Raw genomic sequence first — 144179 nt, 5'->3', positions numbered from 1 at the left:
AGAGCCATTTTTTTGTCCACGTATAAGATGTCTAAATAATGCAGAGGAGCCTGTAAGAGTACTGTCACCGAAGTTAAGTTGTTATGGTGTTGGACTTCCAAGCGGGCGAGCTGCGTTCAAACGTTTCTCGAGATTTTTCTTCCTTTTTTTTTTTTCTTTGTTCGCTGTATTCAAATTTGTGTCTGTGTCGTGGTGAAACATCCGTCTGCAACAGCGAGGTGTGAGATAGGACAGTTGATTCTGCAGCCGGCCGGAGTGGCCGAACGGTCGTAGGTGCTTCTGCCTAGAACCGCGATTCTGCTACGGTCGCAGGTTCGAATCCTGCCTCGGGCATGGATGTGTGTAATGTCCTTAGGTTACTTAGGTTTACGTAGTTCTAATTCGAGGGGACTGGTGATTTCATATGTTAAGTCCCATAGTGCTCAGAGCCATTCCAACCATTTGATTCTGCACAACTACTCTAGTAGCAGCCGAAAGAAACTGGCTTTCGAATGGGAACCGCAACCGTTTGATGACAAGGCGACAAGTCAATCGAGTCCTCCACCGGAAAACACGTCTGGTGTGTCATACACAGCATTAGTTCAAATGGTTCAAATGGCTCTGAGCACTCTGGGACTTAAAATCTGAGGTCATCAGTCCCCTAGACGTATAACTACTTAAACCTAACAAACCTAAGGACATCACATACATCCATGCCCGAGGCAGGATTCGAACCTGCGACCGTAGCGGTCACGCGGTTCCACACGGAAGCGCCTAGAACCGCTCGGTCACACCGGCCGTCTCGCCATTAGTGACAGTAAGTGTGTCGTATGATAGGAATCTCTTACCGAGGCATCTAATTTGTAGGCCTGGTAAGTGAGAGAGATATGCCTCCTTGCCCGATTTAGGTTTTCCATGTATGTGAATGTGATCACTCCCATGGAAATGATGAAAACATTATAGTTGGTCCCATAACCTGCAACAAATGACCGCAACAGTTTCACAATCACACAGTTACTCTGTGTTCTGTCAAAACATTCCTCTTTTAACGTTCGTGAAGTTGCATTCCGTTTTGGAAGTCTTCCCTCTTGAATTCCTTTGTTGTAACATAGTTCACACGCTTCTATATGTTGATTTCATTTCTGTGAGATGTCTATGAGCTATTGCGCCTACACTCACTATTCATCACATTTACTTGCTACGGTAACGTATTCTTATCATGTGCCTCGTATTCTATAACCAATGCATACAGGGTGGTCCACTGATAGTGACTGGGCCAAATATCTCACGAAATAAGCATCAAACGAAAATACTACAAAGAACGAAACTCGTCTAGCTTGTAGGGGAAAACCAGATGGCGTTATGGTTGGCCCGCTAGACGGCGCTGCCATAGGTCAAACGGATATCAACTGCGTTTTTTTAAAATAGGAACCCCTATTTTTTATTACATATTCATGTAGTACGTAAAGAAATATGAATGTTTTAGTTGCACCACTTTTCTCGGTTTGTGATAGATAGCGCTGTAACAGTCACAAACGTGTAAGTACGTGGTATCACGTAACATTCCGCAGTGCGGACGGTATTTGCTTCGTGATACATTAACCGTGTTAAAATGGACCGTTTACCAATTGCGGAGAAGGTCGATATCGTGTTGATCTGTGGCTACTGTGATCAAAATGCCCAACGGGCGTGTGCTATGTATGCTGCTCGGTATACTGCATGACATCATCCAAGTGTCCGGACCGTTCGCCGAATAGTTACGTTATTTAAGGAAACAGGAAGTGTTCAGCCACATGTGAAACGTCAACCACGACCTGCAAGAAATGATGACGCCCAAGTAGGTGTTTTAGCTGCTGTCGCGGCTAATCCTCACATCAAAAGCAGATAAATTGCGCGAGAATCGGGAATCTCAAAGACGTTGGTGTTGAGAATGATACATCAACATCGATTGCATTCGTATCATATTTCAATGCACCAGGAATTGCATGGCGGTGACTTTGAACGTCGTGTACAGTTCTGCCACTGGGCACAAGAAAAATTACGGGACGATGACAGAGTTTTTTGCACGTGATCTATTTAGCGACGAAGCGTCATTCACCAACAGCGGTAACGTAAACCGGCGTAATATGCACTATTGGGCAACAGAAAATCCGCGATGGCTGCGACAAGTAGAACATCAGCGACCTTGGCATGATAACGTATGGTGCGGCATTATGGGCGGAAGTATAATTGGCCCCCATTTTAACGATGGCAATCTAAATGCTGCAATGTGTGCTGAATTCTTACGTAATGTTCCACTGATGTTACTACAAGACGTTCCACTGCATAACAGAATGTCGATGTACTTCCAACATGATGGATGTCCAGCACATAGCTCGCGTGTGGTTGAAGCTGTATTGAATAGCATATGTCATGACAGGTGGATTGGTCGTTGAAGCACCATACCATGCATGACCCGAACGTCCACGAGAGTTGACGTCCCCGGAATTCTTCCTGTGGGGAAAGTTGAAGGATATTGGCTATCGTGATCCACCGACAACGCCTGACAGCATGGGTCAGCGAATTGTCAATGCATGTGCGGACATTACGGAAGGCGAACTACTCGCTGTTGAGAGAAATGTCGTTACACGTATTGCCAAATGCATTGAGGTTGACGGACATCATTTTGAGCATTTATTGCAATAATGTGGTATTTACAGGTAAACACGCTGTAACAGCATATGTTCTCAGAAATGATAAGTTCACAAATGTACATGTATCACATTGGAACACCGAAATATAATGTTCAAGGGTACCTACGTTCTGTATTTTAATTTAAAAAACCTACCTGTTACCAAATGATCGTCTAAAATTGTGAGCCATATATTTGTGACTACTATAGCGTCATATATCACAAAGTTAAAAAAGTGGTCCAACTAAAACCTTCATATTTCTTTACGTACTACATGAACATGTATTAAAAATGTGGGTTCCTTTTTTAAAAAGCGCAGTTGATATCCGTTTGACCTATGACAGCGCCATCTAGCGGGCCAACCATAGCGCCATCTGGTTTCTCCCTTCAAGGTAGACAAGTTTCGTTCTTTGTAGTTTTTCCGTTTGACGCTTATTTCGTGAGATATTTGGCCCGGTCACGATGAATGGACCACCCTGTAGTAAGACAACTGCCAAGATTACAGAAAGAGAACAAACCATTCAATGAATTGACGGACAGCTCATAAATTTGTGGAGAAACGAGAAATAGGGAGATTTCAGTACGGCTCTCCAACTTGACAGTCCAGCACCATGACCACTTGTCTACGACGCCGTTGCTGTTTCACCCTGCTGTATATTGCTCTTATTATGTTTGGATCAATTACTGTTTCTATTTTGATTTTTTTTCACGCTTCAGTACACCTTCCTGTTTTCATGCTTGATCGGTGATCTGTCTACCGGGTCATCTTACCACTAAATCGGAGGGGAGATTGATCTGGAGAGTTTCCCTTGTCAGCAACTAGCACGAGGTCATGAATAACACCGTGAGGTCCATGAGAAAGATAGGCTTGGCACTACAAGTCTTACTTAGTGCCAGCAGCCGCCTCCAGCGTGGAGCGAGTAACTATTTCAGACCTCCTGGGCCCCAAACACCCAGTTATATCAATAGTTGCACCGTTCCTTCGTACGCTGTCGAAAGATTTCATCCTGAGGTGGCAGGGCAGACCTCTCCGAGTCTGCAGAGACGAGTGGGTGGCTGCGAAACCGCGCCCTACACCCACCTACCTCAGATTACGTTCCACTATGGCGCGACGCGCGGAAACCGCGCTAATTACCCGCGCGCAGGGCGCTGGAGCTGGAAGCCGCCGCTGGAGCCGCGACGGCGCCCACCGCTAAATCCCCGAAGCCCTCCGGTGCACTGCAATTCTCCCCACGCACACACACACACACACACACACACACGCACAATGCTGACACGCTATGCCGCGGAACCCGCCGCTGAATTGCGTAATTAGCCACTTCACAGGAGAAAGGGCAAATAGTTGGTGCTTCAGTACTAAGCCGAACGGAAAACGAGCATTCGGTGTGTGTGCTCACAAAACAGCCGCCGACACCAAAGCTTCGCCTTTGAGACGACTTATTATTGTCCAGCGCAACTCGCTTTATTTGTTCATGAGACCCAGAAAATATTAGATACAGGCTGCCAGGTAGATGCCATTTTCCTTGACTTCCGGAAGGCGTTCGATACAGTTCCGCACTGTCGTCTGATAAACAAAGTAAGAGCCTACAGAATATCAGACCAGCTATGTGGCTGAACTGAAGAGTTTTTAGCGAACAGACATAGCATGTTGTTCTCAATGGAGAGACGTCTACAGACGTTAAAGTAACCTCTGGCGTGCCACAGGACCATTGCTTTCCACAATACATATAAATGACCCAGTAGATAGTGTCGGACGTTCCATGCGGCTTTTCGCGGATGATACTGTAGTATACAGAGAAGTTGCAGAATTAGAAAATTGCAGCGAAATGCAGGAAGATCTGAAGAGGATAGGCACTTGGTGCAGGGAGTGGCAACTGACCCGTAACATAGACAAATGTAATGTATTGTGAATACATAGAAAGAAGGATCCTTTATTGTATGATTATATGATAGCGGAACAAACACTGGTAGCAGTTACTTCTGTAAAACATCTGGGAGTATGCCTGCGGAACGATTTGATGTGGAATGATCATATAAAATTAATTGTTGGTAAGGCAGGTGCCAGGTTGAGATTCACTGGGAGAGTCCTTAGAAAATGTAGTCCATCAACAAAGGAGATGGCTTACAAAACACTCGTTCGACCTATACTTGAGTATTGCTCATCAGTGTGGGATACGTACCAGGTCGGGTTGACAGAGGAGATAGAAAAGATCCAAAGATGAGCGTCGCGTTTCGTCATAGGGTTATTTGGTAAGCGTGGTGGCGATAAGGAGATGTTTAGCGGGCTCAAGTGACAGACTCTGCAAGAGAGGCGCTTTGCATCGCGGTGTAGCTTGCTGTGCAGGTTTCGAGAGGGTGCGTTTCTGGATGAGGAATCGAATATATTGCTTCCCCCTACTTATACCTCCCAAGGAGATCACGAATGTAAAATTGCAGAGATTCGAGCGCGCGCGGATGCTTTCCGGCAGTCGATCTTCCCGCGAACCATACGCGACTGGAACAGGAAAGGGAGGTAATGACAGTGACACGTAAAGTGCCCCCCGCCACACACCGTTGGGTGGCTTGCGGAGTATAAATGTAGATGTAGATGTAGATGCTGAAGCCTCAAGGTCTGGAGAAGGTAGTAATATTTCCAGAAAGTATGGTATATTGGACCGTAGGTTCCTTAAGTGTTCGTGGATGACTATCACTATTCGGAGATGTTGCAAACGTGGTTAAAGCCTTAAAACCAAGAGAATCATGACAAAGTATCGTTATAGCAGTACGGAAGGTGGCAAATTTTCAGTTATATCAGTTACATGAACACCACTTTCGTGGCAGCTGGATTAGGCGTGACGGAGCAATATCTCCAACCCCAGTGAAATATGAGTCACGAAACCTCGATCGTACCATGCCAGACAAGTAATTATGGGAATAATCGAGACCCTTATCGCTCAACGTCAGTACAAGAGTAACGAAGGATTGTGCAAAGGCGTTGAACAAGCCATTCGAAGCATAACTCCAGAGATGCTGTGCAAGATGTCAAGCAAGTTCTACATTGATGTAGACCCAAGATAAATAGACTTTGTCCCAATGCTCCCGGATAGTTCACAAGTATGACTGTATTTACAGAAGTGAGAGCTTGTTGTTCAGCAGCAGAGTCGCCATTTGCACAGTTGTAATTACTTGACGTTGTCAGAAGGACATCAGTCTCTATGTCAGTTTAAAAAAGCTTCCAAAATATAAGGTATTTTGCCCAGATCGCAGTTGAGACATACCATGACTTTAGTTACAGCAAAGTTATATTGGCATCTTCAGGTCATCGAATACGTGATTTATAAATCGCCTACGTCTGGCGCATTGATATCCGCCCACTGAAAACATGGAGGTAAAGAAACTACCATGCAAGGCTAAGTACACTAAAATAAAAGCCATAACTTTCCGGTGCACTTATTACTTTTATTTCATTGTACTTACTGTAGCATGGGAATGTGTTTTCTGCACGTTTATCTCCATCTTCATAATCCACGTATCGGACGATCCAAGATGGAAATATAGCTTTCCTACAACTAGGAATCAAGGTACGCAACAACTGAGATCTGGACAACAAAACTTCTATTTTGGAAGCTTTTCATACGTTTACATAACTGATGAGCCTAAGGTGCTATCAGCAAACTAGACGTTACGCAGTATTGGAATGTGATTAGAATGGAACTTTTTTTTAAGTGTGCGTAGTTATTAATGCGGGTGTGGCAGGCGTTAGCAAAAGCAGCACAAAATTTTTTAAAAAATGGAAGAGAATTGGACTCTTGAAAGAAAGACCTGATCCAGTCGGATGTTTCTGGTCATGCTCATGTCTAGTCACCAGGGTAGAGAACGGATGAAGTGACCCTGCTGCACTCGCATTCGGGAGGACGACGGTTCGATTCCGCGTCCGGCCATCCTGATTTAGGTTTTCCGTGATTTCCCTAAATCGCTCCAGGCAAATGCCGGGATGGTTCCTTTCAAAGGGCACGGCCGACTTCCTTCCCCACCCTCCCCTAATCCGATGAGACAGATGACCTCGCTGTCTGGTTTCCTGCCCCAAAAAACAACAACAACAACAACAACTGACCCTGCTGCGGAGAACAACTTGGCTTCTGGGGTAGTTATCGTCTGCTGCTGGAAGGTTGGTTAAATTGATCAATACAAAACATAAGCGGAAGTCTGTACCTCAGTATGTCTCTTGTGGCAAAGTAAAAACTACCTCTCAGGAAAGAGACACCTATTGCTGGAGGTGACTGATCACTTTGATCACAGTATAAACCAAGACACTGCGCGTGCATCTCGTGGTCGTGCGGTAGCGTTCTCACTTCCCACGCCCGGGTTCCCGGGTTCGATTCCCGGCGGGTCAGGGATTTTCACTGCCTCGTGATGGCTGGGTGTTGTGTGCTGTCCTTAGGTTAGTTAGGTTTAAGTAGTTCTAAGTTCTAGGGGACTGATGACCATCGATATTAAGTCCCATAGTGCTCAGAGACATTTTTTGAACCAAGACACTGCGGGCAGAAGTAGAGCACAGTATTGTTACTGTTCGTTAGGCCAACCTGCTCTTGTACGGAAACCAATACTTTGATAACAACGTACTGGCGACGCACCGACTGCTAATTAAATTCACTGATACAAACAAGTACAAGTCGGCATATCCTTGAGTGCAAATAAACATTGACGCCCAACAAAGTACTCCTGAAATTGTAACTAACACGGTATGCACATCATTGGCTTCATTGTAGAAAACAAGGGTACGTTACGAACTAACACCCAGTTGGGTGCGTGGTGTCAATTTATTTGGGAATTACATTTTTGTAGCTTTATCACTGAAATGTTTAGATTTCAGTTCATGCATGTCGAAGCTGAGCTGGGAAGGTAAGGGAATTAGAATTAATGGAAGAAGGCTTACCAACTTGAGATTTGCTGATGATATTGCCTTACTGGCCAAAGACTTCGCAGAGCTCCAAAACTTAGTTACAGATCTTGCATCGGAATGTCAGCTGGTTGGCTTGAACATGAACCTTTCCAAAACAAGAGTAATATCCAACAAATGAGTCCCAGCTGGAGATGTGAAAGTCAAGGACAGTCTACTAGAAGAGGTCAGTGAATATGTCTACCTTGGCCAGATTATAAATATGAAGGGAGACATAAGACCAGAAATCTATCGACGCATTAAGCTTGGCTGGCAAGCATTTGGGAAGAATTCAAAAGTATTCAGATCAAAAATGCCAGTAAATCTGAAGAAAGCAGTATTTGATCAATGCATTCTTCCTGTGATGATGTACGGATGCGAGACATGGACACTGAACTCATTCACAAAAGGGAAACTTAGGACAGCACAGAGAACCATGGAGAGATCAATGCTGGGCTATACAAGAAAGGACAGGAAAAGGGCAGATGACATCCGGTCTGTGACGAAGGTTAATGACATCTTAGAGAGAGTAGGTTCCTTGAAATGGCAGTGGGCTGGCCACGTCGCAAGAAGAAAAGACAACAGATGGACGAAGCTAGTACTGGAGTGGAGTCCGAGAGAGCACCGGAGGCCTGGAGGAAGACCACCAGACAGATGGGACAAAGACATCAAGAAGATCGCTGGTAACACCTGGCAGAGAACTAACTGCCCAAGACCGTCTCACTTGGAGAAGACTTCTGAAAGCCTACCTGAATCCACGACGAAGAGGCCACATCATCTAATGATTGAATTTGCTGCTGCTGCTGATGATGATGTTTAACTTATGGTAAAATGGAGGTTAATTTCTGACTTGTGAACAGTTATTTGGTAGTCAGCAAAGAGTAGAATACATGGGTTTGGATAAAATGTCGTGGCAACACGGTTATAATCCGAAACATGCGAGGGAAAACGGGCTAAGCCTCAAATGTAGATACTTACAGGTAAGTGTTGCCCCCTGTTGCTGGGTACAGGAACTATCAAAACAGACATTGGTCTCACCCATAAATATCACATTAGGATATTTGGGGTTGAGACCAATGTGAATTTTGATAGTTCCCGAGCCCGGCACTTATCTCTAAGTTTTTTCATTTGAGTGTTAGCCCGTATATCGTCGCATGTCTCCAGTTCAAACCAGACCTTACTGACAGTCGTTCACAGTATTACATGCCATCAGTATAATCGTCACCCGTCTCGATCACCATCCCACAGACAGATGGAAGGCGTCGTACACCATCAGTGCATCCATCACTGTCGGAATCTTTTAACGACTGCTATGTGAGACAGATGATGCCTTCTCTTGTGTTGTATTGCGTGACACGAAGGGGTTCCATCATTTTGGTGATGAGATCGTAATCGCACGGGCTCGTATTGGGCGAACACGATGGGTGTTCTAGTGTTTCCCAACCCTCGCGTACGCAGGAGCTCCAGCGGGGGATTCCCCGTGTGACATCGCTCACTGTCATGAAGGGTGATGGGACGCAGAGCCAGAAGGAAACACTGCTGTGCGATCTGGCCACTTGTTACTTCAGTCATGATCCACGCACGTTGTTCGTGTTTCCTAAACATACTGTTAAGGTACTCGAACTGGCCCCCCGCACCTTCAGACACTACACTTTGCAACCGACTCAAACACAGCCGTCGCCGCTCACTGCTTTACTTCACCTGATCTTCTGCTACCAGCGGAAACGCCATGTGACGTACACCCTTTTCCTTACATCACTGTTGCCAATACTTTTTATCCAACCCGCGTGTTTATGAGGGATGCTGATAAATCCTTAGCTTTTCCTACTTACAAGGGAACCTCCCCATCGCACCCCCCTCAGATTTAGTTATAAGTTGGCACAGTGGATAGGCCTTGAAAAACTGAACACAGATCAATCGAGAAAACAGGAAGAAGTTGTGTGGAACTATGAAAAAAATAAGCAAAATATACAAACCGAGTAGTCCATGTGCAAGATAGGCAACATCAGGGATAGTGTGAGTTCTGGAGCGCCGTGGTCCCGTGGTTAGCGTGAGCAGCTGCGTAACGAGAGGTCCTTGGTTCAAGTCTTCCCTCGAGTGAAATCTTTACTTTCTTTATTTTCACAAAGTTATGATCTGTCCGTTCGTTCATTAACGTCTCTGTTCACTGTAATAAGTTTAAGGTCTGTGTTTTGCGACTGCACCGCAAAACCATGCGATTAGTAGACGAAAGGATGTGCCTCTCCAACGGGAACCGAAAAAAATTTGATCGCAAGGTCATAGGTCAACCGATTTCTTCACAGGAAAACATGTCTGATATATTCTATACGACACTGGTGACGGCATGTGCGTCACGTGACAGGAATATGTTGGCGACCCACCTAACTTGTACACTTGGCGAATGGGTAAAAAGAATCTTCTGCCTTGCCCGATTTAGGTTTTCTTGTGGAAGTGACAATCACTCCCAAAAAAGTGATGAAAACATAAGACTTTGTCACATAAACTGGAACAAACCAATGCAACAGTTTCACAGTCGCACAGTTTTCCCTGTGCTCTGTCAAAACGTATGTTTTGTTTCGATGTTTGTTTAGGTGTAGCGTACCCACACTACGGCGCAGTTACCTCGCATCGTACGGACGGACGGACAGATAATAATTGTCTTAAAATAAAAAATTAAACTTTTCACTCGAGGGAAGACTTTTTTTTTCGTTGTTGGTCGTTGTGTTTCGTCGTTGCGGACGTCACATGACATCCGTTAGAGTTCGTTTGTTGATCCTTCCACTCAGTTTTTTATTACAGAGGGCAACCGGCTCTCTGACCGAACACGCTGAGGTACCGTGCCGGCTGACTTGAACCAAGGACCTCTCGTTCCGCAGCTGCTCACGCTAACCACGGGACCACGGCGTTCCTGAGCTCACACTATCCTTGATGTTGCCTATCTTGCGCATGGACTACTCAGTTTGTATATTTTGCTTTTTTTTTCATAGTTCCACACAACTTCTTCCTGTTTTCTCGATTGATCTGTGTTCAGTTTTTCAAGGCCTATCCACTGTGCCAACTTATAACTAAATCTGAGGGGGGTGCGATGGGGAGGTTCCCTTGTTAGAACTGATATATGAAATTAATTCTGATGTTTTGACTTTAAACACTGTTCTTTACATTGTATGTGACGGTAACTGGATAGTAGTAACATTTTTCTCTGCAAGTCCGATGTGACCATAGCGCAAGAAAATAGAGAATTCACAGTTACTGAATCGTTCTGTAATTAAGAAACTTCTTATCAAAGGGAACGCAGTTAAACAAATTTATGATTATATGTCTGGTACACTGGGTGGCAACTGCCCTTATTCCTCCACTATTGAGACTTGGGTGGTTGCATTTACAACAGGGTATTTCAGCACTGAATATGGAGAGATCGTGAAAGCCCAACTTAAGTCATGCTTCCGGAAACCGTGGATGCTGTTCATTCCATGGCCCTGGATAATCGGAGGCTAGCTGCTACGTCCGCAGCTCGTGGTCGTGCGGTAGCGTTCTCGCTTCCCACGCCCGGGTTCCCGGGTTCGATTCCCGGCGGGGTCAGGGATTTTCTCTGCCTCGTGATGACTGGGTGTTGTGTGATGTCCTTAGGTTAGTTAGGTTTAAGTAGTTCTAAGTTCTAGGGGACTTCTGACCATAGATGTTGAGTCCCATAGTGCTCAGAGCCATTTGAACCATTTTTGATAGCTGCTAAAACAATAGCATGGACACAGGGTATATACAGAGAACGTGAGGGTCGTATTATTCATGATATTTAGGACATGAGAAAGTCCGTAAACAAGTGGGTTCTCAAATGTATCAATGCAGACCGAAAGCGTCAGTGAGTAGTTGCTTCAAAGACCTTTCTGATCGATCTTCGCTGGGATCATGTGTGAGTTTTGGATCGTCTCGTCACCATGGATAAAACATGGATATACCTATGTGAAGCAGAGACCAAAGAACAGTCTCAAGAGAAAAGACACTGTGGTTCTCCAAGTCTAAAGACGTTCAGGACACAAAGATCAGCAGAAAAGTTGCTCGCATCCGCCTTTTGGGATAAAGATGAGTTCCTATTTATTGACCATTTACAACACGGCACACCATCACAGCAAAGTGCGATGTTAAGCTTCTCGACAAACTGAAGCAACAGCTTGTCTTCAGAAATCGTGCAAAGATGAGAAAACTAATCTCGTTTCGCACAAACTATTGTATATTCCGGACAACCGCAGTTGTTGAAAGGCATAACGTTAGAAAGAACTCCGCTCTCAGCTGGTAAAATTGTTGGTTATTAAAAGACGACAGGTTTCGTGGCTTTAAGCTACATCATCAGGTGAACCTACGTGGTAATATGCAAAGTACGGTGTCGTCATATTTTGCGAATATTGAAATTAATAAAGGAATGTCTAAAATATACTCACAATGTTAAAAGATCATAGGCAAACCCATCGCTCTAGTAAGAAGTTAATGTTTAGAGAATATCGTCAATGTTATGGCGAGCGAAAGGCATAGAAGAAGTACCCCATTCTTTAAAATCTGCCTGCGTCTAAAAAGAACAGCCGGCCGGAATGGCCGACCGGTCCTAGGCGCTACAGTCTGGAACCGCGCTGCTGCTACGGTCGCAGGTTCGAATCCTGCCTCGGGCATGGATGTGTGTGATGTCCTTAGGTTAGTTAGGTTTAAGTAGTTCTAGCGGACTGATGACCTCAGATGTTAAATCCCATAGTGCCTAGAGCCATTTGAACCAGACTATTATGTGTTCCCAAATCTCAAGAAAGGTTTCAAGCGAAGTAGATTTCTGAATACTGAGAAAGGTAGAAAAGATGGGGATGACTGTTTTGCAGCACAATCGAAATCGTCATTCTTTTAGGTGGTTTAAAGAAGCTGCAACAAACATGCCATTAATGTGTTGAGTTCAAGAGGCAATTTCTTGAGTAAACCAAGTTTTCCTAACCCGTAACAACGTTTTTAGGGATCCGTATCTTAAACGGTAAAATCTTAAGCCTCATAGGAAAACTTCGTTGTCCGTATGTATGCCGATCCGACTACTCAGGACCATTTTTCTCAGGAAGTGGTAGGTGGACGTATCAATTTCAAATTTATATCTAATACTAATTTCCATGATGTTTTGGCGGCGAATAGAACTGAAGCTTCTAAGTCTATACAGTCGAAAGATACGGCCAATTACGTAACATATTTTGAGACTCGTAAACTCACTCATTACGTACCCTTTAAATGGTACTTCCGGTTGACCTACAATGACGAAATTTGGGAAGAAATAAGATTTGATTATCTGAGTAAATAAAAAATCCTAATATTGGTAATTTGAAATTATTTCATACGAAGAAAACATATTTGACATTTGTTGTCCGACTTTCTATCTGATCCTGCGTCTCTTAAGAGCCTTTTTTTCCTCAGGAAAAGGTAGACGTATCGAGTTGAAATTTGGGACACCTACTGAGGTCTGTAGTCCTTTGGTCGTCTGAGGGCGTTAGGGTTCTAAGTCAATGCAAACAAAAGATACCGCCATTTATGTAACATGTTTTGATACTAGCAAACTCACTCATTAATACCCACAGCCTATTTCCCCTTCACGAAATTTGGCAAGAACAACGTTTTCACAGTACAAGCAAAAGAAAAATATCAGAAAATTGGTTAAGACGAAGAAAGTATTTCTGTTGTGATTTGTTATCCGACTTGAAATTCAAACATTCTCGGAAATCTTGGATCCCCTGGGACCGAAATCGTGCCAGTATTATTGTCGGTAACAGGCAGAAATCATCGAGATCCTCGATTGATGGAAAGGAAAAACTGTCTTCACACATTATTATGTTCGGACGGAACTCTTAGTGTGCGAGTGCTAATTGCACGTGGCCCATTTTATTTATTTAGAAAGTCAAGTACCTATCTGCACTTTTTCATATATCTGACTGTATCCGTGTGTCCCCTTGTACTTTGTTATCTTCCCATTTCCACAGTCTAACAATGTCTAAGTGTATATCGAGTATTGTAGGTGAAAGGCTCTACCCTCTTTACTCTCCTGTGTTGACACAAACTATTACTTATCCTGCATCTACATCTACATGATTACTCTGCTATTCACAATAAGGTGCCTCCAGAGGGCTCAATGAACCACCTTCAAGCTGTCTCTCTACCGTTCCACTCTCGAAAAACGAGAACGTAAATTTTCTGGGCGAGCCCTGATTTGTCTTATTTTATCGTGATGATCATTTCTCCCTATTTAAGCGGGTGCCAACAGAATGTTTTCGCAGTCGGAGGAAAAATTTCATGGGAAGGTCCTGTCGCGATGAAAAACACCTTTGTTTTAATGATTGCCATTCGAATTCACGAATCACGCCTGTGGCACTATCTCCCCTATTTCCCGATAGTATAAAACGAGCCGCCCTTCTTTCAACCTTTTCGAGCCCATGCGTGAGTCCCTCCTGATGCAGATCTCACACCGCACAGCAATACTGCAGAATAGGGCGGACTTGCGGGGTGTAAGCAGTCTCATTAGTAGACCTGTTGCACGTTCTAAGTGTTCCGCCAATGAATCGTGGTCTTTGGTTTGCTCTACCCACAACATTATCTATGTGATCGTTCCAGTTTAGGTTATTTGTAATTGCAATCCCTAAGTATTCAGTTGAATTTACAGCCTTCAGATTTGTGTGACTTATCGCGTAATCTAAATGTAGCGGATTTCTTATAGTACTCATTTGGAAAACTTGACACTTTTCTTTATTCAGGGTGAATTCCCACTTTTCGCTCCACAATCATTTTACAATTCGTTTTGGTCATCTGATGACTTTACAAGACGGTAAATGACAGCATAATCTGCAAACAATCTAAGAGGGTTACTCAGATTGTCTCTTATGTTGTTAATATATATCAGGAACAATAGAGGTCCTATAACACTTCCTTAGAAAACGCCGGATATTACTTCTGTTTTACTCGATGACTTTCCGTCTATTACTATAAACTGTGATCATTCTAACATGAAATCACGAATCCAGTCCCAGAACTGAGGTGATATTTCATGGACACGCAGTTGGGTTAGAAGACGCTTGTGAGGAACGGTGTCGAAAGCCTTCTGGAAATCTAAAAATATGGAATCATTCTGACATCTCCTGTCGACAGCACTCATCAGTTCATGAGCGTCCGCTCCCCGGTAGCTGAGTGGTCAGCGCGACAGAATGTCAATCCTAAGGGCTCGGGTTCGATTCCCGGCTGTGTCAGGAACTTTCTCCGCTCAGGGACTGTTGTGTTGTCCTAGTCATCATCACTTCATCCCCATCGACGTGCAAGTCGCGAAGTGGCGTCAAATCGGAAAGACTTGCAGCCGGCGAAAAGTCCCCTAGCCAGGGCACGCCGCATCCCGGGAGCGCTGGCATCACTAGATTTTAGCCAAGCTTTTGATCGAGTGGACACGCGCACCTAACGTCCGTTCTCCAGCTCATGGAGTACCCACAGACGTCGTGATGCGCCTCCTCCGAGGGGCGACTTCCAAAGTGCTCGTTAACGGGCGTCTCTTGCAGTCCCTCCAGATTTCCCGCTCCGTGCGTCAAGGCTGCTCCTTGTCGACGTTACTATATGCTCTGGCACTGGAACCGCTCCTCTGTGGTCTCCGTCAACGCCTCACCGGTCTCACCCTACGTGACGTCACATTTCGCTGTACAGCATATGCAGACGACCTGGTTCCCGTGTTCCGCAATCGCGACGATGTCATCAGAGCACTATAATGGATTACCACGTACGGTGTTGCTTCCGGCAGATGTCTCAACGTCGCCAAATCGGTCGCCATGGCCATAGGAGACGGGAGGACCCCAGCGTGTGTCGAACCCCTACAGCTTCGTGGCACTATCAAATGTCTCGGAATAGAGTTTCACGGCGACATACGGTGCACTGCGGCTCTTAACTAGCGCCGCTTATTACACCAAATTCGGGTCCAGATCTTCAACCTTCGTCTGCGGACCCTCGACATTCTCCAAAGGACACAGTTTGTCAATGTTTACCTCGCATCGCGCCTTCCACACATAGCACGTGTTCTCCCAATACCGTTACTGATAGCTGGACGACTATTAGCGGCATTCGGAGCCTACGTCAGTACAGGAATGCTCTTCAAAGTCAGTTATGAGTCGCTGACCCTTCCCCCAGGAAGGGGAGGTCTTGGTCTAGTCCATGTCCACGACAGAGCTGTGGCCCTGTATATCAGCTCACACATCAAGCTGTGGCGCCACCACCCGGAAAGTTTGACAGGTTTGCTGTTGGAGTCCTTAGCTCCGACCTCCCTTATGCCCCCAATGTCGACGCAAGACACACCCCCACCCTTCTACTACTTCGGGAACTTTTACATTGAACACAGCTATTTCCGTATCGCAGTACCACCGACGAAACAGGCGTCGGCGCGGGATATATATCATGTCCTACAGCAGAGGCGCCCACCCAACATCGTGGAGACGAAAAGCCCTCAGGTTAATTGGAAGGTGGTGTGGAAGACGATTCACACGGTTACACTGGCCACAGACGTCCGATCCACATGGTACATCACAGTCAATGGTAAACAGATCACCCGATCACGCCTCCACAAGATAAACATGGCTGAATCGCCTCTATGTGCAGACACAGACGAACACCGTCTCACACGTGGCGCGGCGGAAGACGTATGGCGATTGGTGCGGAAAATTTTGTCGTATTTTCTACGAGTGACTCCGGAACACATTACACCTCGGTTTCTACTATTTCCGGATCACCAGTATTTCCCACGCGACAAGACCAACGCTGTCACGTGGATCTGTGCGCATGCGGTACACTACTTTTTTCATGATGGACCTAAAGATGTATTCGACTTTTGGAACTACCCACAAGAACGTCTGTGCAAGATCATACGGAACCCAAAATACAGACTGTATTTTTCTAATTACTTAGGGAGTGCCCTACGCAACCCTCCACGTAGTTGGATCATCAACAGGTAGGAGAAGACACCCATTGAGTGAGCTGACAAGACTAAGTTCGATTCACGGTGGAAAACATACGACACACGTGAAGACGTACCTGGATGATGAAGCGTAAGGAGAGTAGCGACACACCATTGGTTGGTTGGTTTGGGGAAGGAGACCAGACAGCGTGGTCATCGGTCTCATCGGATTAGGGAAGGATGGGGAAGGAAGTCGGCCGTGCCCTTTCAGAGGAACCATCCCGGAATTTGCCTGGAGTGATTTAGGGAAATCACGGAAAACCTAAATCAGGATGGCCGGACGCGGGATTGAACCGTCGTCCTTCCGAATGCGAGTCCAGTGTGTAACCACTGCGCCACCTCGCTCGGTGACACACCATTCTGCCGCATGTACGCAGCACTTTCTTTTTCGTTTTCCCCATATACCTTACCTCGGTGTAGGAACGTGCCGAGATATTGTTTTCTTTACTCACTGCACGATGCGGTGCTAGATACATTTGTTTTTGTTGTGGTATAAAGTAAAACAAAATTAAGAATATATTAAAAACAGTAAATAAAAATAAATAAATAAATAAAAATTCCCACAAAATATTTCCCCTTACCATCCCTGATTCCTTGACGGGCGAGGGGGTCACTGTGACAAAAAAAAAGTCTACCCGACAGGTGGCCCTAGTCACACCACATCAGATTTTTTTTTCACTTCATGAGTACAAAGAGCTGGTTGTGTTCAACAAGAACGATGTTTTCTGAATCGGTGCGGACTGTGTGTCAATAAATAGTTTTCTTGTACACAATTCATAATGTTCAAACGCCGTGTTTGTTCCAAAACGCTGCTACAAATCGACGTTAGTGATATGGGCCTCTAATTCAGTGGATTACCCCTATTTCCCTTTTTGCATTAAATGTCTCGGATATCTTTTTCCGTGCTGTCCCTAGGCTTGCTTCTGTTTACGAAAGCGTTTTCATAATTTGCTAATGTGGTAAGAGTATCCAGTATGTATTCTCGAGACAGGACCATCACTTGCAGCATAGCGACGAGGTTGTAGCATGTATGGACGAAACCGATCCGTTAGGACGCTGTTACACTGTTTAGAAATTTGGCGTACGTAGCTGAGTACAGCACGTGGTGAGCGTCCGCCGGCGGCGGTACAGAAGGGAGCTGGGACGCCGGCGGCCTGTGTAGGCAGCTAAGTGGATTCTGGCCAGGGCGCAGCCGCGGCTAACTCAATTAGGAGCGGCGCGTGGAGGGAGCAGGGGGACAGGGGGGCAGGATGGGGGGAAGAGTGAGAGGGTGCGCGTGGAGAGGAGAGGCACCCCGCTGTTTATTGGGCAGATGCCTGTTTACCTTTATGAGATTCCGTACTGCCAGCCCGCCATGCAACACGAACACACAAACACAAGGTACATTCCTGGGTCCGCTTTGGTTGCCACGTGTTGGCTGTGGAATGCAATTTTGTGATTCCCTCCTGTCGCTGCCGGTCGCAACGCTAGTGGAGAAGCAAATGAACTGGATACCCCTGCTTAACACTGGGGCCTCCAGCGCTGCATCGTGCGGATCACACCTCGCCTTGTCCGTCCACGAGACCCAAAAGCTGCAGGTACTAGGGCACGGGTTGCTGCTGTATTCCTTGACTTCCTGAATTTGTTTGACACGCTTCTGCATTCTTGATTAATGAGAATTAATGTAAATAAAAATAATATCCAGTGAAGTTATTAGCGAATGCGAATGTGAAATAATCTGGGTTAAGTTAAGTATCAAAAGTGGGTCAGATATGATAGTCGGATGCTTCTATAGACCACCTGCATCAGCAACCGTAGTAGTTGAGCGCCTCAGAGAGAACCTGCAGAACGTCGTGAAGAAGTTTCGTGATCATACTATTGTAATAGGGGGAGACTTCAATCTACCAGGTATAGAATGGGATAGTCACAAAATCAGAACTGGAGCCAGGGACAGAGACTCTTGTGACATTATCCTGACTGCCTTGTCCGAGAATTACTTCGAGCAGATAGTTAGAGAACCAACTAGTGAAGCTAACGTTTTAGACCTCATAGCAACAAATAGACCGGAACTTTTCGACTCCGTGAATGTAGAAGAGGGTATCAGTGATCATAAGTCAGTGGTTGCATCAATGACTACAAGTGTAATAAGAAATGCCAAGAAAGGAAGGAAAATATATTTGCTTAACAAGAGTGATAGGGCACAAATCGCAGAATATCTGAGTGACCACCATCAAACGTTCATTTCTGAGGAAGAGGATGTGGAACAAAAATGGAAAAAATTCAGAAACATCGTCCAGTACGCCTTAGATAAGTTCGTACCGACTAAGGTCCAAAGCGAGGGGAAAGATCCACCGTGGTATAACAATCATGTACGAAAGGTACTACGGAAACAAAGAAAGCTTCACCATAGGTTTAAGAGTAGTCGAATCATAGCTGATAAGGAAAAGCTGAACGAAGCGAAAAAGAGCGTAAAGAGAGCAATGAGAGAAGCATTCAACGAATTCGAACATAAAACATTGGCAAACAATCTAAACAAGAACCCTAAAAAGTTTTGGTCATATGTAAAATCGGTAAGCGGATCTAAATCCCCTATTCAGTCACTCGTTGACCACGATGGCACCGAAACAGAGGACGACCGAAGAAAGGCAGAAATACTGAATTCAGTGTTCCGAAACTGTTTCACTGCGGAAAATCGTAACACGGTCCCTGACTTCAGCCGTCGCACGGACGCCAAAATGGAAAATATTGAAATAAACGATATCGGAATTGAAAAACAACTGCTATCACTTAGTAGCGGAAAAGCATCCGGACCAGACGAGATACCCTTAAGATTCTACAGTGATTATGCTAAAGAACTTGCCCCCTTTCTATCAGCAATTTATCGTAGATCGCTGGAAGAACGTAAAGTACCTAGCGACTGGAAGAAAGCGCAGGTCGTTCCCATTTTCAAGAAGGGTCATAAATCAGATGCGAATAATTATAGGCCTATTTCGCTTACGTCAATCTGTTGTAGAATAATGGAACATGTTTTGTGTTCTCGTATTATGACGTTCTTAGATAATACAAATCTCCTTCATCATAACCAACATGGATTCCGCAAACAGAGATCATGTGAAACTCAGCTCGCCCTATTTGCCCAAGAAATTCACAGTGCCGTAGACACTGGCGAGCAGATTGATGCCGTATTCCTGGACTTCAGGAAGGCATTTGATACGGTTCCGCACTTACGTTTAGTGAAAAAAATACGAGCTTACGGAATATCGGACCAGGTTTGTGATTGGATTCAGGATTTCCTAGAAGAAAGAACACAACATGTCATTCTTAACGGTTCAAAATCTGCAGATGTAGAGGTAATTTCGGGAGTACCGCAGGGAAGCGTGATAGGACCTTTATTGTTTACAATATACATAAATGACTTAGTTGACAACATCGGTAGCTCCGTGAGGCTATTTGCAGATGACACGGTTGTCTACAAGAAAGTAGCAACATCAGAAGACTCGTACGTACTCCAGGAGGACCTGCAGAGGATTAATGCATGGTGCGACAGCTGGCAGCTTTCCCTAAACGTAGATAAATGTAATATAATGCGCATACATAGGGGCAGAAATCCATTCCAGTACGATTATGCCATAGGTGGTAAATCATTGGAAGCGGTAACGACCGTAAAATACTTAGGAGTTACTATCCGGAGCGATCTGAAGTGGAATGATCACATAAAACAAATAGTGGGAAAAGCAGGCGCCAGGTTGAGATTCATAGGAAGAATTCTAAGAAAATGTGACTCATCGACGAAAGAAGTAGCTTACAAAACGCTTGTTCGTCCGATTCTTGAGTATTGCTCATCAGTATGGGACCCTTACCAGGTTGGATTAATAGAAGAGATAGACATGATCCAGCGAAAAGCAGCGCGATTCGTCATGGGGACATTTAGTCAGCGCGAGAGCGTTACGGAGATGCTGAACAAGCTCCAGTGGCGGACACTTCTAGAAAGGCGTTACGCAATACGGAGAGGTTTATTATCGAAATTACGAGAGAGCACATTCCGGGAAGAGATGGGCAACATATTACTACCGCCCACATATATCTCGCGTAATGATCACAACGAAAAGATCCGAGAAATTAGAGCAAATACGGAGACTTACAAGCAGTCGTTCTTCCCACGCACAATTCGTGAATGGAACAGGGAAGGGGGGATCAGATAGTGGTACAATAAGTACCCTCCGCCACACACCGTAAGGTGGCTCGCGGAGTATAGATGTAGATGTAGATGTAGAAATTAATAATTACGAGCGAACTCAGTAACAGACCAGCTCTACTATTGAATTAAGAGCTCTTAGATACATATTACACTTTTTTTTAAATGATGCTGCCGCCATCAGAGTTCGGCGTCCACCCATTTTCAAGTACAAGAACTGGAATAAAGAATAGAAGCATGAACCACAAAAGCAGGCATGGCAACCACGAAAATTAGTGTATGAATACCAAGATTATTTACCTTATTTGTATGTCAAAATACATCAGACTGTTATGAAATGCAGATCCTAGTCAGATTTTTTTTTTATTGTTAATTTCACACCTGATAGAGGTAGGCCAGCAGCGGCATATTACGCCACTCTTCGGCCACAGATAATACTAGTGAGACAAAAGAAGACAATCACAGAACAGACAGGGTGGACATACAAACGTAGACATACAAAATTAAAACACACGGAGCCGTTCACAGGCGCAGAATCCGAAACAAAATCGTTCAGACACGTGGACATGCACAGAGATGACAGATGGCACACGCGAACGTTGAAGCACAAACGAATAAACACTGGAACACTTAAGCATGAACACGATGGCGCACACTTTGGTGATGATCTCCGGCGTGCGAAAGTTCACTACAGGCAAAAGTTCACTATACGTGTGCGAGTCTGGGGACCTGCCAAAAGGGAAAAAAAGGGGGGAGGAGGGAGAGGGGAGTGTGCAGATGCCAGTGGCAAAGGAGGTGGGAGGGGGAGGAAAGATGGTAGGGGGGTAGCGGAAGCCCGGGGAAAGAGGGAAGGAGGGAGGGAGGGAGGGAGGGAGGGAAGGAAGAAGGAAGGAGGAAGGGAGGAGGGAGAGAAGGGAGAGAGGTTGCCCTCGGGAAAAAACCCTGGGTGTGGTAGAGGAGGATAAAAGTTGGTAGGAGGGGTAGATGGAGGGGATGAGGCCATCATCAGGGAGGGGGAGTAGGTGGAAGCCACCTTCGGCGGAGAGTGGAGAAATGGAGAGCAGGTTGGATGTTGGAATGCAGGCGTGGCAGTGGATGGGGTTGGGAGAGGATGGGAGAGACTAGCAGGTGAGGGGGATCAAGTTTGCGAGAGGTGCAGAGGATCCGTATCCGTTCGAGGAAGAGAAGGAGGTGCGGGAATGGAATAAGGTCATAGAGGACCCATGTGGGGGAGGGGTGACGGATGTGAAAGGCGAGGCGGAGCGCATGGGGTCTAGGATTTAAACGGATTTGTAAAAGGTAGGGGGGACAGAGATCCAGGTGGGATGAGCGTAGCAGAGGATAGGGCGGATGATAGATTTATAGGTGAGGAGGATGGTGGAGGGGTCCAGGCCACATGTGCGGCCAGAAAGGAGCTTGAGGAGACGGAGTCGGGAGTGTACCCTGGCTTGGATCGTCCGGAGGTGGGGGTTCCAGGAGAGGTGACGGTCAAGGTTGAGGGCGATTGGACGGCCATAAATGGTGAAATAGAAGTCGAGGAGGCGGAAGGAAGGGGTGATTTTGCCTAAAATGATCGCCTGGGTCTTGGAAGGATTGACCTTGAGCAACCACTGGTTACACCAAGCGGTGAACTGGTCCTTGTCAGAAAAGTATATCTGGTCATATATTTGGTCAAATAGTCTGTCATTACTAAAACCGAGGACATCTCCAAAACCCCAAAATAAGTTTCAGACTTTCATTTATGGACTCTACAGCACAGCTGTTATACAAACCTGCTAACCAATAAAAAGTTACACCCCACACTAGTGTGTATGAGCAACAACTGTAATGGACATAAGACGAAAAGATCTGACACAGATCACCTGAGAGACGTCGCAATGTGTATAACGTCATCAGTAGTGTGTTAGGGAAAAATGAAGCTGAAGTGTTTACTTTGCGTAATAAATACAATATCTTTGCATACGCTGGCACATAAAACTGTTCACAATATATGATATGGAGGCCCACAATTAAAGTTCGTTTATAAACATTGTGAAGTGTGTTATAGTGAATTATTGTAACGAACATGGAGTTTTTGCCTTTTAATAAATAGGCGAGTAGTAATAACGCTCATAGAAGTCCCTCACACTATCGCAATGAACAAAGAAAGCCACAGTGCAGCGGTGACGAATGATGGGGAGTGGGAAGGAATATGGGTACAGTTGCGGAGCCTGCAGAACGTGAAACAATATTCACACTGCATTGGTGGTGCAAGGAAGGGGGAAAATGAAGAGGAGGGGGTAGTTTGAAGGAATGGATGCCCAAGGGGGGAATGGGAAGGGGGCAAACTTCATAAGGTTATTGGACTCAGATCCATACTATCTGACAAATATAAATAAAACTTCTGTACAGTACACATTATAACACCTATTAAAGTACTGTCAAAGTATGTGTACCCCTGTACATAACATGCGCCGTAAAACAGCTTGCCAAAGTGCTTCGTTCACATCGACACCAAAATTTACATGTGAGGTAACAAATATACAAGTATTTTGTCAAGTGTGAAAGAATAGTTATTAGCAATATCTAAAAGTTGACTAGTTAAATCAGTAAGTTATTCCGTGAACTAGAAACGTACGTGACAAACTCTTTGATGGAGTAATACTAAATACTTTCTATGGATTGTATAACAATAAAATAAAAATTATCATTGTCAGCTGGCGGCAGCATAATTCCAAAAATGTACCATGACGGCGATTCTATCCAAAATAAAATATCACAGCATGTCATTCTTAAGAGAAAAAATTGTTCAGACGTTAAAACTAATTTCAGGTGTGCCACAACGTAGTGTTGTAGGATTATAAATTTTCACAATATAGGGAGTGTTCCTTTCAAACCTCCTACATTTCATGGACCCAGGAAAAAACTACAATAGCTACGATAAGGAAGTTGCAGCAAATGCTAAGGCGCCTCAAGGAATTTATATTCCCGCATCAGAAGTACGAACTACTGTCGCCAGAGTGCACCATGATCGCACGAAGTCAAAATGACGACTCCAGACAGCGCACGCAATAAGTAGTGTGGCTTTCAGAAAGAAAATCGCAGATTGCCATGCGTTATTCACCCGATGAGAAAACAGTTAAGTAATAGCATCTTAAGTTTCTGACCACTGGAAGCGCCCTGAAACATCCAGGCGGAGAACGTCGTTGTGTTTCAGATGAGACAGTGGACTACACCAGACCACGTGGCATTTCGGCATGTAACTTAATGTACTCGTACCCCGAGCGACATTGCATCGTGTAGTATACTAGCATCTTGGTTTCTATGTTAACAAAGTGCAAATTCTGCAACATCTGATCCGAACGAGAAAGTACGTCAACAAAAATTTTCTACGAATAGGCTGCAGCGTATTAACATGAATGCCAGCTTCCTGGAAAGATGTTTATGATCAGATAAGGCAAGTGATGTGTCCGGAACGGTTAATCAGCATAATGTTATAATGCTCGGATTTGGTTCTCGCAACATCCGCGTCTTATCATTGAACATGTTGAGATAACCCTAAACCAAACGTTTTGTTTTGGTGAATACCCGACACAACTGTTGGACCGTTCTTCTTTGCAGAAAACATAGCGAGTGGACCAGTATATATGGACACGTTGGCGCAGTTTCTTTCCCCCCCTGCATAAGATATTCTACCCAACATTATCTTTCAACAAGATAGAGCAGCGCCACATTAGTCGACGGCCGTCCGCAAGATGCTAGATACCTGCCACGTCTCCATAGACACACAGAAATAACCTAAGAATATCTGCGATGCTGTGGTTTTCCACCAAAAGGAACTCAATGTTAGCTCGCTGCTTGGAACGCCCGTTACAGACACAAATTTTGAAGGCAACGTCTAGCGCCGGCACGTATCGGAACTTCATGAAACTACAGAGACTGAGGTGGGAATATTTCACGATATCCCACAACAAATTCCGCACTTTTCTTCCAACAGGAACTGTCCGAGAAAAATACGTGTTATTTAACCCCATCGGATATGGACATGCTGTCCTGAGCAATCGAATGTTCATTCTAATGTTCAGCCTTAATTAGTAAAATGTTTATTTCTTCCACCTGTGCAGCGCGGAGAGTCTTTCGTGACCCTTTATTTTATGTTTTTTACCAATTTGCGATTGCAGACAGTAAGTTAGCGCAGCGCGCATTATTCCTTCAGAGTTACTGTCACGTGAATTTACTTACGGTACAATGTCGATAAGTTTTCTCGAGAGACGCGCGGAGTAGCCGCGCGGTCTAGGGCGCCTTGTCACGGTGCTCGCAGCTCCCCCTGTCGAAGATTCGAGTCCTCCCTGGGGCATGGGTGTGTGATGTCCGTAGCGTCAGTTAGTTTAAGTTAGGTTAAGTAGCCCTTAAGCTTAGGGACCGATGACCTCAGCAGTTTGGTCCCGTAAGACCTTACCACAAATTTCAATTTAATTTCATTTTCTTGAGATACTTACTTGTTAAATTAACGCATCTCTTCTCACAATGCGTACTGTAGTTATCCCATCGTAATTAACGTCATAAACCAAAAATTTGCTTGGCCCCCTTGTATGTTGCTAGTGTGAGTAAAATGCATTCCTCCCTTGCGCTGCTTTCCTCTTCGTGCGTTGTCGTCTTTTTTTAATGGTAAACGACTTGTGGCGTTGGAAGACCTAGGAATTGTCTTTGTTTCGTCTAGGGCAACGCGCGTCTTCCACCATATGTGTTCTTAAGTCCTTAGCCATTCGCTTTCACTGCTATTCACTCCGTAGTATGCGAATTTCATTATGAATGAGCACGTACTTGCGTAGGGAATTTTTTTCCGTTCTCCGATTTCTAGTTTTTAACATATTTTAGTGACTGATTGTTCACACAGGATACTCACACACACCATCTCTGCTCACTTCTGAATAGTTTCGTTGTAGTGGGGTGTAGGTGTGAATGCTGCCTATTTCCACTCTGTGTGTCTGAGTGGCAGAATGAACAAATTACTTGGGCGATCTTTGTTTTATCTTTCGCTTCCTATCAATCTTCTTACACATGGCTGGGCACGTATGTGAATATGTATATGAATTCTACTATCGTATACAACTGCTGGCTCGGTGAAAGTTCTTTATGTAATAACTGGAAAGTTTCACAGGTCATGCCAATACTCAAAAAGCATAATCCAATGAATTACAGACCCATACCACTGACGTCAATTTGCAGTAGGATTTTGGAACATATACAGTATTCGAATATTTCGAATTACCTCAGCCAAAATGATCTGCTGACACAAAGTCAGCACGGATTCAGAAAATATCGTTATTTTGAAACACAAATAGCTACTTACTATCACAAAGTAATGAGTACTGTGGACAGGCGATCACAACTGGATTTTCAGAATACTTTTGATACCGTTCCTTACAAGCGGCTTCTATTCAAAATGTGTTCTTACGGCGAATCGCCTCAGTTGTGCGACTGGTTTCGTGATTTCCTGTTGTAGTGGATGACACATCGAGTAAAACAGACGGCAGATGTAGCGTTCCCCAAGGAAGTGTTACAGGCTTTCGGCTGTTCCTAATCCGTACAAACGTGTTAGGAGAAAATCTGAGCTGCACGCTTGTTCGCGGATGATGCTGTCACTTACGGTCTAGTAAGGTCACCAGGAAAACAAAACCAATTGTAATGTGATTTAGACAGGATGTCTCTATGGTGCGGAAAGTGGCAATTGAGCCTAAATATTGAAAAGTGTGAGGTCATCCACTTGAGTACTTAAAGGAATCCGTTAAATTTCGGTTACAAGGTAAATCAAGCTAATATAAAGGCTATCAGTTTAATGACCTGGCAATTAGAAGTGGGTTAAAAAATGGTTCAAATGGCTCCGAGCACTATGGGACTTAACATCTGATGTCATCAGTCCCTTAGAACTACTTAAACCTAACTAACCCAGAGACTTCACACACATCCATGCCCGAGGCAGGATTCTAACCTGCGACCATAGCGGTCGCGCGGTTCCAGACTGAAGCACCTAGAACCGCTCGGCCACACCGGCCGGCAGAAGTATCTTAAACCGAAATGATTGTTGTGGGGAAAGCGAAGGAAAGACAGCGTTTTATTCGCAGAGCAGGTAGATGTGGCAACAGGTCTTCTAAACAGAGTGCTTACTCTACGGTTGTCCGCCTCCTGCTAGAGTGTTGCTGTGCGATACGTGATAATTAACAGATACACTGACGGAGAACATCGAAAAGGTTCAAAAAGGGCAGCTAGTTTTTTTTTGTGTTATCGAGAAATAGGGGAGTGTGTGCCACGGGCATGATACACGAGGTGTGGTAGCAGTCACTAAAGGAAAGGTGTTTTCATTTTGGCGAGGTCTTATCACGAAATTTGGCGAGGTCTTATCACGAAATTCCGATCTGTTATTTCCTCGTCCGAATGCAAAAATATATTGCTGACAGCCACCTACGTAAGAGGAATGATCATTATAATAAAATAAGAGATATCAAAGTTCGTACGGAAGATTTAAGTGTTCTTTTATTTCTTTTTTTTTTCGAAAACATGAATAACCGCTTCCGGATCGCAGAGTAACATGATGGAGCAGATGTCGTCCCCCTGAGACTGTGAAAACGGACGGAAAATCGTTGTTCACAGATAAGTATAGATTGATAATGTAATAGTAAACAAAATATCGCACTTGAGTTCCGTTGATAGTGCCTGTTCTTTGGTCATACACTTACATTAAAATCGACAATAAACTACATAAATCGTTTTATGAGTCTGCAATCATAATTGCCATAGTTAACATCTCCAGTGTTGTCCTTATTCACATCAGTGTTTCCCATCTCTCTGCTACTGTGTTAATTTTTAGTAATTGTGTAAATAATGGTTGCTGTGCTGACACTCAGTGGAGCTCAATGCGCCGTTGCACTGACAGTGGGGATTCTTCTCATGCTGCAAACAATATCATTTCCTTACTAAAGGTACGACACCTGTCTGTGCCATCCAACACGTCCGAGCCTGCCGGTGTGACCGAGCGGTTCTAGGCACTTCAGTCTGGAATCCTGCCTCGGGCATGGATGTGTGTGATGTCCTTAGGTTAGTTAGGTTTAAGTAGTTCTAAGTTCTAGGGGACTGATGACTTCAGATGTTAAGTCCCATTGTGCTCAGAGCCATTGGAACCAACACGTCCGATAGAACAATACATCCGTACTGTCTCGCGCTAGTCGTGTGGGAGCGTTGAGATGTCGAATGCCGTAGGAAATGTCCACTCCTTGAACACATCGGTTCCATATTCGAATGGCAGCTGTGAGAACTTGTCCTTTCAATGCAGCAGTAACATAGAATGATGAACTACAATACAGCATGTAGGTGGCGCTATTGTATGATATGCTGAAATGCTATTCATTTGTATTAGTAATGAGGCAGAACACTTCATGGATGTTTTGATGATCGTTACATGGCGCCTTCATCGAGTTGAAATAATAGTGGTTCGCAGTGTACATCACTTTGAGAGAGAAAATAAATACGCCACGAAAGAATTAATTATCCGACGGAAAGCGGTAGATGCGATGTACAAGTGATTATGGTTTCAAAATAATGGACGATTTAATCAACAGAAAGAGCTTCAAAAAGTCAGCAAGACATTAACGGACTGGTGCACCTGTGACCCCGATGCAAGCAATAACTCCATTTGGGATGGATTGAAAGAGTTTTTACATATCCTCGTGAGGGATATGGTTCCAAATTCCGCCCAACTGACACGTTAGATACTCAAAATCCCTAGATGGTTGGAGGGCCATGCCCATAATGCTCATAATGTCGTCAATTGCGGACCTTCCAGGCCAATGTGGGGTTTTGCGGGCGCGAAGAGAAAAGGTCCGCCGTCTGCGGATTGGCGTTATCTTGCTGAAATGCATGCCCAGGATGGGGTTCCATGAAGACCAACAAAACGTTCGAATTGTGGAGGGATCTGGTGACCATCCTGACTAAGGTAGGGTTTGGCAGGCACGAAGACAAGGAGTAGAAACTCTTGTCCTGTGCGGGAGGCCATTACCTTCCAGAAATGTAAGCCCAGGTTGGCTTGCCACGATGGGCCACAAAACGGGGAATAGAATACCGTGGACGTACCACTGTGTCGTAAGGATGCACCGGATTACAACTTAATGGGGCCTGCTATGAAAAGAAATATCATCGTAGTTCATCACTCCTGTTCAGGGCCCCTGCAGACACGTTTTCGACCTGGATTCTCACGGACTAGAGTAGAATTGTCTTCCGTGACGGTGCTGCTTCAAACAGAGAGTCGATGAGCAGGTTAAGCGTGTCTGGAGATGACGCAGACAGCAATGGGATACCAACCTCGCCGGCCGGGGTGGCCGAGTGGTTCTAGGCGCTACAGTCTGGAACCGCGCGACGGCTATGGTCGCAGGTTCGAATCCTGCCTCGGGCATGGATGTGCGTGATGTCCGTTGGTTAGTTAGGTTTAAGTAGATCTAAGTTCTAGGGGACTGATGACCTCAGAAGTTAAGTCCCATAGTGCTCAGAGCCATTTGAACCATTTGGTACCAGCCTCAACGTCACCCACCATACGGTCCAACAACGGCGAGTGGTGGTCTGCGGCGATATTCCTTTTCATAAGACGACCCCTTTGGCTGTCAGCCGCGGTACCCTTACAGCACAGCGGTACAGCCACGATATTCTACACACCGTTTTGTTGCCCATCATGGCGAGCCAACTGGGCCTACATTTGTGGAAGATAATGGCGTCCCGCACACTGTGAGAGTCTACTCATTATTTTCGTGCCTGTCAAACGATTCATTGGCCAGCATGGTCGCCAGATCTCTGCCCAATTACAACGTATGAGCATTATGGTCATGGTCCCCCAACCACCTCGGGATTTAGACTCTCTAACGCATCAGAATTTGGTACGATATCTTAGGGGAACATACAACAACTCTGTCAGTCAATGGCAAACCGAATAACTGCCTGCCTGACGAAGGTGGACCAGCGCTTTAATAACTTGTTCTGCTTGTGAAGCTGTTTCTCTTGAATAAATCATCCATATAATCGGGAAATGTTATCACTGTTTGCCTGTACATGTCCAACAGATCTACCGATATCCGTCCCACTCGGATAATTTCTTCGTGGTGCGTCCTTTCTTGTTAAGGAGTGTATTTTAAGATGATATTGCTCGTAAATGGAGTACATTGGGTGGATATCCCCAAGTTAATCAATAGTCCTAAATGACATGGAGATTACTGTTGTTGTTGATGTTGTTGTGGTCTTCAGTCCTGAGACTGGTAAGATGCAGCTCTCCATGCTACTCTATCCTGTGCAAGCTGCTTCATCTCCCAGTACGTACTGCAGCCTACATTCTTCTGAATCTGCTTAGTGTAATCATCTCTAGGTCTCTCTCTACGATTTTTACCCTCCACGCTGCCCTCCAATACTAAATTGGTGATCCCTTGATGCCTCAGAACATATCCTACCAACCGATCCCTTCTTCTAGGACAGTTGTGCCACAAACTCCTCTTCTCCCCAATTCTATTCAATACCTCCTCATTAGTTATGTGGTCTACCCATCTAGTCTTCAGCATTCTTCTGTAGCACCACATTTCGAAAGCTTCTATTCTCTTCTAGTCCAAACTATTTATCGTCCATGTTTCACTGCCATACATAGCTACACTCCATACAAATACTTTCAGAAACGACTTCCTGACACTTAAATCTATACTCGATGTTAACAAATTTCTCTTCTTCAGAAACGCTTTCCTTGCCATTACCAGTCCATATTTTATATCCTCTCTACTTCGAACATCATCAGTTATTTTGCTCCCCAAATAGAAAACTCCTTTACTACTTTAAGTGTCTCATTTCCAAATAATTCCTTCAGCATCACCCGACTTAATTCGACTACGTTCCATTATCCTTGTTTTGCTTTTGTTGATGTTCATCTTATACACTCCATCCAAGAGACTGTCCATTCCGTTCAACTGCCCTTCCAAGTCCTTTGCTGTCTCTGACAGAATTACAATGTCATCGGCGTACCTCAAAGTTTTTATTTCTTCTCCATGGATTTTAATACCTACTCCGAATTTTTCTTTTGTGTCCTTTAGTGCTTGCTCAATATACAGATTGAATAACATCGGGGAGAGACTACAACCCTGTCTCACTCCCTTCCCAACCACTGCTTCCCTTTCATGGCCCTCGACTCTTATAACTGCCATCTGGTTTCTGTACGAATTGTAAATAACCTTTCGCTCCCTGTATTTTATCCTTACCACCTTCTGAATTTGAAAGAGAGTATTCCAGTTAACATTGTCAAAAGCTTTCTCTAACTCTACAAATGCTAGAAACCTATGTTTGCCTTTTCTTAATTTAGCTTCTAAGATAAGTCGTAGGGTCAGTATTGCCTCACGTGTTCCAATATTTCTACGAAATCCAACCTGATCTTCCCCGAGGTCGGCTTCTACCAGTTACTCCATTCGTCTGTAAGGAATTCGCGTTAGTATTTTGCAGGTGTGACTTATTAAACTGATAGTTCGGTAATTTTCACATCTGTCAACACCTGCTTTCTTTGGGATTGGAATTATTATATTCTTCTTGAAGTCTGAGTTGTATTTCGCCAGTCTCATACATTTTGCTCACCGGATGTTAGAGTTTTGCCAGGGCTGGCTGTCCCAAGACTGTCAGTAGTTCTAATGGAATGTTGTATTAGACGTATCCCTGTGTGTGGTGGCCGCTAAATAAGGTATTACAGAAGCGCCTATCTCAAGCCGGACTCAGTGCGGGCCACTGCTGAGAGTGGACGGAGTCCAGTAATTACCCATGATGCATCTGGCCCGCGGCGCGCCCCCTGGCGCCTCACGTAAGACATCCATCAGCTGATTACGGCTCCGGAGTTGTCGGTGCGGCAGTAAGTGGCCGCCCACTGGTGTGTTCCGCTGAGTAATTGCTCATCGTCCTCAGGAGCGGGGACGTGCGAGGCTTTGAGTCGAGACGGGAGTCAACAGCAGAAATTATGGAAAGTCAACCGTGTTTCAGACTGCGCCCTCTCTACCGCTATCTTTCGCCACTTCTCTGTCTAAAGTGTCACCTACCCGGTGCCTCGGGTTTCAATTCGTCTCGATGTCTTTGTCAGTTCCTGAATGACCGGTTGACCGAAATTCGTACCATACAACACCTTCTGTAACAAGAATTCAGTCATCCACATCTTTAGGTACGCTATGTTCTTGAACACTTTTTCATTTGTTGTTTATGGGTACAGACGTCTGCAGCACCTTATAATTAAACCTGAGATTTTATAAGAGATTTTAGCCCAGTATCTAACACGTTCACGCCGGCACTGAGAAATATGTTTCAAATAGTGGGGCGGCGGGCGTATTTAAACGAACTAGGCTACCATTTTATCATACTGACCTCTTATTTTAGAAGTGGCATAGGCCCATTCATTTACAACAACGAGAGACCACGGAAAATAATTTCACACTAGCCACAAATTATGTGATATCACATTTGTTCAGAAAGCTCTCTCGTTGCAAGGCCACACGAAATGATAAGCTGCCGGAAAAAAAATATAAACCGCAAGAAGGAGTTGTGCGACATAAACTAAAGTTGGTATGCGTGTTTCTACAGTTGAAAGACGGTGTCTATTCAGATTTCACTCCAGTCGCATGATAGTGGTCTAGTGGCGCCATTGTAAGGATTCAAATCAGGTTTATACATCTACATCCATACTCCGCAAGCCACATGACGGTGAGTGGCGGAGGGTACCCTGAGTACCTTTATCGGTTCTCCATTCTATTCTAGTCTCGTATTGTTCGTGGAAAGAAGGATTGTCGGTATGCTGCTGTGTGGGCTCTAATCTCTCTGATTTTATCCTCATGGTCTCTTCGCGAGATATAAGTAGGAGGGAGCAATATACTGCCTGACTCTTCGGTGAAGGTATGTTCTCGAAACTTTACCAAAAGCCCGTACCGAGCTACTGAGCGTCTCTCTTGCAGAGTCTTCCACTGGAGTCTATCTATCATCTTCGTAACGCTTTCGCGATTACTAAATGATCCTGGAACGAAGCGCGCTGCTCTTCGTTGGATCTTCTCTATCTCTTCTGTCAACCCTATCTGGTGCGGATCCCACACTGCTGAGCAGTATTCAAGCAGTGGACGAACAAGCGTACTGTAACCTACTTCCTTTGTTTTTGGATTGCATTTCCTTAGGAATCTTCCAATGAATCTCAGTCTGGCATCTGCTTTACCGACGATCAACTTCATATGATCATTCCATTTTAAATCACTCCTAATGCGTACTCCCAGACAATTTATGGAATTAACTGCTTCCAGTTGCTAACCTGCTATTTTGTAACTAAATGATAAGGGATCTATCTTTCTATGTATTCGCAGCACATAACACTTGTTCTACATTGAGATTCAATTGCCATTCCCTGCACCATGCGTCAATTCGCTTCAGATCCTCCTGCATTTCAGTACAATTTTCCATTGTTACAACCGCTCGATACACCAGAGCATCATCTGCAAAAAGCCTCAGTGAACTTCCGATGTCATCCACAAGGTCATTTATGTATATTGTGAATAGCAACGGTCCTATGACACTCCCCTGCGGCACACCTGAAATCACTCTTACTTCGGAAGACTCCTCTCCATTGAGAATGACATGCTGCGTTCTGTTATCTAGGAACTCTTCAATCCAGTCACACATTTGGTCTGGTAGTCCATATGCTCTTACTTTGTTCATTAAACGACTGTGGGGAACTGTATCGAACGCCTTGCGGAAGTCAAGAAACACGGCATCTACCTGTGAACCCGTGTCTATGGCCCTCTCAGTCTCGTTTGCTTCATATATACACGGTAACGGTTCTGGGCGTTAGTTACCTATCAGATGCCATTATCAATGCGTCACTTATTTTGTGTGTGTGTGTGTGTGTGTGTGTGTGTGTGTGTGTGTGTGTGTGAATATTTAAGGGGCCAAACTGCTTAGGTCACCGGTCCCTAGACTTGCACATTATTTAAACTAACATAAACTAACCTAAGAAAAACAGACACAGGCCTGCCCGAGGGATGACTCGAACCTCCGGCGGAAGGGGCCGCGCAGTTCACTGATTTCGAAAGTTGTAATCGGGCTACGAGAAGTTAGATGTTCCTTCTGCGATACTGCGGAAAGGCTTGGCAGGCATGTAGCCACTGTACAAGATTGTTGGCAACAAAGGTCTCGAGAATATACGGTTGCAAGGTGACCGGGCAGGCGACAGCCACGTGCCACCACTGAGAGGGAAGACCACCGTGTTCGGAGTATGGATCTGGCGCATTGTATTGTATCTGTAGCAGCAGTTGGAACCACTGTCACACAGCGACCTGTTACAAACCGTTTACCTCAAGGACACCTCCGAGCCAGGCACCCGATAGCGCGCATTCCGCTGGCAGCAAAGCACCGTCATTTGCGACTTCAGTGGTGTCAGGTGAGAGCTCATTCAAGGACAGGGACAACGTCTGTTGAGTTTTCTGATGTCATCTGTATCTGCCTCGGTGCCAATGATGGCTGTCTGTTGGTAAGAAGGAGACCAGATCAGCGTCTGCAACCATCCTGTCAGCGTGCTAGACACACTGCACGCACACCTGCTGTGCGATTTCGTATGGTGCTAGGAGCACTCTCGTGTTTATCCCACGCACAAGGACTGAAAATCTGTACGACAATTTAGTGGCTCGACTTTTTGTGCTGCCACTCGCATAGAGCATTCCAGACGGTGTTTTCCAACAGGACAACGCTCGTCCACATACTACTGTTGTATCCCAACGTACTCTGCAGAGTGACTACATGTTGCCTCGGCCTGCCAGATCACCAGATCTGTCTCCAATCGAGCACATATCGGACGCAGCTCCATCGTCATCCATCAACAGGTTTGACCTTCCCTGTACTGGCCGATCAGGCGCAACAGCACGGAATTCCATCACACAAACTGAGATCTGGCACCTGTGCTAAGCAAGCATGCACGTTTAAGCGTTTGAATTCAACATTATGGTGGTTACACCGGTTATTAATGTACCAGCATTTCATATCTGCAATGAGTTACATCGCGCTTAGATTGATCAGTGATCTTTGTTAGACATTTGCATTGTTAATCAATTACATATGAGACCTAGACAAATGTATTTCCGAAATTTCAATACTCCACATTGTTTATTTCTTGGTGTTGGTATTTTTCTCTGCCAGTGCATTTACAGCTGTTTCCTTGCGTATTCCTGATACGTCAGTGTACTGCTGATAGCACCACCTTTGGAGACGGTCGTAAGCGACAAATGATTCACGCTTGCGTGAATATGTTAATGCCCTAAAACATTTCCACTTTATATAACAGTGAGCCGCATGTGAATAAGCGCAATTTGACTAACTGTGTACTCAAGTTTCGAAGTGGTAAGACCTTTCGGATCGCGCAACGAAATAGTTAAAGGAGGATTAAGAAGCGTTGGATCCAGACAAAACTGAAATAGGAATCCTTATATGAGATTTCATACAGCTACTGACTTTATTGTTTACAGATATGAGTCGTGTGATACAAATAAACAATTAATAAACTGAAAAGATCTGAGCTAGTGTCGCAGCAGAACTTTACCTCGACGCCGCCGTCTCTGCAAGCACGTGCCTTGAAGTTCAACAGTGACACGAACTTACCTGCAAAACAGAAAAATTCATTTAAATAAAAAAGATCGGTACTGAAAACAGTTTAGACCCTCTGGGCTTGAAATGCCGCTAAAGAGAGTGTATTATATTCGAGAACGTACTTCTTAAATGAACATGTGGAGACAAGGAACACGTGAATGGTTAATTGGAAGAAAGAAAGACCAAATGGAGTGAAAAATAAGTTCGTAAGAATCCCAAACTATATTCACTCTTAATATCTCACTCAATAATGAAATACATAGTCTCGTTGAAGCAAAGCATGCGCTGTATCGTTTGAGAGATACAGAAGCGAGCGAGCGTGCCGGGTCTCACCCCAGTTCACCGCTGGTAGCGGCACGTAACCTTAACGCGTCCGCGTGTAGCGCGCAAGTATTGCACCACAATTAAGTATGAAAGTAAAAATCAAAATTTATGTTTAAAAATTTGTTAAACTATAGTTTCGTGTAATAATGTTCCAAATACCAATTTTTTATGTTCTAGACTTAACAGTTTAAGTAAGAGAAAAGTAAGTGGCACTAAATAATGAAGCTAGAAAGCCAGAATTTGGTCAGAATGTGCAGTCAGAGCTCATAAATAAGCGGTGCAGGTTTCCAAAATCACATAACAAAAATTAACGCCGGAGTCCACGTTTTTAGGAAAAATCAGAGGCGCTAAATAACGGACTTAGTGTGGTGTCACCGCCAGACACCACACTTGCTAGGTGGTAACCTTTAAATCGGTCGCGGTCCATTAGGATACGTCGGACCCGCGTGTCGCCACTGTCAGTGATAGCAGACCGAGCGCCACCACACGGCCGGTCTAGAGAGACGTACTAGCACTCGCCCCAGTTGTACACCCGACGTTCATAGCAATGGTTCACTGACAAATACGCTCTCATTTGCCGAGACGATAGTTAGCATAGCCTTCAGCTACATTTGCTACGACCTAGCAAGGCGCCGTATTCAATTGATAATTAATATTATGAAGCATGTACCGTAACGAGAGATGTTCTACAATTGTGGATTAAAGTTAAGTATTATATCAACTACGTACTTTATTTGCAATTCTCAAGATATTGTCCTGTTCCAGACCTCACGCCAGTCAGCGTGTAATTAAACGCGTGCATTTCGGCCTCCTCTAGATAAACAGTGTTGGCTCTTCTGCCAACACTACACTTAGAAACATCGAAATTTGTTTATGCTTCAGTTCACACAAAAAATAATTACTGAGAGACCACGTTAATCTACCTCTTATAGTTTTTGAGTAATTAAGTAAAAACCAATTTCGTAACTAAAATGTACCCAATTGTTGTAGATTAAGTACCTGTAGTTGTAATGATAGAGATTTTTGGTTAAAGTGAATGATAAAACGTACCAAATGATAGAGCTATACCAAATTTGAGGGTTGTTGTAATAATAACAGCCGATATAACTTATAGTAAAGATATAGTTCCACTATAAAAATTCTAGAAGGCAAAGTTTTCATTCTAGCAAGCTGAAACTTTTTCTGTGCTTTCAAACAGCTTAACTGTATACAAGTAAAAATTAATAAGTTTCTGGAGTAATTTGTAACTATGTTACTAAAGATTATGTGCCCGTGGAAGCGGTCGTTCGGAGGCTGCTGCAGTACGCAGATAGCCGAAGACAACAGATGTTCCCTCGGCCGTCCGCTCCGCCACCTATATAAATACAGCCCGAGAGTCAGTAGAAAGGCTCACTTCGCAGTCAGCCACGGTAAGATCCGCGTCTGCCAAACATCGGATCACGCTCTGCCTCGGATGACGTCAGAGCCGAACTGTGTCAAAGCGCGTAAAAACGGATATTGAACCTGCGATCCTGGATCACTTAGAATTGGCCAAAGTAACCATTAGTGTGTCGTCCGTGTGAACTGCAATTCCGCGTGGCAAGTGGTGACTTTATTTCCACTTTATTGGCAAGCATTAAATTTGATCATTTATTGCAAACTTTTATTTAAGTAATTTTGGTCAGGGCGAAAGACAATCTGGTAGGAACGAACCGTAAAGTTTGCCTCTGAATTGCTAAATGTGCTGTTAGAATAGAAAGACTTGCTTTCAATTGACAATAGTGAATTTTCGAGTATTGTTTGTGAGAAACTTTACGTAATATAAATTTTGACTGGAACTTCATACTTTTATTTAAAATCATAGTTCTGATCCCGCAAATAAATAGGAGACTAGAAACTTTTCTATCAGTGGACTTGACTAGAATGTGGCCTTGCAGACTGGAAACTAAGGTCAGTATGTTTCCAAAATGGTCCAAATGGCTCTGAGCACTATGGGACTTAACACCTATGGTCATCAGTCCCCTAGAACTTAGAACTACTTAAACCTAACTAACCTAAGGACATCACACAACACCCAGTCATCACGAGGCAGAGAAAATCCCTGACCCCGCCGGGAATCGAACCCGGGAACCCGAGCGCGGGAAGCGAGAACGCTACCGCACGACCACGAGCTGCGGACAGTATGTTTCCCTTCGCTTTTTTGCTCACCACAAAATTACTTTCCATTCTCGCGTGAATAAGAAGGCGTAACCAAAGCAAATTATTTGAACCCGCCGCTCCACATCGTGTTTCTCATACAGATCTAAGCAACCGGCCACATGTCTTTACATTACCATCCCTGTACTGTAGATCAGTTACAACAAATTACTACTAACACCCGAAATATTATTTTATATGTGGAAAAGCATTGAGATAATCTACATGCCAACTCGAACGGCATAATATTAATTGGATATTGGTTCCAACGAACTATCAGTTTAATAAGTCACAGCTGCAAAATACTAACGCGAATTCTTTACAGACGAATGGAAAAACTGGTAGAAGCGGACCTCGCGGAAGATCAGTTTGGATTCCGTAGAAATGTTGGAACACGTGAGGCAATACTAACCTTACGACTTATCTTAGAAGAAAGATTAAGAAAAGGCAAACCTACGTTTCTAGCATTTGTAGACTTAGAGAAAGCTTTTGACAACGTTAAATGGAATACTCTCTTTGACATTCTAAAGGTGGCAGGGGTAAAATACAGGGAGCGAAAGGCTATTTACAATTTGTACAGAAACCAGATGGCAGTTATAAGAGTCGAGGGACATGAAAGGGAAGCAGTGGTTGGGAGAGGAGTGAGACGCCGTTGTAGCCTCTCCCCGATGTTATTCAATCTGTATATTGAGCAAGCAGTAAAGGAAACAAAAGAAAAATTCGGAGTAGGTATTAAAATTCATGGAGAAGAAGTAAAAACTTTGAGGTTCGCCGATGACATTGTAATTCTGTCAGAGACAGCAAAGGACTTGGAAGAGCAGTTGAACCGAATGGACAGTGTCTTGAAAGGAGGATATAAGATGAACATCAACAAAAGCAAAACGAGGATAATGGAATGTAGTTAAATTAAATCGGGTGATGCTGAGGGAATTAGATTAGGAAATGAGACACTTAAAGTAGTAAAGGAGTTTTGCTATTTGGGAGTAAAATAACTGATGATGGTCGAAGTAGAGAGGATACAAAATGTAGACTGGCAATGGCAAGGAAATCGTCTCTGAAGAAGAGAAATTTGTTAACATCGAGTATAGATTTAAGTGTCAGGAAGTCGTTTCTGAAAGTATTTGTATGGAGTGTAGCCATGTATGGAAGTGAAACATAGATGATAACTAGTATGGACAAGAAGAGAATAGAAGCTTTCGAAATGTGGTGCTACAGAAGAATGCTGAAGATAAGGTGGGTAGGTCACATAACTAATGAGGAGGTATTGAATAGGATTGGAGAGAAGAGAAGTTTGTGGCACAACTTGACCAGAAGAAGGGATCGGTTGGTAGACATGTTTTGAGGCATCAAGGGATCACAAATTTAGCATTGGAGGGCAGCGTGGAGGGTAAAAATCGTAGAGGGAGACCAAGAGATGAATACACTAAGCAGATTCAGAAGCATGTAGGTTGCAGTAGTTACTGGGAGATGAAGAAGGTTGCACAGGATAGAGTAGCATGGAGAGCTGCATCAAACCAGTCTCAGGACTGAACACCACAACAACAACAACATTGGTTCCAAGGTATTGTTAAGAAACTGTGAACTCTAACAAAGAACCAATGTGGTCAACGTTAAATGTGGCTGAAAAGTATCGCGCTTAAAGTCCTGTAATGTTCCATAATCTGAAGAACCAAAAAACATGCCATTATCTAAACGAAAGGCAAGCATGCCAGCCAGCAACCAATTCACCGTTGCTCACAACGAAGTCTCTTCAAAGTGCCTATTTCCTTAGTACGAGACAGAGCGCCTATATTAAACAGGCAGGCGCGTAGCACGATAGCAAGTGGATGGAAAAAGAATCCAGTCGAAAAATACTCTTTGCTGCTGACCACACGACTTAGGGGCTTGAATCTGCCGCCACTCGCTACTGGCTGACTCACGTCAAAACTTGGACAACTCGCTGGGATATGTTTCACAGTGTCCACCTAGTAATGTACTATTGCAGCACATAGTTATATGACTACAGGTTTTTGGGGACAGAAAGACAAGCCTTTCTGGAAGTGGGCACGAATACGCAGACGACTTTGACTGTTAGTACTCCAGCTGCTCTCGATAACTCTACCTTTTCTGATACGAAATGCTCTTCGTCCTCTAGATCTCGGATCGGTCTTCTCTTCTGTACATTATTCTCATTCCCATTTTAAAGTACAAGACAACAAACTGATAGATTATTCGAGTTCATTATTATGTGCTCTGGTGGTAGCGTGATGTCGGGTCACCCATTCCGAAAATTTCAAAAAAGTCTCCCCTGTAAAATACTAGTTTCTTGACTGTCGGAAGAGGATTCTATTTGAAAAACACAAGTCATTTCGTAAATGTTACATAGCTGGTTTGTGTGTGTGTGTGTGTGTGTGTGTGTGTGTGTGTGTGTGTTAAACCGAGGACCTAGAAACGACGAGAGGCTTCGTCCCGCCGTAGCCCTCAGTAGTTCACAACCCCACAACAGGGCACAGCAGTCCACCCACCCCACCGCCGCCCCACACTGAACTGCGGATTATTGTGCGGTTCGGCTCCCAGTGGATCCTCCAGGAACGTCTCATACCAGTCGAGTGCAGCCCCAAATGTTTGCATGGTAATTATGGTGTACGCATATGTGGAGAGAGTGTTTGCGCAGCAATCGCCGACGTGTGTAGTTGAGGTTGAATAAGAGGAACCAGGCTTAATTCGCCGAGGTAGATGGAAAACCGCCTTAAAAACCATCGACAAGCTGACCAGCTCACCAGACCTCGATACTAATCGCCCCGGGTGGATTCGTAACGGGGACCAGCACGCCATCCAGCTCGGGAAGCAGTGCGTTAGACAACACAGCTAACCGGGAGCGCACATAGGTGCCTTACATGGTAACATTTGGGATGTATATGTTAAGAGACAGCTATTATGGGGATTTCCTGTTTGTCCCATTGAAGAGTTCCACTGCGAATAATGGAATATGTATTTTTTGTTATAGCAAAACACAGTTAAAAGTGGTATGTACATTTTGTGTCTTGTGTTGAGAAGTTATCCAGTAGTTTAAGCCTTGCTAATTGTCGTTGAAATTTCCGATCTCCTTTACAAATTCGTTGCTGACTGGAGGAAGACGTAACATTTGTCATCATCATCACAGGCAACTCATTACACTATTATCTTATAAGAGCACATTATTCGAGAAATGTTGACAGTTTGAGATCTTTGGCCACTGAAACATATATTGCAGAATATGTTTAACATTTGATGGGAATTTCATTTGCAATGCACATTTTGGACGGCTATGGTTGGCGAATGAGGAACAACGTGTTTTTCTTACTAGTGCGTCATTAAGCACCCCACAGCTCCAAACTACTTACTGTATCAAAAGGGGTAGCAACGTTTTAATTACCGCCTTGAACAAACCAGGCATCGAATATGGAACATAGTGACGGAACTACTACTCCTCCTGTAGTTATTCGCTCTCTTTAATATGCCACATTTTTCCCAACGGTGGATGTTTTCCCATCGGTAGATGACTTCTCACAGACATTGACTGTAGAAAGCAGCAATTTTGCTGTTGAGGACTAATTCCACTCCAAAATGAGGTCATCGTCATTCTAGAAATTCCTGCCGTGCAATGCTTTATTCATTTGAGGCGAGAGTAGTATACCGGAAGAAATGGTTGGATGGTGACGCAAAATTTAATAGCCGGAACAAGCAACTGGAGTGTTGGGCAGAACATTCCAATGGAACTCTTCATCCAGGGTTTCGCATTACAGGCTCCTCTGACATAGTATACTGTGGTGACGTTTAGCACCTTTCACGTATAGTATATATGTTCGTGCCACACTATGTCATTGCAAAGAAAGATTCAGCATCACCTTGTACGACGATGGTTGATCTTCACTCTTATGTCAGAAGGCAGAACTAAACCCACTTGCTTCCACTGGCCGCTTTGCTTCTTTGTCTCGGGGACACAGTGGTGCACCCAGAACTCCTCCATAGTGACTAGGCGACTAAAGGACTCATATGGATTGGCCTGAGACAGCTAAAACGTTCCCACTGCTGCCTCGGTTCTTGAGCTTTTAGAATTGATGTAAGCAGTCTTGGAACGGACTGCACGGCTACGTTCCACAGGTTCAAAATGTCATGTAGCGGCCGGCTGCGGTGGTCTCGCGGTTCTAGGCGCGCAATCAGGAACCGTGCCACTGCTGCGGTCGCAGGTTCGAATCCTGCCTCGGGCATGGATGTGTGTGCTGTCCTTAGGTTAGTTAGGTTTAAGTAGTTCTAAGTTCTAGGTGACTGATGACCACAGCAGTTGAGTCCCATAGTGCTCAGAGCCATTTGAACCATTTTTTTGTCATGTAGCGTGTTTGCAGCTCATTCTGCATCGATTATCACTGCTTCCAATATTGTATCTACTGTTACGCGACGGTCTTCGCGAACCAGGACCTTCGCTTCTCTTGTGATTCCCAGTTATTCACAGAGCAACGGTCTGCCACTTCCTTCTTCCTCACTCGGACTTTACTGTTGGCAAACAACGCGATTGTGCCACCAAACCACTGTGTTACATTGGGGTGCGTTGAAACTGCACACGTCTACCAACACAACATGGAATATTGCACTGTTCGTTCCTTCCAAATTCCAAAAATGGAAGAGGAGGAGATTAGTGTCCTAACGTCCCGTCGACAAGAAGGTCATTAGAGATGGAGCTCTAGCTCCAATTAGGTAAGGATGGAGAAGGAAAGCGAAGGAACCCCCCCCCCCCCCCCCAGCGATTTATGAAAATTGCGGAAAACCTGAATCATAACGGCTGGACACAGGTTTGAACCGTCGTCCTCTCGAATGTGAGACTAACCACTGCTCATCGACAGTGGGTTACCTCACTATGCTCCACTTTAATAACGGGATACGCCTTTTTATCGGCCACCCGCTGTCCTCACACACCTCCCAGCGGTGTGTAACGTGAGATTTTCAGTGTGTATCACAGCTGCAGAAATGTATCAGACAACAAAAAATATTATTTACCTGGTGTCTGTTCTTCCAGATATGTTCGAAAGAACAGACACGATTTTTATCCTGCAGCTATTATGAATCAGGACACAAGGCAGGGGGCATTGATTTATATCAGTGGTACTAGAGGAGAATTTGTGCTGGACTGGGATTCCAACCCAGGTCTCCTGCTTACTAGGCAGATGCGATGACCACTACGCCATCTGGACACAGTGGTCGCCTCAACTGCATGCACTACCCTAGCACAGCTCACGACACACCTAAATTCTCAACACACACCACGCACTACTGATCTACTGCCCTGGCTCATTAGCCTCATTACTCTTTACATCTTGCCGACTACCACAAGAGTTCGAGCTTGGTGTCATTTTCGCTGATGGGCTCATTGCCCGTCATCACCTTAATCGGTGCAGATGCTCACCAAGCTCGAACTCTTATGGAAAGTGGGGAGATATAAATGGAAATGACGTGTGGCTAGGGCCTCCCGTCACGTCGACCATTCCTTGAGTAGAGAAAATCTCCAACCCAGCCGGGAATCGAACCTGGGTCGTTGGGTATGACATTCCATCGTGGTGACCACTCAGCTACCAGAGGTGGACAGTGGCGAGATGTCATGAGTAATGAAGCTAAAAGACAGGGGCACTATTTCAGGAGTGTTTGGTATAAGTCTAGAATTTGAGTCTGACGGCAAACTAGGGTAGTCAGTACAGCTGCAGCGAACACAGTGTCCAGATTGCTTAGTGGTCAGTGCATCCACTGGGTAAACAAGAAGCCTGGGTTCGAATCCCAGCCCAACAGAAATTTTCAAGTTGCCCCAATGATATAAATCAATGCCCACTGGCAACTGCCGTCTTTCATTCCCTTAATGTCTTTAATTCCCTTATGTATTACAAATATTTATATTATTTCCTTGAGCAAGTGGTGTACCAAGGTTGTGACTGACATGCACATATTGGAATAGCAACTGTTTATTAACCAAGAACTAGGTTCAGTACAGATTCTGACAACAAATGTCCACGCAATTTGATCCCTTAATAATACCTAGAAGCTGCTCACTATGACAAAGACGACGAACGCTGGAGTGGTGAGAAACAGGGAGGTACCGTGAAAGAGTAACAACACAGTTCCATAACCGAGCCAGGTGGTGCACTGGCTAGCGCACTGGACTCGCATTCGGGAGGACGACGGTTCAATCTCGTGTCCGGCCATTCTGCTTTAGCTTTCCCGTGATTTTCCTAAATCGCTCCAGGCAAATGCCAAGATAGTTCCTTCGAAAGGGCAAGGCCGACTAGTGGCTGGCATTATTGCCTCTGGATCACAGGGTCCCAGGCTCGACTCCCAGCCGGGTCGAGGATTTTCTCTGTCCAGAGAGTGAATGTTTGTGGTGTCCTCATCATTGCATGATCATCATTCATGACAGTTCCTAGATTAAAATGTTAAGAAACTGGTGTAAAAATTTGGGCTTTGTACGGGCGCTGATGACCGAGCAGTTGAGCGACCCACAAACCAATATCATCATCACCATCTTGGGCAGTCCACACGCAAGGTCAGTGAAGAAGGGCTCATGGTGAGGGCAGGACAGCACTGTTTGAGGGAAGCTGCTGCGGCAAGTGTTGGATCCGTGACTCCAGGTGGCTGACATTCGGCATGCAACTCAGGGCAGAACTGCCCGCTGAGGGGCTGAGTAGCGACCAAAGTACCCGTCAGTGGAGGAATACAGACACAGTGTCACATGTACAGGTGACAGTGTGGACGTGAATACGTGCCTGCAATTGTAGTGCTGTTTATCACGACCTACATGCGACGTATCGGATGGGCTTGCCCGCCGCCCCCCCCCCCCCCCCCCCATCCCCCTGGCCGCTGTGGCAGTTGCGGAAGGCTTGGCGGTAAACATCTCAGCGGTTCGTCTGTTGACAAACACCTTGCAAAGGCCGTGCCTTGCTCGCGTAGCAAATACGTGAATCTGGTGGCCGAATATGCAGATGCCTGGTCTCCCATACAGTACAATTTAAGTAACTGCATTTTTCTGAAGTGAAAATTAAAGTTGTATTTTTATCCGACGTACGTGAAGACGTTCGCTAATTTTAGAACATTACCAAGAACCCAATCCCTGATTCTTTAAAGCTTTGCACTCCCATGTACGAAACACCTTAAAACATCTCATTTCTTTAGAAATGAGTCAATGCATTGAATATTTGACGTGAAGCATGTTGTAATGTTGGCAGAAGAGCCAACACTGTGTTTCTAGAGGAGGCCGAAATGCACGCGTTTAATTACACGCTGACTGGCGTGAGGTCTGGAACAGGACAATATCTTGAGAATTGCGAATAAAGTACGTAGATGATGTAATACTTAACTTTAATCCACAATTGTAGAACATCTCTCTTGATGATACATGCTTCACATAATAAATATCACTTGAATACGGCGCCTTGCTAGGTCGTAGCAAATGACGTAGCTGAAGGCTATGCTAACTATCGTCTCGGTAAATGAGAGCGTAGTTGTCAGTGAACCTTTCCTTGCAAAGTCGGCTGTACAACTGGGGCGAGTGCCAGGACGTCTCTCTAGACCTGCCGTGTGGTGGCGCTCGGTCTGCTATCACTGACAGTGGTGACACGCGGGTCCGGCGTATACTAATGGACCGCGGCCGATTTAAAGGCTACCACCTAGCAAGTGTGGTGTCTGGCGGTGACACCACACATGTAAAATCCTTTTAAAGCAGCTCCAGCGCCTGGCCGACGCTCAGCCTGTCTCGGTTTCCCTCGGTTCTCCTCGGAAGTACTTGGTTCAGTGTGACATTTCAATTAGTATTGCACTGTTGCATTTTTCAGTCGGCAGCGACACAATCTAGGTGCCAGCGATGTTTAACCTTCCCTATTCTTGTGATGGAGGACGTTCATAGTCCCCAGTGGCTGTTTGCACAAAAAGAGTCCGTCTAGTTATCCGTCGAAACAAGTCTTTGAAGCCGTATGTGAATGGCAGAAGAGGGGGATGAGAATTGTCAGTATCTGTTATGCAGTCGCATAAACGACGTGTAATGCAGATTTCCTATGAAACGGCATTACAGTAACAATTAGAAGGAATTTATATGTTTAGTTGACAATAAAAGAGCAAAAAATTACATCGATCTGCAGACGCGATTTATTGTTCCGTGCATCAAGGGGCACTTTGTGCTGAAGTTGCAGGCGTCATACATACGAAGAAACTACTGGTACAAATACACTGCTCAAAACAATTAGGGGATCAGGTGAGATATACACAATAACTTACGGTAACGTATTTTATTCAGATATTGGTTACAATTGTAGTTTCTGTGTGATACAATAGGATATTTTGTTGTCTCAACTCTTTAGTGGAGGTTTACATAGCGTTTACGTAGAGCGAGGCACAATGGGGCTACCATAATAGTGAAACAGTCATATTCATTGCCTTCTGATATGATGTGTCAACGGCCAGTGCAGTTGCACACGTTCGTGGCATGGACAATCTGAGGTAATCAATCAGCTCTTGAGGCATAATTCGCCACACTTCTATGAGTGCAATATCCAACACTGCAAGTGTCCTGATAGGTGCTGATCTGGCAACAACGCTTCTGCCAAGTGCATCCCAGACATGGTCAATCGGATTAAAGTCCGGTGAACAAGCTGACCACTCCATTCGTTCAATTCGCTTCTGCCAAGTGCATCCCAGACATGGTCAATCGGATTAAAGTCCGGTGAACAAGCTGACCACTCCACTCGTTCAATTCCCTCAGCTTCAAGCATGTTGTCTTCCAATGCAGTTCTGTGGGGACGAGCGTTATCGTCCACTAGAGGGAATCCGTCTCCAATGGCATAACGAAAGGTCGAGGGATCTCTATATGTCTGAGCAGTCAAAGCGCCGTTCTGAACGGCATAGAGGTCCGTACATCCGCCAAAACTGACTTCTGCCTACACGATTCGTCCACCACCATGATACGGTGATGTTTCCTGCACATAAGCCGGGTTGTTCCGAGTTCCACGTTCTCTCTAGATAAAGGAACCACGATTGTCCGCATGAACACAAAATCTTGACCCATCTGCGAACAGCACGCGGTGTCATTCGTTACGAGTCCAATCCTGATGTTCCTCTCCCCAGTTTCTGCGCGCTAAAAGGTGTCTTGGCTTTAATGTGACACACGCAACATAGGCCTCCTTGTGTAGAGGCCACATTCCCGAAGACGATTTCGGACTTTTCGTGTTGATATTGTGCGTCCTGTTGCTGCCTGGAGGGTGAAACACAAATGCTCGAAGAACTTTATAAACGGGATCCTTTGAAGGACGACAATGTAATGCTCACGAAACCTTTTGGGATAATTTTTAACAAACAGTATTCGATGAAGACTGCGCAACTACTGTATTTGATGCCACCAAAGCACATACGTCTTTGGGATCACACGAGTAACATACCACAAACCATCGCAGAGGCTGAGGTTTTCTGTCGTTTTCCAATTTCTCAGTACACGTTCTGGATGAGGGCATAATATCGAAAATGTTGGAAAAACTGAGCTCCGCTGCCCGCACTGTGCCGCGGCTGGCCGAGTATTTATCAGTGATCACCCAAAATATAATGACAGCCGCTTAATGGAACGCAATGCAGCAGCGATTCTATGTTCGTGGATTCGACAACTCCTTAGTAGGTTTCTGTAGGTACGTGGCTTTGGGTGTATACGCACAAGTCACGCAGTTCCTGTAAATTAGGTGCCGGTGATTTAGACGCGATACTGGCGCCCAAAAACGTCCATAAAGTGTACCATCGGGATCATGTCTGGTGAATTTGGTGAGCAAGACGTCAGCGTGGGTACAGTATCATTTTCCACGAAACTTGTTAAACGGTCAGTTATCCTGCTGTGGTACACATCAGACATGAAGAGATGTTGGTGACTCGCAGTAACGTCCCCGAGTCCACAGCTGCCATGCCTTCGACTACTACCACAGGTTCCTTGAAATTCTGAGACCAACCGTTATTCTGCTGGAAGATACCACGACCGCAGTGGAGGGCAAAAAGCATGAAGTGATGTGGGTGGTCCGCAATTATGTCCCTTTCATTATTTGGTTGGGTGTGGCTGCGGGAAAAAGTTTCGCAAAATTTTTAAATTACGAGTAAAACTTCTTAGAAGTCCTAAAGGCTGCGACTGTCAAATACCGGATGAATATGGGTAATTGGCACACTGTCGGTTAAGTTGCCACCACCATACACAAGGTAAGTCATTGATATACACTACTGGCCATTAAAATTGCTACACCACGAAGATGACGTGCTGCAGAAGCGAAATTTAACCGACAGGAATAAGATGCTGTGATGCGCAAATGATTAGCTTTTCAGAGCATTCACACAAGGTTGGCGCCGGTGGCGACACCTACAACGTGCTGAAATGAGGAAAGTTTCCAACCGATTTCTCATACACAAACAGCAGTTGACCGGCGTTGCCTGGTGAAACGTTGTTGTGATGCCTCGTGTAAGGAGGAGAAATGCGTACCATCACGTTTTCGACTTTGATGAAGGTCGGATTGTACCGTATCGCGATTGCAGTTTATCGTATCGCGACATTTCTGCTCGCGTTGGTCGAGATCCAATGACTGTTAGCAGAGTATGGAATCGGTGGCTGCAGGAGGATAATACGGAACGCCGTGCTGGATCCCAACGGCCTCGTATCACTAGCAGTCGAGATGACAGGGATCTTGTCCGCATGGCTGTAACGGATCGTGCAGCCACGTCTCGATCCCTGAGTCAACATATGGGGACGTTTGCAAGACAACAACGATCTGCACGAACAGTTCGACGACGTTTTGCAGCAGCATGGACAATCAGCTCGGAGACCATGGCTGCGGTTACCCTTGACGCTGCATCATAGACAGGAGCGCCTGCGATGGTGTACTCAACGACGAACCTGGGTGCACGAAGGGCAAAACGTCAATTTTTCGGATGAATCCAGGTTATGTTTATAGCATCATGATGGTCGCATCCGTGTTAGGTGACATCGCTGTGAAGGCACATTTGAAGCCTGTATTCGTCATCGCCATAATGGCGTATCACCCGGCGTGATGCTATGCAGTGCCATTGGTTACACGTCTCGGTCACCTCTTGTTCGCATTGACGGCACTTTGAACAGTGGACGTTACATTTCATATTTGTTATGACCGGTGACTCTACCCTTCATTCGATCCCTGCGAAACCCTGCATTTCAGCAGGATAATGCACGACCGTATGTTGCAGATCCTACACGGGCCTTTCTGGATACAGAAAATGTTCGACTGCTGCCCTGGCCAGCACATTAGACAGATCTCTCACCAATTGAAGACGTCTGGTCAATGGTGGCCGAGCAACTGGCTCTTCACAATACGCCAGTCACTACTCTTGATGAACTGTGGCATCGTGTTGAAGCTTCATGAGCAGCTGTACCTGTACACACCATCCAAGCTCTGTTTGACTCAATGCCCAGGCGTATCTAGGCCGTTATTACTGATTTCTCAGGATTTATGCACCCAAATTGCGTGAAAATGTAATCACATGTCAGTTCTAGTATAATATATTTGTCCAATGAATACCCGTTTATCATCTGCATTTCGTCCGGGTGTAGCAATTTTGATGGCCAGTAGTGTGCATAACAAAAAAATGGCTCTGAGCACTATGGGACTTAACTTCTATGGTCATCAGTCCCCTAGAACTTAGAACTACTTAAACCTAACTAACCTAAGGACATCACACAACACCCAGCCATCACGAGGCAGAGAAAATCCCTGACCCCGCCGGGAATCGAACCCGGGAACCCGGCCGTGGGAAGCGAGAACGCTACTGCACGACCACGAGATTCGGGCAGTGTGCATAACATTTTATGTTAAACTTTTAATACTAGATAATACCTCTGAATGAGCAGATTCCGCCAGAATTTGAAAGTCTTAAATGTGGTCAATATTTATATGTATTTTTGGACATCAAATTTTTGTTTAAGTTGTAAGCTGTTGGACAGACAAGCTGCAACGGGGACCAAGGGAGCTGGTGATCATTTCGTAATACCTAGGAACAAACACCAACCTGACGTATCTTATACGTGACTGGTAGCTTATTTCCCGGTAATGTAGGCTGTAGCGGTACGAAGCTCGTATTATCTGCAGCACTGGTCCGCTACAGTGTTTGCACTGTGCTGGGAGAGCAGCTATTCATCTCCGTGGCGGTACAGCGGCAGACGAGGAGATGTAGGGCTTCCCTGGGCCTCCATTACTCGGCGCCACATATTTCTTGCTTTCTCCGCGCAGCACGCGATGCCGGCGCACCCTTTGTCTGCAAGCGCTCCAGACGGGAGGAACACGGCCGCTGTAAGCTGTTTCCCTCTCGCCCTCACCCTCCCACCCCCACCCACCGCCTTCCCTGCTCCGCCAATCCCTGCCTCTACCGTCAAGTGTTTGTATCAGGAGGGCCGTTGCTGCCACGCCTCCGAGAATCGTACTACGCGTACCCTGACAACGTTCACTACCGTGGAACTTGTTACTGTTTACCAGGTAATGGGAAACTAAGCGCTCCAGAATGTGAGCCGCCTCATGACGTCAGAGACACTGCGGCGGAGCGGGGTCGGTCGTCTGCTTACTCTCTTACACTCATCGAAACTCCACCTACTTCGATACGCTTCTTTCCGACGTTCCTTCACTCTGTAGTAGCAGATACATGCTAGGCTTTTCTTCTGTGGTTTTTTTCTTTTCGTTTTTGTTAGGTATTGTTCGTTGTGTTTGCTCTGGGCAGACGGCACCAGAAATCCGTTCAAGTTGATCGTTGATTCCTTTACTCAGTTTCTCTATTACAGAGGGCGAGCAGCCCTCTGACCGAACACGCTGAGCTACTGTGCCGGCGGCAGTATAAAGCAGTGCTGATGAAACCACTACCTAATATCTACCGCACAGAGGCCGCGTATCTCGAGTTGAAAATCAGTTCCTGAAAGTTCATTTTTACAATGTCGGGCGTTCGGAGGATGTAATGTACTTGCGGAAAGCGTTAAAAATTAGACTGAATCTGCTTTTTATTCCTATGGAAACAGATGAAATATCTATCAAATGGCTCTAAGCACTACGGGACTTAACATCGTAGGTCATCAGTCCCCCATAACTTAGAACTACTTAAACCTAAGTAACCTAAGGACATCGCACACATCCATGCCCGAGGCAGGATTCGAACCTGCGACCGTAGCGGTCGCCCAGATTCGGACTGAAGCGCCTAGAACTGCTCGGCCACCACGGCCGGCGAAATGGCTAGCAAGTCCATATTTAATATGGTAATGCTCTATCATTCAAAGTTCACTGATTGTACAACATAGTTTCACTCGAAAATCAGCCAGAATTTTTGCAAGTCCGACCCGACTAACTTCACGTTCTAACAGTCAAAGACCCACAACTATTCGCGAGTTAAACATTCGGTCGTTTCAGTGGTCTTCTTCAGTAATACGTGCTCCGCAAAGTATTCCGTACAGAGCACGAAACATGCCACATGGAATTGTTACTACGACCAGACAGTTCACAGGCTCATAACTCTCAAACTATTTACTTTAGAAACACCAAACTTTCATTAAATTGCTCGTAACTCCAGTCGCTTCAGTCACGAGGTATTCTAACCGCAATTAACTCGCTATTTCTTCATTTTTTCAGAGTAATTTTACGGAGCTATCTAACATGGTGTTATCCGTGGGCCGGTTAGCAAGCGACTATCTCCAACTATCCCACTCGCTGCCCACTCCACAATATTTCCGAAGGAAGAGCTTAGTTCTGATTGGCTGTTGATCTAAACGACCAATCAGAATGTTCCTTCCAGATCATTATCGTGGCAAAATTTGCCGTATCCAGTCAGCAATTTGATAGTAATTAACGTTATTAAAACTTCAATTTCTAGTATATTGTTTAATCAAAATACGCAAAATACGAATTATTCTCCAAATTGATTAATGAACTTATTCTGCCTCTAACTTTCATTCTGGCTGCTTTTACACAAAAGCAAGCTCACACCGACATACGTCATCTGAATCATGGTTGCACCATCACTTTCCCACGGTCTGTTCGTACAAGTTTTTATGAAAAACGACATATTAAGTTTTAGTGTAAGTCCCACATACACTCTCTCAATCATTCTCACGCACTCACACACCAAAATATAATCACATAATAATTTTGACCGATTTTTGTATGACGTAATGCACAGTGACTACAGTTTTGAAAATAAAATTGTAATTAATTGATTTTTATGCACTGGTAGCTTGGCAATGGCTTCAAATGATAAAGAAAGTCAATATGTACTTGTTCATAACCTGGTTAAAAAAAACATTGGTTTTAATAATTTTAGGCAATTTTCTGTATCTCCGGAAACTATAATAAATAAAAATCTGAAATTTTGACAGCATCATTCCATTAATAGCAAAAGGCTGTGTCCCAAACGTGAACAAAATCGGATAAAAACTAATATGGATTATTTAGATTCGTACAGGGTTTAAATATTCGAATTGACTTACTGTTACATTATGTCATTCTCGCTGGAGGCAGCGTCAGCTACGCTGTGAGTAAAGCGACAAAAAAACATAGCCATCCTACAGCCACCGTAACAAACGGCCGCGTGCCTTTAGATTAGATTAGATTAGATTAATACTAGTTCCATGGATCATGAATACGATATTTCGTAATGATGTGGAACGAGTCGAATTTTCCAATACATGACATGATTAGGTTAATTTAACAACATACTTAAGTTAATATAACAACTTTATTTTTTGTGTTTTTTTATTTTTATTTTTTTATTTTTTTTATTTTTTTTATATTTTTTTCCTTAATTTATATCTAAAAATTCCTCTATGGAGTAGGAGTTGTCATTCAGAAATTCTTTTAATTTCTTCTTAAATACTTGTTGGTTATCTGTCAGACTTTTGATACTATTTGGTAAGTGACCAAAGACTTTAGTGCCAGTATAATTCACCCCTTTCTGTGCCAAAGTTAGATTTAATCTTGAATAGTGAAGATCGTCCTTTCCCCTAGTATTGTAGTTATGCACACTGCTATTACTTTTGAATTGGGTTTGGTTGTTAATAACAAATTTCATAAGAGAGTATATATACTGAGAAGCTACTGTGAATATCCCTAGATCCTTAAATAAATGTCTGCAGGATGATCTTGGGTGGACTCCAGCTATTATTCTGACTACACGCTTCTGTGCAATAAATACTTTATTCCTCAGTGATGAATTACCCCAAAATATGATGCCATATGAAAGCAATGAGTGAAAATAGGCGTAGTAAGCTGATTTACTAAGATGTTTATCACCAAAATTTGCAATGACCCTTATTGCATAAGTAGCTGAACTCAAACGTTTCAGCAGATCATCAATGTGTTTCTTCCAATTTAATCTCTCATCAATGGACATACCTAAAAATTTGGAATATTCTACCTTAGCTATATGCTTCTGATTAAGGTCTATATTTATTAATGGCGTCATACCATTCACTGTACGGAACTGTATGTACTGTGTCTTATCAAAATTCAGTGACAGTCCGTTTACAAGGAACCACTTAGTAATTTTCTGAAAGACAGTATTGACAATTTCATCAGTTAATTCTTGTTTCTCAGGTGTGATTACTATACTTATATCATCAGCAAAGAGAACTAACTTTGCCTCTTCATGAATATAGAATGGCAAGTCATTAATATATAATAAGAACAACAAAGGACCCAAGACTGACCCTTGTGGAACCCCATTCTTGATAGTTCCCCAGTTTGAGGAATGTGCTAATCTTTGCATGTTACGAGAACTACTTATTTCAACTTTCTGCACTCTTCCAGTTAGGTACGAATTAAACCATTTGTGCACTGTCCCACTCATGCCACAATACTTGAGCTTGTCTAGCAGAATTTCATGATTTACACAATCAAAAGCTTTTGAGAGATCACAAAAAATCCCAATGGGAGGTGTTCGGTTATTCAGATCATTCAAAATTTGACTGGTGAAAGCATATATGGCATTTTCTGTTGAAAAACCTTACTGCAGCGAATGTCATCTCGTAATAACTTGCTACGTTGCAGCACAGTAGCACAAGTGCTGCTTTTTCATCCATTTTCTCCGTCATTTACGAAATATTTGTTACATATTTGCCTACTTATTACTGGTTCTATTTTAAATGAAAGAACGAAAGTAAAATAACCATATACAAGGCCGAAACCCATGAATTAAATGCTTTCACCTGCAATGCATTTATGAATAAAATACTTGTGAAAACATCAATGTGATTTGTCTGCTTCGTATGACAATGCATCCAACATCCTCAGTTATTTGTTTAATGTATTCGAATCTCCTTATGTGACGTATTTCAAATCATCTTGTACTGCCTTCTGTTCAGTGTGTTCCATCCATTCCTCTTCTCGCTGATTCTGCAGCAAACCCCTTCCTTTCTTATGTTATCGAACTCCATCCGAAAAAGCGCTGAAGGCCCAACGGTAGCGATCGACCACCATGTCATCCTCAGCATGCCAGTGCAGAAGAACATGTAAACACCCAGCTCTCCCTGCCATTCTCAGTTTTCGTGACCAAAGCTGCCACCTATTCATCACGCAGCTCTTCAATTCACATCAGAAGGGGTGAGGGCTCCGTACTTGCCAACAGCACACTGTAGATCCAGACGCTCAGCGATGCAAGTGCTAGCACAGCCTGACACCACTTCACTTCGGTTACCTCGTGGGAACTGGTGATACCACTGTGGCAAGACAATTAGCTCTTCTCGGATCAGTCTACCTAAATCTGAAGTTCCATGTATAGCACCTCATCTCAACCGATCTTTTTTTCTAGTGTTCCTACAGTCTACGGTTTACTTAAGACTCTGTGCTTCAGGTGTACATTCTCTGAAATTTTGCCCCCAAGCTATGGTCGACGTTTCGTACTTCTTTTCTCGGTCATCAATGTATTATTTACCGGTGCTAGTCCGCTTTTTATATCCACCTTCCTACAGCATTCAAATGTTGTTATTCTTCCAATAGAGCAAAAGTCCTTCACTTCGTCTAATTCTAGGTTCCAATTTTGCTGTCAAATTTTGTTCCGAAACACACTCGTCCTATTTGTTACTCATTACTTTGGTCTTTCTTTGAATACTTTCAGTTCACATTCATTCCATTTACAGTTCCTTTAAATCTGCTTCATATAACTACCAAATCCTGTCGTTGGTACCCTTTCACTCTGCAACTTAACAGCAATCCTGAGTAAGGAATGGAGTGGAGTCGAAAGGGGAAAATTTCTAGCGATGACACAGCTCGGAGATGGGGAAATCCACAGACGCAAGGAAGTTTGACAGAAGGCACACTGTTGTGGACCGGCACCTAGTATCATTTGGGAAACTGCGAAGCTGACTGGTTGCTCGCGTGCTACTGTCGTGAGCAGCTGCGGGAAAGTTGAACACATGGCTCTGCAGCATACAAACCTTCCACACCTTCCCATGTTGACACAATGAGATCGTCGGTTGCCACTGTAGTTGACCGTGGAATAATCTAAACGTCTTGTATCTTCCCAAGAATCACGTTTATTGTCACACCTGGTCGAAACGTGTCAGGATACGATGCCTTTTAGGCAAGTACCTGCTCGAAATACGTACTGCGCCACGAGTACAGCACATTGGGGGCAGCATTGTTCTGTGTAGAAAATCACCTGTTCCTCTGTGGGACATGTGGCAGTAATCAAAGGGATGCTAGTTGTGGATTTCGTGGACATTATTGCGGACTACCCACATCGCTTCATGCTTGATGACCTCCACTGCGGTCATGACATCTTCCAGCAGGATAATTGTTTTCCTTAGAAGTTCGAGGAACCTGTGGTAGTAATCTAAGGCATGGCAGTTGTCGACTTTGTGCACATTATTAAGAATCACCAACATCTCTTCATGTCTGATGTGTACCACAGCAGGACAAATGACCGTTTCACAGTAATGGAGGGAAACGATAGTGAACACACGCTGACGTGTTGACCACCTAATTCACCAGAGATGATTCCGATTGTATACATTATGGACGTTTTTGTGCGCAGCTTCGCATCTAAATCACCGACCCGTAATTTGCAGAAACTGCGCGACTCGTGCGTATACACCAGGTGCACTTATCTACAGAAACCTACAAAGGAGTTGTCGAATACGCGAAAACAAAATCCCTGCTGCATTGCGTTCCATTAAGCGTGTGTCATTACATTTTGGCTGATCAATGTTAACTACTCGGGCCAGCCACGGTACAGTGCGGGCGGCGGAGCTTACTTTTTAACAATATTTTCTGTATTACGTCCTCCTCCGGGTAGCGTACTGAGAAATGAGAAAACAAACTTCTGCACCTGCGATGATTTGTCATATGTTATTCGTGTGAACCCAACGACGTGTGTGATATGGTGGCACCAAATAGCTGCGTAGTCTTTATCGAATACAGTTTGTTGAAAATTATCCCAAAGGGTTCCACGAACACTAACTTGTTGTTCTTCCAAGGATTCCGTTTGAAGTTCTGCGAGCATATCTGTTCCACTTTGGTATGGGCTAAGATCCTACCAATACCTTCGATTTCTACTGTGATGCCAAGTAGAAAGTGTTTCAGGAAATGAAACAGTATTGTAGAAGAGGATGGACTAGAGCCTTGAATGCGATTTCCTTATCAGACGCCCCACACGTTCCCAGAACCCTTTCACCAAATTTATGTCCTCCATTCGCTTTCTTAATGCCGAATTTAAGTGACCGACCCATTTCAAATCACTGCTTAAAATGACCTCTAATTACTTACACAATATACTGAGTTCAAGATGTTCACAACTAATCATTTAATCAATTACTGTGGTGTCCTTTCTATTGATATAGTCTTATTATCTTTCAGTTATTCACATGCAAAGACAGCTGCCTTTCATCCCCCTTTCCTCCCTCCAGCAGAAGTTTGGTCCAAGTAGTTTTGCAATATCTTACATTCGTTCAACGACGATGTTTTCCTATCGACAACGGCATTGTGAGGGAGCAATTTTACAGTGCAAATTATCGTACATGGTAAATAGTTCACATACAATGAGAGACGAAGATGGTTTATAACTCCTCCTTGAACCACACCACTTGTTGTTTTGTGTAGATTTTTCACAGTGCACTGTCTACAGCAATTACCCACTAGACCAATCACATACCTAAGGGATACCCAGAGTACGTTAAATAAGTATTTGTTCATAGAATGAGGTTACAAAAGTCAGTCGACAGATCCTTTTTCCAGGCGTAGTGCAGAGACTCGACGTGGCAGGAACTGAACAAGTTTTTGAAAGTCATCTAAGTTAATATTGAACCATGCTGCCCTTATAGCCGTCGATATTACAAAAGTGTTTCCGGTGCAGGATTTTGTGCATTAATAGACCTCCAGATTATGGTTCTTCAAACCAATCGTGAACAATTGTGGCCCACTGACATGACGCACTGTCATCCATGAAAATTCCATCGTTGTTTGGGAACATCAAGTCCATGAATGGCTGCAAGTAGCCGAACATAGAACTAGACAACGCAGTCCATTCCCTATAGACACAACCCACACCATTACGGAGCCACCGCCAGCTTGCACAGTGCGTTGAGACAACTAGGGTCCATGACTTCGAGGGCACTGTCGCACACTCCAACCCAACCATCAGCTCTTAGCAACTGCTATCGGGGCTCACCTGACCAGGCCACTGTTTTTTTTTTTTTCAGTCATCTACAGTCCAACCGTTACGATCACGAACCCAGAAGAGGCGCTGCAAAGATGTCATGCTGCTAGCAAAGGCACTCGCGTCTGTCGTCTGCTGCCATAGCCAATTAACCCCAAATCTTGACGCACTGTTGTAATGGAAACGTTCGTCGTACGACCCACATTTATTTCTGCGATTATTTCACAATGTGTGGTTTGTCTGTTAGCACTGGCATCTCCACTGATACGCTGCTGCTCTCGGTCGTTAAATGAAGGTCGCTACCCACTGCATTGTCAGCGGTAAGAGCTAACGCCTGAAATTTCCGAACACTCTTTATACTGTGAATCCCGGAATACTCAATTCCCTATCGATTTCGGAAACAGACTGTCCCTTGCGTATAGCTCTAACTACCATTCGGCGTTCAATGTCTTAATTACCGTCGTGCATCCATAATCACGTCGGAAATCTGTTCATATCAGTCACCTGAGTATATATGACAGTTCTGTCAATGTACTGCCCATTTATACCTGTCGTGCGCTGAACTACCGCCATATGCGTATGTGGATATGGCCATCCCATGATTTTTGACAGCGTTCACTATGACGAAAATCCTGTGAGCATGAAACCCAATGAGCTCTAGTATGTCAGGAGATTTGATCTGCAAATGTAATCAACGGTGGGTTATGTCGGTGCGCAACACACGATTGTCGAATCTGTTGCTATTATTAGTGACACTGCCGGAGACACGTAAATCCTAGGGCCGAAGCAGTTCCATGCAAACTTAGTATATATATATGCCATGCAGTCTAGGAAAGATGATTATTTGATTAAGACATCCAACATACCTGTAAGAGCAAGGGTGTAGGTGTGGAGATGTGACGTGTAATATAGTAGAAATTGACCGATATGGGCTTGTAACATCGAGAGTCAGGGTCGCACGTACGATCTATGGTCCCACGGGCCAGAAGGTAATACTGTAAGCCACCGCAACAAGAGAAATGTGTGTCACCATTAACTTAAACAAATAGATTTTTAGTGGAAATTACAAAATAACGCAGTTTTTAGTTTTATTATTTAACATGCAGACAAAATTGTCAGTGCCCAGGCATTCATTTGGCCAGTTTTCTACTAGTAACGGAAACCTTTCAAAAACTTAACTGTGTTTGCAGTGTCCTACCGAAACCTACTGTGGCCTAGCGATACACACACGCATCACCACGGTTCCCTAGAACTCCTGAAGATAGACGTTGACTGTGGATATTGTATCACAAACAGAGTCCCTTTGACTGTTCAGAGATGTCACTAAACCCGCCCAAAGATGTAAACAACCATACATGAGCAGCGCCTATTAGACGGATGGGGTCCGACAGCCGATCAGTGAGTCATTCCACCGGGAAGGAGGTACAAGGCTCGTGTTGTCTGTAGCTGAACAACGCCTGGACGGAAAATACCGCGGTTCGATCGCGTCAGCATTGTTACTTTGTGCCAGGAAGGGCTCTCAACAGGGGAAGTGTCCAGGCGTCTCGGAGTGAACCAAAGCGATGTTCTTGAGACATGGAGGAGACACAGAGAGACAGGAACTGTCGATGACATGCCTCGTTCAGGCCGCCCAAGGGCCACTACTGCAGTGGACGACCGCTACCTAAGGACTGTGGCTCTGAGGAACCCTGACACCAACGCCTCCATGCTGAATAACGCATTTAGTGCAGCCACAGGACGTCGTGTTACGACTCAAACTGTATGCAACAGGCTGCATGACGCACAACTTCACTCTCGATGTCCATGGCGAGGTCTATCTTTGCAACCACGACACCGCGCAGCGCAGTACAGATGGGCCCAACAACATGGAGAATGGACCGCTCACGATTGGCTTCACGTTCTCTTCACCGATGACTATCGCATATACCTTCAACCAGGCAATCGTCGGAGACGTGTTAGGAGGAAATCCAGTCAGGCTGAACGCCTTGCACACTGTCCAGCGAGTGCAGAAAGATGGAGGTTCCCTGCTGTTTTGGGGTGGCATTGTGTAGGGCCGACGTACGTGGCTGGTGGTCATAGAAGCCGCCGTAACGGCTGTATGATACGTGACTGCCATCCTCCGACCGGTAGTGCATCCATATCAGCAACATATTGGCGGGAAATTCGTCTTAACGGACTTCAATTCGTGGCCCAATCGTGCACATCTTGTGAACAACTTCCTTCGGGATAACGACATTGCTCGACTAGAGTGAGCAGCATGTTCTCCAGACATGAACCCTATTGAACATGCCTGGGATAGATTGAAAAGGGCTGTTTATGGACGACGAGATCCACCAACCACTCTGAGGGATCTGCGCCAAATCGCCGTTGAGGAATGGGACAATCTGGACCAACAGTGCCTTGATGAACTTGTGGATAATATGCCACGACGATTACAGGCATGCGTCAGTGCAAGATGACGTGCTACTGGGTATTAGAGGTACCGGTGTGTGCCGCAATCTGGACCACCACCGCTGAAGGTCTCGCTGTATGATGGTACAACATGCAGTGTGTGTTTTTCACGAGCAATAGAAAGGGCGGAAATGATGTTTATGTTGATCTCTCTTCCAATTTTCTGTACAGCTTCCGGAACTTTCGAAACCAAGCTGATGCAAAACGTTTTTTAATGAGTGTATTTAATTATCTGACTGATGAGGAGTGATTAAAATATGTTCAGAAGAATACATTAATATATATGTTTTTAAAAGAAGTATTTGCTTGTCATTTGGATTTCCTTCCTAACCACTGATAATGGTCGTTCCCCTTGGCATGGTTGCCACGAGAGAGTATGGAAAACAAAGATCCATTTGTCTCGAGTAGCTGACGAAAATGGTTCAAATGGCTCTGAGCACTATGGGACTCAACTGCTGTGGCCATAAGTTCCCTAGAACTTAGAACTACTTAAACCTAACTAACCTAAGGACATCACACCCATCCATGCCCGAGGCAGGATTCGAACCTGCGACCGTAGCGGTCGTGCGGTTCCAGACTGTAGCGCCTTTAACCGCTCGGCCACTCCGGTCGGCGAGTAGCTGACGAGATGTTACAACATAAATGACTTACAGAGGCAAGTGCATGAAGATGACACAGGAGAGGAGAAAAGAATTATGGCACAAAGTACCGATTGAAGTGATGGCGGCGGCTGCTGGTTACCACAGCACCCGTCCGCAGAGACTCTCACAACGCTGATGCCGGACTGCTGCGGGCAGAAACCAGGTTAAGCTCAGGGATGCCGTGATTTCAGCAGCGTCAGCCCGGCACGAATGTAAACAACCAACATAAACACCAGAGTCGGGCTCGATTTTCACGAGAAGCCCGGGGTGTGCGTCAACAAGATGTCTCTCTCTCTCTCTCTCTCTCTCTCTCTCTTTCTGTCTGTCTGTCTCTCTCCTGTCCCCTCCGTCTGAAACAGCTCTATCAGCCACGCCCAATCACTTACTTGTTTATTTTGGACACTTCTGCATCTACATGACCGCCGCTTTCCAAAAGTGTAATGTCGCACATAAATGAATCTCTGGAAACACTAATCAGTCCAACTCGCCAGTTATAAGGTGATCGTAAAGTTTTATTTATCACATGAAGGCCGCTCTTTAAATGTCACCTTTACGAGAACTGTGAGTGACTAACTATAGGAAAGCGTGGCCAGTCTTTGGAGGCTATAATTTATTTAACATACGACAATGCACATTATTTAATGCTTCTCACAAACGTTTAAACAAAGATATACGTAAAAAAACACAGTAAAATATGCTATATAAGAAGTATAAAACATACAGATAATCGGAAAGACAGCTAAACACAAACATCATGTATGGTCAAGACAGTTAAATACAAACATCAATATTATATATGGTCAATACAGTTAAATACAAACAACAAGGTTATGTATAACGGCTTTTGCGGCGTCTGTTGGCACCAGAAAATCTCTGAACTTGCCACTATATGGTCTTCTGACGCACTCTTGGACGATGTTTCTGTCTGTTGGCTCTCCATTCACCGTTGGGAGTGTGGTGTCACCGCCAGACACCACACTTGCTAGGTGGTAGCCTTTAAATCGGCCGCGGTCCGGTAGTATACGTCGGACCCGCGTGTCGCCACTATCAGTGATTGCAGACCGAGCGCCGCCACACGGCAGGTCTAGAGAGACTTCCTAGCACTCGCCCCAGTTGTACAACCGACTTTGCTAGCGATGGTTCACTGACAAAATACGTTCTCATTTGCCAAGACGATAATTAGCATAACCTTCACCTACGTCAATTGCTACGACCTAGCAATGCACCATTATCAGTTGCTATTGATATTGTAAAGAATGTACAGACAAGAGCTACGTTCAACATTAATGGATTAGAGTTAAGTATTCCACCATTTGCGTCCGTTTTTCTAAGTTCTCATTTCCTTGTCCTGTTCCAGACCTCACGCCAGCCTGTGTGAGCTTAAACGCGTGCCTTTCGGCTTCCTCTACCATTAGTGGGTTGGCTCTCATGCCAATCCACAACAGGGAGTTGGTGTTTTTCCACATTTGTAAAGAGTATCTGCATATCTTCCTTGATTTGTGCGTATTCTGTTAAGGGATGACCATATTTTACGCGGTAGTTCATATCCGGATGGTCTCTCAGTGATTCAGAGGAGGACTTGACAATGCTCAGGGCACACCTCCCCCATTGTTCCCTCCAGGTCTTTATTGCATCAAAGTTTATACTTTTAAATTCCGCGGCTGTTATCATTGTTGGATGTCTAGACCGAAATGTGTTTCTTTCCAGGCCATGAATGTCGCAGTGCATAGGGAGCTGGGCGTTGTCATTATCTTCCTATATTCCCGGAAAAGAGCATTATTGCTACGTAGGTCCACAGGGGGTATGTGGCTCAGAATTGGCAGCCAATGCGTTGGGGTTGATCTCGTGGTTCCGCTGACAATTCGCATCGTGATATTCAGCTGCACGTCGATTTCTTTTGTGTGAACACTGTTCATCCAGACCGGAGCGCAGTACTCCGGAGAGCTCTGTAGAAAGGTACTTTGGATCTCATTTGATCGGAGTCAATTTCCCTCGAGACGAACGTCAAGTTGTTTGCTTGCTAATTTATTATTGACATGTAAACATTTAGTTTCGGTTTTTGTAGATTTGGCTGTAAATTACATTTACTAAAGTATGTACTTAATGTCTCCAAATCAGATGTCAAGGTTGTTTCCATGACCTCAGAGTTCTTCTGTTGTGTTGCTATTACCCAGTCGTCTGCGTACCCAAACCTCCTGGAAGATGTGGATGGCGTATCGGCAATATACAAGCTGAACAGTAGTGGAGCCAGTACGGAGCTCTGTGGTAGGCCGTTGTTAAGGGTTCTTTGGACGCTTATCTGTTCTCCTGTTATTACTTGGAATGTCCTGGAAGCAAGCATGGCATTTATAAGTCTGGTAGTTCTCAGGTAAGGGATTGTTTGCATGAATGTCTACAATAGGCCATGTCCCCAGACACCGTCGTAGGGAGCAGATAGATCTATGAAAACAGCTGATGTTTTTAATTTCCTTTGGCACCCATCCTCTTTGTACGTATTTAGTGTCATAACCTCGTCTGTACAGCTTCGCACAGTGTGGAACTCGGCTTGCTCCACGGGGACTGACTCCAGAATTTTGGTGGCAATGCGGTTATACAGAAGTCTTTCCAGGAGTTTATAGACAGAGCTCAATAATGTGACCGGGCGGTAGCTCTTCGATTCGTTAATCGTCTTCACCGGCTTTAGGAGAGCAACGATTCTTGATCGTTTCATTTGCTAAGGGACTACGAGGTGTGTTATAACATCAGTAAAGTATTCTACTAGCCACCTTTTCGCATATTTTCCACAGTTCTGAAGAAACTCCGGATGGACTCCATCAAATCCAGGTGCTTTTCCCGATTTTACGTTATTGAGAGCGATCGTTATATCTTCTGCCGAGAATGGACAGGGTGAATTCCGTCTGTTCATCGCAGAGAGGTTTTAATGTTGTGAACTCATGCTTTATCTGAGAGGTTGGTGCTATATGGGCGGCAATCTTATTAGGATGTACCGGAGTTTCTTTGTGGACGCTCTTATTGCCGCCATTTAGTTTTCTTAAAAGGGACCATGCTTTTCTACTAGAAATGCTTCGATTCTCTTCTGTTCCGGTTGTCCCATAGATCATACCATACAATGCTGTACTCCAGACATTACATTCACAAAAATCTAGCACTTTCCCAATTTTCTTATATATTGTTCTGTATGTTATTCTTGTCAGCAACTCGAATGCATTAGCTGTTAAGTTGATTATGCGATAATTCTCGCAATTGTCAGCTCTTTCAGTCTTCGGAACTGTGCGGATGATGTTTTTCCGAAAGTCATATGGTACGTCGCTAGACTCATATATTCTACACACCAACATGAATAGTCGTTTTGTTGCCACTTCCCCCAATGATTTTAGAAATTCTGACGCAAAATTATCTATCTCTTCTGTCTTATTTGACCTTAAGTCCCATAAAGTTCTCCTAAATTCTGATTCTAATACTGGATCCGCTCTCTCTTCTAAATCGACTCCTGTTTCTTCTTCTATCACACCAGACAAATATCTTCAACGTATTCTTTCCACCCATCTGATTTCTCCTCTGCATTTAACAGCAGAATTCCGGTTACATTCTCAACGTTACCACACTTGCTTTTAATGTCACAGAAGGTTGTTTTGATTTTCCTGTATGCTGAGTCTGTCCTTTCGACAATCATTTCTTTTCCGACGTCTTCACATTTTTCCTGCAGCTATTTCGTCTTAGCTTTGCTGCACTTCCTATTTATTTCATTACTCAGCGATTTGTATTTCTCTATTCCTGAGTTTTCCGGAACATTTTTGTACGTGGTACTTTCATCGATCGACTGAAGTACTTCTCCTGTTACCCATGGTTTATTCTCAGTTACCTTCCTTGTACCTATATTTTCCTTCCCTACTTCTGTGATGGCCCTTTTTAGAGATGTCTATTCCTCTAGAACTGTACTGCCTACTGAGTTATTCGCAATTGCATCATCTATAGCGTTAGAGAACTTAAAGTGTATCTCGTCATTCCTTAGTACATCCATATCAAACCTCTGTTCGTACTGATTCTTACTGACTGATGTCTTAAACTTCAGTCTACTCTTCATCACTACTATATTGTGATCTGAGTCTATACCTGCTCCTAGGTACGCCTTACAACCCAGTATCTGATTTTCTATTGTCTGTCTAACCATGATTTAATCTACTTGAAATGTTCCCCTACCACCGTGTCTTTTTCAAGTATACCTCCTTCTCTTGTGATTCTTGAACGGAGTATTCGCTTTTACTAGCTGAAATATATTACAGCACCCAATTAGTCTTTCTCGTCTCTCGTTCCTTGTCAGAAGCCCAAATTCTCCTGTAACCCTTTCTTCCACTCCTTCCCTTGCAGTTGCATTCTGCATTCCAGTCGCTCATGACTACTAGCTGTCCATCTCCATTTACGTACTGTATGATCCTTTCAGCATCTTCATATACTTCCTCTATCTCTTCATCTTCAACCCTATCACTGAATTGTTCACGGTACAACTCTCTCCGTCGTACCTTCCTATTCATAACGAATCCTACTCCTGTTATACCATTTTCTGTTGCTGTTGATATTACCCTATACTCGTGTCACCAGGAATCCTTGTCTTATTTCGATTTCACTTCACTGACCCCTGCTGTATCTAGATTGAGCCTTTGCAGTCCCCCTTTTTTGATTTTCTAGCTTCCCTACCACATTCAAGTTTCTGACAGTCCACGCCCCGTTTCGTAGAACGTTATCCTTTCGTTGATTATTCAGGTTTTTTTTTTCTCATTGTCAACTCTACGTTGGCAGTCCCCTCCCGAGAATCCGAATGGGGGACTATTCCGGAATCTTTTTCCAATGAAGAAGCCTTCATGTCACTTTTTTAATTACAGGCCACATGTCCTGTGGATACACGCTGCGTGCCCTTACATTAGAGTACTGATATTCAGAAAAGCTTTCACTAAAACATAACGGAAGAAGCTTCCTGCGTCAGACACTCTGACAACAGTGATGTATATTAAAACTATTCTGAACACTTCCCGGCAGACAGCGGCACTGTTTGGAGCAAAAACCACGCTAAGGCCACTCTCTCGCCCTGGCTGCTTAACTCTACCTTGAATGACGAATGTGATAAATGTGCGGCAGACTTACGTGATTGCGTGTCCCATTCAACACAAGACCGAGACATTCTGATTCTGGCTTTCTGCTGACGAGGTTCTGCGTGCCGTATTCGTTACCTTTATCTATTCTAGATCTACACGCATGTAGGGCTATCTTACTGGCGCTGTGTATTTTGTTGAGGTTATGCTTGATGGCCACATTTTTATGTAAAGTACACTAATTTTGGTGAGGTCATAGCAGTCCTCATGCAGCTTGCCCGACTGCTTTGTTTTTGACGTTTTCATCTCTGTAGATGTACCTCCAGTCCCGTCAAAAATTAGTTTCTGGTGTCCAGGCAGAAATCTCCCATGCACGTGGTACTGTATCGGTATTTCAACTGTCCATGTTTGAGATTAATCTACGACATTCATGATATCTTCACTTATTTAAAACTCCTCATATTATTATAGGTTGAATGAAGTTTTCTTTTGCTCTGATTATCATGTATCGTATACATCACATGGTCCGTTACAGTTCGAGAGACTGCTTATTGACTTACATGCTAATAGTCAGAAATTTCGCTAGAGCATCTTCTATTTATTTTCACCTCCGTCCCGTATCCTAACTGATTTACGAGGTCTGTATCACTTTTGAGCTCCACACATGTCCTCTTATATTCATTCTTGAGACGGTAATCGATTTGAGAGCAAATAATTCAAATAATTTCGTCTTAAGTGAAACTGATCTGAATTCTATGCATACCTGTTCAGTACAGAGGCCCTTACCTATACATAATATTCTGAAAGCTAGAAATTTGCTTGCCCCACCCCACCCCCCTTCCGCCATTTTTGTTCCAGTTGACAAAAAGGCGGTGGTGAAAAACTTTAATCTCATTCCAACAACTTAAGCGATACTCAAACGCCTTAGAGATGGAACACAGCACCCACAATACCCATTTCCGTTAAAAGGTATCTTGTTCTTCCTTATCACCACTCTATAGTTGTCCCTCGTGACAGCAATTAAGGTCGTACATGCAAGCAGGTCCAGCAATTGTTTAAAACACTTTTGACGCTTATTAAACAAAATTTCTTTCGAGGGATTAAAAGAACAAAAACCGAAAAATTCGGAAAATATCATTTATCTTACGATGCGCGCAGTTTCAATGTGAGAATCGTTTGATTTTCAATAATTATCTTACAACATTCACTTCTGTAGAATCAAAGGATAATTTACTAGAATGAGCACTGAACGTTATTTATTCCCAAGAGAAGATTTAGTACCAGCTTGGTATTTTTTACGGTCTCGAGGAACAAAAGGAAATTGTTACTCAGATTCGTCTTTCTTGAGCATAGTATTCTAGTCTTGAATAAGTTTAGGAACTTTTTCTGTAAAATCGAATAGCCATCACCTCAAGTATCTGAATTGCTCTTTTACGACTGGAGTAACCTTTCTATGTTGAACGATCTTTGTGGGGAAAATCTGTGTCCGTTATTTCTTAACAGGTGTAACAAAAGATTAAAAGTCAATATTCTTAAATGAAGAAAGACGCTTTCATGTATAATTTGCCTTTCTACTTGATTTTCTTCTTCTTCTTTATCATCGGGTATTTATAATTCCAAGATAACTTCGTTGGAACATTGTCATGAAACAAGGCTAAAACCAAATTTTTGAGGCTAAGTACCAGAGGTGATTTGAAAACTCTCTTGCGGCAGCTTTATTGATTATTGGATCTAAATCCTTTTACCAGAATGAGATTTTCACTCTGCAGTGGAGTGTGCGCTGATACGAAACTTCCTGATGGATTAAAACTGTGTGCCGGACCGAGACTCGAACCCGGGACCTTTGCCTTTCGCGGGCAAGTGCTCTACCAACTGAGCTACTCAAGCACGACTTACGCCCCGTCCTCACACCCTTACTTCTGCCAGTATTTCGTCTCCTACCTTCCGAACTTTACAGAAGCTCTCCTGCAAACTTAGCAGATCTAGCAGTCCTGGAAGAAATGATTTTCCAGATAGCTCAGTCGTTAGAACACTTGCCGTGAAAGGCAAAGGTCTCCAGTTCGCGTCTCGGTGCGGCACACAGTTTTAATCCGACAGGAAGTTTTAATATCCTGATAATTTATCAGTTGAATGAAGAGTAGGATATCATGGCAACGTGGCTTAACTGCTTCTGTTGTCATAAACGAGGCCCAAACATACAGGCGTGTAACAAAAATACATACTCGTCTATTTGTTAATGAGTTGCCTCATTGTTTACCCCAGCAGTTCCCGGTTATAAGCTCTTGGTTGTTCCTGTGTAGAAAATTGATTTTCAAGAAATGCAAGAACAGTAGACCGTATATTATCAGTTATTTCACTGCTGCCGATTATGTAAGCATTCTTGTCGAGTTTCGACCAAGTTATTCTAAATTTCTTGAAAAGTTTCGTGTTCAAACCAGCATCTGCCCCCATCAGGATTTGAAACAGGTAGTCAACACCAATTTTAAAATGTGATGGCGGCAAGGGAGGTATAACAAGTCACGACTGAACAATGTACTCTACCCCATAGTGTTGATGTTTTGCAGTTATCCAAAAATAAAGGAACTGGGTAACATAATTCACACAGCGAAAACTCTAAAATTAATGCTCGATGAAGGTCGTCTTGAGGTTGCCCGATTAGGCTAAAATTTTGCACATGTCCTTTTTCATGGGGACTGGAACAAAATAGGTTGGTTGGGGCTAAACTTTTAAGAAGATTAAAAATAAGGGCCACCAGTTGTAGAGGCAAGTCAGCGTTGACGGAAATTCCAGACTTCATGCTGCTCCACACTACGTGAGTGCCATTTTACAGTCACGTTCTTTTCGTGAATATACACCAAGCTTTCAATGTGAGGCTGTACATCGTCACGGCTCCTGATCTGTATAAGGAAAGTCAAATTTACACTCATGAACAAATCCAAGAAAATACAAGGTGTGATCATGGTTATACATTCATTCACGTTTTCCTTTACGCTCTCTTTTCTTCTTCTTAACATAATGAAGGAATAAATAGTGGTCAAATAATGTTAATAATAAATTATTCTTAGATGGAAATCTTGCGATTTGTGTAATACAGCCGACCGGTCACTACAAGATTTCATTCGATCTGGTTTCCACACCAACTGTGGGTGTCTTCGTAAGAATAACCAAAAACAAGTACCTATAAATATTAAAGAACCATTAGCGTAGAGCTAAGCCAAGAATAGATGGTAATTATAGCGAACAAATTTATGAGATTACTATACTCAGATGCAGTGACAGACGAAAACAGATTTACGAGCAAATGCTTTCATCACTTCTTAAAATCATTTTTAAAACCATATAAAAGTTACAAATATTGGAACCGACACTACAGCGGCACTTGTCAGTACAGATTACCGCTATAAGACGTAGTACACGGTACGCCACTGAAAGAAGAAACAGGTATTTGGGGGTGGCATCAGAAAAAGAGCCTGACACCCCGAAGTTGGCACAATGTGGACGCGGAACAAGTTGCGCAATTTACTAGTCATTGAAGAACTCAGCTCCTTACATTAACAAAAATAGTTTGAATAGCACATAAGTGATCATCTTGCACATCCAGTATTACGCAAAATACAGGACAATGAAACAGCAAATATTCTGTACATCTTAGTTCAAATGGTTCAAATGGCTCTGAGCACTATGGGACTTAACATCTATGGTCATCAGGCCCCTAGAACTTAGAACTACTTAAACCTGACTAACCTAAGGACATCACACAACACCCAGTCTTCACGAGGCAGAGAAAATCCCTGACCCCGCCGGGAATCGAACCCGGGAACCCCGGCGTGGGAAGCGAGAACGCTACCGCACGACCACGAGCTGCGGACTGTACATCTTGTGTGAAAAAGAATTACAATACAATGAGTGAAAAGGAGAGAGGGAGACTCTGAGGATAATAGGGATTCAATTTTAGCCTTTTCTAAGTAATGGTTTTATACCATTAGAGAAATTTTTATTGCGTAGCTCCAGCTGTTCATTCAGTAACAGTGAGGTGTTTGAAAATTTCTGATTCTTCAAAGATATTTAATCTGAAGCCTCACTCTTCTGTGTGCAGGATCCTGACGTCTTGAAACTCTTTAGGTTTATGGCTCGTAATTAACCGATCAGCAAAGAACGAGTTATATATACACTACGTGACAAAAGCATCCGGACACGCACAAAAACATACGTTTTTCATATTAGGTGCATTGCGCTGCCATCGACTGCCAGGTACTCCACATCAGCGACCTCAGTAGTCATTAGACATCCTGAGAGAGCAGAATGGGGCGGACCGCGGAACTCACGGACTTCGAACGTGGTCAGGTGATTGGGTGTCACTTGTGCCAAATGTCTGTACTCTAGATTTCCACACTGCTAAATATCCCCAGGTTCACTGTTACCGATGTGATAGTGAAGTGGAAACGTGAAGGGACAAGTACAGCACAAAAGGGTACAGGCCGACATCGCCTGTTGACTGACAGAGACTGCCGACAGTTGGCGAGGGTCGTAATGTGTAGTAAACAGACATCTGTCCAGACCGTCATACAGGATCCACTGCAAGTACTATGACAGTTGAACGGGAGGTGAGAAAACTTGGATTTCATAATTCAGCGGCTGTTCGTCAACCCACATCACGCCGTTAAATGCCAACCGACGCCTCGCTTGGTGTAAGGACGTTAACATGGGTGATTCAACAGTGGAAAACTTTGTGTGGAGTGAAGAATCACGGTACACAATGTGGCGATCCGATGACAGAGAGTGGATATGGTGAATGCCCGGTGAACGTCATCTGCCAGTGTGTGTAATGCGAACAGTAAAATTCGGAGGCAGTGGTGTTACGGTATGGTCGTGTGTTTCATAGAGGGGGCTTGCACCCGTTGTTGTTTTGCGTGGCACAATGAAAGCACAGGCCTACATTGATGTTTTAAGCACCTTCTTACTGTTGAAGATCAATTCGGGGATGGCGATTGCATCTTTCAACACGATCGAGCACCTGTTCATAATGCACGGTCTGTGGCGGAATAGATACACGACAATAACTTCCCTGTAATGGACTGCCTGCACAGAGTCCTCATCTGAATCCTACAGAACACCTTTGGGATGTTTAGATACGCCGACTCCGTGCCAGGCCTCACCGATCGACATCGATACCTCTCCTCAGTACTGCACTCAGTGAAGAATGGTCTACCATTGCCCGAGAACCTTCCATCACCTGATTGAACGTGTGCTTGTGAGAGTGGAAGCTGTCATCAAGGCTAAGAGTGGTGCAAAACACCATACTTAATTCCAGCATTCCCGATGGAGGGCGCCAGCCAGGTGCCTTTTGATCATATAGTGTTTTTTGTACCGTTGTTCCCTAAGGGCTGCTGTTTAAATGGGAACAGTAATTGCTAGTCCTTTCTGACTCGTGTAATAGGCGGGACATTTAATTTTATAGACACGTGGGTTTTGTAAGGGAGAATGCACTGGATTAAAATTACGAATAATATTATTTCTCAAAATACTGTTAGTAGTAAATGCTAATTTACAGTCGTATTTGTTTTGGAGGAGGTGCTGTATCCTGTAAAAATGGTATAATAACTGTATAATAGCAATCTATTCTTCGTTTCCGTACACGTAAATTTTTTTGTAATTTTTATAGGTAATTGGTTTTGATTTTTGTGTTGAAGACACCCATGGTTGGTGTCGAAACCAGATCAAGTTAAATCTTCTTTTGATCGCTTGGCTGTATTGTACACAATCCAGGAGACGTTCCGCCTCGAAAACAATCTCATCATCTTTCTGGAAATTTGTGCCACGCAGTGGTGTCTTCATCCAAAGGAGGATGAAGGAATCACTGGATCACGTGGCAGCGGAGGCATGTTTAGAGACAAAATTTAATTGCAAAGTCATGAGGCGACTACAGAAATCACCTGAACTGGCCTGACACAGCTCCAACATTTCCGCTACTACTTCGTTTCGGCCACACACACTGTGATTTTACTTGGGCCAATCCAGACACCTCTGGCTGAGCCCGTTACAATCTTTCTGCAACAAATCTTCATATGAGAATAAACCCATCTCATCCCATTACCTACAATCTCGGAATATAATGTTGAAAATCCTCGTGTCAAATTTCCTACATCATCTCCCCACCCGTATCTCTTGTTAAGATGCATTTAATTCCATTCCAGAAATCTATCTAGAGTTGGTCGCTCACGCTCCAACCATCATCCTCCAACTCGATACTGAAACGAAGGGATCATTCAGCTCGACATCACAATGGCCTCCTACATTGCTATGTCTTCATCATGTATATTTCGTTTTAGCCTCGTTTAACCACAATTCTCTCAGATGTGATTATAAAAATTCACTCCCCAATGGACGCTATTCTTCAATTCACCAATCAAATTATTCTGAGTCTGCAGATCACACTACTTTCCTATAGAAGCACAAACTTCATGGTATCAGAGATCTAGCCGGTTAATGGTTTTCGTACTGTCTAACTAAAGGAATTGAACAGTTTGGATTAAAAACTTCGGTGAGTGTGAAACAGAAACTTCAGTACGTTGCTACAGGTGTACCACAGGAATGGTAATTGAATCCATTCTTCTTATTCTTACATATAAATAATCTTCCATTACAATGGGTCATTCACTCTTTGTCGGACGAAAGAAAAAGTGTCATAAAAATTGTAATAAAACAGTTTATGGATCCAAATTTGGACATGTTTATCTTTATGACTGACAAGTGAATGTAAATTACAAGAGGTGCTTGAAGTGACACAGTTCATCATGGAGCTGCACGTTCCTGAATGTGGCTGTCGAAGTATTGGGCTCGACTGCATGGATTTCATGGCGCATTTTTTCAAGTACCTCGTCGATCGTGCATTGCTTGTACGTGTACGCATTACTATGAGGTGACACCACTGATGAAGGTCGCTGGAGGTAAGACGGGTGACTTTGGAGGCCGTAATCCTTTTGAAATCACTCTCTCAGTGAAAAAAGTTTCAACTTCAGCCATATACGCCTCCTGCCATGCAGATCTAACACTATTCCATTTGCCTCTAGTTCCATCACCAATCGTCGAGTGCAGTATTTAGATGGTTTACGTCGACCACCGAAACGTTCTAAGAAGAGTCGACGACGAGTGTTAAGGAGCAGATTAAACAATACTGTTTCAAAATAGACACATGCTTTTCCATAGAATAGGGACTCATCTTCACAATCAAAGAGAAACGAAAGGTGTAAGTCGAACAGCGCACTACGCACAGTGAGCCACGCTACCCTCAAATCTGAGGCCCACGCGAAGCTCGCGGAACACTTTTGTTGCCAAATTTCACAGACGCTGTCACGTCGACGAGTTACTGGAGAACATCCGCCGTGAATTCCAGTGTTCTTGCAGCAACGTTCACGGACATGTAGCGCCATGTTCAGCAGTGTATACCTCTTATAAAGCACCTTTTCTGGTTTCATATCCACTTTTAGTAAGACTTTCATAGAGGTTTTCGCGGGGCCCGTCACGAGTGGTGCACCATGTATATCCATGATATATCTTTACCCTTACCTTTATCTCTTACTCTTTAACTCTGTTTGCTGACGATGAAAGTGATATAACAGAGCTGAATGGAATAGCTTCAAATCTACAATGAAAATAAGTCTGCATAAAAGTTCTGTCTGTCTGTCTGAATATGGTTATCCAAAACTAAGAGACGAATCTCCACAGAGTTTTCATACGTAACCTGAGCACATCTTGGGACAAGATATAGGCTTCATACCATCTAAATCGGATTTCCAAAGGTAAAGATGCCGTAATCGAAAATTTCATCGTTAGTAATCCATACTAATAGTATGCGGAAGTAACTCTTTTACGGTTTAATGGCTAACCCACTAAAGCGATTTTGACTATATCTAATATGGAGATACTCCAGTCACACCAACACCCAGAAAGGAAATAGGAGTAATCCGCTGAATAACAGGCCCATATCATTAACGTTGATTTCCAGTATAGTTTTGAAAAACATACTGTGGTCGAACATTATGAAATACCTCTAAGAAAACGATTCATTGACACATAGCACGGGTTCATAAAATATCGTTCTTGTGAAACACAACTAGCTCCTAATACTCATGAAGTAATGAGTGCTATCGACAGGGGATGTCAAATTGATTCCATATTTTTAGATTACCAGAAGGCTTTCGACACCGTTCCTCATAAGGGTCTTCTAACCAAACTGCATGACTATGGAATATAGCCTCAGTTGTGGAAATGGATTCCTGATTTCCTGTCAGAAAGGTCACAGTTCGTAGTAATAGATTTAAAGTCATCGAGTGAAACAGAAGAAATGTCCGGCGTTCCCTAAGGAAGTGTTATAGGCCCTCTATTGTTCCTCACCTATATTAACGACATAGGAAAGAATCTGAGTAGCTCTCTTGGATTGTTTGCAGACGATGCTGTCATTTACCGTCTTGTAAAGTTATCAGATGATCAGAGCGAATGGCAAAGTGATTTATGTAAGATATCTGTATGGCTGTATGGTGCGAAAAGTGATAATTAACCCTGAAAAAAGAAAAGTATGAAGTTATTCACATGAGTACTAAAAGAAATCTGCTACATTTCCATTACGCGATAAGTCACACAAACCTGAAGGCTGTAAATTCAACTAAATACTTAGAGATTAGAATTACAAATAACCTAAATTGGAACGATCACACAGATAGTGTTGTGGGTGGAGCAAACCAAAGACTGCAATTCATTGGCAGAACACTTAGAAGTTGCAACAGGTCTACTAGAGAGACTGCTTACACCACGCTTGTCCGCACTATTCTGGAGTGTTGCTGTGCGGTGTGGGACGCGGTGTGGGACCCGCATCAGTTGGGAAGAATGGATGACATCGAAAAAGTTCAAAGAAGTGCAGCTATTTTTTTTTATTACGGCGAAATAGGGGAGATAGGGCCACAGATATGATACGTGAATTGGAGTGGCAGTCATTAAAACAAAGGCTTTTTCGTTGCCACGGGATCTTCTCATGAAATTTCAATCACCAGTTTTCTCCTCCGATTGCGAAAACATTCTGTTGGCAGCAGCCTACATTGGGAGAAACGATCATAACAATAAAATAAGAGAAATCAGGGCTCAGTCTCAAAAATTTAAGTGCTCGTTTTTCCCACGCGCCGTTCGAGAGTGGAACGGTAGAGGGACAGTTTGAAGATGGTTCCCTGAACCCTCTGACAGGCACTTTATTGTGAATAGCAGAGCAATGGCGTAGACGTAGACGAGATAGTTTGAACCCTGAGGAAGAACATAGGCTACGTTATAATGTGTATATCTCAAGGCAGTTTTTGCTTTGAAAATATTATGCCAATTTCGATAAATATTTACTCTTTGACTATTTATCTTTGTCGTTTTGTCAAAATGCATTTTTAGGTTGATATGTGCCATGCGATACGATTCAAAATAATGAAGCAATGTTTATATAATGTTCATTGTGTTGGATAAGATGTACAGCACTGTATACGGCTCTCTTTACGTAGTCTTGGCAGTGGTGGTGCGCACGCTGACACCTCCTGTGTTCGGGAGCCTGGCAGGGGACCGATATGGCACACATCATGAGCTGTGCCTATCCGAATCGGCAGGCACGTGAGGTGACCTGACGATATTTCATGTACATCAGCACATTTATTCACCGTCACTCATCGTAACAAAAGTACTGATTTGCCAATGCATCCAGGAGTAACAGTTAGCTATAATAATATTTTCATCAAAATTGATAACTGCTTTTTTGAAAAATGGAGACAATACACGCAATTCAATACAGGAGAAGACCCAGCCACCCCATTACAAAAAATGCATGAGGGAAAGATAGAACAGATTATACTAAATTATTTAGATTGATTAGCACCCACGTTGGAGAACTTATGTTATGTGTGTTTTTCATCGTCTCAGGTTTGCAACTTTTCTTTTAGAGATGCTATCACATTAGAGAAATGAAAATGTTAAGAAATTTGATTGCTTCTGCAAATTTTAATGTCTTGTGGCACCATATTCTGACATAACATGCCACTGGAAGAAAAGAGTGTTTCTTACACAGAAGCATATGATAAGAATACTGTGTGGTGTCCACTCAAGAACCTGACAACCATTCTGACAACAATGTCACAGTGCCCTTATTTCCTTGTAAAGTTACTTGTTAACTACTAACCATAAGTAGAAAATTTTAAGAACTCAAGCAAGTAGGCAGCATTTCGCAACACTTTTTCGCCGAGAAAATGTAATTGCAAAACTGACTTGTTTCACGTTGTAATGAGGGATCAAAAATTAAATCCTTGAAACATAGGAGAAACTAATTTTTTACAAATCTTCTAAAATCTTGTAGATGGCTGGAGCACCAACTGTAGGATTACATCCTGTTGTAGAAATAGCAAACAATCCATCACTTGTGAGACCTGAGTTTCTCCTGGCGTATACAACTTTCAAATAACTTCCGGGAATTCAGCCAGGAAACACTTTCAGCGACCGCCGATATTTCGGCGGGAGAACACCCCGCCATTTTCAAGGCAAACTGCAACGGACAGGCGGCGTACATGCAAATTTAATACCTCGGTTCTCGGACCCAAGCAGGAAAGATAACACACACACACTGAACACTAGTGCCACCAAAGATGGCCAAAGTCAGAGCTATCGATAGTGAGACTATGAATTCGCAGGTGAGGTAGCATTGAGTCTGTCCCTCTGTTTCTTGACAAGGGAGAGAGCCGGATTCCAAACAGAATTTAAACAGAAACCTCCATCCCTGTTAACAAGGTTGCTCGCTAATTTAATCTCAACTGCCTCCCGAATCACACTGCCCCAATAGCTGGACGTGCATGCCAATATCTCGGTGTTATTATATAACATGGGGTGACCAGTATCCAAGCAATGTTCGGCAATAGCAGATCTATTTGGCTGCTGTAATCGTGTGTGCCGTTTATGCTCAGTACATCTGTCCTCCACGGTCCTGATAGTTTGACCAATATATGCCATGCCGCAGCTACAAGGGACACGATATACACTCGCCTTACGCAGTCCAAGATCATCCTTAACGGAACTCAAAAGTGCTCTAATTTTAGATGGAGGTCGGAAAACACATTTCACATCGTATTTCCGTAAAATACGACCGATCTTATTGGACGTGTTTCCTACGTAAGGCAAGAAGGCAGTAGACTTAGGTGTTGACTCAGAATTATCATCAATCACCTGATGATCAGTTAGTCGATAGCGCAACGCACGTTCAATCTGTCTATCACTGTAACCAGTTTGACGAAATGTAACTTCAAGATGGGACAGCTCAGCTGGCAAAGTCTCAGCGTCAGAAACGATATGTGCCCTGTGTACCAAGGTACGAAGTACCCCTTCACGCTGAGCCGAATGGTGACAACTATTATCTTGTAAGTACAAGTCGGTGTGAGTACGTTTCCTGTAGACTGCATGTCCCAATGATCCATCATCCTTCCTCCTAACCAACACGTCGAGAAAGGGAAGGCAACCATCCTTTTCCACCTCCATCGTAAAACGAATGTTCGGGTGGATCGAGTTCAGATGTTCTAGAAAGACATTCAAATTCTCCCTACCGTGAGGCCAAACAACGAAGGTATCGTCAACGTATCTATAGAAACTTTTGAGTTCCGTTAAGGATGATCTTGGACTGCGTAAGGCGGGTGTATATCGTGTCCCTTGTAGCTGCGGCATGGCATATATTGGTCAAACTATCAGGACCGTGGAGGACAGATGTACTGAGCATAAACGGCACACACGATTACAGCAGCCAAATAGATCTGCTATTGCCGAACATTGCTTGGATACTGGTCACCCCATGTTATATAATAACACCGAGATATTGGCATGCACGTCCAGCTATTGGGGCAGTGTGATTCGGGAGGCAGTTGAGATTAAATTAGCGAGCAACCTTGTTAACAGGGATGGAGGTTTCTGTTTAAATTCTGTTTGGAATCCGGCTCTCTCCCTTGTCAAGAAACAGAGGGACAGACTCAATGCTACCTCACCTGCGAATTCATAGTCTCACTATCGATAGCTCTGACTTTGGCCATCTTTGGTGGCACTAGTGTTCAGTGTGTGTGTGTTATCTTTCCTGCTTGGGTCCGAGAACCGAGGTATTAAATTTGCATGTACGCCGCCTGTCCGTTGCAGTTTGCCTTGAAAATGGCGGGGTGTTCTCCCGCCGAAATATCGGCGGTCGCTGAAAGTGTTACCTGGCTGAATTCCCGGAGGTTATTTGAATCCATCAGTTGCAAAATGGCAATCTTATTTAAACCCCTTCACCATGATTTCAATCTTTACACGAATTTACAGCTGTACATTGTCTAAGGACTACCATATGACAATAACCATGTTGTGCACAATTGTTATTATGGAGGTGAAATTTTACATTTGACTGATACCTTTGTGCTGTATTTCAACGTACCTGCGCGACAACATGTAACCTACTTCCCACTATTCCCTACTGAATAAGACGTTTTTCTAAACGTTAGAACTGTGGTGAAGTAGTTTAAATAAGCTCTCCATTTTGCAACTGCTTGGCTGTTTACTAATTCTACAAGATTTTAACAACTGTACATCACACAGGATGTCAGACGTCACTCTTTGTTGCCATCCCGCCCCTCTCTGAAAGGTTGGAACAACAATAAAAGAAAATCGCTCTATAGAGACAATAGTGCGCTCCAATCACTTATCCTTGGGAACCCTTCTGACTCGAAGTCAGTCCTGTTGACAGATTGTCGGCAGTCCCTCTCCACCCTCCTCCCGACTGGGGGTCGGGGTTTCTGCGTCATAGAGAGGCCATGGAGAACGGCTGCGGCCCCCGTCCCAAATGCAGCTCCCGTGTTCGCACAGTGGCGTCCGTCCTGCCGGAATCAATAAGCACACCGCACACTACGTCTGGCCGCCCAGGCACGCATAATGCAGGCCAGAGCACGCGCGTGTACGCACGCCGACGGAGCCGTAGTAGTGGTGCAAGCCCAGTTTTGGACGACTGACACACTCACTTCATTTTCTCCACAACAGCTAGTTACTGGGTGATCACCTGGCACTTCCCGATTAGTTCACAGTATTACTAATCGTCCGAAATGGTGTCTGGGGCATTCCGGACCCACCCTGTTTTAAGTTGTCAATCTAACGGTACTTAGAGGCAATAAAAATTTCATTTTCATCGTGTCATGTAATAGATGACCAAACTGAAAAACTTAAAATACAGTCACAATCTCCTCATGAAGAGGTTCACAGAAATGTGACCACTGTCTGTATTCGAAGTCAACAGGCAACAACTAGTCACAGGCGGCTCATGGCAGTTGGGGATATAGAAAGTGCGCCATTGGGGAAGCAGAAAACACTGCAGCCATTGTTGTGATACGATAATGGAGCAATTTACCTCACATCCAAAGGGAATTATGATTTGGCTTTCAGTCCAATGGTGGAAGCATTTACGAAATGGCTATGTTTGCATACTGTTCTTATGCCACCGTCCTTACAGTATTAAGTGCATGGCAAAATGATGCCACCCAAACTGGCGCTGAGGCAACTGGTGCAAGACACGCAACAGCTGACACGGTCGAACGATAGCTGTGGAGATGTGTTTGGGTGAATAGATACGGAATTGGTGAGCAAGTTTTGGTGTCACTGCCAGACACCACACTTGCTAGGTGGTAGCCTTTAAATCGGCCACGGTCCATTAGTATATGGCGCACCCACGTGCCACCACTATCACTGATTGCAGACCGAGCGCCGCCACATGGCAGGTCTAGTGTAGAGAGACTCCCTAGCACTGGCCCCAGTTGTACACCCGACTTTGCTAGCGATGGTTCACTGACTACATACGCTCTCATTTGCAGAGACGACAGTTTAGCGTAGCCTTCAGCTACGACATTTGCTACGACCTAGCAAGGCGCCATATTTGGTTACTATAATTACTTCAAGCATGTATTCTGAACAGATAATATTGTGAATCATGTACCGTGAAGAGCGACATTCATAACTAATGGATTAAAGTTAAGCATCAAACTAACTACGTCCGCTCTCTGAATTCTCATTCCTTGTGATGTTCCAGAACTCATGTCAGTATAGTTCTTCCCTCCTCATGCCAGCCTACGTGAGATAAAATGCGTGCATTTCGGCCTCCATTCGTAACACCGTGTAGGCTCTTCTGCCAACACAAAACAAATGATAGCCCAGATGAAACAAAGGGCTACCTACTGCGTTTCTTTAACGATCGTTCAATGAATGTTGGTGTGTACAAGCCTCTGCAGCAGGCACCTGGTTCATGCACTCACGCTGACTACTGTTCATTGGCGATGAAGGTTGGAATTAGCACACCAGCACCACATCTGGATGTCTAGTGAGTAGCGACAGGTTGCCTTCTCAGACAAATTACATTTTATGCTCCATCTGACAGATGGCGAACACACTGCAACAATCGTCAAAAGGGGCCAGTATGGAGCAGGGAGCTTTATGGTCTGGTGAATGTATTTGTTGCATTCCCTATGTGATCTCATCATTCTGGAAGGCACAATGGATCAATATAGGTATGCATCTATGCATGTCTACGTCTTCATGCAATTTGTTTTTTCTCAGCACCATGGCACTCACCAGCAGGACAATGCAATGTGTCACAAAGCTTTCAGTATATACGTCGGGTTTGAGGAGCAGCAGGATAAGTTTTCCATACTTACATGACCATCAAAGTCCGCCCCCAGTAGCTGAATTGCCAGCTTGACAGATTGTCAGTCCTCTGGGCCTGAGTTTGATTCTCAGCCTCATCGACTGCAGGTTGCTGAAGTGGCACCATATTAAAAGACTGGCACCCGGCGAACGTCTGCCTGATGGGGGGGGGGGGGGGGGGCCCTAGCCATCCGATTAAATAAATAAAGAAGTTACCAAGTTACCATCAAACGTAAAGAATTAAAACCCAACTGGGAAAAAGTGAAACCGCCTTGATCGAGATCTTCATGCCGTGGATCCTCAATCGAAAAACCTAGCGCAGCTGCCACGGCACTGAAGTCGGCATGGCTCCAAATTCATGTTGGTACCTTTCAGAACCTCCTTGACTATCTTCCTGCGCATCTCACAGTGGTCTGCTCTCAAAAAGATGGATATTCATTCATTTGACAGGTGATCACACTAATGTGACTGGGCAGTTTACGCAGATTATATTTGTCCACTATTTGAAAATGACAGCACATAGCGACCTTCAATAACATTTACACATAGCTATAAACCTGTATGAACGTTTTTCTCGCTGACACATCCCTCTCCCCACGAATAAATAAGGAATGAAATAATTTTATTGTTTTCTACATTTTTCACTCTTCATGGAATACAACTCAGCATCAAGCATGGCGTTTTCATTTGTTACTTACTCTATTTGCAGATAGTATCCATCATATAACACTGTATAACACTCGAGTATAATGACTTTTCTGGAGACTAGAAATCTACTCTGTAGGAATCAGCATGGGTTTCGAAAAAGACGGTCGTGTGAAACCCTGCTCGCGCTATTCGTCCACGAGACTCAGAGGGCCATAGACACGTTTCTTGAATTCCACAAGGTGTTCGATACAGTTCCCCACAGTCGTTTAATGAACAAAGTAAGAGCATATGGACTATCAGACCAATTGTGTGATTGGATTGAGGAGATCCTAGATACCAGAACGCAGCATGTCATTCTCAATGGAGAGAAGTCTTCCGAAGCAAGAGTGATTTCAGGTGTGCTGCAGGGGAGTGTCATAGGACCGTTGCTATTCACAATATAAATAAATGACCTGGTGGATGACATCAGAAGTTCACTGAGGCTTTTTGCAGATGATGCTGTGGTGTATCGAGAGGTTGTAACAACGGAAAATTGTACTGAAATGCAGGAGGATCTGCAGCGAATTGACGCATGGTGCAGGGAATGGCAATTGAATCTCAATGTAGACAAGTGTAATGTGCTGCGAATACATAGAACGATAGATCCCTTATCATTTAGCTACAAAATAGCAGGTCAGCAACTGGAAGCAGATAATTCCATAAATTATCTGGGAGTACGCATTAGGAGTGATTTAACATGGAATGATCATATAAAGTTGATCGTCGGTAAAGCAGATGCCAGACTGAGATTCATTGGAAGAATCCTAAGGAAATGCAATCCGAAAACAAAGGAAGTAAGTTACATACGCTTGTTCGTCCACTGCTTGAATACTACTCAGCAGTGTAGGATCCATACCAGATAGGGTTGATAGAAGAGATAGAGAAGATCCAACGGAGCATAGTGCGCTTCGTTACCGGATCATTTAGTAATCGCGAAAGCGTTACGGAGATGATAGATAAACTCCAGTGGAAGACTCTGCAGGAGAGACGCTCAGCAGCTCGGTACGGGCTTTCGTTAAAGTTTCGAGACCATACCTTCACTGAAGAGTCAAGCAGTATATTGCTCCCTCCTACGTATATCTCGCGAAGAGACCGTGAGGATAAAATCAGAGAGATTAGAGCCCACATAGAAGCATACCGACAATCCTTCTTTCCACGAACAATACGAGACTGGAATAGAAGGGAGAACCAATAGAGATACTCAGGGTACCCTCCGCCACACACCGTCGGGTGGCTTGCGGAGTATGGAGTATGGATGTAGATGTAGATGTATATCCAAAAATATATTCCAAACTGTACGTCACGTAGTTCAGGAGTGATCGCATAATAAACAATGAGATGCGCGAATCATTAACTTTTAACCGAGAGCCAATCACACACAATACATGGCAATTAACACACACAGTGACTTGTAATTTTTAGTGTAGTCTGACACTTATCCTACATTTTTCTCGCTCCAAAGTTTTACATTTTTAATGTCAAATATTTAACTTATTAATTTATTTGTGAACTGTTCAAACACTGAATGCTGTTTAAAGACATGTTAGTTGGATTCTTTACAGAAATGGGGGATGGTCAGATACGGTCAGTTAATGGTTCATTCCTAATTTAGTTTCAAATACAATCAGGGGTGGCATGTAGCACTTTCTGGTGAAATAAAAATGTGTGCCATGCTGTGCCTGGACTCGTTCCTAGAGCCTAAACTCTCTGGAATTACCCTCAGTCATCTGTCGTGCGCCCGTATCTCAGTTGGTAGACAAGACAGGTTACTGAGTTCGAGTACTGCCAGATGTAACTTTCCTGGAAGTTTCAAGGCAGCACATATTTCAGTGCAGAATGAAAGGTTCATTCTGTAAATTTTCCCTCATCTCTGGCTAAGACAATACTCCTGAAACTTATTTCTTCTGAAAGCATCAGAACTGAAAGGTATTTAGAAGAACATTTATAAAGTTTAGAAGGTAGAGGATGAAGTGTTGGAATAGTAGAGTTACGAGTGCAGGTCATTAGTCGAGTCTACAGACCTACAAGAAGAAGATATTCACAGTTAGGCTCTGAAGATCTCCAAGATCGTGCGATCACTATTAGATAATTGGTCAGTAGTAACCACATTACTAGTCTTTGTAGTAATTTTTGCTCCTTACCATGTTTTACCAATAATTCACTGTGCACGATTGTTGATTTTACTTCGTGTTCTTGTAGAAGAGTGCTACTTTATTTCAAAAAGTTTCGCATTAAAAAGCAAAGGTTTAGTCATAAAATATCAACCAACAATCCTTTCTTTGCCTTCGTCATAACCCAGGAAAGAATCTGCTTTCATCAATATTCTTGAGAAATGCGTTTCTTTAGTCAAGTGCTAATGCCAAAAAAAGGTGAGTATGTCATGTGTAAGGTGGGCTTATTGACGTGGTTGTAGACCCACCTACCCATAAGGAAAAGCAAAAAGGAGTATAAATTAAAAATAGTAAATAAAATGAGTATTACAATGAAAAAAGGTAGTTCTGGCTTCAGGATACTTGGTAATAAAAGACAAAGGTCGCACTTTCGAGGAAGGAAAATTAGGGTTTAATCTCCCATCGACATCCAGGTCAGTAGAGATGGCTGAGATCCATCCCAGATCAGCACGCAGTTTAATCCTGCCAGACAGTTTCACATCTGTGGACACTCCATTGAAGACTCAAATAAGCTAGTCAGTTTAGATGTTTTTCAAATTAAATATGCAGTATAGACATTATATAGTTAAATTGCTAACAATTTTTTTGTAATACTTATTAGACATAAAGCTTGAGTACATACAAGACTTTTAATATTCCATGTAATATGGTTGGTGCACCAGCTATACTATTTTTTTTATTTTTCTAATTAGAACATTGCAGTATGGTAGCCACTGTGCAACAGGTCGAACAAAAATGTTATTCAGGGTTTGAGATCCATTTACTGCAAGTTCAGTAATTGTAGCTAAATTACACAATGTATAAATTATTATACATTAAAAGTGAGGCTCAATTTGTATACATTCCTCATTCTATTGGTACAGGAAACATAGGAGTATATTCGTTATCAGTAAAATGATTAGAATATTAGAACAATGCATGTTTGAGGTTTTGATTAACTGAGTAAGATTTGGAAATGATAATATACAAAGACAGTTGCTCACGGTCATATTCAGAATGAGAAAGTAAGTTCAGCACTGACAGTTTTTATTAAAAGTATGTGGATTAGACTACATTATTATAAACTGCCAGTTTTTTTATTGAAACTAGAAGTGAGTCCGCAGTTTGTCGACATAGATTTCGTTTCCACCATTACCCAGAAATATTTTGGCTTCACTCATATCGTTTACTTGCTGTAATTGTATTGGCTTGTGAATACAAATCACCAACTATCCAATGGGACCCTTCTGCAAATCTTTGTCAGCAACGTATATCGCAGAAAGATTGCCTCTAATGGTACCAACAGTTTTCAAGGTGGGCAAGGTGAGATGCAAGACTGGGCTTCCCAGAATGAGATTTTCACTCTGCAGTGGAGTGTGCACTGCTATGGAACTTCCTGGCGGATTAAAACTGCGTGCCAGAGCGAGACTCGAACTCGGGACCTTTGCCTTTCTCGGGCAAGTGCTCTACCAACTGAGCTACACAAGCACGACTCATGACCCGTCCTCCCAGCTTCAATATTGCCAGTCCAGAGTTCGAGTCTCGGTCTGGCACATGGTTTTAATGTGCCAGGAAGTTTCAAAACTGGACTTGTTTAAGTTTTTCCATCGGAGGGCATTCATATACTGATTGAAGCGGATTACAAAGCTTGCCTATAATATAGAAACACGAACAAGGCCAAGTGAGTCTGTATATGCCGCATTTTTGATGCCACTATCCTGTACCATCAACATATTTAAAAATGATAGGCGGGAGGCAGACACTATTTTAAACTCTGAAGTCTCCTGATACGATTTCCGAAGATGTTTGCGGCATGTTAAATTTTTAGCAGCTTTCTGGTGGTCTATATAAGAAGGCTCATACGTTTACAGAGCTGCGTGGTAGGCTGTGGCGGTTGGCTACACCACTTTTCCCTCTGTCGAGCTCCCTAATGACAGCAATCGGCTCACAGCGTTTACCGACGATTGCAGGGTGGCGAAGCGTGGAACAAGTTGGCCACACTGCAGCTGGAGGTTCCCACGCGCTCGCGAGACACGCACGCAGTGATTCCCCTAGCTGCAGGGGCGCCGCTTGGCAGTGTCGCGCGCCATTTTGCACGCACCACAGTGTGTCCCACAAACTGCGATATTACCGACCTCTGCAATCCATCACTGGCGTTGACACCTCGGTGCTATCTGATAGCAACAGCCCATTCACCGTTAACGTTCCCATGTCCACACTGCAGCAGATAGTGGCGATGTTCGTCGATTTTATGAGGGCGGCATTATACTGCGCCTACATCTACGGCTGGTTCGGGAACATTATTCACTCACGTTACGTGTCATTTGGCGCCTCCTATCCCACCCCGCCTGTTTTTTCTTTCTTTCTTTCTTGTAGGCTCTTGGTAAAGCCTTTAAAATCAAATCCCGATCTAGTGATCGTGGAAAAGCGATATTTTGTCTATTAACATAAGTACTACACATACCTTTGTAACACATTTGTTGATGATAGTACAGTGTTAAATATTAAAAGAAGAAACTGTTTTCATTTAAGGTAACTACTGGGATTTTTATAAGCTTATCGTTAAAGCAGAAAGAAAACGACATATTGTGTTACTGTAGCTTCAATAAAAGTGTACCATCTATTACACTCAATGCAAAGAATGAAAATATAAAATTATTGTTAATTTTTAGTTCAATACGCCTCGTTTTACTTCAATTTGGTACATTTACACTTTTAATTCACAAAGTATTTCTTTTTCCATCGGAAAAAGTGGGCCAGAAACCACAAAAAATTATTTACATTTGCAGTGACATACTGAACGTAAGGCACTGTTAATGTTTGTAAGTTCATGTTACATATGAAACAAACTCGTGAGTAAGTTGTTTACTTCCTATATGTGTCCGACAAGATCACTGGGAAATTGATAAGTATGGTCAAAATATATATTTGCGAAATTGAAAAGGAAACGATCCAATTGCATATGATATGAAAGTGATATATTAGGTTGGTACCTAAGTTCTTAGCGTTTTTCCATCAGTTTAATAGGATAAACAGACACTCATAACAGAGTCTTTGGTCACCAATAATATACTCTCCTTTACTATCTACAACAGGTGTAAGTTTTCGGTTTCAGGACAGTAGAAACCATGTGGTTTTGAGACGAACAACTCGTCGCAAGATGAAACTTCCTGGTAGATTAAAACTGTGTGCTGGACCGAGACTCGAACTCGGGACCTTTGCCTTTCGCGAGCGAGTGCTCTACCAACTGAGCTACCCAAGCGCGACTCACGCCCCGTCCTCACAGAATTCCACCAGTACCTCGTCTTCTACCTTCCAAACTTCACAGAAGCTCTCATGCGAACCTTGCAGAACTAGCTCTCCTGGAAGAAAGGACATTACGGAGACATGGCTTAGCCACAGCCTGGGGGATGTTTACAGAATGAGATTTTCACTCTGCAGCAGAGTGTGCGCTGATATGAAACTTCCTGACACATTAAAACTGTGTCCCGGACCGAGACTCTAACTCTGGACCTTTGCCTTTCACGGGCAAGTGCTCTACCAACTGAGCTACCCAAGCACGACTCACGCCCCGTCCTCACAGCTTTAAGGCTACGGCCACACGAGCGTTTTTTCCACGCGCGTTTCTGCCAGAATTCACGCAACCCGCGCGGCCATATGGCGTGAAGCCCAGCGAAACGCCAGTAGTTCTTTGGTGCAAGCTGTGACATCTACTGTGCGCAGTTTGGTATCAAATACGAGCGGAAATACATCAAACAAGAACGCGGTTCTTGCAGTATGTGCTGCGTTAGTTATACATAGGCGTCGGAAACGACGGCAGGAAAAAAAAATACTGGATTCATCCCATATTAAGCGACAGATCAACTACTTCTGTTCCCCTCAAGGATCTGTACCATGGCAAGATCATGATGCAAACTTCTTTGGATGAAGACTAATTTTTGTATTGGCTTGTTATCGTTTTATTCATGTATAAATTTCACTGTACACTGTTTATAGCAATTAATAAAATATTTACTGTCTGTAATTACCTAGATCTGATTTTCGCTTGTTATCCATTCCATCCCATTTTTCTCCCAGAACGGCCGCTGTAACTGCTCGCCACGATTCTCGTTTTCTTTCTCTAATTTTGTATTCCGGATCCCTTGTATTGTACAGCCATGGATATTTCTGTACTCCCATAATAATGATTTCACTGTCCAGACGCTCCATTCTGGCACTTTATAAAATATAAGAAGACTGCTACAATGACAACGAAGCGAGGACGGCAAAGTTTGTCCGTAAACTGAAAAGCGAGCTGCCGAGCAGGGTTGCCAACCATAGAACTTTTTTCCTCGTACATAAACAACTAAAATCTCGTACTTTGGCTTTCAAACCACGTACATTTATCATGCATTTGACATGTTATAAAACCAAAAATAATACCTGTGTGGCTACTTCATTATGAAATACCTACTTTTTATAATATCGCACCACGCATTGTTAGACTGCATATGTTCTTTATTATGAAATACCTATTGAAATAATACCACTCCACGCATTGTTGCACATGTTGGCATCGTTACGATTTCAGTTCGGTAATTGTCGGTAAGCGTCGGAGGAAAGGGCTGAGGTTCCGGACTCTGCCGCAACGTGTCTCCCGCCCTTGTGGCCAGAGCCCAGCGAGAAAAACACGCAGAACGAATGCACCCAAGAGCGTTCGCTCAGCGTGAACGCCGAAGTTTGGGGGCCCGCGGCGTGCGAAAACGCCTCGTGTGGCCAGCCCCATTCAACACGCAGTGGTCTATAATGTCGGCGAGAACGCCGGCAGGAACGCGCGTGAAAAAAACGCTCGTGTGGCCGTAGCCTAATTCCACCAGTAACTCGTCTCCTACCTTACAAGGTTCGCAGGAGAGTTTCTGTGAAGTCTGGAAGGTAGAAGACGAGGTACTGGCAGAACTGAAGCTGTGAGGACGGGTCGTGAGTCGTGCTTGGGTAGCTCAGTTGGTAGAGCACTTGCCCGTGAAAGGCAAAGGTCCAGAGTTAGAGTCTCGGTCCGGCACACAGTTTTAATGTGTCAGGAAGTTTCATATCAGCGCACACTCCGCTGCAGAGTGAAAATCTCATTCTGTAAACATCCCCCAGGCTGTGGCTAAGCCATGTCTCCGTAATGTCCTTTCTTCCAGGAGAGCTAGTTCTGCAAGTTTCGCATGAGAGCTTCTATGAAGTTTGGAAGGTAGGAGACGAGGTACTGGCCGAACTGAAGCTGTGAGGACGGGGCGTGAGTCGTGCTTGGGTAGCTCAGTTGGTAGAGCACTTGCCCGTGAAAGGCAAAGGTCCAGAGTTAGAGTCTCGGCCCTGCACACAGTTTTAATGTGCCAAGAAGTTTCATATCAGCGCACACACTCCGCTGTAGAGTAAAAAATCTTGTCGAATAATGTTCCTATCGCACTGTCAGCCGAAAGGGAATTCCATTACGATTGTTCGATAGAGTGTGGAAAAGGCGAAAATCTGGGGGCCCAAGATCAGATGAATAATGTGGGTGTTTTTTGTCAATCTAGAAAAATGAGGGCGGGCGTTATCGTGGACTAGCATCACTTCACGCAGTCTTCCTGGTCGTTGTTCTTGAAGTGCGTGTGCAGCACGTGTTAGTGAATGTCGGCAGTGATTGTCACACCTCAGGGAAGCAATTCCTAGTACGCCACACAATCGGTGTGCCACCAAAAAAATATTATCGTTTGTGGATTCGAGCAGGTCTTTGCACGAGGAGTTGCTTTTTCGTTTGGCCCAAACATTCATGTCTTTTCCTTACGTTAGCATAAAGACACTATTATTAATCACCAGTAATGACAGAGGATACGAATGTTCGCTGTTGTTCACGAGCCAATTGATGACGAGCAAGCTGAGATGCACACGTGGTCACCCGCTGATTGTTGTGATTTTGGGTGAGGGCATGCTGTACCCATACACCCGATTTTTGAACCCTTCTCATTGCTCGCACGATGATGGGGCGATCACAGTTCACCACATTTGTCAATTCACGAGCACATTTACGAGGATGATTGTGGGTCAATGTGTTTAAACGATCTTCATAAAATCCCAAAAACCTTCCTGAAAGTGAAGAGTCACTACTGTCAAAATTACCCTTTTTAAAATGGGAGAGCCATTTTCTCTCCGTGCTCTTGCCAATAGCATTATTTGCATTAAAGGCGAAAATGTTTATGGCCGCCTCCACTGCCGTCACCACTCTATGGGACCCAAACAGAAGAAGATGCAGGAAATGTTCCCATTTCTGCACTTGGCACTAAATTTTATAACGTCCACATCTCCACTCACAACATCCAGATGACAAAATGGTAGTATGTAATCTCAAATAGCAAAAGTTGACTACTAATAAAAATGTGATAATCGATAAATAAACCAATAACAATCGTAATTATTAAGATGCAATACCAAAACGCACTTGCCTAATCTTAAGTGGAGTATTACAAAAGTCATGTGCGTACGACAAAAGTTGTGTTGTACTTGTGGTGTGAGTGCAGTAAGACCTTCAGTACACACACCATCAGATTATTTGACTTGTCGCTCTAACGAAGCAGGCGAGTGTCAGCAATATGTTTGTGGTCTTATCTTCTGGCGTTTGGTCAGACGATAGAAATGCCACTTGCACGCTTAGAGTAGCAGATTGACGGTGACCAACTTTAAACAGAACTTGATTAATTTTCACACACATTTATTAAAATAATAATCATCATAAACCTTACTTAACTTGATTCTGGATGCTATTTACAACTGACAATGTGAAGTTCCTTTGGTCTTGGTACGTTAATCTTATTCTCACATATCTCTGATACTCGACAAAGTGTCTATACATTTCTCTTCATGGCTATGTACAGGAATATGATAATCTTATTAGGCGCAGACTGAAACTTGACTACAGACTAATACAGACTAATGCAGACTGTTACAGACTAATGCAGACTGACTGATCTGAGGTCTGTACACTAGTTATAATACCTCGCGCGTTCATGTATCATCGCGCAAGTGTGATCCTCGAGGAGAAAAGGTTCTACGTTAGCAGCAATCTGATTGGCTGCGTTACATATTAATAAGCGGATCGGCGGAAACAGAATTTGGTCCGTCTCTATGGCAACGCCATCTCGTAGTGCGGAAATGGACGAGCGCTGCTCCTGCACTGTTGTGCTTAGTGGGGCGCGCTCTAGTGGAAAGTTGTGTACGCGCTAACTACGCGGAACTATGTACACAACAGTACTGCAGTAGTATTCTACTTATGTCCTAATTACATAGGGACTTCTGCTAAAAGTTTACACTTCGAATACCTTTATGCGACCATATAGAATATTTGATACTGTATTCACTAGTATATCGTAACGACACAATCGCGATTATCCTCAACACTCTTCGTTCGTGAACGTTTTTGTTTGCATGGTCGTATAATTTAAACCGTGCCGCACTTCACCACTAATTACAACGGCTGTCAGAAGCGTTGTTGTTGTTGTTGTTGGTTTATTTGACGGAGGGGACCAAACGACGAAGTCATCGGGTCAATCGAATAAGGGAAGGATGGGGATGGGAATCGGTGGTGCCCTTTCAAAGGAACTATCCCTGCATTTGTCAGGAGGGATTTAGAGAAATTACGGAAAACCTAAAGCAGGATGGCCGAACGCTGGTTTCGACCGTCGTCCTCGCGAATGCGCGTCCAGTGTATTAATCACTGCGCCATATCGCGCAATGTCAGAAACGGTGATGCACGATGCCGGAATTAGTTTAACCTCATACAAGTACACAATGCTGTCGGTTATGTCAAGGATTAGAGCTGCAATTCTTTGCGGAAGGTAGAACGGCTGCCAGAGTCATTAGTTTTGTTGCTGATTAGCGTTGTTATCAGGGCTGCTAAGGTGTACAAGTGGCATGAACAGCGTCAGGTTTTGAGTAATCACTGTGATGCCGAAAAGAGTTTTGCATCACCTCGATTCCGAGAGTTCCGGAACCTGTACAGAAAACTGGAATAGAGATCAACATAAATATCATTTCCGCTCTTTTCATTGCTCAACAAAACCACAGATTGCATGGTGTACCACCATACAGCGAAACCTTCAGAGGTGGTGGTCTAGATTGCTGTGCACACTGATACCTCTAATACCCATTAGTAAGTCATCTTGCATTGTTGAATGCCTGTATTCGTCGTGCCATACTATCCACAAGTTCATCAAGGCGCTGTTGGTCCAGATTGTCCAACTCCTCAACGGCGATTTGCCACAGATCCCTCAGAGTGGTTGGTGGATCACGTCGTCCATAAATAGCCCTTTTCAGTCTAACCCAGGAATGTTCGATATGGTTCATGTCTGAAGAACATGCTGGCCCCTCTAGTCGGGCGATGCCGTTATCCTGAAGGAAGTCATTCACAAGATGTAAACGTTGGGGTTCGAATTGTCGTCCATGAAGACGAATACCTCGCCAATATGCTGCCGATATGGTTGCACTATCGGTAGGAAGACGGCATTCACGTATCGTACAGGCGTTATGGCGACTTCCATGACCGCCGGCGGCGTACGTCGGCCCCTCATAAAGCCACCCCAAAACAGCAGGAGACCACCTTGCTGCACTCCAGTGTGTTTAAGGCGTTCAGCTTGACCGGGTTGCCTGCTAACAAGTCTCCGACGATTGTCTGGTTGAAGGCATATGCGACAGTCATCGGTGAAGAGAACGTGTTGCCAATGCTGAGCGGTACATTCGGCGTGTTGTTGGGCCCATCTGCACCGCGCTGCACGGTGTCGTGGATGCAGAGATGGACCTCGCTACGGACGTAGGGAGTGAAGTTGCGTATCATGTGGCCTATTGCGCACAGTTTGAGTCGTAACATTACGTCCAATGGCTGCACGAAAATCATTATTCAACATGGTTGCGTTGCTATCAGGGTTCCTCCGAGCCATAATCCGTAGGTTGCCCGTAGGAGACCTGAAAGAGGCATGTTTTCTACAGTCCCTGTCTTTCTGTATCTCCTCCATGTCCGAACAACATCGCTTTGGTTCACTTCGAGATGCCTGGACACAGCCCTTGTTGAAAGCCCTTCCTGGTACAAAGTAACGAAGCGGACGCGATCGAATAGCGGTATTGATCGTCTAGGCGTGGTTGAACTACAGACAACACGAGCCGTGTACTTCCTTCCTGGTGGAATGACTGGAACTGATCGGCTGTTGGACCTCCTCCGTCTAATAAGCGTTGCTCATGCATGGTTGTTTACATCTTTGGGCGGGTTTAGTGACATATCTGTTTGTGGTACAATATCCGCAATCAACGTCTATCTTCAGGAGTGCTGGGATGCCACTTGATATGAGGTAACGTTATCAACCCCTGAAAAAGTTTGAAAGTGGCCTTATTTTCGGTCTCCGTTTAGCCAGATGGCCGAAACTACTGCAATGTCAATACCTGTGGGCCATTCGATGTAGCCCGACTTTGACTTGCACTGGTCTGAATGTCGTCGTCGCCCTCGTCTGTCGACCACACGGAAGGATCAACGTACTAAGTATGGTTCAAATGGCTCTGAGCACTATGCGACTTAACTTCTGAGGTCATCAGTCGCCTAGAACTTAGAACTAATTAAACCTAATTAACCTAAGGACATCACACACATGCATGCCCGAGGCAGGATTCGAACCTGGGACCGTTGCGGTCGCTCGGTTCCAGACTGTAGCGCCCAGAACCGCACGGCCACTCCGGCCGGCTGTACTGAGTATCAGGCATATCGGAATCCCTCCACATTTGCGCCTGACGTCCGAAACGTTGTATGTCATCACCCACCCGTAGAGCAGCAGGGGCCGGACCAGAAAATCACTGGCCCATGTGTAGGCTGTCTTTAAGGGGGAACTACAGCGTGACAGTCGAAATATTTTTTTTTTTTTTTTTGTTACGGAATTAGAATGTATATACATCGAAGAATTCTTCCCTCAAATATTGTGCGCCAACTCCGAGAAGTAACGATTCTGTCAGCGGTTGAAGCCAAATGTGCGCGGGACGCCTCGGCAGTAGAGAACCGGTTCCGCGGTCGCGTTCCCTACGTTCGTCCGTGAGATGTTTTAGAGTTTTGAGTAAACCTGTTACGCTGGAGTGATGTTTGAGCGGTTTTATTCAAAATGTGAACGAAAGTTTCAGTAGCCTCATTTGGAGATACCCTTCATTAATAACATCCAGTCGAAGTGAAACATTGCTTCAAATTTGGCAGTGTATGTGTTCATTGTAGGCCGTACTGCACAAAATGCAAGTGGCAAACGCCCTTGAATGCAGAGACGGCAGCAGCGGTGTAAGGTTCATCGAAGAATGTCTGTTACTTATAAAGAAAAGCGTACGTATAGCAACAATATGCAGCCAGTATTCAGTAAAAAGGTGATGAAATTTCGCATGTAAAAAGTAATTATTTTTTATATTTCTGAACATCCTGTATCCTTCTGGGTCATGCTGACGATGTTTTATGAATTTATTTGTAAAAGTATACACAACGGAAATTAAAATTTCCTGAGGTGCCTCTCCTGCTCCAGGCCTGCCCGTTTGACGTCCTACCTCCTTAAGTAACTGCGATGTAAAGAGTATTTTATGTGTAGAATCCTGGTCTGATGTAACGTGACCTGCAGGTAGTTCTCTGATAAGCATAAATACAAGCAGCGGTCAAACGAAAACGTGACATGTGGAAAAAAGCTAGTAAACGCAACTCAAAAGTAATCGCCATGACTGTTAACAAATAAGTATCACTGTGAGACAAGATAGTCACTGCCTTCATGGAAAAATGTTTACGGTTGCCTAGGAAACACGACTGTAGCGAGGCGCACACGTCTTCGTTCGAAGCAAATTGACGGACACGAACGTTTTACTGAAGGGCGCCAAATATATGGACATCGCATGGGGAGATACTAAGTAAAGGATGTGTTACGGAAACTACCATGGAAACATGTTGGTGGTCCCTCCAGTTTCGACTACGTTGCAGACGTCTCACTGGGAAACCCTTACACAACTTCCATACAGTCCTATGTCTCCCAATGCCACGCCCATATTTTTGTAATCCTGAAGAAAGACATTATTGACCGCCTGTTTGTTGCGGACGTAGAAGTGCACACTTACGTTTACTCTTGTTTTCGTAGACAACCGCAAACATTTTTTCCTGGAGGCATTGAACGTATTGTCTCACTGTGGGGTAAATGTAGTAACAGTTGTGTCAGATACTTTTGAAATACTTAACTGGTTTTCACTTTTTTCCATATATTTCGTTTTGATTTGAAAACATCTTGAGTAATCGAAATAAGAGGGGCGTTCAGTAAGTAATGCAACACTTCTTATCTGAAAGCACGTTGGTTTTATTCGTGATTCCTAATACACTATATTATTCCCCACTCTTTCCGTTATAAAACCCTTTCCTTCAAAATTCCCCGTTCACGTTAGTGGGAGGGCCTATATGCCAGCATGGTACCATTATACTATATGCCAGCATGGTACCATTATACTGGTTGACGTCGGAGTTAATGTCTTACTGCATAAGTAACATTCTAATCATCCGCGTACTGTTTCCCGTACTGTTTCATTCTTCATTGGAGCAAATAGATGGAATTTGGAAGATGCGAGATCCGGACTGCAAGGTGGATAAGGAGGAACAGTCCAATCAAGTTTTCTGAGCCCCTCTCGGGTATGCAGACCGTGTGAGGTTGTTTTGTCGTGGACAAAAAGAAATACGTTTGCATTTTTGTTGCAACGAACATGCTGAAGTTGTTGTTTCCGTTTCACGAGTCTAATACAGTACACTTCAGAGTTGATAGTGGCACTGTGAGGGAGGACATCCAAGAGAATAGCATCTTAAAAGCTCCAGAAGACCGTCGCCATGAGTTTACCAGATGAGGGTGCGACTTTGAACTTTTTCTTCCATGGATAAGTAGTGTGGTGCCAATTCTCGAATTGCCGTTTTGTTTCCGGATGGAAGTAAGGAACCCATGTTTCATCGCCTGTAATGACAGTCGAAAAAAATTTGTCACGATGAGGCTGGTAACGCGCAACAATTTCGCATAGATGGTCCTCCGTTGCTCCTTATAATCACGTGTTAGGCAGCGAGGAACCATGCGGGCGCACACCTTTGAGTACCCCAAGTGGACGACTATGTCAACATTACCAACACAGACGCCCAGCTGGACAGCGAGGTGTTTGATTGTGATCCGCCGAGCACCACGAATGACAGTGCCCGCACATTCTAACACTTCAGGAGTCTCAGCTGTGCGGGGCCGACCGGTACATATGAGATAGGACAGGTTTCAGCGACTTCGCCCAACGACTCACCGTGCTTTTGTTCACTTCCGGGTCTCCGTAGACATTCAGCAAGCGCCTATTAATATCAGCTGTGCTCTGGTTTTCTGCCAAAAGAAACTGAATGACGGCTGTCTGCTTGGAACGCACTTCCGCTACACATACCACCTATCTGAACACTAAATTTAAGGGCTGAGGCGGGACTACTCCACGATGTCCCACAAAATATTTTGTATTTTCTTCAACGGAAACTGGCCGAGGAATAAAATGTCTTGGATTATTATTGCATTGTAGTATCTAACATTTCTCTGATTCCCATGGTCGACCATAGTACATACAAACTCTTTCTTCCACTAGATGTCTCATCTTGGAGAACCAGCACATTCAGCAACCTCATGTCTGTTGAAGAAATGGGCACATCAAGAAATCTGAGTCTCCCTTTCTCCCTTTCTCTCTCTCTCTCTCTCTCTCTCTCTCTCTCTCTCTCTCTCTCTCTCTCTCTCTCTCTCCACACACACACACACACACACACACACACACACACGAAGCTTTCCGTTTCATCTTCCTAAAAGAACGTTAATGAGAAACCTGCTCACCATTAATGCAGCATACAAACGCAAGCACCATTCTGAGCTTGCCTTGGATGAATCTCGATCGTTTTAAAAGCACGTTTACAGACTCTGGTCTGTATCCTTCCTCAGCAGCGGAATTATTAAAGTAGCGGGGTAGTTCGCAGCCCGGAAAACAGCACAATATTTTCTAATGGGTGACGACTTTCCCTCCCGAAAAGCTGTACAGCGGGGAACGTTCTGGACAGGCCGAGTACTCCAGGGGAACGAGAGCCATGAAAACGCGAGTAAGATTAAGGGGAAGCGAGATAAAGAACGCCGCGTCTCCACCCCTTTCAGAGCGGACGCGACTAACTTCCTGTTACCGTGAATTATTAAACGCAGCAAAAGTGGTCGTACTAAAAGCTGGGGAAGTCCGCGCGCAGGATGGAGAGAGAATGTGGGGGAGTGGGGGGGAGGGGATGACGTGTGGAGCTAACGCGCGCTGCGCAACATTTACGTTTTGCGAACCATAAGATTCGCGGGTGGAGTGGTGGTTCAAAGCAGGAAGCGCAACAAGCAGCTGTATAGCATCAGTGAAAGAGTATTAGTACAGTAACTAAAATGGCTTTCTGAAACGTAAAGACATCACAGAGGCAGTCCTGGCGGCGCGATTGATAATGAAACCAAGACTTAAGAAAATTCGTGACACGGTTGGTTGGTTGGTTGTTTTTGGGGAAGGAGACCAGACAGCGAGGTCATCGGTCTCATCGGATTAGGGAAGGACGGGGAAGGAAGTCGGCCGTGCCCTTTGAAAGGAACCATCCCGGCATTTGCCTGAAGCGATTTAGGGAAATCACGGAAACCTAAATCAGGATGGCCGGACGCGGGATTGAACCGACGTCCTCCCGAATGCGAGTCCAGTGTCTAACCACTGCGCCACCTCGCTCGGTCGTGACACGTTTATGGGGTTCGTCGGCCTAGAAAAATGCGTTGGAGAACATTAAATGGTGTTTCGAAAATCGGAGAGAAGTAGGACTAAGGTACAGCGAATGATTGGTGACATACAATATGTACGAGAATCAACAGCCGGCCGCTATGGTCGAGCGGTTTTAGGCGCTTCAGCCTGGAACAGCGTGACCGCTGCAGTCACAGGTTCGAATACCGCCTCGGGCATGGATGTGTGTAATGTATTTAGGTTAGTTAGGTTTAAGTAGTTCTAAGTTCTAGTGGACTGATGACCTCAGATGTTAAGTCCCATAGTGCTCAGAGACATTTTTTTGAGAACCAACAGCGAATAACAACAATGGAAGAGTTAGAACGAAGTATGTAAGACAGACCATCATTGTATGACAATATGCGCTGATGACATTTCTGTCATCAGTGGAAGCGAGAAAGGATTAGAGGATTTGTTGAATGCATCGAACAGTCTAGTGGGTACAAAATACTGATTGAGAGTAAATCGAAGAAAGACGACAGTTTTCAGGAGTACTAGAAATGAGAACAGCGAGAAAATTAACATCGGGATTGGGCATCACGAAGTAGACGAACTTGAGGAATTGAGCTACCTAGTCAATAAAATAACGCCAACGGGCCTGTCCCAGTGGTAACATCGATTCCCGTCGGATAACTCAAGTTAAGCGCTGTCGGGCTGGGCTAGCACTTGGATGGGTGACCATCCTGTCTGCCGAGTGCTGTTGGCTAGCGGGGTGCACTCAGCCCTTGTGAGGCAAACTGAGGAGCTACTTGATTAAGAAGCAGCGGCTCCCGCCTCATAAACTGACATACGGCTGGGACAGCGGTGTGCTGACCACATGCCCTTCTATATCCGCATGCAGTGATGCCTATGTGGGTTAAGGATGACCCTGCGGCATCTCGGTACCACTGGGCTTTCATGGCCTGTTCGGGACGAGTTTAGTTTTTAGTTTTTAGGCAGCAAAATAACCTGGAGCTTGGAGGTCATTAAAAGGAGTCTAGAACTGGCTAAAAAGGCATTGAAGGCCAAGAGAAGTGTGCTATATCAAACATAGACCTTAATTTGAGGAAGCAATTTCTGGGAATTTACGTTTCGAGCACAGCACTGCATGGTAGTGAAGCATGGACTGTGTGAAAATCGGAACGGAAGAGAATCCAACCATTTGTGACGTGGTGCTACAGAATAACGTCAAAAATTAGGTGGACTAATAAGGTAAGGAATTAGGATGTTCACCGGAGAATGGGCGAGAAGAGGAATAGATACGGAAAACACTGACAGGAAGGAGCGACAGGATGATAGCGCATGTTGAAACGTCCCCTTTGAAAAATTAAGAATGACTGTGCTGGATAAACTCTTACGTTATTTGATTCAGTAACAGTTGGGCGGACACACGTCCAGATCGTCCGCTCATAGTAACCTCTCAAAACTCTGGCATCTCTCTCTCTCCCCACATCCACCACTGCTGGCGGCTCACCTCCAACTACCCAACGCTACCCGCTGTTCACCTCCACAGCCCGGCACTACACAAGCAAATATTCCAACAATGAGTCCAACCAGCCACAGACTGCACACAGCGCAGTCTGCGATTTTCATACCGAGCGCTACGTGGCGTTACCAACATAAAAACCTAAACAGTCTACTTACAATGTGTTTTCGACATCAGGGAATATTGGCATCTGTCTCGGGTTTTTCGGCCGACGTTCATCTCATGATTTTACTGACGTTTCGCCAGCACGAGTGGCTGGCATTGTCAAAGCTTCACCCTCCATTGCCGATGGAAGGCAATGGCAATGGAGGGTGAAGCTTTGACAATGCCAGCCACTCGTGCTGGCGAAACGCCAGTAAAATCATTACATGAACGTCGGCCGAAAGACCCGAGACAGATGCCAATAAGCAGTTTGTCAACAAGTGGCCACGAAAGTCTTAACAATTTTGTATCAGGGAATAACCGTAGAGGATAAAAACTGTAGAGAAAGACAGGGATTGGAGTACATCCAGGAAATAACAGAGGACGTAGTTTGCAAGGCTACTCTGAGATGAAGAGGTTGACACATGAGAGGAATTCGTGATGGGCTGCGTCAAACCAGTCAGAAAATCGAAGAAGAAAAAGCCAGAGATGTATTCTTTCGTATCTACTGTCCAGGAGGAGCCCAGCCTGAAATGTAGGAAAGGTTCAAGAGAGGAATTAAAATTCAGGGTGAAAGAATACCAGTGATAAGGTTGCTTGATTACATTTCTATCTTCAAGTTAAGAAGAATTATAGGTTGGGTTGAATGGAATGAACGTTCTGATGAGTATACAATATAGACTGAGAGTAAACCCAAGAAAGACGAACGTAATTAGCAGCAGCAGCAGAAGCAGAAATAAACTTAACGTTAAAATTATGCACCAGGAACTAAGGAATTCCACTACCACAGAATCAAAATAACACATGACGGATGAAGCCAGGAGGACATAAAAAGCAGACTAGAACTGGAAAAGAGGACATAAAAAGCAGACTAGTACTGGCAAAGAGGGCGTTCCTGGCCAGAAGTCTGCTAATATCAGTCAATGGTCTTAATCTGAGGAAGGGGATTCAGTGGTGATTTTAGGATATTCCATGGAGCGTGTGGTTTTCCGGCAAGGTCGCATCACTGCCAAGGGTTATGTGACCATTTTGGCTGATCGGACCCACCCCATGGTACATTGTTTGTTCCGCACTGGCGATGCTGTTTTCCAAGATCAAGGTGGCATAGCTCGCTTCGTCGAAGACTGGTTTTTTGCGCACCAGGATTAACTATCGCATCTGGTCTGCCCACCACATATGTAAATATTAGTGAGCCTTTCTGGTTTACTTTGGAGACAGTGGTCTATAATCCCTAAACCACACCCCTCATCATTATTTAAACTTGCCACTATTTGGAGGAAGATTGATATAAGGTTCCCATGAAAACCATATAGGACCTGAATTTATCCATTCCGAGGGGACTTGAACATGTTCTGATTCGCAACAACTTTCCTACACGGTAGCAGGCGTGGTAATGCGTTCTGTTTTTGGGGTCTCCGTATTTTAGTCCACCACCCAAGGTGATAGCACTGACCTATCGGCGAATAAGAAGGATCCGTAGCCTGTCTTGCTTGATACTGCGCGGAAAACATTAACTTTCTCGCAATCCTGGTCCTGTTCGACAGATACATGTGTATTCTCTGCCCCTCATATGCTCGTGTTATGTCGGTTGACCGGTACTACTGAGTAATGTGATACAATGATATCAGAAGTTACCAGAGATGATGTATTGCCCAGATTTAACTTCAAAGACGAATGTTGTGGAAGAAAGGCATGCAGGACAGAGAAAGCAGATGGTAGACATATATCACTTACGTTGATATTTCGCACTTAGTGTTAAGTAGATCACTTCCTTGGGTCCTAGTATCCAGTTCACCTATATAGCTCAACTGAAATATGGGATACTTGTGCAAAAAAGAAACAAAAATAAGGGACAGAAGTAACGTTAGCATAGAATACCTCAGTTGACATTACAGTATCACTTCACAGCGTGTAATGCAAACATGAACCTACACTAAGAGCTGCACCGAGTGAGGCGGCGTAATGGTTAGCACACTGGACTCGCATTCGGAAGGACGACGGTGCATTCCCGCGTCCGGCCATCGTGATTTAGGTTTTCCGTACTTTCCCTAAATCGCTCCAAGCAAATGCCGGGGTGGTTCCTTCGAAAGGGCACGGCCGACTTCCTTCCCTCATCTGATGACCCCACAGTTTGACCTCTTCCCCCAAACAACCTAACTAAGAGCTGCAACGACTTAAATAGTATTTGCCGAAGGTTATATTACACTTACATACCACTAAAATATATTTTAATTGTCTACATGATACATCAAAATTGTAGCTTTAATTACTAACCATCATAATACATTTATTTTTTTTTAAATGGACCTGTAGTCCGGTGTGATATGTTACAATGCAGCATCACCGGTCTATTGCGGTCTAACTGAATTGGTGCGGCAGTAAATTTCCACAGGGCAGTGACTGCGTCACTGCAATTCACTTTGGAGGTGTGGCGGTGGGACTTGTGGTCCCGTACCACCCTCTGACGGTGACGGTGCTACATGAGTCAGGCGGAACAATTTTGCCCAACATTGGCAGGTGAAAGACTGTTGATCATAATACAAGTAAGTGAACAAATAAATAACCTGCGTCGTTGCTTTCGACTGCGAGAGCGCAGCATTGTAAATAACATCGTTGGCTTGTGTAGCATTCCGTGATTTTTAACAAACTTGTGTATTCCGTGACTATACTAATAGTAGACTTGACTAAGGAAGGACGTATTTCAAAAAGAAGTTGTACTTATATTGTTTAAAAAAAGGAACATCAGCCGCCATTGCTGCGAGATATCAGAACGTATTAATTTTTGTCAATATACGCTCCTGCAAAAGCTGATTATATAGTGTAATAGTTGAGCACTAAGAAGAACGTTTTTTATGATACACTCTTGGAAATTGAAATAAGAACACCGTGAATTCATTGTCCCAGGAAGGGGAAACTTTATTGACACATTCCTGCGGTCAGATACATCACATGATCACACTGACAGAACCACAGGCACATAGACACAGGCAACAGAGCATGCACAATGTCGGCACTAGTACAGTGTATATCTACCTTTCGCAGCAATGCAGGCTGCTATTCTCCCATGGAGACGATCGTAGAGATGCTGGATGTAGTCCTGTGGAACGGCTTGCCATGCCATTTCCACCTGGCGCCTCAGTTGGACCAGCGTTCGTGCTGGACGTGCAGACCGCGTGAGACGACGCTTCATCCAGTCCCAAACATGCTCAATGGGGGACAGATCCGGAGATCTTGCTGGCCAGGGTAGTTGACTCACACCTTCTAGAGCACGTTGGGTGGCACGGGATACATGCGGACGTGCATTGTCCTGTTGGAACAGCAAGTTCCCTTGCCGGTCTAGGAATGGTAGAACGATGGGTTCGATGACGGTTTGGATGTAGCGTGCACTATTCAGTGTCCCCTCGACGATAACCAGTGGTGTACGGCCAGTGTAGGAGATCGCTCCCCACACCATGATGCCGGGTGTGGGCCCTGTGTGCCTCGGTCGTATGCAGTCCTGATTGTGGCGCTCACCTGCACGGCGCCAAACACGCATACGACCATCATTGGCACCAAGGCAGAAGCGACTCTCATCGCTGAAGACGACACGTCTCCATTCGTCCCTCCATTCACGCCTGTCGCGACACCACTGGAGGCGGGCTGCACGATGTTGGGGCGTGAGCGGAAGACGGCCTAACGGTGTGCGGGACCGTAGCCCAGCTTCATGGAGACGGTTGCGAATGGTCCTCGCCGATACCCCAGGAGCAACAGTGTCCCTAATTTGCTGGGAAGTGGCGGTGCGGTCCCCTACGGCACTGCGTAGGATCCTACGGTCTTGGCGTGCATCCGTGCGTCGCTGCGGTCCGGTCCCAGGTCGACGGGCACGTGCACCTTCCGCCGACCACTGGCGACAACATCGATGTACTGTGGAGACCTCACGCCCCACGTGTTGAGCAATTCGGCGGTACGTCCACCCGGCCTCCCGCATGCCCACTGTACGCCCTTGCTCAAAGTCCGTCAACTGCACATACGGTTCACGTCCACGCTGTCGCGGCATGCTACCAGTGTTAAAGACTGCGATGGAGCTCCGTATGCCACGGAAAACTGGCTGACACTGACGGCGGCAGTGCACAAATGCTGCGCAGCTAGCGCCATTCGACGGCCAACACCGCGGTTCCTGGTGTGTCCGCTGTGCCGTGCGTGTGATCATTGCTTGTACAGCCCTCTCGCAGTGTCCGGAGCAAGTATGGTGGGTCTGACACACCGGTGTCAATGTGTTCTTTTTTCCATTTCCAGGAGTGTATATTGTTATCTTAAGAGGTAAAATATTTCTCATTTCTGAAGTGAATATTATGGTCATCTTTCCTCTCCTAGTAATTACGATGCAAATTGCAAGCAAGCAGTAGACTTTTGGAATGAACAGATTCTCTTTTGTGAAAAGCGAAAATTTGTGGAGGTTGCCCTACCGAAACAGACTATCATTGTTGTTCAGAATCATACCCGTCTCACATGTTCTTCGAAAATAGCGTCAATAATTTTTCAGAGCTACATTACGACGCACATGATGAAAAGCTATTTCTTGCACCGGCTGCTATGAACTTTAACCTTGGGTGCGCTCGATTGCACTCCGGGGACGCCACGCATTACGGAAAATTTAATAATTTACTCTTTTTCAGCCAAGAAGTCAGTAATTAAGATCCACAGCACTATATATTTTATTTTTGCTGAAAAAGTCAGTTTCAATTTTCATATTCAAAAGTAACACCAAAGAACGGATTTATTTAAATCATTTAATACTAGGAAGGAAAGAGGACCTGGTAAGAGTAGGGAACAGTAGCTACAATCAATTTTGCAGCGGAAAGTTTCCAGGCTGCCTGTCTGCTTGTTCTTTTTATTCTTACCAGGAATACATAATAATTTTTCTAGTGACTAAAGGAGGGTCATTAGAACATATATGAGTTATATCCCCAACTACATTTGACATACAGTACATAGGTTAACTGCAGTACGGGATACAAATTTAAGGTATGTCGACTTTTTCGCCGTCGCCAGCATTGTGTAGGTCAACTGAACTACGGGATACAAACTTTACAGATGCTGCTTTTTTCGCCTCCGCTACTACTAGCATACTATACTTCAGTTGATACTAGTGCTAGTGAAAGCAAAAGACTGACATACGTAAAATTTGTGTCCCGTACTTCACCTGACCTACTGTATATAGGTCAACTAAAGAATAAGATATTAATGCTAGAAAAGACGAAAAAATCCGCGTACACAACGTTGGCATCCTGTATCCTAGTTAAAGTACACGAAGACGATAAAAATCGACATACATAAAATTTGTGTCCCATACTTCAATTGATCTAGGCCAACGATAGTATGGGATACAAATTTTGTTTTTCGTCTCCGGTACTGACAGAGTCTACCGAGAATTATCATGGTAGTGCTGTCGACGGCGAAAAAACCTGTAACAGTAAAATTTGTACCTACTTAGGTCAACTGAAGAATAGGGTACTAGTGTTAGCGAAGGTGAGAAACTCGACATGCGTAAAATTTGTATCTCGTACCCACAAATGTCGACTGAAGTACGGCATACATATTTTTCGTATATCGTCTTTTCGTCTTCGATAGTACTAATATCTACTGAAACATATCGTAGTACTACTGGTGCTAGAGAAGGCGGAAGAAAACGACAACTGTAAAACTTGCATTGTGTACTTCCGTTGACGAATCCTGCTTCAAGCCTACCATATTCATAGCAATAGATAAATTCATACCTACAAACGAAAATCAAAGACTAAAAATTGTCCAGAATGAAAAAAGATTCTTACAAAACATCTGAAAATCATTAAGAATGAATGTAAGGACCGAATGAATTGGAAGGAAGAAATGATTTAAATTAATAGAGGCGACAAAAATCGTACACTTTGTGTAGTCATTTCTTTTAAAAAACACATTCATTTATTTTAGTTTACAATGATGACACATCGCCACAGAAGGTAACCGATTTGTTTCCTATGGCACGAAAATAAAGGTATTAAAATCTATGAGTAAACTATGACGTCATTTGTCAAAGCCCACAGGTTGTATCCCATTCTTCCTATGACCAGGTTGACCGTTCCCGAAAGATGGAAAGTGTTTTGGTATCTGAAGATTAATTTCCCCGTGAAATCGTCATTTGCAGTTTCGTCCTGCGTATTAACGCAGAGCGGCAGACGGCGCTGTCGTCATGATGGATTGCAGCAGCTGTACGGGTTCGCGCTTAGGAACTATTTGCCACCCTGTTTACTGAGGAATGTTCAGTTCTGTACCAGCTCGACAGGTAGAATTTATGGGCTTCCTAATATCACTTCCCCCCACAGGGTCCACTGTCTATTCTAACACGTCGGTCGGCGCGAGCGTTATACATCGCACAAACAACTGAATTTCTTACGCCATTTCTCTTCGCTTAAGGAACCCTTATAGTGTCTGGCGAAACATTCTACAGATAACTTTTTGCTCACCTCCGAAGATGTGCAACGTAGCTTAGGACGAAACTTCAGGAATAGAAAAGTTCCACGGACCACTGCCATACAACCCCGAAGAATTCTCGGCTCACTTAAACAATTTGAAAGAACACCATCTCAAGTTTTTTCTACTTTTATTGATTCAGTCTCGAAAGGTTTTGAACTGACACAGCTTGTTCCACGCAGGACAAGAATTTCCTTAACTAATACGTGAGTGTATTCATCCCCTTTAATAATTCAATACCAGTTACGTCATTAACATTTGCATGGCAAACACTGGACTGATGTTTCAGCGTGCAGTGCTTTCCATTCACGCTTATGCATATCAACACGAACGCAATGAAAGATCAGAAGCCTCGTTGCTTTAACTGCGTACAGTAAGAATCATATTGCAGAAACTCTGCAATGCATAAGAGTTTAATTGACATGAGCCTTGCATATCTGATTTTTTGTGGGCTATTGTAACGATAGTGAGAAGTGCGACACAGTCATGCGAGCAGTGCTGTGTACCGCACTTCAGCTACTGAATCAGACCTTCCGAGTACCAACGGTCCATTCTAAAGTGCGAAAGGCGAGAACAGAAAGTTTGTGCTGACAAAACGGACTATCATTTAGTGCTGAGGCGGCATTCATACAGAGAGGGGCGTGAACTTGAGGCCGACAACGCAGTACGCAGATGATTAATTATGCCGACATGGCTTCCGTGCAGATAAGGTTCGCAGGTTTCGGCACCATTGTTATCGCTTCATTAAGGACCATTGTGGGTGAAAAATGAGGCGCAAGACATACTCGACCTTTCCCGTGTAATAGATCCTCGATATACGGCAGCTTATGGCGGTGATTACGGTTTGTAGAGCGAATGATGGAATGATATGCTCCGAAGAAAAGAAATACTCTGTCATACATGCTATCAATTTAACGATACCGTACTGTACACAGGGTCACGTGACAGAAACTGACTGCACCACCTTAGACAGGCATCGCAAACAATTGAGAACAATTGGAATAAGAAAAACCGACACCGATATTTTAGGTTCAATAACCGGCATTTTTCAGTATTTGTTCAGTCTCGATTATAACATGTCTTTTTTGCTGATAACCAGGTAAAAACCGGTGTATAAAATTTGCCATAAAATGTGCAAACGTTTTTGGTTTATAAATAAAACTTGTTTTAAAAACGAGTAATATTTATTAGCAAACTTTCCATTGCTTAGAAAAAATTGGGTTATTGAAGAAATTGGTAAGAGAGATCACTCATAATTTAATAACATCGAACATACGGCGTAAGGATCGGTACATCGTTTGTAGAGACACTAACGAACCTCTTGCCGCTTAGGGGGGGGGGGGGTCTATTAAACGGTATGCGTGTGCGAGTGGTGTGCAGAAGTTGCCCCCAGCTGGTCTATATGGTAGTCCATCACTGTCGTCGCTGAACATCTGTCGTATTACTGAGTGCCACCATCTATAGTCTTGGAAGTATTTTACGAAGTTGAAGAGCAACGTATAACAAGGTTCCTTTGCCTTTAAAGCAGTGGACAGTAAATATTGGGCAATTGATTAATTGATTTCTGAAATCTTAACTATTCTCATACAGTTGCAACTGGTAAATTTGCCCACTGTCTACATTCTTCACTTGAATTTCTTGATGTATCATTCTTACTTTTTTCAGCCAAAAATCAATAATTTCAATTTTCTTTTAGAGAGTAAGAAATATAATTGACTACAAGACGGTACAAAATAAACTAGAGACCCATTTTAGGTTGTCTTCAAGCGACCTGGCATATATTAGCTGAATTGGTGAACCATGTCTGAGTTAATCCCCTTGTCACTGCAGATTTTGTCCAAGTCTCTCTACGATTTCGTATGATCGTCGGACTCTTTCGTGTAGACTGTAGCCTCATCAGCAAGCATCATTATGATGCTACTGAAACTTTCTAATAAGCTATTTATATATACTGAGAACATAAGAGACTCTATTAAGCTACCTGGTGGCACAACAGATGTTGTTTTCGTTTTTGCAAAATCTGGGAGGCCAGTGTAACGTAATGGGTTGTATTAGTCAAACAGTCATCGAAACAACCAACTATTTGGGAAAATATTGAGCATGGTCGTATCTTGTTCAGTAGTCGTTATGTGACCATTATTACGAAACTGCCGTACGGGGTGTTTAAAAAGTCTCTCCGCAGTGCCGTATCATTGTTAGCCGCGGGTGCCGTTATTGATTATTCATTTTTACTTACAAATTATCACATTAAATGTTGAAAGAGTCCCCCCCCCCCCCACCCCCCATGTTGGTGAATACACAATTCAATTCGTCTAATCATGTTTCCAAACACAAGCTGTAACATTTCTTCTGTAACAGAAGCAGTGAAAGTGGATATTGCAGTTTTCAATTCATCGATGGATATTGGACGGTTTTTATAAACAGTTGTTTTCACTGCAGCCCAGAAGAAAAAGTCATGTGGTGTTAGGTCAGGATCTTGTGGAGGCCAAAGTCCCTGTGAAATTATGCGATCACCAAAAACATAAGCAAGCAGTGACATTGAAACGCGAGCTGTATGCGCGGTTGCAGAATCTTGTTGAAAATAACCGTTCAGTATTTCACTTAACACAAGTTCTCCTATGAATGGGTACAGAATATCACTGCAGTATCGTTGTGCGTTTATTGTTTTGTTGAAAAATATGGGACCCACAATCCGACGTCTAGAAATTGCAATTGAAATTCCTGTTTCACAGAATGAAGTGGTTCCTCATGAATACACAACTGATTTGCAGTACTCTACATACGAGAATTTTGCGAGTTCAGATAACCGGATAAATGAAACCATGCCTCATCAGTGAAAAACGTTTCATTCCATTTTGTTGAACGAAATTTTTTGAACCAATTACAATAATGCAGTCTCTTTCCATGATCAGTATTTTTTAGTTCTTGCACGACTGTCACTTTGAATGGTAAAAGTTCTAATTTCTTTCTTACAACTGTGTGGGCCGTTTCGACACTAACATCGATTTCCTGGGAGAGTTTTCTTACTGACTCGTTCGGACTCGTGGACATTTTATCGGAAACATTGAGTAGTTTACCCTCAGACAAAACGCTAGGACGACCACTTCTCGGTGCATCTGTCACTGAACCCGTACTTCGAAATTTGTTAATCAAATCTCGCACAGTATCGCGATGTGGGACTGTTGTCTCTTGGAAAACTGAATTAGATGTTTGGGAACTGAAACTGTGTATTTGCCGCTAGCGTTGAACACGTGTTCGACTAAAAACACATGTTCTTCAATTGTCAGCATTCTAGCAGTGACAAAAACGAAACAAACGAACAAAAGAACTAAACTCAAACGTTTACTTCAACAAGTAACGACACACACCAACGATACTACTGACGCTGGCTGAGATAAAGACACAGTGGAATGTTGGGAGAGTCCTCTTGAAGGGAAGTAACCCAGACAGGCGAACAATCACACGGCACGCGCGGCTAACAGTCATACGGCACTGCGGAGAGACTTTTCGAACACCCCGTATGATTTACATAAGACCCATAAGAAAGACTCAAGTTAAATCAAAATGTATTAATCCTCACCGACTAACAAAATTTCAATTGCTACCGCTGATTTGCAAGAGATAACTACCTAGATTACGATTTCCTATGTTAAATCACCTGCATAAATGCTTGAGAAGACGCAGTGAAAGCTGCTTGGACTCCAGTGATGGTGAGGGACGGTCTGTCGGGTCATAAAACTGCAGGGAGTCTGCGGAACCGCTGCTCGCTGTCCATGTGTTGGAAAATGTGAGGTGGACATTGTTCTGGCGTAACCACAAGCGCCAGAATGAAGACGAAGAACGCAAGACCAAAGAAGGTGGTGAAACGATGTCGGTCAATGGTGTACTGATTAGGACAGCCCCACGACAGCAGCAACACCTGCAATAAGGGAATATAAGCGCCGCTCCTCGCAGCCTTGGTAGTTCGATTGTGGCGTGACAAGCTTATAGCCAAACTAGTCGGCTGTTACATCAAGCTGATTAATAGCTTTCTGAAGGACAGGGGTCTGTTTGTACAAATACATGAGAAGACATCATCACTGAAAATTGTCTCAACTGGCATCCCACTGGGAACAGTGATATCACTATGCCTGTTCGATTTGTATATTCCCACCATTCAGTATGTCACCACTATTCTGTTTGCCGATGACACGGCCTTCCTAACCTCTGGAAGGACCATCCAACAACTTGTCGACAGGATGCAGCGACAACATGTCGTCACCCAACAATGGCAAAGAGGAATAAAATCACCCTAAACCCTACGAAATGTACGGCAATACTGTTTACGAAGGAGCAGTCGGAACTGAGCATGCAACTTGCCATCAATGGACAGCCAATAACCTGGGCTACCACTAAATACCTGGAGGTGATACTGGATAAAGGGATGACTTTTGCCCCAAACATACAAGATAGAAAACTCAATACTATGAAAGTGATCTGGGCACTCACGCCGTTTTTCATGAGCAGGAATCTAAACCCGTCAACGAAACTACAACTTTATATAGCAACGGTACAACCCTCTCTGCTGTATGGCTTGACGTTTTGGGGAAGAACATGTGACTCTAATATTCGTAGTTTGCAACCACTACAAAACAGGTGTTTGAAGTGGGGTGTAGGTGCCCCACGGCGGACCAGGACGATAGAAATACACGAGCTGTCTGGAGAAAAATACGCCGCTGAGAAGATAAAAGACCAGGCAACTCATCTTTATCACAAATTAGACGAGTATCGGGGAAATGTCCGCCAACTTGCGAATGTAGGCCAGGCCCTACCACAACAATCACACAAATACAAGGTGCCTCGAGCCATCATTGCAACCCCACAGGACCATCAAAGACGATGCAATTTTGAGTTATTCACTGGTTTACATGTAGATAGTTACTGTCAATCACTCGTGCTACTACCTAACCAACACCCTCAAAGGACACAATAGCAACAAGGCTTTTAACTGGTTAACCACCTCAAATACAGGTAACGGAGGGAGGCGAGCATCTTCAGAGACAATATCTTACTGGTCGACTACCACAGGCCGGCCGGAGTGGCCGAGCGGTTCTAGGCGCTTCAGTCTGGAACCGCGCGACCGCTACGGTCGCAGGTTCGAATCCTGCTTCGGGTATGGATGTGTGTGATGTCCTTAGGCTAGTTAGAGTTAAGCAGTTCTAAGTTCTAGGGGACTGATGACCTCAGCAGTTAAGTCTCATAGTGCTCGGAGACATTTAAACTTTTTTTTTTTATTCCCACAGGAATCAGTGTTCAGCCAATAAAATTATACGACGCCGAAAAACACAGATCTCGAAATTTTCCTTGTTGGAAGCACTCTGATGATACTCTCTTCTCGGGCAGGACTGTTTTCGGGGAGACTTCATGCCTGGATGACTTCTCGAGCGATCTCTCGGACGAGAGTCTCTCACTTCAGCCACCACTTTTACATTATGAATATCGTGAGAGTCAGCCCGCCAGGCTAGCCACGTGGTCTAACCCGCTGCTTCCTGAGCGGGAAGGCGTTCCGTCCCCGGCACGAATCCGCCCGGCGGATTACTGTCGAGGTCCGTTGTGCCGGCCAGCCTATGGATGATTTTAAGGCGGTTTTCCATATGCCTGAGAGAGTGTGGGCTGGTTCCCCTTATTCCGCCTCACTTACAGTATGTGGGCGATTGCTGCGCACTGTCTCCACATACGCATATACCATAATTACTCTACCACGCAAACATCTGGGACTACATACGTCTAGTATGAGGCGTTCCCGGGTGGGGTGGGGGGGGGGGGGGGGGGGGTTGGGGGGAGGAGGGGAGGAGGAGGTGGTTGTCCACTTGAGGCCGAACCGCACAATAACCCTGGGTTCGGTATGAGATGGCGGTGGGGTGGGTGGAATGCTGTGGCCTGTTGTAGGGTTGTGAGCCACTGAGGGCTGAACGACGAAGCCTCTCTGTCGTTCCTAGGTCCCCATTCAACACACAATACACAATGGTGAGATTCAGCTGCAATAGCAAAGCGAACTGTAGAGTGTAACGTTACGCGTATGTAGGCGAGGTAATCGTCCGCCTAGAATTGGTACAAAGTGAGGTGAATTTGTTTGTGGCGCTGTGCGGCTCCAGGACGGCATGCTATTGCCACTCTAGAGGAGCCAGGTGAATCAGCAAAGCGCAGTGTGTGGGTAAATAACAGTACGGGGAATTATGGTGACGGACCGTTGCTTATAAGGACAAAAATGGTTCAAATGGATTTGAGTACTATGGGACTTAACTTCTGAGGTCATCAGAAATTAGAACTACTTAAACCTAACTAACCAAAGGACATCACACGCATCCATGACCGAGGCAGGACTCGAACCTGAGACCGTAGCGGTCTCGCGATTCCAAACTGTAGCGCCTAGAACCGCTCGGCCACCCCGGCCGGCTTATATGGACAGACAAAGCTCCAAGAATCAGACAATCTTAAAGATGGCTAAGTTAAAGAACTCTGAATTTAGACAAAAATTCAGACTTATTAAAGCGAATATGAATTCATCAGCTGTCTCAGAAAAATTAGGCACTTTATGTCGTGTTCTTGAAGAAGCCAGGCCTTACCTGAGGCACCATGCATGATTCTGTCGTATACGTGACAGATTCTGGGCGGCGAACAGCTGTTATAAGACTTCACGTTTGAGGACACATATCGGTTAGATCTTTAAGGAGGTAATTGGATGTTCGTGCTGCAAGAAGGAAGGCCTGCCTTTGATAACGTGTGATATTCGTTCGTGTCGGTGATAGACTCTGAGCGGTGAACGGCCGCTACAAAGCTCGAACTTTTGGAGGGACTCCATATTTCGAGAGGTCTGAATCTGCTCCAGAGTTGGAGCCCATTTCTGCTTAATTTACGGAACTAATAATGGACATACTACGAGTTATTATTCTTCGTATCGTGTGTGTTAATTTGTGAATAGTCGTGTTGAACTCACAACTGTCTTGAGCTGGTGAATATTTCATGTATTGTGTTTTTCCACAGTTGTGGTTACGGAACGGACTCTTCGCGTATCTTTGATGACTATTTAGTTGGTGGGTTTTGCTACCATTCTGATAACGCTCTCAGCGTGGCTTTACTGCATTTGATAAGCGTATTTCTGTATGTATCTTAATTGAATATCGTAGTAACAGTTACTGTTTATCTGAGATCTCCTATTTTGAATAAACGTTATTCAAAATAATTCTCTGTTCTCTATATCAATGACAGACGACGCCTATTATTAAATATTCATTTAACTTTTATTTGAATTTCAGTGCTTTTCTCCCAATTCTAGCTAACACCTAGACTATTTGACTGCAGGATCACAAAAAAATGGTTCAAATGGCTCTGAGCACTATGGGACTAAACATCTGTGGTTATCAGTCCCCTAGAACATAGAACTACTTAAACCTAACTAACCTAAGGACATCACACACATCCATGCAGGAGGCAGGATTCGAACCGGCGACCGTAGCAGTCGCGCGGTTCCGGACTGAGCGCCTAGAACCGCTAGACCACCGCGGCCGGCGCAGGATAACAGATACAGCGAGTTAGCTGCGGGGCGTGGAAGCAGACGTGCGCGTTTCGATTCTGTAACTCCATCGAGTTGCTCTCTTTAAACGGAACCATCCATAGCCCAAGTACCTAGAGTGTGAGCAACCGCAGATAAAGACGCAACTGGTTTGCTCGTATGGGACTCAGTTTGAAAGAGCAACTACACAGCAGTAAACAGTTACATACCGCCGCAAAGTAAATTCAGACCTTCTTTAATGATGTTCAGTAACTTTAATCTTCATTTCGAATAATTATTTGCAGTTAGAAGTTCAACAAGCTTTCAACGTCGGCGACAGATACTAACGCATATCCTTCTGTGGTATTTTCTGTATCTATGTACCCAACTCGTCAATCGTGGTACAACTGCTGCGAATACAGATTTTTTTCTCCAGAAACGCGTTCACCTGACATATATTTTCAAATCCCCTGACGAAGTTTGCTAAGACATTACCTCATTGATTTCAGTGATTATTAAACTTATTTCTTGTGAGTTTGATTACGTACGTGTAATAAACTAAATTCACTGAGATCATTGCATTCCTTTGTCATTGATTTGAAGGATGATGATTTACTCCTGTCAGATACTACAGGGCCAAATTCATCAATTTTTTAACGGAAGACATTGTGGATAAACACAAGAAATAAGCAGAATACCACTGCCATACTTGAAAGTATATTGTGTTCCGTATGTGGTCTACTAATGATACCAATAAACAAATAGATAAATGCTTACATTTTTAGTTACGCTTTAGAGTGACGTCTACAAATCTAGATTGCAACCACAAGTTTACTATTAGCAGCCAGAATTTATTTTATTTTTGCTACGTGTTCAAATGTTTAAACATCCACTTTCAGATGGATTAGTCTGAATTAATAAGACACGCATGTGCTATGTGTGCAAGAAGACAGAAATAAATCTGTGTCCACCAGATATATGTATTAATAAAGGAAATAAATTTCATATATGGTCTGTCATCAATGTGAATATTTCGTGAATAAAATCGTCTAGATCGTTTAGTATGTGTCTTTATTTATGACGTCGTTTCGGCTGCAGTCATGTTTTGTTTTATCCACTTGTGGTAAACTTATTATTTTATATGTTCTTTGGACTTACAGATTCTAGATTCCACCTTTGTTTACGTCAGTGTTTACGAAGCATATGTGTTTTAACATGACACGGAGGAACCTGTGGCCACTGAAATTATTTCTACCGTTACATTTATATTTTTGTTCAGCATTGTAATCAAAAACCTCCACAAAACTTTGAACTACATATTAAAATAGCGTTTTGTTTTGTCGTTCACTACTTGACAATACCGCAGATTTCCCTGAAGTCTAACACATAACAACTACATGTATTAATTCACACAAATCGACCATATGATTGTCTACAGCTCCGAATGGGTACTGGAAATAAAATAAATTACGACTGGTCACAGTAAACTTGTAGATTATATCGAAATATGTAAATAATAACATGTATTGGAGGGTCAAATATCAGTTATGTTAGGTACTTCATATTCTGCGCTTGATATGAAGAGTGACAGGAACGGTGCATTTTTCAGGTTAGAAGGGAATTTAGGCCGATGTGTAAATGTTTGACATATCGTTAGGCCATAGCCTGGAGTGACAGGAGGCTGGAAACACTCTGGAGTCGATTTAACCGAGTGGAACTACTTAATGGCGTTTATCGACTCGCCCTCGGGCTGTTTGTATTGCAACGCCGGAAATGTAGCGCAAACTGCCTCGGGCCACTGCCGACTTCTGTAGCGACTCTGCCAGTCTCTCTCTCTCTCTCTCTCTCTCTCTCTCTCTCTCTCCCTCTCTCTCTCTCTCTCTCTCTCCAACAGTCTCTGCCTCGCCGGTACCCCACCGCCGCAGATAATCAATACGCTACCAGACATCCAAGCTGCAAGTCAATTTATCAGAAAGCGGCGACGTCCAGGTTTCGCGGAAACTTCTTCGGAGACATTCTTTGTCCACAAAAGGCAGCCAAATCGATAGCTGTTCGATGGATTAAAAGAAGCTTCGGAACTTGTTAAAGTCTGTGTCTTGCAAAATGTTCTTCGCCTGTAAACAGGGAAGGCGGCTAAAAATTCCGTTTAATCCGACGGCACATTCAGCGTCCTACGTCAGACGTAGTGGCCCTTATCTAACGCAGTTACGTCACTGATTTCTGAGGCGAGAGGCCGAGGATTAAACGGCAGGGTAGGAAATGAGAGGGGGCTACAAATGCGTCTTAGAATTAACCTTTCGCTCTCAAGCGGTAACTCGATGGTGGATGATAACTGTGCCCGTGGCGGTGACTCGAAGCCGACCAACTAGGGGAGTGTGTGAACTTTGTTTCCTATTGACAGGGTGTACAGGACGGGACTAGGATTTCAACACATGTAAACAGGAAGACGCAAGTGTCAATCGTTTCTGAAAAGATCGAGTTCGAAAATTTTGGGTGTGCCTATGTGCTTGGTATGGTCACAAATATTCATTACAGCCCGCTGCAGAGGAAGTAAGCGCCCGGTTTCGTAGGCACGGGGTGTCCAAATCGAATCTCACTACTGCTACTTTTCTTTCATTCCCACTCAGTTCTGACCACAGATTTATGAAGACTCTACAAATTATACATATTTAATATTTCGTTTATTTTTTACATAATGAATGTCCTGGATAAAGCCTAAAGACGTATTCTCAGAAAAATTCATGGCCCGAGATTGCTCCCAGATGGAAACTACCGACTGAAGTCTAATTCTCAACTGTGCCAACAGTTAGAAAAAGCCAACACCGGTATGCAACATAGGAGGCCCAAGTTCTATGGGCACCTACAAGGAATGACCAACAATAGGCTTTTCAGGAAGATCTTCTTATTGGTCAAAAGCTACAAGACTGGAAGCCTGTGGCTTAATGAAGTATCAAAGGACTTTGATTCAGCTGGAATCTCTAATCTTGAGGTAGAAGACCGTTCCAAATTATGTGCTACAGTAAAGTCTTGGACTCCCTCCGCCCCTCCTCATCCACCACCGCCTATAGTCCCTAAACGTCGGAAGCCCCTTTCACAGGAGAGGAAGGAGAAATTATCAACAGGGCTCAAGAGATATTGGGAACGGGAGAAAGCATCGAAGACGAACTGTTCATAAGCGTCCTTAGTGGGCGTAAATCAATAATAATTTGTTCAGAAAAAGGAGAAAAACAACCTTTTTCGTAAGGACACTGGAAATAAAAGAAAAAGATACACGACAACTTTCAATTATACAGTCGTTTCATTTATAAACTAACGAGCACTGCACAAATCAGGATGATACTGATAGTGGAAAGACGAAAAACAATAATTATTGCTGTTAAGGCGTAAAGTCAGCGCCGGCACGCCAGTCGGGAACGTCAGGGAAGAGGCGGCTGTGAGAAAAGTCAGCCAGTCGCACACTGACCACTCTCCAGGACGACAACGCAACAGCAGCGGCCCTTAAGGTACGTTGTCCAAGACGCGACGCACACTAGCGACTGCGACGGGTCGCTACGTGACGTCAGAAGTTGCCTGCTGGCGCATGCGCAGTTCGAGTTTGGGATGCGACGCGCGACTGTTGCGGCAGCTGCCGCAGCACTGCACCAGTGAGCAGTGTTGCGACGGAAGTCGCACGACACAAAAACGTACGGCTGCCAGAAAGATGTCGAGCCAGTCAAGGAAAACTGAAATGAGCCACTCACATGATGTGATGCTCTGTGAGCTGGTCTCGCAACATCCTTGCCTTTACGATTTGAAGAATCCTAAATATAGAGACACTATGTTCAGAGACAGAATTTGGGAAGAAATTGGTGCACAGTTGAAACTGGCAGATGAGTGAAATATATAATATTTTCCCATTAATGCAAATTTTTCAGGCCTGCTACGAAAATCAGTATAATCCATGCAGATGTAGAATTAGAATGATGAAAATGAACTTGAAGGTCAATTTTCGCATTACTCATTTTTGTGACGATAAAAATTGAAAACGGCAAGTACATTATAAAATGAACAATCTAAAGTACAACGAGAAAGTTACATTTTACAATACCTTCACTTTGAAAGTAAACGGTAGATTGGTGTCTTGATGATACCTTCTAGTTGTGAAAAACCACCACCAGATTGTTGTACAGCTTTCTGTAATCAATATATGTTCGTTTTTGAGGAAGGCGTTTCTCAACAGATTTCGCAAACAGTATGCCGCAATAAGTAATTTGTCACATTCACTTCAATTCATTGGTAGAAGATGCTGCTCAAAAAACTTGTGGCAAAAGTGCACTACTGTTTTACAAGGCCCTTCTGATCTGACACAGTTCACAATTGAAATTCGTCTTTTGTAAATCCTGGAGTCATCTTTTGAGTGCAGCTTGGCAAGATTAAATGTTCATGTCATCCATAACGATGTATGCTGTGAGAATATAAGAATATGGAAGTTCATTTGGATGGGAATTAAGATTCAGTCGGCTATGAAAGTTGCCTTAGCTTGTTCCAAAAGTTTCTGCATGGGAGAAACTGACAAGTATAATTTGGGGAAATTTTGTGAACAAGCACGGACATTATTTCTTCCACATTTCTGCCAGTGTATGCTGTAGACGTTCAGAATCAAAATTCTAGAGATGTTTGAGGTGTAACCCTATCTTGTTGTCAAAAACTTGAAACAATGCAATGACGCTAGCGTGCGCTTATTGTTAATAAACTTATCTTTCATTGGAATTTTAGGTGAAATGTGCAAAAACAGATGGAGGAATATTCGGGACTCGTATCAGAGAAATAAACGAGAAAGAAAGCTTGGAACAGGTTCAGATGCCTCAGCAAAACCAAGAAAATGGGTTCTGCTTGATCAATTGGCTTTAAGAAACCTACATTTCGTGGCATTTTAAATGAAATTGTCAAGAGCATATGGAGAAATATTAGTAACTCATACCGGAGAAATATGACATAAAATGGTTTCATTAGGTCCAAATGTGTCAGCGAAACAAAACATGCATTCTCTATTGTGTGATGACCACACGATTCTCGTTGCGCGTCGACAGAACTGGCGGCTAGTCGCGACGCTCCCGTAGATATACGAGCCCAAATCTCGGAAACGGAGATCGATATCATTCTGATCTCAACTTTAAAAATAATTTCGATATGTTAGCTTCTTTTCATCGCAACGATGTATGACCTAACGTGAACCATACGTAAACTAGCCAGCGACCACATTTTTCACTGTACACAATTCAAATTTTATGCAGTAGGTTACTTGTAAATTAAGTATCGGGATAACTGTGACGAATATCGGAAAAATAGACACCTCATTATCAAGCTGTGATGTGAAACTGTAAGATACGCAAACATCAATGTTTTGTGCCTTTTACTTTCCTCACAATTGATAGAGAAGTAATATACAGCGAAAAAAACACGCAAAACCGGAAGAGATACTTTTCAATTTTTTAAAGTAAAAGGAGAATCTGTATCGAAAAACTAACTCTGGGAGCCGATGTAACTTTGTTGCATTAACATACAGTATTCTTTACAGCAATAAAATCGGAATTCTTATTTTTCTTATGTATTTGAATCCGCCGCCGCCGACCGGAGCTTGGGAAACAGCGACGACTCCAGTCGTGTTGCGGCCGTGTCGCCGTCTGCCAGGGTGGGAAAAGAGGAGGGGGCAGCGTCGCAGTCGCAGCCAACTGTCGCGTCTTGCACAACGTAACTTTATGTGGTCATAAGCGCCGCGCCCGACTGGTGGCAGCCCACTTCGATAGCAGCTTCAACGTTAGCCACTTTGTTAGCCGACTTACATGGCAAACGCTCTGTCCATCTGAGCCACCGAGAACACAGAGGATAGCGCGACTGCAGGGATTTATCTCTGGCACGCCTCCCGCCAAACCCACATTCTCAACGTATTGTCCAGCAGTACATTCGTAGTGCCCCCGCCCATTATACTCATTACTCGCGACGCGTTGCCGATTCCCGTAAGAGTTCGGGCACTGTGCATTCGCACAGAAGAAGATGGTCAGGTGGTGAGCCTTAACTATACCTACATACTAAGATGGTATCTGTCCTTGCGGACATGTCCGAAAGAACAGATATCATTGGTGACCATGGAGCTCGTTAGAATGAAACTCCAATGAAATGAACACCCTTAGCTGCTTACCGGCGTTGACATACGTCAACGGGGAAAGATGAAAATGTGTGCCCCGGCCGGGAATCGAATCCGGGATCTCCTGCTCACGGTGGCTCTGATGAATACAGCGACTGCTATGTAAGCAGGAGATCCCCGGTTCGAGTCCCGATCGGGGCACACATTTTCATCTGTCCCCGTTGACGTGTGACAACGACTGTAAGCAGCTAAGGGTGTTCATTTCATTGGAAATTCATTCTAACGAGCTGCATGGTCACCGATGATATCTGTTCTTTCGGACATGTCCGCAAGGACAGATGCCATCTTAGTATATACATATGTTTTGTTACCGCGTCACGTGCCTGCGACGGCATCAAACTTTGTGGTGGGCAGCGGTCATTATATTGTGGCTGACCAGCGTGAGTTTTTTTGAATCGTCATATATGCACTTTCAATACAACGTAGTGCCGCAATCAATGGACATCAGATGCCAATTAAATGAAATTAAATATAAGGAATAATAATTTCCTCACATTTCAGGGTTTACGTTAGGAGTGGTGGCTAGCTGTGATGCCAAAATTAAGCTGCGATACTTCCTTTGTCCTATCGCCTAATGAATAATTAAATTGTTAATTGAATAGTCCATATAACGATAACTCTGCCGTTATTCTTCTTGCATGGAATGGTTTTGCGAAAGAGAATTAATGAAACTTTTCTCTTTTGTGTTTGTTGAAAGCTACTGCTAGTTTTTCTCAGGGCGCTATCACCAATAGTAGCCTAGATATCCCAACGTGAAGACTTCAGTCCTACTGACGATCGATTAAAGATCCTTTTTTAATATTACGCGATAATACATCCAAACAATGCTTAGTTATTTTTTCTGTGGGGCTGGATGCCCCAAGACAGCTGCCTATGTGCAATGGCATTCATTGATATCGTTAAAACTGTACCTCTGGCCTAATGTGAATTGAAAAATACTACAAAATGCCGTTTTCAGACAATTAAGATTATTCTATTTATACTTTTAGTATCGTAGGACTGTTGGAAGAACTTACATAATTTTTGTCACTAATGGCGTCGCTACAATAATGAGCCAACACAAAAATGGCCAGGGCTGACAAAAACACGCACTACAATTATATAAAATTAACGTCCGTCAGCGACAACAGCAGAATCGTAGGACCGTTGCTATTCACAATATAAATAAATGACCTTCTGGATAACATCGGAAATTCACTGAGGCTTTTTGCGGATGATACTGTGGTATATCGAGAGGTTGTGACAATGGAAAATTGTACTGAAATGCAGGATGATCTGCAGCGGATTGACGCATGGTGCAGGGAATGGCAATTGAATCTCAATGTAGACAAGTGTAATGTGCTGCGAATACATAGAAAGAAAGATCCCTTATCATTTAGCTACCATATAGCAGGTCAGCAACTGGAAGCAGTTAATCCCTTTAATTATCTGGGAGTACGCATTAGGAGTGATTTAAAATGGAATGATTATATAAAGTTGATCGTCGGTAAAGCAGATGCCAGACTGAGATTCATTGGAAGAATCCTAAGGAAATGCAATCCGAACACAAAGGAAGTAGGTTACAGTACGCTTGTTCGCCCACTGCTTGAATACTGCTCACCAGTGTGGGCTCCGTACCAGATAGGGTAGATAGAAGAGATAGAGAAGATCCAACGGAGAGCAGCGAGCTTCGTTAAAGGATCATTTGGTAATCGCGAAAGCGTTACGGGGATGATTGATAAACTCCAGTGGAAGACTCTGCAGGAGAGACGCTCAGTAGCTCGGTACGGGCTTTTGTTGAAGTTTCGAGAACATACTTCCACCGAAAAGTCAAGCAGTATATTACTCCCTCCTACGTATATCTCGCGAAGAGACCACGAGGATAAAATCAGAGAGATTAGAGCCCACACAAAGGCATACTGACAATCCTTCTTTCCACAAACAATACAAGACTGGAATAGAAGGGAGAACCGATAGAGGTACTCAAGGTACCCTGCGCCACACACCGTCAAGTGGCTTGAGGAGTATGGATGTAGATGTAGATGTAGATCGCTAAGAAAGTGAAACAAAAAAAACTCTCATTCTTCCTCCACAAAAGAACGCAGATAATGAAATGAAAACCTTTTGCTCCTTACAGGCGCTGACATACGTCAACGGGGACAGATGAAAATGTGTGCCCCGACCGGGACTCGAACCCAGGATCTCCTGCTTACATAGCAGACGCTCTAGCCATTTTTCTTTTCCTTTTTTTAATTTTGTTCGTTGCTGATCGTTGTGTTTGGTCGTTGCGGACGTCACCTGGCACCCATTCAAGTTCGTTTGTTGATCCTTTTTTTATTACAGAGGCCAACCACCTCTCTGACCGAACTCGCTGAGCTACCGTGCTGACATCCATCTGAGCCAACGAGGACACAGAGAAAAGTGTGACTGCAGGGATCTATCTGTGGCACGCCTCCCGCGAAACCCACATTCTCAACGCATTACCCCGCACTACATTCATAGTGCCCCCGCCCATTATACTCATTACTCACCGCGTGTTGCCGATTCCTGTAAGAGTTCGGGCACTGTTTGTGCATTCGCACAGAAGAAGAAGATGGTCGAGTGGCCGGTGCCCGAAAGAACAGATACCATCTTAGTATATATACATATAATAATGTTTGTGATTCTGATAGCGCAGATAACGCTTCTTCATTCTTAAGTCTCTGGAATTTTTACTACTATTTTTTCTACCGGAAGCAATGCTATAGTCCGTAAGAGTTGAAACGTCCCCTTAGAAAAATTAATGAATTACTGTGCTGGCAAACCTCTTACGTTATTTGATTTTCAAACAGCTGAGCAAAACAGAACCGATTCAGACATTTCTCTCTTTACTTATTCTGATCATCACTAAACTGACACACAATATTTTTAGCGCAACGCAATCTGACATTCAATAATCCCTACAAAAGAATGGCCCTGACTAACAATAACTTATACCTTTCATGAATCACTTACCTCACAAAAATCTTCCTTACTCGAACTACTGCAATACAGCGAGCGCCAATATTGCCAGCTAAATAAAAGATTCTAACTACTGAAGGCACTAACTACTGATAGGCGTAGTTAGCACATGAAAGATTTTGATAGAGAACAAACAATGTATTTACCTTAATAGTGTTCAAAAGTCATATATTTATACACTCCTGGAAATTGAAATAAGAACACCGTGAATTCATTGTCCCAGGAAGGGGAAACTTTATTGACACATTCCTGGGGTCAGATACATCACATGATCACACGGACAGAACCATAGGCACATAGACACAGGCAACAGAGCATGCACAATGTCGGCACTAGTACAGTGTATATCCACCTTTCGCAGCAATGCAGGCTGCTATTCTCCCATGGAGACGATCGTAGAGATGCTGGATGTAGTCCTGTGGAACGGCTTGCCATGCCATTTCCACCTGGCGCCTCAGTTGGACCAGCGTTCGTGCTGGACGTGCAGACCGCGTGAGACGACGCTTCATCCAGTCCCAAACATGCTCAATGGGGGACAGATCGGGAGATCTTGCTGGCCAGGGTAGTTGACTTAAATCTTCTAGAGCACGTTGGGTGGCACGGGATACATGCGGACGTGCATTGTCCTGTTGGAACAGCAAGTTCCCTTGCCGGTCTAGGAATGGTAGAACGATGGGTTCGATGACGGTTTGGATGTACCGTGCACTATTCAGTGTCCCCTCGACGATCACCAGTGGTGTACGGCCAGTGTAGGAGATCGCTCCCCACACCATGATGCCGGGTGTTGGCCCTGTGTGCCTCGGTCGTATGCAGTCCTGATTGTGGCGCTCACCTGCACGGCGCCAAACACGCATACGACCATCATTGGCACCAAGGCAGAAGCGACTCTCATCGCTGAAGACGACACGTCTCCATTCGTCCCTCCATTCACGCCTGTCGCGACACCACTGGAGGCGGGCTGCACGATGTTGGGGCGTGAGCGGAAGACGGCCTAACGGTGTGCGGGACCGTAGCCCAGCTTCATGGAGACGGTTGCGAATGGTCCTCGCCGATACCCCAGGAGCAACAGTGTCTTTAATTTGCTGGGAAGTGGCGGTGCGGTCCCCTACGGCACTGCGTAGGATCCTACGGTCTTGGCGTGCATCCGTGCGTCGCTGCGGTCCGGTCCCAGGTCGACGGGCACGTGCACCTTCCGCCGACCACTGGCGACAACATCGATGTACTGTGGAGACCTCACGCCCCACGTGTTGAGCAATTCGGCGGTACGTCCACCCGGCCTCCCGCATGCCCACTATACGCCCTCGCTCAAAGTCCGTCAACTGCACATACGGTTCACGTCCACGCTGTCGCGGCATGCTACCAGTGTTAAAGACTGCGATGGAGCTCCGTATGCCACGGCAAACTGGCTGACACTGACGGCGGCGGTGCACAAATGCTGCGCAGCTAGCGCCATTCGACGGCCAACACCGCGGTTCCTGGTGTGTCCGCTGTGCCGTGCGTGTGATCATTGCTTGTACAGCCCTCTCGCATTGTCCGGAGCAAGTATGGTGGGTCTGACACACCGGTGTCAATGTGTTCTTTTTTCCATTTCCAGGAGTGTATATATCAGTTCATGACATCCAGTCTTACAAATTTACTCTCTCTGATGGATACACATCATCCGCTCTCAAAACTCCGCCATGTCTCTCCCCACATCCACCACTGCTGGCGGCTCACCTCCAACTGCGCAACGCTACTCGCTGTTCACATCCAACTGCCCAACACTATAATAGCGAATATTCCATCAATGGCAACCAGCCACAGACTGCACACAGCACAGCCAGTGATTTTCATACAGATGGCGTTACCAATATAAAAACCTAAACAGCCTACATACAGAGTGGTGGACCGGCGGCGATTTTAGTGAGGGGCTTCAGGTTTACGTCGGCAAAGAACCGGAGGGCAGATAAAAAAGAACTCCGCGAGGGAGAGAACCCATCGAGTCCACGTTCAGGAGAGAAAGAGTGAAGTCGGCCGGAAATTAATTAAGAGCGCAGCTCCCTGTAGGGCACTAGTTTGGGCGTCGTCCACCAGGAAACTTCTCCTTCCGCCTCCCTGCCCCACCACTCCCACACAAGCGCAGTGACCTCTCCCACCCACATCCGTCCACCCGCGAGATCTCGTCTCACTTCTCGAAAATCGCAGAGTTCTGTCTTCGACTGTCAGTAACGCTGTTTCCGGTAAAATACGTACGGCAACAGACACTGAGCAGGGTCTGCCAGACCAGGCCCAAGAAGAAGTACGTAACAGTGTCTTAAGGCGTCCTGCCACAAGACACGAATACATTCGTGGAAGAGGAGCGTGGAAGGGGGAATCTGCCATGTCAGATCTTGCCTTCGTGGGGGCGCAGCGTAGGTTTTACGCCACAAGCTCATCTTAGCAGACGTCATGTTGTTTGAATTCGTATAGATGATGTACCACAATTCATGTTACACACGTAGCGGACTTAGTAGATCAAGTTTTACACGGAACCCATGCCCGGAAAGTCACCCAACGACCGTACAGAGTGTCAATGTTACAGGCGTCGACGCCTTTAAATCTATGTATATTTAGGAGTCAGCTCCGGCAAATTAGCTGAGTTGTTTAAAAACACAGATATTATGATCATTTTTTCTACCAACAACAGCTTAAGAAGGAAACTGATTCATGACGCAGTACAACCTACAGAGAAACTGAGCACACCAGAAATTTATAAAATTACATGTAGTCATTGCAGCAAATACTATATTGTCCAAACAGGAAGAAATTTTAAAATCCATTGTAAAGAACACATTGACTGTTTCAGACTGGATACAGCTAATAAATTAGCTACAGCAAAAAATACACATGAAAGCAAAATATACACATCAAACCAGACACAGTGTTGTAATAGATAATGACCGCAAAGAACGACATACTTTGGAAAAGAGCTGGGGAATGGACATCTTGGAAGAAATGAAAATACTCGTCTAGGGCCTTAAATCGAAAAACAACGACCTAAATGAAATGTCACGGTTCAAAAATTCACACTTCTTCACGAATTTGAATGCAGTACTCTTAGAGTACTAAGTACATTTTACAGATCCCAGAAATATCCTTGTAGTTCTGTAAATAAAAAGTATTTACTTTGTCGCTTGTATTATAAAATTGTCACAGTCGCTCATATTGTAGTATATTACACTAGCCGCCATTAGTGCGTTTCCATGATGATGTTACAACTCTTCTAGAATGATGGAGACTGATAAATGTTCCAATTTGGGCACCGGAAACGAACGAGTCGAAAGCTGTAACCGAAAACACCTTCAGACATCTCTGTCTGTGGAATATACTGTTGCTGCTAATATTGTAGAGTAGGCAACTTTCAGAGTTTTTAGTATGCACTAGAACAAGGAAAAAGTCTAGAACACATGGGCTCTAAAATCCATACTTTAAAAGTTATGGGCACTTGTTGAGTATAGGAGATGTGTTTCACAATAGAAAAGATGAACAAGTTCTCATAGCTCCTCAGGTATGCGTTTTAGAGCCCATGTTTGCTTGACATTTTCTCTGGAAGTGGTCCGTACTACCACCTCTGAAAGTTACATACCCTACACTCTTAGCAACAACAGTAGGGGTACATGCAATTCCACACTCAGAGGTATCAGAATGATTTTCGATTGTAACTTTCGTTCGTTTCCGAAACAGGGACCTCTACCTAAATTAGAAACACTTATCTGTCTCTATCCTCTTTTGTTTCAAGTTAGTAACATTATCATAGGATCACCATCTATATACATTCGTTTACAAGCGCCGGCGCCTATAGCTTTGACGCTCTGTAGCGTCGTTGAATGAAGTTTCCGGACATGGGTACCAATGTGAAACTTGATTCACTAAGTACACTCCATGGTTGGGTTGGGTTGTTTCGGGGAGAAGACCAGACAGCGAGGTCATCTGTCTCATCAGATTAGGGAAGGAAGGGGAGGGAAGTCGGCCGTGCCCTTTCAAAGGAACCATCCCGGCATTTGCAGAGAGCGATTTAGGGAAATCACGGAAAACCTAAATAAGGATGGCCGGATGCGGGATTGAACCGTCGTCCTCCCGAATGCCACGGCGCCACCTCGCGCGGACACTCCACGGCTTCTAGAAGTGTATATTATAAATGTGACGCACCGTGAGCTTTGTATTACACTGAAGCGCAAGGGAAACTGGTATAGGCATGTGTACAGGGTGTACAAGAAGTCCTGGAACACATTCAATTATTTATTGCGCAAGAACCAAACATTGCACAGATATCATACATACGTCATTTTCAAGAGAAACCCTGAAAGATTTTTTTTTTATTTATACCGCCACAGTGTAGTTTGGTAATTTGCCGATAGTCAGCGATAGTCGCAAACATGGCGATCTCAAGTGCGGAGCGAGCTTTCTGTGTGTTTGAGTTCGACAAAGACGAGTGTGCTACGGATGTTTAGAACCAAGTACGGTAAGAAGCCATCAACCAGGAAGGCTATTTACCACTGGTACAACAAGTTCGTTACGACGGGTTACTTGTTCCCGGCAAAGAGTAGCGGTCGCCCCAGTATGAGTGAAGCGCAGTACAAACAAATCGGTGCGTCGTGCATCCTGTGAACTCAAAATTGCTCCAGTGACAGTGTGGAAAGTCCTGCGACAGAAGCCGTCTATGAAACCATTCCAACTGGAGCTAGTGCAGGAGCTCACGACTACGACAAAGACAAGCGTTTTGAGTTTTGTTCGCAGTTGCAACAAGTGAAAGAGGATGGGGATGGCACTGTTCATCGCTTAATTTTTAGCGACGAAGCTAATTTTCACACTAACGGGAAAGTAAACAGGCATAATTGACGAATCTGGGGTTTAAAGCATCCACACAAATGCACTGAAATTGAGCGTGATTGCCCAAAGGTAAATATTTTTTGTGCCTTATCACGTCGGAAACTGTACGGGCCATTCTTCTTCGCCGAGAGCACTGTAACTGGATATTCCTACTTGAACATGTTGCAGCAATTGCTGATGCCTCAAAGGCAATCGGACTTTCCGTTCATCTTTCGACAGGATGGATCTCTTCCCAATTTTCCTCGTGAAGTTCGTTGGTACCTGAACACGGAGTTCTCGTACCGATGGATCGGCCGTGCTACAGAAGGTGACGGATATTTCATGAAATGGCTTCCCCAATCACCAGATCTCACTCCGAGTGGGAGGACACATTACAGATCTTGTGTATGTACCGCCTATGCCACTTGATGTAGCAAAGGTCTGAGAGACAATACTGGATTTCCTTAAAGCTTTAGCTCTGTTATCACGTGAAATACAGACCACACCCACTTTCCACGGTATTTAGTCCGTTCTTCAACGTCCGACTCGTAAGTCGGCAAGACTCATCACTACCAGGAGCACCTCCGAAGATGTCCAACGTAGCCTTGGACGAAACGTCAGGGATAGAAGAGTTCCATTGAGCACGGCCATACAACCCGGAAGAATTCTCCGCAGCTGAAACATCCTGTCCTGAAAGACTTCACTGTATGATTGCACATTCCGTTCAACTGCTCTTCCAACTCCTTTTATGTCTGTGACAGAATCACAATGTCATCAGCAAACCTCAAAGCTTCTATTTCCTTTGCCTCAACTTTAATTCCTACTACAATTTTTCCTTCTGTTTCCTTTATTGCTTGCTCAGTGTACAGATTGAAAAGCATAGGTGATAGGCTACAACCCTGTCACACTACTTTCTCAACCACTTCTTTCCTTTCATGCACCTCTACTCTAACAACTACCATCTTTTTCCGTATAAGCTGTAATTAGCCTTTCGCACTTTTCATTTTGCCCTGCTATCTTCAGAATTTCAAAGAGAGTACGCTAGTCAACGTTGTCAAAAGGTTTCTCTAAACACACAAATACTATAACCGTACGTTTGCCTTTCCTTAACTTACCTTCTAAGAGAAGTTATGGGGTCAGTATTGCCTGACACGTTCTTACATTTCTCCGCAATTCAAACTGAAGTTTCCCGAGGTAGGCTTCCACGAGTTTTCCCATTCTTCTGTAACGAATTCGTGTTAGCATTTGCTACAGTGACTGACAGTTCGCTAATACTCAGATCTGTCAGCACCTGCTTTCTTGGGATATTGCACTTATTGTATGATTCTTGAACTTTGAGGATATTTCGTCTGTCTCATACATCTTGCTCACCGGATGGAAGAGTTTTGTGATGGCTAGCTCTCCCAAAGCTACACTATGTGATCAAAATATCCGGGCACCTGGCTGAAAATGATTTACAAGTTCGTGACGCCCTCCATCCGTAATTCTGAGATTCAATACCGTATTGGCCCACCCTTATCCTTGATGCCAGCATCCACTCTCGCAGGAATACGTTCAGTCAGGTGCTGGAAGGCTTCTTGGGGAATGGCAGCCCATTCTTCACGGAGTGCTGCACTGAGGAGAGGTATCGATGTCGGTTGGTGAGGCCTGGCACGAATATGGAGTTCCAAAACATCCCAAAGGTGTTCTGTAGGATTCAGGGACAGCACTGTGTGCAGGCCAGTCCATTATAGGGATGTAATTGTAGTGTAACCACTCCGCCACAGGGCGTGCAATACGAACAGGTGCTCGATCGTGTTGAAAGATGCAGTCGCCAGTCAACGGTGGGAAGCAATAAGGTGCTTAAAACATCGGTGTAGGCCTGTGCTGTGATAGTGCCACGGAAAACAACAATGGGTGCAAGCCCCATCCATGAGAAACACGACCACACCATAGCACCATCGCCTCCGAATGTTGCTGTTGGCATTACACACGCTGGCAGTCGTCGTTCACCGGGCATTCGCCATACCCACACCCTGCCATCAGATGGCTACTTCGTGTGCCGTGGTTCGTCACTCCACACAACGTTGTTCCACTGTTCAGTCGTCCATTGTTTACGCTCCTTACACCAAGAGACGCGTCGTCTGGAATTTACTGGAGTAATGTGTGGCTCATGAGCAGCCGCTCGAACATGAAATCCAAGTTTCTCGCCTCCTGCCTAACTGATCCTGATGCAGTTTGGAATTCCTGTATGATGGTCTGGATAGATGTCTGCCTATTACACATTACGACCCTCTTGAGCTGTCGGCTGCCAGCTGTCGGCTGCCACTCAACAGACGAGGTCGGTCTGTACGCTTTTGTGATGTACGTGTACCCCCACGTTTCCACTTCACTATCACATCGGAAACAGTGGACCTAAGGATGTTTAGGAGTGTGACAATCTCACGTACAGACGTATGACACAAGTGACACCCAATCACCTGCCCCATTCGAAGTCCGTGAGTTCTGCCAAGCGCCCCATTCAGCTCTGGTTGGTTGGTTTTCGGGAAGGAGACCAGACAGCGTGGTCATCGGTCTCATTCCGCTCTCACACGATGTCTAATGACTACTGAGGTCGCTGATATGGAGTATTTGACGGTAGGTGGCAGCACAATCCTCCTAATATGGAAAACGTATGTTTTTGGAGGTGTCCGGATACTTTTGATCACATAGTGTATCAGTAGTTCTAATGGAATGTTGACTACTCCCGGAGCCTTGTTCCGACTTAGGTGTTTTAGTGCTCTGTCAAATTCTTCTCGCAATATCACTCTCCCATCTCTTCATCTACATCCTCTTCCTTTTATATAATATTGCTCTCAAATGCATCTCCCTTTTAAACTTAGGAAGTAATATTAACACACCACAATTAATATTTATGTAGTGTAATGTGGATTGTATTGTAATAATGAAATTGGACTGGCTCTAGCCAGATTCTGCTTCTGCCATGTTCTAAGGTGCAATGGCAGTCTGTTAGTATGGGCCACAAAAGTCAATTTCTTCTGTGTACGATGCTAATTCAAAGAAGCCATCCAGTGAAAGGCTAGAGAAAGTGGTCTGTAACTGCAAAGAAACAGGCGGTTTCTTGTATTTAGGAAGACGAAATGACCGAAGAATTGCTGTCGATCGTTTTAATGTTCCAAGAGCTACACTGCAAAGGTGTTTAAAGTCATTGTAGGGAATCAGCAAACATCTGTGACATGGAGTTTTCCAAACAAACATTTGAAGTAAATTACGAAGAGACTATTTCAGTACACATTAGTGATTTAGATTCCAGGTATATGCAACAAGTTGAGTTTCAAACGTTGGCTTACGATTAGGCAGAATATTCAAAACTGCCTCACCGAATTAACAGAGAAAAGAAATTGACAGGTAAAGGGCTCTTTCAAAACATTATGAAGAAGCATTGGCTTACAGAAAACCATGATCCACAACTTTAATGCATTGCGTCAGGTTCCATCGACTAAAAATTCAAAGCTCTTTTAATTAGTTATTATCTTGCACTTCCTATATAAAATCAGATTAATTTATTTCTGAACAACAAAAACACTTTTTTATTTAAAAACCTATGTTTTGTTCTATGCCTCATACCTCCCTACACTTTTCTTAACACATGAAATTGTAACTGTTGCAATCATATTCTGTCATGTATCATTTCCTTAGAAATCGTTTTTTAAACATTTACACCAGAAAGACAGTTCAAATAATGATTTATTCAGTTATCCCTTATTTTTTTAAAAAATCAAAACTATTTTTACCAATAGTGTAGTTGAGCTGGCATGAGTTGATCCCTGATAGTTCCAGCAGGCTGAGTGTGGACGCTTCGGGGGCCTGCCTCAGCCAATAACGTAACACGATTTTGTAAACTTCTCTGCAGCAGCGTCTCATTGTTGTCGCAACACTGCAGACGGCCCCTGTTTGGGTCTGCAGCCGTTAGCGCTTCGCAGATGAAAGCTGGCCACAGTGCTCTGAGCTGTCAGGGGCCATCTTACGCCGTCTTGACTATAGCCACTGCTTAGTGACAGTCTAAATAGTACATCGGACTACACTGCAGACTTTCAACCTGAATTTACCCTTACTCATCAGAAGTGGATGGATGTGTGGCACAATACACTTCATGTGTAAGTATAGCTTGCCTCCCTTCACCTGCCATTCATCATTCTAACTAAATGGTGTTTGATGACTTTTGAAGTTTGACATATACGGCTTCTCCAATTTTTTATTTGTTTTTGGTGCGATATCCATTTTGATAACTCTCTGAAAGAAGGTTTTTGACAGTTGAAGCGGAATTCGAAACACCAACAGCACTTGCTGATAATGTCTTCATCTTGTTATTTCTGAGTCACAAGTGGTAATTAAACTTGACACGAATTTTACAGGTATACTTGGATCGTCTCAGTTTTCTCAGAGTCAGAATGTTTACAGTAACGAACTACTGGAAAAACATTACGATTTGTGAGCATCTTAATCATTGAAAGTTTGGAGATTTCTTAATAGTTTTCAGAACATCTCTGACCTTCATCAGTGTTTCCTAATACCTAATTTGTATCATCTTCCCATATTCTTACAAATACTTATTCTTCTTAGTTGCATAAAGCAGATTTTGAGAACAAGGAACCAAAATCATTACACAATTTTGTTTAAAAACTTGTTTTGTGATCATGTAGAGAATCAAAACTTTTTATCTGGTACATTCAGGCGTAGATCACTTTCTGTGATTGAAAGATACATATCTAAGAAGGGAGCATAAAAGTAGTACAGGGAAAAGCTAATCCCTCTGTTCCTCTAGACCTAAAATGGTGTAATGAGAATTAACTGTCACAATAAACATTTTATTTCTCTAAAGAAGGCTATGGTGTATTATTTGTGCTCGATCATTAAGCGTTCATTACAGTTTATTATTTTTTCAGTTCTGTTTTATCGCCAAAGTGAAAGCAAGGTTGCAAATTAATGACTTACTTACTGTACTGACTTATTTTATGTAGTGTTGCAGCACACTCAAAATGTCCTAAAATTTGATAATTGCATTTTGAGGTGAAATTACTATTGACATTAGACTGAAACAGTGTACACAACAACAATGTTTTGTTTTGGTAACTATTAAGAGATATTCCATCTACATCGTGAGCAACAAAAGGTAAAATTACAACAAGATCTATCTTGGGTGCGAACAGTGAAACCTGGATACATGATGCCCTCGACTCTAGAGTAATATTTCAGAAGATTCACGAGGCCATCTTACCTTTCAATGCTCTCTAGTTGTTGGTGAAGAGAAGTTGTTTGAATGTTGATGGTGCTTACCTGTAAAGAGACAGATGTTATATTAAGATCATCGTTCAGACTGAATGCGTTGGCTGCCAGCAGCTATTTCTAAGGGAAACTGTTGTTTATTTAAATTGAAAATGGACAAATTTTACACAATATATATAGATTAACGACTACTTATTGTACAAATAGGATGACGTCATCGTCGCTTCCAGCTATTTTATGAAGCATCTACAGGACTCCTCTAGGATTTTCCAGCTGCCAAAGATAAACGATGTATATGTGACCCCTACTAGGTGAGGGCTTAACCGAATAGTAAACATTTCAAATATACTAGGACAATAAATTATTTCACAGTGCAGTCAATGCCTGGTCGTAACAACACTTCGTTATTCCTTAGAAGTAATTTATCGTACATCGCTTAAGCAACGATAGGTACACAACGACTGGAAAAAAGCTCATGTCATTCCCGTTTTTAAGAAAAGCCGTAAGACAGATCCTCACAACTGTATCGCCTACATCAATCTATTGTAGAATTATGGAACATGTTTTATGCTGAAGAAGTATGAAGTTTTTGGAAAATGAACATCTCCTCTATGAAAGTCAACATGGTTTCCGCAAACATAGACCCTGCGAAACTCAGCTCGCTCTGTTTCTCCATGAGATCCGCAGCGAAGTGGACAACGGCGCTCAGACTGATGCCGTGTTCCTTGATTTCAGTGAGGCATTTGACACCGTCCCGCATTGACGGTTAATGAAAAAATACGAGCTTACGACGTATCGGAGCAGACCTGCGATTGCATTCAAGACTTCCTTGCAGATAGAACAACACGTCGCTCTTAACGGAATTAAATCGATAGATGGAAAGGTAATATCCGGAGTACCACAGGGAAGTATGATAGGACCGTTGCTGTTTACAATATATATAAATGATCTAGTAGAAAGCTTCGTATGCTCTTTAAGGCCATTCGCAGATGATGCAGTTGTCTATACCAAAATAGCAACGCTAGAAGGTGGTGAGAAACTGAAGAACGACCTGCAGAGAATTGATGAATGGTGCAGACTTTGGCAATTGACCCTGAACGTAAATAAATGTAACATACGGCGCATACATATGAACAGAAATCCACTACTGTATAGCTACACTATTGATGACAAACAGCGGGAGGCTGCATCTACTTTTTTATGCAGAATCTGACACTGCAATAGAAAATGGGGGTTTCCATTTGAAATTTTAAAGCTGCCTCCCACCCAACCCCCAGGGGGCTTGGGTGGCCGGCTAATTTTAGCACCAACAGATGCACCCCTCGAAAAGAATCAGCTTTGGATTCTACACATTTTTTCGTGTGAAGCTTATTTTTCGAGTTATTCTGGTTTGTCAAGTTAAAATTTACACCATGTATAGCAGCAACTGAAATGGCGTAAGGTTTTCTATTTGCTAATAACCAAAGTATAAATACTAGCGTTTCTTTAAGTTATGTCTGTCGTCGATAATTAGTGTTCTCGTTTTAAATTTCCCTCTTAGTTGTAATAAGGAGACAGCGAAAAGGACAACCAACTTAAGTGCTAAGGAAAACTGGAACCGGTGTTAAGTGGAGTACACCCACGCATTTCGCGCTAACGGATAAATTCAGAAACCTAAATTCCTCTTTCCCTAAACCACTTTGTTTACTTCATCAAAAGCCGTGCACTCAGCATGTTATCTTCTCTGAATATCAAAGTTTTGCATCGGAGTTCTAAACATGTAATGTTGTATCCTGCAAGCTTATTATTAGCGCCAAAAAGCAATAACGCAACCTTCATAGGCTATGCTCGTTAGCTCGTGTTCTCTTTGATTGCCCCTAGTGTAAATGCTCGTTTGATGACACAAGTGAATGTCAGTAAACACTGGTAAACTGTGTCTGAATGCTCATTCCAGCAGCATGTACATATAGCACAGGGACTATCGTATCGTCCAGAGATCCCGGTACCACACCAGAGTCGGCAAAGCGAATCCATACCACGACCGTTAGTGAGGGCTTGCTGCTGTCCACAACGACGTATGGGAGGTGGTCCAAGAGACCACGCCTCCAATCTCAGCAACAGCAACAGCTTTTGTAACTAGGCGTGAGGTTCAACACAAAATGAACACGTTTCACATAGCAAAAAGAATTTTAAGAACTGAAGAAGAAAGCAATCTCTGTCGAGACCGATTATGTTCAATAAAGAAATGTTTGATGTGATCTCGCTGTTGAATTATTTTTAGTAAGTGAATCAGACCGCGCCTTCATTGCCCTAGAAATGAGAAAATTCGTTGTAATTGCTGTTAGGAATAATTCACTGAAGTCGGTCATCTAACTAGATTTTTCACTACGTATTCTCAACAGTCACGCGTATTCAAACGTGAAAGTAATTTAGAGCATATCGCAGAGGATGGTTATAGCATCATTACCTTTGTATAAATCATTTAGTGGTTAACGTATGGAATTCCCTGGGGATTTTCATGGATGATACTGTTGTATACAGTGAACAATGCAACAAAGTTGTAGCCAAATACAGGAAGACCTTCACAGGATAGATGCTTGGTAAGCGGATTGGCAGTTGATCTTTGACCAACTAATTGCTGGCAAATTGCAGAAAGGCATATTGTTGTACGATAATGCGATCGCAGAGCAATCCGTAGAAGCAGTGGGGCCAATACATATCTAGAAGTATGCATACGGAACTATTTAAAGTGGAACGACCACATGAAACAAACCGCACGTAAAGCAGATGAGACTGACATTCATTGGAAGAATTGTCAGGAAATGTAGCCCACTCACTAAGGAGGCTGTTTCCAAAACCTTCATTCGGCCTGCGATGGTCGGTCTGCCGTAGTTCCAAACACGCGCGCCGCCAGTACGCCGCCGCGTTTCCTACAGCCACCACCGCTGCACAAGGGCACTGCCAACAACGATTACGTCTCTGCCATTGGGATTTAAGCACCTCCCACCACCCCTTCGATGCTCCACTGTTGAAGCACCTGAAGAGTACGTTCCAGGAAGAGTCAACCAACACAGCGCTTCTCCCTACGTATATCTCTTGAAAAGGCCAGGAAGGTAAAGTTAGAGCTCATGAAAACTTGCCAGCAATCGCTCTTCCTGCAACTGGAAATGTTGACAAGGGGGGGGGGGCTTACTGTGGTACAAAAAATAGTACCCCCGCCACACACCGTAGGGTGGGTAGTACACTATACATGAAGACGTAGATGCCTAAAAGAAGTCTGACGTTATTGAGTAAGCAGCCGGTCAGGCAAAGAGGTAGTGGTGATTTCATATACCTACATCTACATCTACGTCTACACAGCTACTCTGAAAACCACACCGAAGCACTTGGCAGAAGGTTCATGAAACCACCTTCATATTAATTCTCTATCATTTCACTCTCGAGCAGGATGCGGAAAAAATAAACAGCCATACATTTCCGGGTGAGCTCTCAAATGTTCAAATGTGTGTGAAATCTTAAGGGACTTAAATGCTGAGGTCATCAGTCCCTAAGCTTACACACTACTTAACCTAAATTATCTTAAGGACAAACACACACAGCCACGCCCGAGGGAGAACTCGAACCTCCGCTGGGACCAGCCGCACAGTCCACGACTGCAGCGGCCCAGACCGCTCGGCTAATCCGGTGCGGCGGGTGAGCTCTGATTTCCCTTATTTTATTTTGATGATCGTTTCTCCCTATGTAGTTCGCAGTCAATAAATACTTTCACATTTGGAGGACAAGATGGTGACTGAAATTTCATGAGAAGATCCCATAGCAGCGAGGAACGCAAATGTTTTATTGATGTTTACACCAAATTCTGTATCATGTCCGTGACACTCTCTCCCCTGTTCCCTGATAATAGAAAACATGCTGCTCATCTTTTCACGTTTCTATGTACACAGTTAATACCGTCCAGTAAGGATCCCAAACCGTGCAGAAGTACTCCAACGGACAACCGTAGTGAAGATCTGTTTCATCTTCTAAGTGTTCTGTCAATAAAATGCAATTTTTGCTCTACCTTCTCCACAGCATTTTCTATGTGCTCTGTCCAATTTAAATTGTTCGAAATTGTAATTCCTTGGTAATTTTACGTTTGTTTGAATTGTCGTGTAACCGAAGTAGAACGGATTCCTTTTAGAATACATGTGAATGACCTGAGACGTTTTGTTATTTCGGGTCAACTGCCAGTTTTTGCGCCATACAGATATCTTATAAAATTCTGTTTGTAATTTTTTTTTGCCGTCCTCATGACTTTACTAGTCGATAAACGACATCACCACCTGCAGACAACCTAAGACGGCTCCTCAGATTGTGTACTAAATCGTTTATATAGATAACGGAGAGCAGAGGGTCTGTAACACTCCTTGGGGAACCTAAGAATCATTTCTGTGTTACTCGATGACTTTCCGTCAGTTACTACATACTATGACTCTCTCACAGGACATCACGAATCCAGTCGCACAACTGAGACGATATTTCACAAGCACGGCTATCTGATTACCAGCCGCTCGTGAGCTATGGTGCCAAAAGCCTTCTGGAAATCTCGAAATACGGAATAGATTTGAAATCCCTTCTGGATAGCACTCAACGCTTTGTGCGAGTAAAGAGCTAGTTCTGTTTCAGAAGAACGATGTTTTGTATACCCGTATTGACTGTGAGTCAATAGATCGTTCTCTTAAAGGTAGTTCATAACGTTCGAACACACATATTGTATGGCGTGAAAACTCGCAGTTGACCCTAAATAGCGATGAGGTCTTTCACATGTATTCTAAAAGGAATCCGTTCTACATCGGTTACACGACAATTCAAATGTTCCAAAACCCTTCTGAATATCAGCGTTAATTATATGAGTCTGTGATTTAGTGGATTACTTCTTTCTGCCTTTCTTGAATGTTGGTGTGACGTCTGCAAATTTCCAATCTTTTGGTACGGATCTTTCGTCGATCGAACTGTTGTATATGATTGTTAAGTATGGAGGTATTGCATTCGTACACCGTCTGGACCGGAAGACTTGTTTTTGTCAAATGATTTAATTTGCTTCACTACTCCGAAGATATCTGCTTCTGAGTTGCTCACATTGGCAGCTTTTCCTGATTCATATTAACTTTATCTCGTTTGGTGAATGAATTTGGGAAGGCTTGTAATCCCTGACACAGCACTCGTTAAAGCCTGTGCTATGGTAAGTGAGCGGGATTCACCTTATGAGAAAAGATTTTCGTATAGATATCGACCGCGTGTACCTGAATGGTGGCAAATCAGACTTACATCCACTCTGTAATAACAATGATCCGTCAAGTAAGTTCGAAATGCAATTACACGTCAGGATGGATCAAAAGCAACCCAGAAGATGCTACCAATTTGATAATAATACGGTCGCCAGCCTAATTAGGCATTAACTGAGTTTCTTCCCTGTACAAGTTGGTATATATTCATGCAAAACAAAAAGTTTGAACACTGCATAATATAGTTGAATTTTAGAATCAGAAAATCTATTGAACTGATAGTTTCACGTTCTGTACTGATATGGGTAACCATGAGTACATAACACTACACTATAATGTGTACTACAAAACTTTATACTGCCTATTAATCTGATTAAAATCGGGCATAGGTTACCCTAGAAATTGCCGTTTCGTGCCACACAAAAAAATGCCAATTTTGATCAAGATAAAACACTGATAAATTTTGACTTTTATAGTGACTTTAACTTCTGCTGGTCAAACCAATTTAGAACTCTTCAGAATTCAAATGAATGAGGGGCTGTATTTAAAAAAATTGTTACTCAATTTATTATGCGTTCTAGATTTTCAGTATATAAGTTACTACTCTTCTCATCTTATTTACTGCTCATTTAAATGCGTTTAAATCTGTCTCGAAAGCATAAACTTCATTACTATATCAATACTAAAGTTATCTAGACCTTCGTTACTCTTTTACTGGTTCATTAAGAAAACATTTCTTTAAACAACATTCTAATATAGCTTTTTCTGCAAATAATTATTATTGACACAAATTTTAATTTTCATTTCGGGACACTCGGATTGCACAACATTTGGAAAGGACCCTGCCTAGGTTAGTTGTGAGGACAATTAAATGATGGGAAAGTTCTGGTAAAATTTAGGTTATTATTGCACCAAACAAACACCGTTCACTCTCCGATCCAAACGAATACAGTACTTAAAGTTTTAACCTGCTAGTATCGATGCGGCGGTTGAGGGCCGCGAGATGGCGAGGCACAGAGCACACATACAACCACAGCTATGGCTCTTGATGTATCGGCACTTTAATTCTTCTTAGCGTCGCAATACTTTTCTATTTAGTGCCTATGGAATTTTGCCATGCTGTGTGGGTGTTGGAAGCTATGTCTTCCAGGAGAGCCTCCTCGCTCCAGAAGGTGTTGCTCAATCCAATGCCAAACTCCAACAACAACTGAGCCCGTTGTGCCGTGCAGTGCCCGCGCGCATTTTCCCGCGCTCGCCTGCCATCCACGTTTTACCGCTCCCTGACAGATCGGGTATTCACCCGATGTTTTGCATTCTACTTATCCTAACACATTGCCTACGTATGGACCAGACCCACAGTTGCTGTTTTAAACAACTTACAACAGTTTCAACATTTGTTACATTTCAATTCTATTACAATATTACTTGACATTTGACATAAACATTTGTATTCACATTGAAACTCGTTTACAGTTTTCTTAACACGATGGCATGAAACAAAAAAAAAATTGAAATCAGAACATCAGTTACACAAGTTTATCGAAAAATCAAATGGGAAGAATTACTTATATGTACAATATTACAGAGTCGTTGTTGTTACAGGCTGTCATCGATAGTATTACTTTTGGTGTCGCCCAGATGAGGCATTGATCCTATCTTGCAGTTACCATATTTTACATACGACCAGAATCTCTGGGATTTTCTCCCAGGTTTCCAGACACAGTTTCTATTGGAAACTGTTATAAGCATCACGCATGTGAGCGTCATCTGTACTGACTGCCTGCTAAGTTCCGGTAAGAACAGGTGTTGGTACAGTACACGTTTTTAGCAGTACCGGGTCATTCCAGGCAGGGTGAGTGGGGACACCTGCTTCCGGGCACTGTCGCCTCTGAGGACGACCGCCGCGCCTCCCCAATTGCCGAGGACGAGACGGCGCGGGCGGAACTCCCTCGGACAGCCTCCCCCCCCCCCCCCCCCCAACCCCTCGCACTTCAACTACTCAGCCCTCTCACCCCGTCTCCTCCCTGGTCTAGTTCTCTCTAATGAACAAACCAGGGCGGCAGTTCGGCCAGGGCTCTGCCGTCTCCTGCAGACATCCGGCCGCCGCTTCCTATCGGAATCCTGTCAGGCCGTGACGTCAGACAAACATCCGGCGGGGAGGGGCAGGGAGCAAGCGTGGCAAGTGGCCGCCGCCGGCCGGGGCGCCTCTCCACTGGCGGCGTAGGAAGGCAGAGTCCGTCGTACAACGCCACCACCTGGATTACTTACACCTCTACTGCACTTTATACCCTTCACAGGTCTTGTTCCTATTCACTTTTATGTTCTTCTATCAAACATTATTTGGCAGTAAGTAATTTCGACTATTTTATCATCATTCCGCGCATTTTAAAGCTTAAAAAAGTGTACAACACAGGATAATTACCCGTTTTAGACATGAAATATTAAAAAATTCTTTGAATTTTCTTTTTTTTAAATTTTTGCAGTAAGTTCAAAAAATTGTTCTAATGGCTCTGAGCACAATGGTACTTAACTTCTGAGGTCATCAGCCCCCTAGAACTTAGAACTACTTAAACCTAACTAACCTAAGGACATCACACACATCCATGCCCGAGGCAGGATTCGAACCTGCGACGGTAGCGGTCGCGCGGTTCCACACTGTACGTCCCCAGTACACCTGTGAAATGCATCGTTTCTTAAACGGCACATATCCAACACCAGCAGTTTTTTTCTGGTTGAAAATAGCTGTTTTCTGTCAGACATGTCAGAAATATTCGCGAAGAGTAACACTCACTTAAATTTCATCACCTGTTGCGGGACAGGCAAACTACAGAATTTCTCAATTTGAGGATGTCAAACATACGTGCTACATTCAGAAACAGTGTTTTGTCCATGAACATCTACGTACATCCACAGCAAAGCACTTCACAGTGCATAGCCGAGAGTACTCTGCCCACAACTAACTTTGTTCCTTAGATAATGGTATATTTATGTTTAGGGTTAATTTAATCTCTTTTTTTCCATTATGTCACAAATTACGCTATTGGCTGTACTGTCTGTAATTCTTGTAATGTAATGAGACATTTTCGTCATAGAGTCTTATTATATTGCACTATCTTTTCTAATAACAGTCAGAGTCTAAATATTTCAAGAACGCTTTTCTTTAAGGTAAAACTCTCCTCTACCACACTTAGTAAAATTTAAAATACTTTGTGACGCATGCATTGCACGTTACTCTGCCACATATTGAGTAGATTATGTGTCTTTAGCTGCAGCATTTGAAGATTTCAATTTACTTTCGGGATCGTTGGTACACCAGACACAAAATAGCGTGCTGAGCGAGAGGTAATTTACTCTTCAATTACAGATCTCACTTTGCATTTTTGTGAGCAAATAGTACGTCTTCAGAGTCACAGTGAACAGATTTTTCCTACTGTGTTGAGCAGCCTATTAATCCGTTGATATTTTAAGATAGACATTGCACTTCATGTTACGTTACGTTATTTAACAATGTACTTCAGTATCGAATGTCAGTTAAATAGTTTTCACTGATGGCATAATTAGTTTGTTTTGGCATTTAATTAAATTTACTTTTATTATTTGAAATTCAATATTTTACTGAGATTAAACTATTGCTTCACGACGCAGTTCACATTCGCAGTCAGTCAGTTTTGCTCATCAGTTGAATGCGATACCTAAAGCAGACCTTACATGAGAAGAAAATTCTTTAAAAAAGAATATTAAGTATTTCTCATATAAACAAATTACATAAGAGTCTTACTGTTCCTTTTCTCGTTCCAGCCGCATATGGATGGATGAAAATACGACTGTCTATATTCCTTCGTACAAGGTCTAATTTTTCGTGGCTTCGCGGCCATTACGCTAAATTTACGTCGGCGGCTGTAGAATCGTCCTACAGTAGGCTTCAAATGCCGGTTCCCCAAATTTTCTGAGCAATGTTTTGCGAAAAGAGTGTCGTCTTCCCTCCAGGAATTCCCAGTTGAGTTCACGAAGCATCTCCAAAGCACTTGGGTATTAAAGGAACCTACGAGTAACATTAATATACTTTGCTTACTTTCATTTGCTTGTGTCGTATGGTTTTGTTTTTCTGGGTGACTCTTACCGTTCTAAGAGGATATTTCTGACTCAGAAAATGGCGATTCGGGGAAATTAGTGGTGTAAGTTCACGAACCTCTTGTCGACCCCTGTTCACGAGTCTGGGTATTTTGACATTGGCCTCTCAACATATATATTCCCTACTGTTATTTTTTGTTATCAATATTATCTTATTCCAAAGAATAAGCAGCTTTCACTCGGTTAATACGCGGCAGAAAGCAAACCTGAATTTGGATCGGACTTCCAAACCTTTTGAGCAGAATTGTGTGCAGTATACTGCTGCATCCATTTTCAGTAATCTACCACAAGAATTCGAAACTCTTAGCTGTAATCCACGCGGCTTCAAATTGGAACTGAAGAGTTTCCTCATGGGTCACTCCTTCTATTCTTCGAGGAGTTCCTTGAAAAATTAAGCTGATTCTTGCTGTATTGTTGCTTATGTTTACTTAAACTTTTGGACTGATTTCTTCGTGTTCATAAACATTTCATTCTTATCTGTTATTACTTTTATGTTGCAATTTCATGTACTGACGTGTTCCTTGACCTTGGAGATTTGCTTATCAATTTGGTCCTACTGAACTTGACGTGTAAATAAATAAATAAACAACAAATCTTACAGCAGGCCTCTGAATTGATTCGTCGTCATTCTTTAATCCTGCCTAGTGGGAATCCCAGAAACTCGAGTATTATTAAGGAATGGGCAGCAAAAGTTTTCTATACGGCAATTCCTTTATAGATGAACTACACTTACCTCAGATTCTGACAAATAATAGAAGTCGACTACTCTTCCTCCTCACTACTATCCTTACCTCCTCGTTCTGGCCACATATTGCTGGCCACAGGAACAAATAATTAAACAATTTTTGATGTTGCTGGGCGACAGTCATACAATAATTTTTAAATGAACACACCGTCATTTGACTTTATTGTTGCTTATTTAATTACGACCGCGTTTCGACTTTTTAATCCATTTTCAAGTGATTCAGTTTATGTCATTAACTGCAATATATGTTAATGACGTAAACTCAGTCATTTGAAATGCCCTAAAAGGCCGAAAACTGGGTATTGATTAAATAAACCACAATGCAGTCAAATGACGGAATTTCCATTAAGAAAAAGACATCATTACTCGGTACATGATGATGATAATTGAAATAGTAGCGGAGTTTGCTAACGAGCTGTGTTGTTGATTGATATCCCTACTGGAGACGAAACGTACTAAAGAAATGTAACGGGGAAAGTTTAAGGTACCTTGTTGCGGAGGGTCGCTAAAATGTTAAGCGATATGTAAAAAAGAAAGACTAAAGGAGTAGTGAGCGAAGAGACAGTGACAATCGGGATATAGCTTACTGTAAAAAAGTGAAAAAAAGGGAGACAATGTGAGAGGGACGTATATAAATAGTGGCACTGACAGGGCAATTTTTAGTAAGGAGGATTAACTGCAGGAGTGACTGTGTAAAAAGGTATACAATGTTCTGTGTCAAGAAGAGTGCAGATATGTTGGCATGCCAAAATTTTTCGTGAGGAAGGCGGATGAGAATTGAGGCAGCTGGTTCCAGACTCGTCTACCACAGTCTTTTAAACAGGAAGATATAAACCTCTCTCGTATTCCACCAAGAGCAGTTTTTCGATAAATGGAGTGCCAATTACCGTAAATATATTAATCCAGTGTGTTATAATGAGAGCTCTTAGCGACTTTCACCGAATTTTAAGCATAATTTCTAGCGTCTATCTTTTTCGCTTAAATACTTTAAATCAAATGTGTAACACATTCATTTATTTGTGAAGTGATCACACGTTTGAAGCTGTTTGATACATGGAAGTTCGATCCTTTAACGAGTGAAGTGTTACCCGGTTGATTATATTATGAATTTCAATGTTTCAGTGCACGAAACTGCGGCAAGAAGTCACTACTCTGACAGATCGAAGCAAAGCTTTTCGTAGCGATATACGGCGCAGTCCGTCACCAAAATCACTTGAGTGTCGTTTATAATATTTTGCAAAAGCGAAATAGTATGATAATATAGTCAATTAAAGGTTATATGCAACTGCTAAAGAAACCAGTCAGTAGTTGCAACAGTCGAAGAATACTAACTGGATTTAATATGTGAGAGATGAGTGAGAGAATATTCTAGACTACGCTTCATGTTATTCAACCTCAGCACAGACCAAGCAGTAAAGGAGTCTAAGGAAATTTGTGGAGAAAAAATAGAGCTCAGAAAGAGGAAAGGAGAAACTTCCATGTTTACCAGAAATATTATTTAATCGTATTTATACAGCGGAGTGTACCCTGCTTTGAAATTTTCTGGGACTGCCAGGTGAAATCGGCACACAGTTCTAATCTGTCATCAAGTTAGATAATTAAGTCTTACTCTTGTGGTACTATCTCCAGCCTGAATACTGTTTTGATGCAGCTCTTAAGTCTGTCCAGGGCAAGCCTCTTAATCTCTGTATAGCTACCGAAATCTACATCCACTTGAATGCGCCTTTACAATTTTTACCCGTAACACTTCCGTTGTCAGAGTGACGATTCCGTGATGTCTGGAAATGTCTCCTAACAATCTATCTCTTCTTTTAGTTAAATGATGATATAGATTTCTTCTTTCCTCGATCTTCCACGCAATTCTTCCTTATTACTTATTCAGTTTACCCATTCAGTTCTCATATGTTTCTATTCCTATATTGCTGAACTGCTTACCGAGCACTCTGTACTTCTGTAAAAGGCTACACTCCAGACAAAAACCTTAAAAGAAGGTTTCCTTACACTTAAATTTATATTATATGTAGTTTGATTTCTCTTTTTCTAAAGTTTCTTCGTTGCCCTTGTCAGTTTGCATTATGCTGGCTCAGTACATGGC

The 144179-nt window shown here is 43.7% G+C and overlaps 1 non-coding gene across 1 annotated transcript; it reads right to left on the bottom strand.

Annotated features, from left to right (window-relative positions):
• Positions 1 to 43007: 43007 nt before the first annotated feature.
• Trnat-agu lies at positions 43008 to 43080 on the bottom strand. Its single transcript has one exon. It is a non-coding gene; the product is annotated as a tRNA-Thr (tRNA).
• Positions 43081 to 144179: the final 101099 nt, after the last annotated feature.

Source organism: Schistocerca americana, chromosome 9 (assembly GCF_021461395.2).
Source record: "Schistocerca americana isolate TAMUIC-IGC-003095 chromosome 9, iqSchAmer2.1, whole genome shotgun sequence".
Classification (NCBI taxonomy): Eukaryota; Metazoa; Arthropoda; class Insecta; order Orthoptera; family Acrididae; genus Schistocerca; species Schistocerca americana.
This window is presented reverse-complemented; position numbering and strand designations above follow the sequence as displayed.